Source organism: Lampris incognitus, chromosome 3 (assembly GCF_029633865.1).
Source record: "Lampris incognitus isolate fLamInc1 chromosome 3, fLamInc1.hap2, whole genome shotgun sequence".
Lineage (NCBI taxonomy): Eukaryota > Metazoa > Chordata > Actinopteri > Lampriformes > Lampridae > Lampris > Lampris incognitus.
In genome coordinates, this window is record NC_079213.1 from 30,379,018 (window position 1) to 30,523,196 (window position 144,179).

General features: G+C 45.3%; 3 protein-coding genes across 3 annotated transcripts; all 3 read right to left on the reverse strand.

Moving 5' to 3' along the window:
• Positions 1-20,020: 20,020 nt before the first annotated feature.
• Positions 20,021-62,667, reverse strand: LOC130109259 (bile acid-CoA:amino acid N-acyltransferase-like). Its single transcript, XM_056276061.1, has 11 exons — positions 62,595-62,667; positions 62,173-62,378; positions 61,769-61,868; positions 50,325-50,515; positions 27,133-27,287; positions 26,776-26,895; positions 26,614-26,696; positions 26,436-26,529; positions 26,269-26,349; positions 20,408-20,549; positions 20,021-20,252 (listed from the first exon to the last, which is right to left on the reverse strand). The coding sequence occupies exons 1-11, from the start codon at positions 62,603-62,605 to the stop codon at positions 20,122-20,124; spliced, it is 1,314 nt and encodes a 437-aa protein (XP_056132036.1). The 5' UTR covers positions 62,606-62,667; the 3' UTR covers positions 20,021-20,121.
• Positions 62,668-81,007: 18,340 nt separating this feature from the next.
• Positions 81,008-94,776, reverse strand: LOC130110199 (peroxisomal succinyl-coenzyme A thioesterase-like). Its single transcript, XM_056277215.1, has 11 exons — positions 94,746-94,776; positions 93,120-93,325; positions 92,717-92,816; positions 84,300-84,490; positions 83,355-83,512; positions 83,006-83,125; positions 82,844-82,926; positions 82,651-82,744; positions 82,484-82,564; positions 81,471-81,612; positions 81,008-81,302 (listed from the first exon to the last, which is right to left on the reverse strand). The coding sequence occupies exons 2-11, from the start codon at positions 93,310-93,312 to the stop codon at positions 81,172-81,174; spliced, it is 1,293 nt and encodes a 430-aa protein (XP_056133190.1). The 5' UTR covers positions 93,313-93,325; positions 94,746-94,776; the 3' UTR covers positions 81,008-81,171.
• A 22,001-nt stretch (positions 94,777-116,777) lies between these two features.
• Positions 116,778-119,065, reverse strand: LOC130109722 (arg8-vasotocin receptor-like). Its single transcript, XM_056276712.1, has 2 exons — positions 118,207-119,065; positions 116,778-117,052 (listed from the first exon to the last, which is right to left on the reverse strand). The coding sequence occupies exons 1-2, from the start codon at positions 119,063-119,065 to the stop codon at positions 116,778-116,780; spliced, it is 1,134 nt and encodes a 377-aa protein (XP_056132687.1).
• Positions 119,066-144,179: the final 25,114 nt, after the last annotated feature.

Consider the following 144,179-nt stretch of genomic DNA (forward strand, 5'->3'; position numbering starts at 1 on the left):
TCATTCCCATCCCAAAACATGTAAAAGTATTAGTTATTAACAACAGCAACCCCCCCTCCTCTCCATGTCTTTGGTACTGGCGGCGGCCCGCTGACACGTGACTGCGGTGACGTGGCAGTGGCGCTCACAGCTTTTCAAGGCAGCAACGGTGGACCGTCCTCTGTTCATCATCAGTTACGGGTTTGTAAATTCCCTCCCAAACAAAGTGTACTTACCCATTTTTAAAAGATAAACATGTCGTTATGATAAAGCCTGAGGTTGAAACATATGGATTTAATTGAGTAAATGTACGTTTGCTAACTCCTGTCAATGCTAGTCAATGAGCGGGAAGCTAGCTAACTTTAGCTAGCAGAGACGTCGTGATAGTCACACGCAAATAAATTCTAAAGGTTATAACGTTAATACGGAACGGGTCACATTAACCTGACTGTGAAAACAACGTTTTATATAGCAGTTGCATTCATTTCAGACTTCTATGTTTAGGTCGTTTGGTAACTTCATAATGTGTTACTAAGCTGTTGGCTAACTTTGCTAGCTAGTTTAGCTTAATATGAGAAATGAAAACGTTGCATACAGAACAGCAGCCTGACCTTACGAGGCTGTACAGCATTTACAGTGTGTGCGTCACAGGCAGGTTAAATGCACATTTTGTTGCACTTCGTTGCATGTTGCTTTCTTGCACTGTTCTATACTCTCTAATATCAATACAGTCTTCCGGGGGAGGCCTAATCATATGGCCATGAAACATGTCTTTCTTTGCTCAAAACTGTTGTAAAATGGCAGTTTAAACCCGTTTTTTATTTTTATTTTCTGGGGGAGCATGCCCCCGGACCTCCCTAGAGGATCTTGTCCCCCCCCCCCAATAAAATACTCCCCTACACCCTTGCCTAGGGACAATTTAGTAAGGCCGTGTTTGAACTGTGGGAGGAAACTGGAGCACCCTGAGGAAACCCACGCAGACATGGGGAGAACATGAACTCCACACAGACCTGGGATGACCCCCAAGGTTGGACTACCCAGGGGTTCAATCCCAGGACTCTTCTGTACAGAGACCTCAGATGTTGTTCCTGGAATCTGTTGGAGCCACTCTCCCAGTTTGGGGGGTCATAGCCCCTAGTGCTCCTATTACCACTGGGACTACTGTGGAAGCTAAGATGATAAAACTCATATATATATATATTAGCACATTGCAAGGCCATGCTGTGTCACAGCACTGTCACTCTGTGGTTAACCAATCATAAACATACATTATTCATCCTGCCTCTTGCTTTTCTTTCCCCTCCTCTCAGCTCTGCCGCTTGCTAATGCCGCGCTCTCTCTCTCTCTGCTTTTCTATCCTTCCCTTTGTTTTTCTCTGCCTTTCTCTCCTTTCTCCATTCAGCTCTCTTCATCACTCCACACCTGTCTCCCACTCTCTCCATTTTCTGTTTTTTCTCACTCTCCATTTCTGCTTTCTCCCTTTTTCACACCCCCCCCACTTTAGTTTTCTCGCTTTCATCCGCCTCTAAGGAAAGCTATGGCTTGGCATGGTGACCCCCCCCTTTTTTTTTACTTCTTTAGAACAAAGGCGCTAGTGTGACCAGTCATCACTCTGCTGTTGTTTACAGCTGCACACTGCACGTAGCCACACACACACACACACACACACACACACACACACACACACACGCACGGACACACACACACACACACACAGAGTAAATATAGCGGAATTACTGAAAATCATGATATCCTCTTCACATCCGTGTTTTCTTGTCAAGTTCATCACATCTGTGTGTGTGTGTGTGTGTGTGTGTGTGCGCGTGGGCATGCATGTGCCTTTGGTGGGTGTATTCGTATGTATGTGTGTGTGTAAGTAGACGGGTGTATGTGTGTGTGTAAGTAGACGTGTGTGTGTGTGTGTGTGTGTGCATTTCTTCAACGTATATATGCATGTCTTAGAGAATCTACACGAGTGCCTGTTTATCTTTCACCAAAAACGACTTGGCGTTATTTCTGCACCCTTGACAAAGCGCCCCTTCTAATCCACAGCCAACGCCTCTGTGTGTGTGTGTGCGCATGCGCGAGTTTGTGTGCGCCCAATCCAGAGAGGGAGGGATTGTCCAGTCAGAATGACTAAGAAGAGGCGATGGAGGAGAGGGAGGAGGGGAAGGAGATTTCATCACATTCTTAAACACCACGCAGAGAGATGTTTTCGGGCTTACATCAGCACCACACATCAATGGCGCTCTCTGTAAACTGTGTACTATGGATGACCCGCCATGTCAATGTCACTTCTGGGGTACATCGTTCACAGTGGGGCGGCTGTGCCCCAAATGTGATGCGCTATAAAGAAAATATTAAACTTCCCACAGATGTAGTGAACCATCTAAGAATCTTAAAAAATAGACCCCCAGAATAGCTGCCGTAAGTACCTGTTGGTTGACTTTAGGTTCCTCAGCCCCATCACAACAAATAAGGCCTCTCTTATGGAGGTTTAAATGCAAGGGTGGGTAATTATCAGATATATTGGATTTCAGCATGTTTTTTTTTTGTTTTTTGCTTTGCCATTCAGGTTATGAAAATGGCGGTACGGTGGCGCAGTGGTTAGTGCGGTCGCCCCACAACAAGAAGGTCCTGGGTTCAAGCCCGTGGTTGTCCAACCTTGGGGGTCATCCCGGGTCGTCCTCTGTGTGGAGTTTGCATGTTCTCTCTGTTTCTGCGTGGGTTTCCTCCGGGTGCTCCAGTTTCCCCCTACAGTCCAAAGACATGTAGGTCAGGTGAATCAGCCGTACTAAATTGTCCCTAGGTGTGTGTGTGTGTGTGTGTGTGTGTGTGTGTGTGTGTGTGTGTGTGTGTGTGTGTGTGTGTGTGTGTGTGTGTGTGTGTGTGTGTGTGTGTGTGTGTATGTTGGCCCTGTGTGATGGACAGGCGGCCTGTCCAGGGTGTCTCCCCATCTGTCGGCCAATGACTGCTGGGATAGAATCCAGCATCCCGCGACCCGAATTCAGATAAGCGGTTTGGATAATGGATGGATGGGTTATGAAAATTTTAGGGTCCAAATCCCATGGCTATTTCCATCAGCCTAGCACAATATACTAATGCAGCCAATAGCCAGACTACGCTAGCACACTGCATTGATAGCCTCCATACACAAGTTAAACTTCCTTTTACAGTTTTTCAGCAATATTTTATTGATAGAAGCAAAGTTCCACATTGAGCCTGGCTCAGGGCACTGCATCCAGTAGTGTGCAGTTGAATTACAGTGGATATCCAACATCGTGGATTTCAGGATAATTCATGCAGTCCTGTAAATAATTCAGCGCCCCAAAGAATGGACGGGGAACAGTGCTCCCATCTGTGATTTGTTTCCAGACAAAGCAAAATGTTAAAACAAGACACCATTATTTTCTCATTTGATCAGTTCAACCTGGCTAGAACTAAGACAAATGTAGCAGCATGTTGCCCTCAATATAATGTTATAACAGCTAATTATTGACTCTTTGGAAGGTGTTTATCATGTGATTTGAAAAATTAGGGCTCTGTTTGATTTAGTGTAACAACAAGCAACCATTGGCAACAGTCGTTCTGCTGGTTGATCAGCACACTTAAGTCAAATGGCAGCCATTATTAATATTATTATCTGCTGCTACACTATATGGACAAAAGTATTGGGACACACCTCTTAATCACTGAATTTCAGGTGTTTCATTCAGACCCATTGCCCTAGATGTATAAAATCCAGCAGCTAGCCATGCAGTCTGTATTTACAAACATTTGCGAAAGAATGGGTCGTTCTGAAGAGCTCAGTGAATTCAAGCGTGGTACTGTCATAGGATGCCACCTTTGCAATAAGCCAGTTCATGAAATTTCTCCCCTGCCAGATATTCCACGGTCAACTGTAAGTGGTATTATTGAAAAGTGGGAGCACTTAGGAACAACAGCAACTCAGTAAAGTCACACAGTGGGGTCAATGAATGCTGAGGCACATAGTGTGTAAAAGTCGCCAACGCTCTGTTGACTCAATAACTGTAGAGTTCCAAACTTCCTCTAACATCAGCACAAAAACTGTGTGCCGGGAGCTTCATGGAATGGGTTTCCATGGCCGAGCAGTTGCATGCAAGCCTTACATCACCAAGCACAATGCCAAACGTGGGGTGGAGTGGTGTAAAGCACGCTGCCACTGGACTCTGGAGCACTGGAAACATGTTCTGTGGAGTGACGAATCACGCTTCTCTGTCTGGCAGTCTGATGGACGAGTCTGGGTTTGGCAGATGCCAAGAGAACATTACTTGCCTGACTGCATTGTGCCAACTGTAAAGTTTGGTGGAGGAGGGATAATGGTATGGGATTGTTTTTCAGGGGTTGGGCTAGGCCCCTTAGTTCCAGTGACGGAAAATCGTAATGCTTCAGCATACCAAAACATTTTGGACAATTCCATGCTTCCAACTTTGTGGGAACAGTTTGAGGAGGGCTCTTTTCTGTTCCAGCATGACTGTGCCCCAGTGCACAAGTGAAGGTCAATTAAGACATGGTTGGGTGAGTTTGGTGTGGAAGAACTTGACTGGCCCACACAGAGCCCTGACCTCAACCTCATCAAACACCTTTGGGATGAACTAGAATGGAGATTGCAAGCCAGGTCTTCTCGTCCAACATCTGCCTGACCTCACAAATGCTCTTCTGGATGAATGGCCAAAACTTCCCACAGACACACTCCAAAATCTTGTGGAAAGCCTTCCCAGAGGGGTGGAAAGTGGTAAAGCTGCAAAGGGGGGACCACCTCCATATTAATTAAGCTCCTGTAGGTGTAATGGCCAGGTGTCCCACTACTTTTGTCCATATAGTGTGTTTATCCTGCTATGCTAACATCACTTCAGCCTGGCACTTATGAATGACTTTCCACTGTTTGATGGTAGCAAACTTACTGGAGTGGTATAGGGCTTGTTGCATCTTAAATTATTTTCTTGTTTACATAATTTCTCATTTCTTGACTGCCAGTAATCTTAGTGTCACATTGTGTGTAGCCATCCATTTATATTGTGTCATCCATCATCATCGGCAGCAACTCAGGGTCGAGTATGACCTTCCTCCCTCTGGGTCTTCCTTCAGGTGGGTGTAGGGGCTGATCCTGGAGCAGCAAAATGGAAGGACGCCTGCGTGTGACAGCTTTTTACGTGGAGTGGCTGATGTGCCTGCAGCCACCAAACGGTCCTTGGCAGGGGGTGACCAGAGTCCAATGGCATGGAGGACCAAGATGATTGGAGGCCACCCTCTGATGCAGCCTTCAGCCGTCTTCACTGCCGTTGTGACCTGGAGACATCATCCTCCAATTCCACCATTGGGGTCTTTGTTGGATCGCTCTTCATCTGGAACCTCCCCCTTGACCTGTCCGCTTTGGGTGACCCTACCAGGAGCCAAGCTCCGGACGGCATAGCTCTTGGGATCATTGGTACACACAAGTTTCCCCACCACGAAAAGGTGGCAGCCGAGGAGAAGTTATATTGTGTATACAAATTGACTGCATATTCCAGAGAACTTTAGAGTTTAATAGTTTCCACATGTCCCTCTGTTGTTGGTTTTTCCTCTTTGACTATTCACCTTGCTTCTGACTTAAAACGTGGGTAGAGTGTAATTGCAGAAGAGGTGTAATAACCGATAAATAGCTACATATCACTGTATAATTTACTGAATATTTCTTTTTCTTTTTTTGGCTGTCTGTCAGACCTGTCAGACCGCCCTCGGTGTTTCCTCTTCGGGTGCAGCACCGGGCAGGGCCGTGGTCCCTGGGCCCACAGGACGCAGCAGACCAAGTTCCCCCAGCTGATCCATCGCCAGCTCTCCCAGCCAGACACCTTCAACACTCCCCCCCCCCGCATTCGACACGACGACACAAAAACACCGCAGTCAACGCCAGGTGAGGCCGCCGCCAGACCGCCCTTGGTGTTATCGGAACTGCCGGTCTGCATGGGCTAGCAGTTAGTTTAGCCTGCCCCGCTTCCGCGTCCTGTCAGACCGCCCTCGGTGTTTCCTCTTTGGGTGCAGCTCCGGGCAGGACCGTGGTCCCTGGGCCCACAGGACACAGCAGGTTACATCACAAGGCTACATCACATTAATAGTGATATTACATACAGACATTAGCAATGCTCATTCAACTACAACACACTCACATCTTAATATCCAACAAGTGCCATATGTTATAATAACGGCAATACTACACAGATACAAAACTGAAGCCTGTTCAATTCCAATTTGCCCACATACTTTATTAAACATTGCACCAATGCACTGTACACTGAAGTTATGCTTTATGCATGAGTACTACAAGCGTCATGGCTCCTGCCCCTCCTTCTTGAATTGTGCTCCCTTTTCTGTCTCCCTGTATGTTTTTTTTTGGTCCAGCATGTTCTCAACTCCGCCTGTGACTCTGCCTCCTGTTTTCTCAGCCATTATTCATGAACATGTTTGGAATTATCACCATTCATCAGTTCCCCACCAGTAAATAAACTTGACAGAGCAGATCGTATCTGGCTTGCAGGCCGTATGTTTGTCACCCCTGATTGAGTGTGTGTGTGTGTGTGTGTGTGTGTGTGTGTGTGTGTGTGAAAGAGAGAGTGAGCGAGAGAGAGAGAGAGAGAGAGAGAGAGAGAGTACTGCGGATTCCACTGTAGCCTGGTTCTGATCAACACCATTGACCAACAGCGGTGGCCACTTTAGCCTCCCCACCTACACAATGGTCAGACATCAGCATCAATGTGCGTTTTGTGTATCGTTTCATGTTGATATCAGGAATGTGTCCACTTACATCTTTTTTTCTCTTCTGGGTCAGTAGGGATTGGCACATCTGTGTCTTGCTATATAAAATACATGTTTTGCTCATCCAAACTTTTTTGTGTGCTTTCCTGATAAAACAGCTGGTTAATCTCATTACACCTGGTGCGTGAATTACTGTGGCTTGCATGCATGATAACATAAAAATGTGCACTTGCTTAAGTTCTAAGACCTCACAGAAGGATTTGACTGGTTGAACATGGCTGCCACTGACACAGATGCAGCTACTACTACTACTACTACTATTACTACCCAGCCACTGAGGTGCCGGTCTCAAGCCCAGATAAATAGGGAGAGTTACGGCAGGGAGGTTATCTGGCGTAAAACGCCAAATCAAATATGCAAATCATAAATCAAATTTCCATACTGGATCAGTCAAGGCCCAGGTTACCAACGACCACCACTGGTATTGTTGGCCAGCAGGGTGCCCGTGGAAACTATGCTACTGTTGGGAGAAGGAGAAGGAGAGGGGGAAGGCATGCCCAGAGGGAGCAGGAGAGGAGCAGTGGTAACTGTGGAGGTGAGAATTGGAACTTTGAATGTTGGCACTATGACTGGTAAAGGGAGAGAGCTGGCTGATATGATGCAGAGAAGGGAGGTAGGCATACTGTGTGTGCAAGAGACCGGGTGGAATGGGAGTAAGGCCAGGAGCACCAGAGGTGGGTTCAAACTCTTCTAACATGGTGCAAATAGGAGAAATGGGGTAGGGGTATCAAGAGTGTGCTGGAGGTGAAGAGAGTGTCAGACAGAGTGATGAGTATGAAGCTGGAAATCAAAGGTGTGATGATGAACGTTATCAGCACATATGCCCTGCAAGTTGGGTGTGAGATGGAAGAGAAAGAATTCTGGATTGAGTTGGATCAAGTGGTGGAGAGGGTACCCAAGAAGGAGGAAGTGGTAACTGGAGCGGACTTCAACGGGCATGTTGGTGATGGGCAGGGATGGTGTCAAGGAGAGAAAAGTGGACGGAGAGATGGTGATGGATTTTGTGAAAAGGATGGAAGTGGCTATAGTGAATACATATTTCAAGATGAGGGAGGAACACAGGGTGACATGTAAGAGTGGAGGAAAGTGCACGCAGGTGGACTGTATCTCTGTAGGAGTCGCGACCTGGAAGAGATTGGAGACTGCAAGGTGGTGACAGGGGAGAACGTAGCTAGGCAGCATCGGATGGTGGTCTGTAGGATGACTTTGGAGACCAGGAAGAGGAAGAGAGTGAGGGCAGAGCCAAGGATTAAATGGTGGAAGTTGAAGAAGGAATACTGTTGTGTGGAGTTCAGGGAGGAGTTAAGACAGGCACTGGGTGGTAGTGAAGAGTTGCCGGATGGCTGGGCATCCATTGCAAAAATAGTGAGGGAGACAGCTAGGAAGGTACTTTCTGTGTCATCTGGACAGAGGAAGTAAGGCAGGGAGACTTGTTGGTGGAATGAGGAAGTACAGCAAAGTATACAGAGGAAGAAGTTGGCAAAGAAGAAGTGGGATAGTCAGAGAGATGGAGAAAGTAGACAGGAGTACAAGAAAATGCAGCATAAAGCGAAGAGAGAGAGGTGGCAAAAGAGAAGGCAAAGGGTGAGTTGTATGACAGGTTAGACACTAAAGGAGGAGGAAATTACTTGTACTGACTGGCTAGACAGAAGGACCGAACTTTGAAGGATGTGCAGCAGGTTAGAGCGATCAAGGATAAAGATGGAAATGTGCTGACAAGTGAGGAGAGTGTGTTGAGAAGGTGGAAGGAGTACTTTGAGGGGCTGATGGATGAAGAAAATGAGAGACAGAGAAGGTTGGATGATGTGGGGATAGACTATCTATGAAGAAGATGAAGAGTTGAAAGGCAGTTGGCCCAGATGACATACCTGTGGAGGCATGGAGGTGTTTAGGAGAGATGGCATCAATACAGTTTCTGTTTGAGTATCATAGTCCTATGAGGAGGCAATAACAAAGGGCCACTTAGTAAACAAGTTTGAAACCCACCGGTCACTGCGCCTCTATCATTACTGACATAGTGAGCGTAGGCCTCCCAGTAGTCCTTGTCCTTAGACTGGGGAAGGGAATGCAGAGTTACTGGAAACCATGGGAGGCAGATTCTCCAATCACCACCCTGAACCTCTCCTCCACCAGTGCCCGTGTGGGGAGAACAGAAGGTAGAATTCGAAAACAAAGTAAAGCAACAGGTCGACGAAATAAAATCATGGGTATAAAACGTGTGAAGGGGAAAAGGTTGGCGGCGCGGTTCCCGTCAGTTTGAAGCAAATGTTTAATCTCATACTTCCACGGCTGCTGCTCGCCTGAAGCACAAATTCCTCACATTCAATGCTCCAATTTCCCATTCCGCCATACATATTTCAAGACCGAATAAGGCCAATTCACAAATTCCCAGCCCGCTATGTAAACCAGCTCCGTGTTAACAGTTTTAAATTCTTAGCAGATGAAGATGAATTACTGCTGTTGTCTCAGTCATGGACGATGATGAACTAAGAAGAAACACCAACACAATCACCAAGGAATTCATTTGAAACAAGTCTCACGTTGCGTTAACGGACATGCAAACTCCTCTTGTTCTTTTTCATTAGAAACCCTTGCTGTTGGCAGGCTTAGCATACAGCGAAGGGAATTTGCATGCCAATATGTCCTACACAGAGTTCATCTGCAAGTGGAGGTCAGGTTCTCCACCTGCAAAGGCAAGCTTTATTAAATCATCCAGCACCGCTTACAATCCCCCCCGTCCTTTGGATGATGTGTGGGATGACAAAAGCTCAGGGTTTTTCTGTTTGGCTGCAGAACTTTTCATGGCAAACGAACACGCAGAACAAAAGCATCAAACACAAGGTCGGCCAACCCAGACAAAACCAGCACCGCGACCACTTTTCGCCACGGGTCCAGCCAATGCCGCTTCAAGAACTTCAGTACAACGTGTTCAAGCCTGGAAGTCGCTACGCCGTGCAGTTTTACCTGATCCACGTGAACCCATGCGACACGGTGCAGCGTTGCTGCGGTTTAGTTTAAAATAACCCAACCTGTAACCTTTCACATAGGCTATTTAACTGATTTGGGATCAGACTGAATGTGTAAGATAACAAGGCCGATAAACAACACACCTATACCTGAAATTAATGAAAAGAGCGAAAGGAGAGCAAGAAAATTCAACATATTTTAATTGCAGCTTTAATTCCTGTGTGCATGAAGGGAAACAGAGAAAGAGAAACGGTCTAGATTTCCAGATCCTTTATTGTTACGTGTCATTATAAAGTACGAGAGAGGAAAATTCTCGTGTTTCGGCTCAACACTGCAGCAACAACAGCAACAAAATAAAATGTAAAAAAAAAAAAAAAACAGGACGAAAACGCTGTAATAATAATGATAATAATAATAATAAATACTGTTCGGTGTATGTAAGGTGTTGTATGTGTAGGCCCATCTTTAATAAATGTGCATGTGCATGTGTGTAGTTGTTTGCATGTTTGTGTGTGTTTGTGTATGCCACGCTATGAAGAAGAAGGACATGATTAGGAATGATTACATTAGAGGGACCGCTCAGTTTGGACGGTTTGGAGACAAAGCAAGAGAGGCGAGCTTGAGATGGTTTGGACATAACGGGAGCAGCCGAAAGTAGTAGTAGGCTGTAAGGAATACAGTAAATGTCCTCTGATCAAAAGAAAAAAATGAAATCAACAGTCACTGTAAAGTTTGTATTTTTGCATGGAATATATTCCAGAACGTGGAAAATCTATATTAAAAAGCTCAGAATAACAAAATATGGCCCGTTAACGCTACAATTAAACAATCAGCTATCGTGATTGCTTTTTCTGCTTACTTGCCATGGTTCTCCTTCCTAAATATCAACAAGTCTCAACAACATGACACTGTCGAGTCTCACTCTGTATAACTGCCAAAATTCTGAATTTTGAGAAATTTTATTGTAGCATGTCTTTATTATGACCCTCTGAACATGGCATGGGTGATTATACGGCCATAATGCAGTGTGACTGCCCTTTTTGCTTAATTGCCATGGCTCTCCCTCCTTACTATCAAAAAGTCTCAACAATCTAACACTGTGGCGTCACACTTTTTTATAACCGACTACCAAAATCCTATATTATACAATATTTTACTGTTGCATTTCTTTATTAGGGCACTCTGAACATGGCATGTACTTTGCTATTATAACATAGCTATGCTAGTATTAGCCGATGAGACAGGACAGTTATTATACACAGATCAGCCAAAACATTTAAACCACTGACAGGTAAGTGAACATCGTTGATTATCTCGTTACAATGGCACCAGTCAAGGGGTGGGATATATTAGGTAGCAAGTGAACAGCCAGCGCTCGAAGTTGATGTGTTGGAAGCAGGAAAAGTGGGCAAGGATAAGGATCTGAGTGACTTTGACACGGGCCAAATTGTGATGGCTAGTTGACTGGGTCAGAACATATCCAAAACGGCAGGTCTTGTGGGGCGTTTCCGGTATGCAGTGGTCAGTACCTACCAAAAGGGGTCAAAGGAAGGACAACCAGTGAACCAGAGACAGGGTCATGGGCGCCCAAGGCTCATTGATGTGTGTGGGGATCGAAGGCTAGCCTTTCTGGTCTGATCCCACAAAAGAGCTACTGTAGCTCAAACTGTCAAAAAAGTTAACGCTGGCTATGATAGACAGGTGTCAGAACACAGTGCATCGCACCCTGCTGTGTATGGAGCTGCACAGCTGCAGTCCAGTCAGACTAGGCCTGTGATGACCCCTGTTCACCGCCCAAAGCGCCTATGATGGGCATGTGAGTGTCAGAACTGGGCCAAGGAGCAATGGAAGAGGGTGGCCTGGTCTGATGAATCCTGTTTTCTTTTACATCCTGTGGACGGTCAGGTGCGTGTGCGTCGTTTACCTGGGGAAGCGATGGCACCAGGATTCACTATGGGAAGAAGGCAAGCCAGTGGAGGCAGTGTGATGCTCTGGACAATGTTCTGCAGGGAAGTCTTAGGACTTGGCATTCATGTGGATGTTACTTTGACACGTGCTACCTACATAAACATTGTTGCAGACAAGGTATAACCCTTCATGGCAATGGTATTCCCTAATGGCAGTGGCCTATTTCAGCAGGATAATGCTCCATGCCACACTGCCACAGCTATGGAATTGGCAATCCGTAACAACAACATCATGGACCCGGAAACAGAGCAACTATGGATAAAAGTTTCTGCCTGCCTCAGCAATTGAAAGAGTGCCAGTGATGTAATGGGTCCGCTAACTCGCTCTGACAGGGGTAACTGCTACGTCTTTTCTGCCATAGACTATTGCACAAAATGACCATTTAAACATAGGGTTGCAGATGGATTTAACAGAGCACCCCGTTTCAACATCTTACCTTTAAACGTTGTGACCTAAAACGGCCACCACGACGGCAGCCCAAACAGCTGTTCAACCAGGCATATCAACAAACTGAGCGCCCCCCAGTGGCTACTCCCAGATTACCTTGTAAACTGAACCAGGAATGAGACGTCTCAAAAATAAAACATTACAGCATAAATGATGTGTCACCTTTACCATCTTACACAAACAACAGTACCCACTGAAGCAGGAGGCCATAGATGGCATAACACCGGTGTTCGAATCTCTTAAAGATGCAAGAGTAATTGTTCCCTGTGAGAATTCACCAGTACGTACTCTTATTTCCTGTAAAGAAAATCAGAGACAAAGGCCAACCAACCAAGTGGCGATTTGTACAAGACTTGCAGGCTGTGAATGCAGCGGTGCAACCGCGTGCACCTAACGTTCCAAACCCTTACACAATTTTGCCTCAAGTTCGGTCGGACACCGTCTATTTTTAAGTCGTCAACTTATCAAATGCATTTTTCAGTGTCCCGGTCCATCCGGATAGCCAGTTTTGGTTTGCATTCAATTTCAATGGCAAAAGCTACACATTCACGCGATTGTGCCAAGGCTATTGTGAAAGTCCCACCATTTACAATGAGGCTCTTCGACGCAGCCTCGCACCACTTTGCCTAACACCAGGGATGGCCTTGTTACAATACATGGATGACCTCCTGTAAACAATGTGAATCAGACATGATTGCATTGCTGAAACACCTAGCACAGGAAGGACACAAGATTGGTTTGTCTGAATTACAATTTGTTCAAACAAGTGTATTTCTGGGTCATGTGATCACAGCAGAGGGCAAATCTCTCCCACCCAAACATGTGGCAGCAATACAGAATTTGGCCAAACCTGTCACAAAAAGGCAGCTAATGTCATTCCTAGGCATGCGTTCTTACTGCAGGAATTTCATTCCAAATTACGCAGTGTTGGAAGCTCCTTTGGGGGCGATGAGTCATGGCAAGGGCCTCCAATCTCATGACAAGGTAGTATGGATGCCAGAGGCCGAACAAGCCTTTGTGGAACTCAAACTGACGTTGCAAACTGCCCCTACACTAGGACTACCTGACCCGACTCAACCATTCACACAGACTGTAGACGAAAGACACGGCTGTAAAGCACCTGTCCTTTTACAAGATCATGGAGAGAAACTAAGACCAGTTGCTTATTTTTCGGCTAAGCTCGACCCTGTCGCAGCCGGCCTCCCCCGCTGTCTCAGGGCTGTTGCTGCCACTGAAAAAGCTGTGATGGCGTCTAGGGAAAGTGTTGGCTACAGTGACGTCACTCTCCTTGTTCTGCACGTTGTCTCTATGATACTGCTTGAACAAAAGACCTCTCATCTTTCCACAGCACGCTGGCTTAGATACAATAGTCTTACTTGGCGTTAAACGATGCACTGTCCTCAACCCTGCCACTCTCCTGCCTACCCCTGGGGATGGGGAAGAACATAATTGTGTAACTGTCCTCCAGCAGGCCTGCACTCCCCGTCCTGATCTCCAGGAAGTGCCCTTATCTAACCCTGACTTTGTCATGTTTGTCAATGGTTCCACCTCTCGTGACCCTCACTCTGGTCGCAACAATGTTGGCTATGCCGTTTGCTCTCCCCATGAAACCTTGCTTGATGAACCTTTACCCTCCCACCTCTCTGCTCAAGCAGCTGAACTTGTTGCACTGATGGAGGCATGCAAATTGGCTGAAGGTAAGACAGTGACCATTTACACAGACTCTAGGTACGCATTTGGCGTAGTACATGATTTCGGAGCTCTGTGGAAACGCAGGAAATTTCTAAAGTCAGATGGCAAACCTATTCTACATCACGACAAGGTCGCTGCCTTACTTGATGCTATTTTGCTACCTAAATCTATTGCTGTCTGTAAATGTCAGGCACACACTAACAGCGCAGATTGTGTCTCCCAAGGTAACGCCAGAGCGGATGCCACTGCGAAAACCGCAGTGCTGCTTCCATTGCCTAAACGCTCCCAGTTTGTGTCTGTCCCTCTTCTCTCACAGCGCTTCAGTCCTTTGCTACTCCGCAGGAGAAACAAGCATGGTGCACCTGTGGTTCCACGCTGATGGACGACGTGTGGTGGGGACCGGATGGCAAACCCTGTCTTCCCAAACGTTTTTTCCCTCACTTTGCAAAGCTGACGCACGGCTTGGATCATGTGTCGAAAGGGGGGATGTTGGCATCCTTAACACAGCATTGGTTCACAAAAGGGTTATCTGTGTATGCCCAAAAATATTGTCGGTCATGCAAAACTTGTGCTACTCACAATGCAGGTAAAACAACACCATTCACACAAGCTGCACACCCTCCACCAGATAGACCATTCGAGCATTTGATGATGGACTTCATTGAATTAAGACCTGCAGAAGGGAAGAAATATTGCTTAGTGGTGATAGACGTGTGGTCAAAATGGGTGGAAGCTTTCCCAGCTAAACATCCAAGTGGTAACACAGTAGCTAAGGCATTATTGATAGAAATCATTCCTAGATGTGGTATTCCAACGAAGATAAGCAGTGACAATAGCTCCATATTGCCAATGCTGCCGTTGAGCAAGTTGGTGAATTTTTGGGAATTGACCCTAAGGAAACACTGCACTTATCATCCCGCCAATGCAGGAGCGGTGGAAAGAGAAAATGGGACTCTAAAAACAAAACTGGCGAAATGCTGTGAAGAAACAGGCCTATCACAGGTACAGGCATTACCCATAGTACTGAGCTATATGAGAATGAGGAAATGGTCCAGAAGTAATATGAGCCCATTTTAGATCCTGTTTGGACGGCCACAGTCTCTAGGGATAGAGCCTGTAAACAGGCCCCTCCCCTCCACTGCGCTGTGCGAAGACAATGTGCTGCAGTATTGTAAAAATCTCTCTGCTGTTCTCTCCCAAATCTCTCAGCAGGTAAAGTCAGCCCTCCCATCACCAGCCTCTGAGCCCCTGCACGACTTGCAGCCAGGAGACTGGGTAGTGGTAAAGGAGCTGAGACGAAAGCACTGGCAGTCCAGATGCTGCCAAGGTCCATTCCAGTTCCTGTTGACAACCCACACAGCTGTAAAGGTCGCCGAAAGGGCCACTTGGATACATGCTAGCCATTGCAGGAAGGTTCCCGAACCCGTTGACGACTTCTCGCCTGCAGTACACCAGAAGCACACAGACACAGGTGAAACATTGACCTTGATTGACAAAGAGAAGAGGAGAAACACAGGAGAGCGCAACCAACGGGTTGACACAACGTATTGGTGTATGGCGAACTCTGCTCCCTGTGCAACGAACATACACACAACTTCACTTCAAGAGACTCACGACCTCATCATGCACTACCTGCTTTTGTTTTTGTGGCCCTGCCTGCTGCTGCGGGAGGGCTCCACCCAGCTCACATCCTGTGGAAACATCACAGCAAGCTATGGGGAAGACGTCCATTTTAACTGTACATCAACTGACGCTACAAGTATTATAGCCAACAACACCTCCACCATACAGGTAGATGTAGAATCGCGCATGGCACGGCACTCTGTTCTACATCGTTTCTATCATCCTAGTTGTACTCCTTGTTCGGATGATAAAACACACATTTCGGCCTAACGGAGACCACAAGAGATCCCAACAGCACGGTTGCACACTAGTGACAGCGAGTCGGCGATCAACCGGGAACCCCTAGTTAGGTACACATTTTGGGCAAGACTTAAGAAAAAGCCATGGAATAGAATAGTAATAGCATGCCTAATAATTGTAGACACGACGTTACTCTTATCCTCAGGGTTGCGGGGATGCTGGAGCCTATTCCAGCAGTCATGAGGCAGCAGGCGGGGAGACACCCTGGACAGGCTGCAACACTATTGCACAGGGCCCACACACACACACACACACACACACCTAGGGACAATTTAGTACGGCCGATACACCTGACCTACATGTCTTTGGACTATGGGAGGAAAGCGGAGCCCCCCCAGAGGAAACGCACACAGACACAGGGAGAACATGCAAACTCCACACAGGACAACCCCAAAGGTTGGACTACCCCGGGGCTCGAACCCAGGACCTTCTTGCTGTGAGGCGACCGCACTAACCACTGCGCCACCGTGATTTGGGCGGCACGGTATTTACATCCAGATGTAAACTCAATATAAGAAAAAGTGAACCCCCCCACAAATCAGCTGGCAAGGGATATTAGACAGTCTGATTTGCCTTTCACTCTTTCCCCAACAACCTTTAAAAATTTAGAAATCAGCATTTCCCAAAATATATCACCATTATTTCACAACAATTGTTCTGTGCAAACAACACAAGTTAGAGAAGATCTCCAAAGGCGGAACAGCTTGCAGATCACACTGGCGGGTAGAATACAATGCATCAAAATGAAAATTGTCCCTCGTTATCTGTACCTATTTCAATGTTTGCCTCTTTTCCTCCCTCCTTTCCTCTTTTGTAGCATTAACAGTATGTTTTCCTCATTTATAGCCATCACATCAATGCAAAGTGGTACGTCTCCAGGGCCTGATGGCTTCTCTGTAGAATTTTTTAAGAAGTTCTTCAAACAACTTGCCCCTCTACTGCTAGACATGTTTAATGAGTCTTTGCTGCAAACGCACATTACCGCCGACTCTCAAAAACAATCTGCCAATCCTCATTTATATGGGGCAATAAATCTCCAAGGCTTCAAAAATCCTTATTATAGAAGGGTAGACTGGAAGGAGGTTTGGGGTTACCAAATTTGCAGTTTTACTACTGGGCGGCCAACATGCAAAAAAATTTGTACATTGGGCCTTCCATCCTGAAACCAAGTGGTGCCAACTGGAATCACATTAATGCTACTCCTCCTCCTTAAAAGCTTTGGTATGCCATGCCAACACTTTTTATTTTTAACAGCATTTAAAATACAAACAAAGTACAGAACAAGAGGTCTTGCTTGTTATCATCCAACACCAAAGACAGTTAAACAGGTACAGGTCATCACACAGGGATTTCAGCAATGTTGCCCAATGAGAAAGAAAAGAGAGAGAAAAAACCCTAATCAACAAGTTTCCTTTAAGTAGCGATCCCATTTTTATCCCAGTATTTTCCCCCTTTGTCTGTAGACAAAGGTTGAAAGTCATCTTTTCCATGGAGCATATATAATTGACAGTTCCAGTAAAAAGGTCCATATTTGGAGAATTTCTCTGCCGCCAACATTTGGGGATAGCTTTTTTAGATGCTACTAGGAAGTTTTTCAGGAGATAGGCATCACCTTTGCATAAGTTTTTAGGGGGAACTCCAAGATACAGAGAGGAGAAAGACATCAATATTAAAGCCCAGGATCCTAGATATCAAACGTCCCACTTTTCTCAAAAAGGTTGAAGATGTGGACACAACCAAAATATGTGGGCATGGTCCACTTGCATTAATCCACTCTCTCTCCAGCGAGGGTGCCGGGTCCCAGAAAACTTGGATTTCTGTTTTGGTGTTATAAAAAACCGAATCAAGGCCTTCCAGCAGAAGTCCCCCCAGGTCAGTGAGTTAATGGTGGTGCAGTGAGTTTCCCAGGCACGGAGTCACACATCCTCAGGTATTTCCACCCTCATATCTTTTTCCCAATGCTGTCTTACATAGTCAATTGAATTTTTGTTCATTGAGGTGATAGCATTGTATAATTTTCCAATGACCCGTTTGTTACTTTCACCCTTAGAGGCATCTATAAAAATCTGGACAAGTTTTGAAAATGTTTTAGGTTGAGAGCGTTTGGTCTCCTTCAGAAAAAAGTGACGGACCTGTAAGTACCTAAAAAAATCCTGTCTATTATTGAGTTCAAACAATTGGCATAAGTTCTGAAAGCTGTCAGGTTCCCCGATTAATATGATTCTACAGAATGTGGTTATGCCATGGTGGGACCATTGCCTGTATCCGTGGTCGTGTACTGCTGGTGCAGTTTGGGTTGTAGGCTGGCCAACTTAGTACTTTTATTTCTCTACGAAGCTGGAATCATTTAACCACCTCTGACCACATCTTAATGGAAAGACCGACGCCTTGATTTTGTATCTGAAATATTTCTTTCACACTATCGAGACAACCCAGAACCGACTGTATTGGCGTATCCACCAGAGAAAATTCTGTCTTTCCATTTAGCTTCATATACTGAATTACACCAAAGCACTAATGATCTTAACTGAGCAGATAAAAAATAATCCCTCAGGCTTGGTAGTGCCATGCCTCCCCTCTCCCTAGGCAGCTGAGGGTTGAGTGTTTTATTCAATGTCTTTTTTTGTTCCATATGAACCTAGACATTTGTTTGTCCCGATCTCTAAACTGTTTAACAGGGATCTCTACTGGCAGACCTGTGAATAGATATAGTAGTCTGGGGAGGGTATTCATCTTGATTGATCTTATTCTACTGCCTATATCAAGGGGAAGCAGAACCCACCTAGCCATGTCCTTATATATTTTTTTTTACTGATTTGATTATAGTTTATGGCATACAGGGAGGACATATCTTTTGGTAAATAAACCCCAAGGTACCGAATATGTGGTGAATACCAGTTAAAATTATATTTATTTGCCAATTCTTGGGCGGGGGCGAAATTGAACATCAATGCCTGTGTTTTATGAATATCAAGTGTATATCCAGAATAATCCCCATACATCTTTAGGATATTCATGAGCAAAGGAACCCCTGAACCATGCCAACAGACTTAAACCCAAGCAATGCACAGATAATCCGATAGTCATATCCACTTTGAAAATCTGGCAACAAATCAAACAGCACTCTGGCAGGAACACACTCTCCCTTAACACCCCAATATGTAATAATGAACTGTTCAAACCCGCTAAGATTGATGCCAGATTTTCTTTTTGGGACAGACAAGGTCTTAGTACAATTAGTGATTTCTATAGTGAAGGCAAATTTTCCAGCTTCACGTAGTTGTGTAATGCCTTCAACCTACAGCAATGTGACCTCTTCAGGTACTTCAAAATTTGGTATTTCCTCAAATCAAGCACTTCTTTGTCCAGATGCCCCACCCTCTTCGGGAATTGATAACCTTTTGCCGGTGACAAAAATGACAAGACAGCATATTTTGTTTTCATATAACCTCCTAGCTCCAGATACACCTCCAGCTTTGCTGAAAATTAAAACGGGAAACAGAACTTGGCATTATCATGCCTGATAATCGGGGGCCTAAAGCGCTGGGAGAAATAAAATCTTGTTCACCTCGTGCAAAATTTCAACTCATACAACGCATAATAGTTCACAGGGCACACTATAGTAAATCTAAACTTGCCAGGATATACTGGAATATGGCTGACACCTGTGACAAATATTCTCAGGCCCCTTGTAATCTCACTCATGGGAGTTATGGGTATTGTAGTGCACAGGCGGTGCTGGTCCCTATAAAGCCATAGATGAGGCGATGGCCTTCATCAAAAAGAGCTCCTTAACTCATCATCTGCATGCAACTGCCAGGCGTCAGTGTTACAACAGTGTGCATTTGGGACTATACACATAGTATGTTGTCTTTTTCCACATGTTTGAATAAATACAGCAAAGAATACAAACTGCTGACACACAAGGTTCTGGGCTCACTGGAGAAAAAAAATGGAAAGAATATCAAAGCATAGAAGAAACTCCCTTGTTTTTGGTTAAATAAATTACAATAAAGAAATGTTTATTGTTATTTGTCCTTGGATAGTCAGGCATGTAATTTTAGCATTTTTTTCCTTTGGACAGTATAGGACAGATAGGACAGTAAAGACAGATGAGAGTAGAGAAAGAAATGACACAAAGGCTCCGAGCTTGATTCAACCTGTGACGTTCTGATCAGGCCTAATTCTACACGATAGGCATTTTACTGGTCGATCCACCAGGTTGGCCCAAGGGTTAGGTATATCTTCATATACCATATAATTAAGAGAGTGCATACATAATTTCCTGCCTCACACACACTCTCATATAAACATACCAGTGTGTTTACGGCTTCACATCTTAGCTTTGAGGACAGTAACAGGACTGGGGTACAGGTGCTGACGCAGAAACGCCAAAATCTTCCCCCACGAGTCTTCCTGTGCATCTGCATGGGGTTTTGTCTGTCCTCCCCACAGCATAACCACTGCAACACACACACACACAACTTGATAGATGACCTACAACATATGTTTGCCATTTGTTTACCATAGATCATGACAGCAATTTAAGTTTTACTTATAAACTGATCAAAGTTGTCAGGAGATAAGTGTGAGCAGTGTTGAATATGCAGTTATGTACCTTTCTCTCGAGTGCCATGCACAATAAAATTGCTGGCCCTGAAGTGGGGTGTGTATGGGGGTTCAATGAGATGCCCAGCATTGGGATAAGTCAGTGTGGTCAAGAGGTGCTCATTACCCGCTTCACGCATCATCTTGGCTATCTGAGGGTTAAAGGTTATTCTCAGGTCAGCCTTCTCAACCATTACAACTCATTAGATGACAGTGATGATGTGTATAGGAATTATTTAGAGAGAGAGAGAGATTCAAGAACTTTGTCATTGTGCAAGATTAATTTATTGTCATTTTCATTATGTACCTGCGCACATAAATAAAAACGAAATGCCGTTTCTCCCAGCCCACAGCAGTGCAACAGAAAAGATAAAAATACACATCCAAAAAATCCCTAAAAACAATACCACTAAAAACATAAAAACAGGGAGAACAAAAAAATAAAGCACAAACAATTAACAACACAGTCCATTCAAGTGCAACACAGTCCATTAAAGTGCCATTTCAGTTTAAATATTGACAACTGGTGTCTGTCAACAAGTGACCAGCACTGATGGGGGGGGGGGGGTTAGAGGGTAGGTGGATGGGCATGACCGTGGGGGGGGGGGCACAGTTTGTTAATAATCCTGATGGCTTGTGGGTAGAAGCTATTTAGCATTCTGCTGGATTTAGTACAGATGCTCTTGTACCTCTTCCCAGATGGCAGGAGGGAAAACAGGTTGTGAGAAGGGTGGTGGGGATCCTTAATGATGCTGGAGGCTCTGCGAACACAACGTTGATGGTAACTCTCCAACAGGAAGGGGGCACAAATGATCTTGCTAGCTAGCTGTCTTCACTATCCTGTTCAGCTGGTGTTCTCCGGTCGCTTTGCAGTTACCGAACCAGGAAGTGAGGCCATAGCTTAGAATGCTTTCAATGGTGCCCCTGTAGAAGGTGGTGAGGGCTGGAATGGGGAGGCTTGCCCTTTTAAGTCTCCGGAGAGGATGGAGCCACTGTTGGGCCTTTTTAACTATGGCCAAGGTGTTAATGGTTGAGGTCAGGTCGTCTGCCAGGTGCACTCCCAGGAACTTGATGTTATTGACCCTCTTCACAGTGGCACCATTGATGGTTAGTGGCGTATGATGGTGCCTGCTGGCCCTCCTGAAGTCAATAACCATCTCTTTTGTTTTGCTTATATTCAGGGAGAGGTGGGATTTGCACCAGGCCATTAGCTGCTCCACCTCCATCCTGTATGCAGATTCATCATTATTGCTGACAAGACCCACTACTGTTGCATCATGTGCAAACTTGATGATGTGGTTGTTGTCAAATTTGGCAAGACAGTCATGGGTTAGCAGGGTAAACAAGAGGGGACTCAGGATGCAGCCCTGGGGTGAACCTGTGCTCACTAAGATGGAATTTGATGTGTGGCTGCCCACCCCGACTGTCTACTGCTTCCGCGTCAGGAAGTCCAGGACCCAGTTACAGGTGCCAGTGTCCACATCCAGCAACCCCAGCGTCTCCACCAGTTGTTGTGGTACGATGGTGTTAAATGCCGAGCTGAAATCAATGAAGAGGATCCTGGCGTAGGTGTTCTTCCCTTCCAAGTGTGACAAAGTGAGGTGCAGTGTTGTAGAGATTGCGTCTTCCATGGATCGGCTGGCTCTATATGCAAACTGTAGGGGATCTAGGTTTGCAGTGAGGCAGGCCTTGATGTGCTGCATGACAAGCTGCTCAGAGCACTTCATAACTATGGGAGTGAGGGCCACAAGGCGGAAGTCATTCAAACTGGCTTGGTTTGACCTTATGGGCAGGGGAATGATGGTGGCAATTTTGAGGCAGTTAGGCACTACTGCTTGACTAAGCGAGGTGTTGAAGATGTCTGCAAAAACATCTTTTAGCTGTTCTGCGCAGTCATTAATAACATGCCCAGGTTTGTTGTCTGGCCCCGCAGCTTTGCATGGGTTGATGCTGGCAAAGGCCTTCTTTACCCCAGCTGCAGACGGCTGGAATACCTGGTCACTTGGTGATGGTGGAAGTTTCTGTACCTGCCTGTTGTTGGTTACCTCAAAACGTGCAAAAAAGTCATTTAGTTTGTCTGGTAGGGAGGGGTCTTTATGCCATGCCTGCGGGGGTGGGGGCTTGTAGTCGATTATTGTTTCAAAACCTTGCCACAAGTGCCGTGTGGCTTTATTATCAGAGAAGTGGCTGTTGAGCTTTTGTCCATACAACCTCTTTGCCTCCTTTATACCCTGGGACAGATTTCTCTTGGCCAGTCTGTATGCTGCAGTGTCTCCAGATCTGAATGCAGCATTTTGGGTTCACAGTAGTGAACGGATCTCCCCATTCAACCAGGGTTTCTGGTTGGCCTGCTTCTTGATAGTTTTGACCACTTTCACATTGTCTATGCATTTGTTAATATAGCCTATTACAGACTCAGTGTATCCCTGCCAGTGTTGTAGTACTTGAGTCCAGGACTCGGACTTGAGTCCAACTTGAGTTCTGATTTTCAGGACTCGTGACGGACTTGAGCACTGATGACTCGGACTTGGACTCAGGCATCGACTGCATTCGGACTCGGAAGTTGGAGATGAGGACTCGGACTTGTTAATTGGTAAAGACTTCTTTTGTTTTTGTTAGTTCTTTTGTAACAGGCCCTAATAATTTGGCAATTTCATGTATTTGTTTGGCTACTGTGTCACAAAGTAAATAAACTCCCTTTGAAACGGTGACAGCTGTGTCATTTTTGTTTAACGTAGACCTTTTTTATTTGTATGTCAGCTTTTTTACGGTGCCAGAGTGGAGCACTGGATCCCATCTTGGAACTCGACTCAAGACTCAACCTTGATGACTCGGACTCAGGTAATGGGGACTTGACTCGGACTCGACTTGAACACTAGGGACTCGAGACTCGACTCGGAGTTAAGTGACTCGACGACAACACTGATTCCTGCAAGTCAATGACATTTTTGTACGTTGCTGCCACTTTAAAAAATTCCCATTGTGTATTTCAAAGCAGTCCTGCAGTTATGTGATTGCCTCCTGTGGCCACATTCGGACTTCTTTGAGTATCGTTTTCTCTCGTTTCGCCCAAGGTCTGTATGCCGGAGTCAGCATAACAGTTAGGTGATCAGAGTTTCCAATGTGGAGGAGCAGGGCTGCTTTATAGGAGTTTTTAATATTTGTGAAAACTAGGTCTAATGTGTTATCGCCTATTCTGTCCTCGCAATTGCGTCTGAGCAAGGCTAGACAGATAGCCAACAAAAAGATTGCTCAATAAACCCGTCTTCAACAGAGTGTGGCTTTACTGGTTTCAACATCGTAAAACTGAAAATACAAACAAAGGGGTACAGATTACTAAACACATACAGCTTACATGAAATTGCTTTTTAGCATGAAATATAAAATGCCACAACTAACAATAACATTCATTTCTTCAGAGTTATCCAGATATAGACAGCCAAACAATAAACTAGCATAAGAACTTAGCAAACACGAGAACGTATGTCAATTAGTCAGATGCTAACTAGGGAGCTGTCAGTTTGAATGAGCTTCTGAGTTAGCTAAAATAGGTTAGCTAGCAACATCAAGACAACAACAAACGTCTTCTAGTAATATGTAGCTTAACTTACAAAATTAAGTTTCAGATCTAACTTGTAAGTGCTGTTACCCAGACATATATACTCCAAGGTTCAAACGAAGAAAAACAGACCGCATATCACAGACACTGCTTGTTGCTTCATAACGAGCCAAACGGAAGATAAAACGAACTCTTAGCTGGTGAAAATACCAGTACCTAAAACAACCAATAGAGGACAGCACTGTAACACCTAACGTCATAAAAAAAGCATGGGCAGTTCTGTCGTCTTCAGAGAGCAGGAAGGAATCTTGTTGTAAGTTGAGTTTTATGTGTGCATCTCTCACCTGGAAGACTCCAGTTAACATACAAAAGAGCATGTATTCAGTACAGTAATGTAACGCCTAGCTGGGGTCAGAACATCACCCCTTGTTGCAAAATTCACATGCTGGTAAAACTTCGGTAAAACAGACTTGAGACTTGCCTGGTTAAAATCTCGTGCAGCAATGGAGAATGCATCGGGGTGAGCCATCTGTTGTTTGCTGATGGTGTTTGTAGCAGAGTTCATTCATAGCCTCCTTCGCATCAGCACTCGGTGGTACAAATAGACTGCCACAATGACAATCGCCGTCAGCTCCCGCGGCAAGTAAAAGGGTCAGCACTTCACCGTCATGAACTCTAGTATGTGCGGTGAACACTAGTATGTGCGGTGAACAGAGTGTAGAGATTACCTCGGCATCTTGGCATCATGATTTGTTGAAGTGAACGGCCAGGCCGTCTCTCCGGAGCTTTCCAGATCGCGAAGCTATCCCGAAACTACCCCACTGATGTCAGGACAGCGGAGTCGCTGCCCGTCTTTCGGCGCAGGTTGAAAACTCACCTCTTCAAGAACAACTACCCTGTTACTTGTTCTTAGCACTTATTGTATTCACTCATTCAAAAAAAAAACTCTTTCTTGAACTTTTACTTTAGCACTGGTTTTGCTCTTAGATGCTTGTTTAGATGCACTTATGACCTCTGATGACTAGTAGTTCTCCTGATTTCCTACGTTAAATGCACTTAATAAGTCGCTTTGGATAAAAGCGTCGGCTAAATGACTGTAATGTAATGTCCGCTCTGTCGCGTGTAAGCCCATCCAGCTGAATCGAGGTGTCCCTGATGTTTTCATTTAGCCACGTGTCTGTAAACACAGAGACACAGCAGTTCCTCAAGCTGCGCTGGGAAGCTCTCAAAAGTCTGATATAGTCCATTTTGCTGTCCAGAGAATGAACATTAGCCAGCACGATCGTCGGAACTGTCGGTCTGTATGTGTTAGCAGTTAGCCTAGCTTGCACGCATCCGCGCTTGCACCGCTTCAGCATCCTGTCACACCGGTTTCGGTGTTTCCTCTTGGGCATAACTCTGGGCAAGGCCGTGGTCTTTGGGCCCACTGGATGTAACAGACCAAGCTCACTCAAGTTGATTTAACGTGAGCTCTCCCAGCCAGTGTTTCTCATCGCTAATGTCCAAAAGAAACTGACGATCATAGACATGTTTCCCTCGCACTCCACACAATGACACAAACTTCGACGTGGACACCGTATAGTCGGTGCTAGGTGAGGCGCCGCAAAGGTCAGTCATGTCGCCATATTGGGAGTGACCCTGAAATTGCAGTTGTCAACCTCAAAATGGTGCATACATAAGAGATAAGAAAATATAAAATATCAGCAATAAAAAGTACGGAGTCTAAACAATATAAGTGCAAAATATAAGCAATATAAAGTATAAATACAATAGAATACAACTTACGAGGTGCAAAAACATCAAAAGCAAAAATCCAGTAAAGGTGCGGTAGACAGATATGAAGATGCTTAAAGTGAAATGTGAGTAAATATATGCAAATATCGCGTGTGCCCAATGGTGGCAGCACATCAGTCTCATCGGACTGAGAAGATGTCTGAGTTCATTAGTGCCACAGCTTTGGAAATAAGCTGTTTTTTAGTCTCTTTGTGCATGTGCGGATTGCCTACCTGGTGAGAGGAGTTGAAACCGATGGTGTCCAGGGTGTGTAATATATTTTATGATGTTCTTAGCCCTCCTCACACAGCGACAGCTGTGAAGATGTTCTAGTGAAGGCAGCTCAATGCCAACATTGTCCTGTGCTGTTTCCACAACATGCTGTAGAGCTTTTTTGTCAGCTTTGATGCAGCTGCTGTACCAGGCTGTCATGCAGTTTGTTAGGATGCTCTCAATGGAGCATCTATAAAAGTTGACATGCAGCTTTTGGGGGAGGTTGGCCTCCTCAAAAGAGAGAGAGAGAGAGTGAGAGAACTCACGTCCTCAGCAGATTCCACTGTGGCCAAGTTCTGATCATCATCACCGTTGACCAACAACAGTGGACACTTTAGCCTCCTCACCTACACAATGGTCAGACATCAGCAACACAACCTCAATGTGCATTTGTATGTTTTTTCAAGTTGATATCAGGAATGTGTCCACTTACATCTATTTTCTCTTCTGGGTCACTAGGGATGGGCAGAATTGTGTCCCGCCATATAATACAGTTTTGATCATCCAACCTTTTTTTGTCTGCCTCCCTGAAAAAAAAACAGCTGGTTAATCTCATTAAACCTAGTGTGAATTACTTTGGATTATATGCATAACATCACATTTAAACTTACTTGTTCATGTTTGCATAGATCTCTAAGAGGGGTTTGTTGAGTGGATAAACATGGGTGCCACTGATACAGACACAGCAACGAGGCTAAAGTACAACACAATCATTACACATTCAACCCAAACAGATTGTTATCTTCCCCATATCTCAAAAATAATTCACTTACACTGACAAGTTTGGAGGAGGCTGCAATAGTGAGGGACACTGATGTGCCAAAGGAAAGACCAAACATCCCAACTCTGTCTTTCATCACCTGAGGGTGCTCCTGGACAATACTAAATGCTTTCTGAGGAAAATAAGATAAGGGGAACAAAAGGGAATGGCGTCATAATTTGTGTAGGAATGGTTATTCCCCTCCAATGGGACTAGGTTATTATACTTGGACTCTGTACCTGCACAGCATTTCAGAACCATAAAATAATAAAAACACCACCCACACACACACACACACACACACACACACACACACACACACACACACACACACAGATAGGGTGAAAAGTAAAAAAATAATGCTACTCACCTCAAAATAGTTGAAATCAACTTCTTGTTGCTCAGTCGAGAGGTACTCCAGTGCCATGGACACAAAACCATGAGATGCCAGCAAGGAAGAGCGATACTCTGCCAGTCCTCCACCCCCTCCCCACAAATCCAGCATGCCAGGGAAAGGTCCTAGACCTGACACAGGAGCAGACATGTTACATTAGTTTGACTTCGAGTCAGCTCTACACTTGACAAGAATTGGGCCGATTCTCGCATTGGGCTATCCTCACTGACTGAAGCCACGGGGCTGATAATCAGGGGCAGATTACATACAGATCAACCGTCCAGAGGCAGGACTAAAAATGATCTGGGAGAGACTTGAACAATGTTATGGCTCAGCAGAAGTAATTGAAGATGCTCTTTTCAAACGAATTGACAGCTTCCCAAAGATCACAAACAGAGACTATGTGAAGCTCAGAAAATTCAGTGACATATTCATGGAGCTCCAGAGCGCCAAGGAAGAAGGAGACCTTCCTGGTCTCTCTTTCCTGGACACTGCAAGGGGGGTAAACCCAATCGTGCAAAAACTGCCCTTTTACCTGCAAGAAAAGTGGGTTTCTGTCAGTTCAAACTACAAACGTGACCACTGCGTGCGTCCCTTTTCCCCCTTTTTGCATTTTTGTGGACTTTATTAGCCAAGAAGCTAAGATTAAAAATGACACAAGCTTTAACTTTGCCTCTCACTCTGACACTGTCCCCAGACCTGAGAAATCCTCCTGGAAATTAAGCAGACAGAGAGAGGTGTCGGTACATAAAAAAACAGAGGTACTTCCGAACCCCAGCTATGAGTCATATGGGAATCCAAAAAAGACAGATGACTGTAATAAACTGTGCCCAATACACAAAAAACCCCATGCCCTCCTGAAATGCCAGGCTTTTTGTGAGAAACCCATCGAAGAACGCAGAACATGTTGCTTTAGATGCTGCGCCTCTTCAACACATTTTGCTAAACATTGTAAGACCAAGGTGCAATGCTCTGAATGCGGCAAAGAGAATCACAACACAGCTCTCCACCCAGGCCAAGCTCCCTGGAACAAAGAAACTGAACCTGATGCAGTGCATGGCAGGGAGCAGGATGACACACTGCCATGTGAAATCACTTCCAAATGCACTCAGGTTTGTGGTGAGAATCTTACTGACAGGTCATGCTCTAAAATCTGCCCTGTATAGGTGTATCCAGCAGGACATCCAGAGCGGGCGGTCAGGCTGTATGCAATTCATGATTAACAGAGTAACCGGTCTCTAGTCCGCTCAGAGTTTTTCGAAATGTTCAGTAGGAGAGCCACAGGTTATGTAGTAGAGTCTCTAGATGGGGCAGTCCACATCCCCCTGCCTAGTCATATTGAGTGTAATGACATCCCCAACAACAGGGAGGAGATACCAACGCCCAGCGCAGCACTCCATCACCCTCATTTAAAGACTTGTCACACACCTCATCCCAGAACTTGACCCAAACACCCACATACTGATGCTTCTTGGACGGGACATCGTCAGGGTTCACAAAGTCCATAAACAGATAAGTGGCCCCAACGACGCACCCTTTGCACAAAAATTAGATCTGGGATGGGTCATAGTGGGAAATGTATGTCTGGGCGGTGTTCACAAAACAATTACAGTGAATGCCTTCTACACAAACACAACAGAGAGAGGAAGGCCAACACTTTTCCAGCTGTGCCCTAATCTGTTCAACATAAAAGAGAAACCCTGTGGGGTCCAAATCCCCTACCACAACACACTACAACCTAGTGACATGTCTAGTTGTGAAACAGATCACCTTGGATGTCGTGTGTTTGAGCGCGCTAAAAATGACAATCAGATCTCCCCCTCCATTCAAGATAATGCCTTCATGAAAATAATAGAAGAGGGAATGAAAAAAGATGGAAACTACAGTTGGACAGCTCCACTGCCATTCAAGTCACCACGTCAAAGGCTCCCCAACAACAGGCCGCAGGCCATAAATCGGCTCACGTCTCTGATCCGCAGCTTTGACAGAAAACCAGAAATGAGAGACAATTTCATAGCTTTCATGGAAAAGATTTTCCAGAATGGTCAAGCTGAGATTGCCCCTCCTCTAAAGGAAAATGAGGAGAGATGGTATTTGCCTCTGTTCAGGGTTTACCACCCCAAGAAGCCGAAACAGATCAGGGTGATGTCTGATAGCAGTGCACGGTACAATGGACTGTCACTTAACGATGTCTTACTAACAGGTCCTGACTGCAACAACCCACTTCTCGGTGTCCTGATACGCTTCAGGAAAGAAGCTGTAGCCTTTACTGCAGACATCGAGCTGATGTTTTACTGTTTCTACGTGCGGTAAGAGGACAGGAACTTTCTCCACTTTCTATGGTTCCGTGACAACAACCTCTGCAATGAGATCACAGAGTACCGGATAAGGGTCCACGTCTTTGGAAATAGCCCCTCTCCTGCAGTAGCGATATTTGGCCTACATCAGTCTGTCCAGTGTAGCGAGACAGACGTGGATCCTGATGTCAAGCAGTTTGTGACACGTGACTTCTATGTAGATGACGGACTTAAATCCCTTCCTACTGTTGAAATGGCCGTGACCCTACTGCAGAGGACTCGTGATGTCCTTGCCAAATCGAACCTGAGGTTACACAAAATCGCAGCCAGCAGAAAAGAGATCCTGGAAGCTTTCCCATCCCAAGATCATGCAAAAGATCTCAAAGATTTAGATCTTGAAGCAGACACATTGTCCATTCACGACGGAAATAAATCGGAAAATACAAGATTCAACAAGCCAGATAGAAGGAGCAGCGAAGAGAGTAGGAGAGATGGAGGATTGAGTGGCCAGTATGGAGAGATGGGACACTGCAGTCCAGGATGCCCTTACCTATGTGTTAAAAAAAACAACGGGCACAAGATGAAAATGTCTGACTTGGAAGGAAGCGAAAGGCGCAATAATATCAGGATCTATGGTGTCCCGGAGGACACCGAAGGCACCTCCGCAGTGGCATTCATTGAAAACCTGATAAAGTCGGAAGTGGGAGACGAGCTTGGCTGGGACCGGAGCCACTACTTGGGTACAGAACGTGCCCACCACGCTCTTGAGGCAAAACCACCCGCAAGCGCACCACCACGCTCCATGATGGTCCGTTTCCTCAAGTTTTCAGTCAAAGAGAAGCTTCTGTACACTGCATGGAAGAAGGAACTAAGAGTCCAAAACAAACGGGTGTATTTTGACCAGGACTATGCAACGGACGTGCAGAACAAGCGGAAGGAATATATACTGGTGAAGAAGGCACTGAAGGAGAACGGAATACGCTCCCAGACTCCATTAACCAGAATGCGTGTTTTCTTTGAAACAGGCACCGTCCTGTATAACAGCGCAAAGCAAGCAGTGAAAGTAACTCCAGGGACCAAGGATAAAGAAATAGAGGAAACGCTGGCCCGACTTCTACCGTGCGTGATGACCAAGACCCAGCGCGGCGGAGATGTGAACCGGTTCCAGCAGCAGATCCGGGAGAGGCTGAAGGAGTACCGCTGGATGGAGCTGAGGTACAAGTGAGCGATTGATTCTTAATTCCCCATTAACGGATTTCAACGAGGGTGAGACCCCCCAACTCTTTCCCATTTTTTCAATGTACTTTTTAATCTGGATCCAAGGAAGCACCTTCTACCGTGTTGGGAATACACTAATAACACTAAAACCATGTCCAACCCTGTTCCTTTTTTTTTTTAAATTCCTTTAAATTTAATGAAAGGCTGATACCTTCTGTGATTACAGGCAGCGCCACACAAGACTTTTTTTTGCTACCGAGGGGCCCCACCTTGTGGCCATCCCCCCTCACTGCTAAAGCTGACGTGGCAGCTTTGCAGTTGGAAGCCCAGTTCTATGTTTTGTATTATGGTTCTTGGAGTGTTCTTGTTTTACTCTACCTTGTTTATTTGTTGAGGTCTGGGATGTCACAAGTGAAAATGTTTGAAAATAAAATGAATGTCTTACCAACATTATAACATAATCTCATTAAGTGTAAATGGGTTAAATAATCCAATCAAAAGAAGTAAAATGATAACCAAAATAAAAAAAGAGAAGATAAATACAGTATTTTGGCAGGAAACCCATCTCTCTGGTACTGAACACGAAAAAAAAGGCTTTAGGAACACTAACTTATCATCATATAAAAATTGTAAAAAAAAAAAAAGTTGCCATACTGATTACAAATTCATTTCGGTTTGAATTCATATAAGTGATTAAGAGGGCAGCTTTGTTCTGATAAAGGGGAAAATAGATCAAAAAGAGGTGAAACCATTTAATGTGTATGCCCCTCCTGGGAGAGATGTGTCCTTTTATAAAAAAAGTGTTTGACTTGATTGTACCAGAAACATATGGGACCCTTATTTGTGCAGGAGACTTTAATATGCTTCTTAACCCTTTACTAGTTACAACCAATAGGAAAAGGAGAACGAATCATACTGAAAAATGTATCAACAAGATACTTAAAGACCTGGGACTGGTCGATGTATGGCGGTCCATGCATAGATCAGACCCAGGATACACTTTTTTTCTTTCATCAATATATTTATTAAAATTTCTACAACTCAAAAACAGTACAGCAAATATATGTATACATATATATAAACATACCCATATTCTTCATACATGAAAATTACGTCTGCATACAAATGTATGCATCTCTATATATGCATCTCTATATATATTGTAACGACCACAGAGGAGCTATGGGTCGGACCTTTTAGTCGAGTGGTTAACGTAGTCGCGCGGGAAGAGATCTGGGAAGAGATCATCCATACTGTAGTTCGACAAGTGGGAGACGATGCCCCCATTTATGAGCTGACACCTGACCATGGGAAAGGAAAGTCAAGGATTCTGCATCGAAACCTCCTTTTGCCATGCGATCACCTGCCGCTGGAAGCTGAAGTGCGCCCACATGTGAAACCAAAAAGGAAAAATGCAGTGGCTGATAAAGTTAGAGAGGACTCGGAGAAAGAGGATGATTACTATTTCATGCGACCTCAGATCGCAGCTCGACCAAGAGAAACAGTGAGAGAGACTCCTGTCATGGCTGACGATGTGACAGAGCCAGACCCAACGGAACCTGCAACAGAACGACCTCAGATGGAGAACAGTGATAATGACTTACCGGAAATCCAGGATGTCCAGGACAACGACTCACCTGATACTGAGGATGAGGCATCGTTGCCCTCAGTGGAACAGGAAAGAGAGAGGGAGACAAGGACTCAGCGGCCTCAGAGACAGCGCAGGCCACTAAAGACTCTCAGATAGGACAAAATAAGAACTCCATCCTGCTATAATCTTGCTGCACTGCCCTGTTATGTAAGGCCTCAAGCATGGACACAACCGGTGAAGCCATACTACAACGAGCCCCTTTATGTGTATGGGATGTAGACAGGAAAAGTTATTTCCGCTTTGGACTGTTTAAATTGCCTTACACTCATGGACTTTAAAGGAAGCCAAGTGTTACTGATCATTCACGCATGAACACCTCATACACATACACTCATGGACTTTTAAGAAAGCTGAATGCTACTTATGTCACACAAACATTGCACAATTGAGGACTTTAATACAAAGTTGACTGTGGTTGATTCAAATAGCATACTGTGAACAGTTCTGACATTTCTTCAGACACTGGACACATGTGTTCTGCGAACTCTGACAACACTACCAAAATAGTTCCAGGCTGTAACTGAAAAAGGACTGAAACAAAATTCAATGTATCAAGAGTTCCAGAATGTAATGGCTTGAGGGTAACTGATTGCAACTAAGCACTTAAGGGTAAAGATAATGATGTTGCGGACAATATCTATAATGTTGTGTGGGAGTGTGTAATCGGGTGAAATATGTTCACATTGAAATCGATTACTTAGGACTGAATCAGTTTTCAATTGCTCATGTCTGGGGAGATGTGACTAGTAGGTGCGCTGGGGGCTCTCGTCATTAATACAGTTGATGAAGAGCCAGCAGCTGTCCTGTATTCATTTCCTTCTCTGTTCCAGGGGTATTACAATACCACGTTGACTCAGAATCAGAAATACTTTATATCACTCCCTCCAGGTAATATATGACACCGTGGTTTTGTTACTGATGGATTTCCATTCCATCCATTATCCAAACCACTTATCCTGCTCTCAGGGTGGCCAGGATGCTGGAGCCTATCCCGGCAGTTATTGGGCGGTAGGTGGGGAGACACCCTGGACAGGCCACCAGGCCATCACAGGGCCCACACACACACTTGTTAGCTGATAGCTACTTGGCTAATGGTGGCAGGTGTTTTGCTGGCATGTACTGCAGTGTATCGGTTTTCGGTCTTCGAGTAATGTCGTGAGCGCTCTGTGTGCAGTCTGTTCATATCAATTTCTGGGAATATTTCGATTTATGAGCTACCTCTTGTTACAGGTTATATGTTTTGTTGGTAAGGCTATTTGGTAATAGTTACCTTAGAGGTAATTTTGTGAGTTGTCTCTTTTGGTTAGCCTAATTTTTTGAGAGAATTTGATAATGATAACCATGACAACGTTCAATGTAGAAGAGTTTTGTGGGAGTGATTTTGGGCGCAAGGAGTTGCGTACGCTTAAAAAGGAAGATTTGACAGTCCGACATGAACACCTGATGGCGAAATGGTCCCAAAATAAATTTTGAGGGACACAGGTGCCACACAGTCCTTAACGGTTCAGAGTGTCATAGACCTACCGCCCGCAACCTATTTAAAAGCTTCTACCCCAGTGAAGGGGGTAGGAGGTGGTTTTGTTAGTGCCCCTCTATATGAAGTATTTCTGGCATCTAACATTGTAAATGGACCGGTAGTGGTGGGTATTGTTCCTTCCTTGCCGACTGAAGGAGTCGCCTTTGTGTTGGGCAATGCTTTGGCTGGTACTCCGGTTTGTGTGACACCTGTTGTGAATGAGACACCTTGTGAGGTCCCTAAGACCATGGCTTGGTAGAAAGAACATCTGGAGCAACACGTGCTCAGGCTCTGGCTGCTGAAAAGGGAAATTTCAGTGAGCAGGATGAACTATCTGGTGGTTTGGCTGATACTTTTTTTTTTGCTAGACTAGCTGAGGTGCCCCCCTGCTCCCAGTTTTCTCGGGAAGCCCTTATATCAGAGCAAGGAAAAGATCCTTCTGTAGCTCCATTAAGACAGATGGCTGATAATGCTGAGGACATGAAGGCTGTGGCTGACGGTTTCTTTCTCCAAGACGGGGTGTTGTTGAGGAAATGGCGGCCCCATGATCGTCCTGCGGATAAACCGTGGACCGTTGAATCAAATTGTGTTGCCTGAGAGTTTCAGGAAGGAAGTCCTGCGTTTAGCCCATGAAGTATCATTGGCAGGTCATTTATGCATCCGTAAAACGCAAGAGAAAATCAGTAGACATTTCTACCGGCCTAAAATGCATAAAGACGTGGTTTCATACTGTCGTAGCTGTCATGCTTGTCACAGGTTGTGGGCAAGCCCAACCAGACAATTCCAGTTGCTCCTTTCTGCCCTCCACCTGTTATGGAGGAACCATTCTCAAGAGTACTTATTGAGTGTGTTGGCCCTTTGCCAAAAACCAAGAAAGGGAATGAGTATCTCTTGACTATTATTGATGTGGCCACCAGATTTCCAGAGGCGGTGCCATTGAAATCAATTAAGACCAAGGTCATAGTGGAGGCTCTGCTCCATTTCTTTTCTCAGGTAGGTTTACCACTAGAAGTCCAACTTCACTTCTGGTGTATTCCAGGAAGTGATGCACAAGCTGGGAGTTAAACAAATTATGTCATCTGCCTATCATCCTCAGTCCCAAGGTGCAATCGAGAGGTACCACCAGACTTTAAAGTCTATGATTAAGACCTATTGTGTTGGTTGCTCAAATGACTGGGATGTAGCCATGTCATTTTTATTGTTTGCTGTCAGAGACTCGGTGAATGAGGCTACAGGTTTTAGCCCTTTTGAGCTGGTTTATGGACATCAAGTGAGAGGGCCACTGAAGATGGTTGCAGTCAGCTTTGCAGAAAGATGCTCCTGGTGGGGTTTTGCAGTATGTAGCATCCTTCAAGAACCGGCTGCATGCAGCTTGTGACTTGGCCAGGAGTAACTTGGAAGCAGCCAAGGGAAAGTTGAAGGCTCACTATGACAAAAAGGCAGTGAAGCGTACCTTCAAAGCAGGAGACCACGTTCTAGTGTTGTTGCCCATGGGTGGAGGTAAGCTGGGGGTGAAATTATATGGTCCATATAAGGTTATCAAGAAGGTGGGTGATTGCAATTATGTTGTTGAGACACCCGACCAGAGACAGAAATCACGACTATGTTACATCAATCTCCTGAAACCTTATTATACTTGTGACACTCCATCCGCTGTGTGTATCACATCTCAGGTTACTGTGGAAGAGGAGGAGAGTGAGGATGATGGGGTTGGGTCAGTTGAACCAGTTACAGCTAGGCTTAAGAATTCCAGTGCCCTGGCCAACCTCAGAGAGTCACCGAGTCATCTCACCACAGAGCAGAAAGAGCATGTATTCCATCTAGTGGATCACTATAGTCCTCTGTTTAGAGATACCCCATGGCTTAACAAATTTAATAACTCATGATGTAGACACTGGTGAGGCAACCCCCATTAAACAACATCCATACTGGATTAACCCACAAAAATGGGCTCAGGTGAAACCAGAGTTGCTCTACATGGAAGAAATTGGAGTGATTGAGCAAGGCTCAAGTGAATGGAGTTCTCCCTTAGTCCCTGTTCTCAAGCCCGACTTAACTGTGTGTCCTTGCATTGATTACCGAAAGGTAAATAATGTAACTAAAACAGATGCATATCCTATACCCAGGCTGGAGGACTGTATTGATAAGATCGGCAATGCACATTATGTGTCGAAATGTGACTTGTTAAAGGGCTACTGACAAGTCCCGTTGACGGTAAGGGCAAAAGATGTGTGTGCATTTGTGCCGCAGGAGAGTTTGTATTGCTGTCGGGTTCTCCCGTTTGGCATGAAAAACGCACCGGCAACCTTTCAGAGGTTAATTAATTTGGTAACCTTCAGACTGCAGAACACTGTCACATATCTGGATGATGTGGTTTGCTATAGCACTTCGTGTTCTGATCACATCGACCACTGGAGATAGCTGTTTGAGCGTCTTAAACAAGCGGGGTTGCTAATCAACTTGTCCAAATGTGAGATTGGAAAGGGGTAAGTCACATATTTGGGGTACCAGGAGGGTCAAGGTTCAGTGAGACCAAGGACTGCCAAGGTGCAAACCATTTTAGACCTGCCTGTTCTGAAAACAAAACACCAGCTAATGCGCCTTTTGGGCATGTGTGGTTTTATGGGCGATTTGTTCCCAACTTCGCAGCTGTGACAACACCACTCACAAACCTGTTGAAGAAGGGAGTTAAGTTTAGCTGGTCAGCAGATTGTCAGACAGCGCTGGAAATGGTTAAAGCTATTCTAGCTAGTGAACCGGTGCTGGTTGCTCCAGACTTCTCTGTCCCATTCAAGCTTGCAGTGGACGCGTTTGATGTTGGCGTGGGGGCGGTGCTGCTACAGACTGATGGGTCGGGAATAGACAGGCCTGTTGTATATTTCTCTGAGAAATATACAAATATAAATATAAATATACTATAATAGAAAAAGCACTGCTTCATCTGTTGTCTTATGGAAACCTTCTCTGACACACACACACACACACACACACATACATACCCATGGACAATTTAGTACGGCCGATTCACCTGACCTGCATGTCTTTAGACTGTGGGAGGAAACCCTCGCAGACACGGGGAGAACATTAAATTTCAGGCCGTCCGCATCTTCCCAATGCTTGCTTGCACAGTCATTACTGAGCTTGCCTAATTTCGTATATGTGCCCCTGACCAAGGCAATAGGAAGAAATGACGAGTTGGTACCTGGGTGCGGCACGGCGGCTGCCCACTGCTCCTATACAATAGAAAGGGTTAAAATGCAGAGTACATTTCATTTGTATGCATGTACAAAATGCCTAATAAAGAGTATTCTGTTCTATTTATGAATGAAATAATGATATTTTGCATATGTACATGTTGCATTGGGATGTGAGTTGCATTCAGATTTGAGCATCAGTGTAAGGGCTAGTATGGCATAAGGTTTCTTGTTTGGGTCTTACATTTTTCTGTAATATATATGTCTTGAATCTGTACTTTAGCTATAAGTTCACGTTAATCTATGTTCTTTATACCTGTTACAGGTCCCAGGGGGTTGGGATCCCATGAACAGGTAATGGTTGTGGACAGCCAGTTAGGAACAGGGGAAAAGAGAAATGACAAGGAGGGACAGTGTTTGCTGTGTTCTTCAGTTCTGCTCGTCAGCATCTTTTATTCAAACAACTGAACCATTAAAACAGAATACCAACTACGTTTGACGTAGTAGCTAACCAGCATGCTTAGCTACGATCAGAAAACATCACAGTGAACAGCGAACATTTGCACACTAATATCACACCAAAAACATACTCCCAATGACTGCTACCATGGTGGTTACCTGTGCACCCATTTTAGATATGATCGGGAGCCATCACATTGTAAAACACCGTCATATGACCGATTCTGAATCACTAAACTACACAAAACAGCTTAAAGTGCGGGCGGCCATCTTGCCTCATTGGCCTCCATTACAACTTGCTAACAGTGTTCTAGCGCCATTCATTCGAGCAGCGCCCTGTAACGTTGGTTCATTCGACATATTTAAATCACACGTCCTTCTTTTTTTTTACACCAAAATCAAGGGCTAACATGTTTGATGTATTTGTTAACTGATGGATTTATTCGTCTTCATTGTACTTCATTCAAAATCCCCACCATCAAATCCACCGTCGAACTGTTAAAATACATGACAATGTACAGAATAAGCCCGCCTTCATATCACACACAAACTGTAGAAACCTAACTGAATATGCGTGACGAAACATAAAACACGTAAATAAACATACCTCGCTAGCTGCACACAACCAAGAGGGAATGAGTCCACTTGAACAAACATAAAATCTTCACATGGGCAATGCAATATCACTTTAAACTCAAACTTTTAAGCGGAGTATAAAACCTCCCGCCTCACGTTTCTTCTCGGAGGAAATAGACTCGGTGCATTAATGTCGCGCTGCGGAACTTCCCGGGTGTGTCTGTTTGCATAAGAACTTCCGGTACAACCGGATGCCTATGTCCTACTGAATAATTAGTTAGCTGCTAATTTATCCGCCCAAAATCTTAATCTGTAGAGTGGGGATCTCACAGCGAGACAGTTTGCGGGTTCACGTTACTAAATTAGAGAAGAAGAAGAGCGAAGACTTAGCCGAGTGTTGCCAGCGTCGAGCCCTTATTTTCAAATCACCGCTTTCTGCCATGTTTTCCTGCTAGCTGACGGATGGGATAGGAGCTGAGAAGATAACATCATTCTCCTTGGACACTGAAAACCAGTTGGCCATCATTACCTACTTCTGTTTGTAACCAGGTTAAAATTAATGTTTTTATTTTATTTTGTTTGAGTATGAAATATCACCAAATCCTGTCTGTGTGCTGTTATTTGTGTTTACTACATTTTATTTTATGTCATTATTTACTTTTATGTATGTTTTACAACGACCGTCATATACGTGTACTGTCGCTTTAAGAGAGAGGTCTTGTGGGTACACGGAAGAGGGAACGCGGGAGAGGCCATTTTTGTTTTGTGGGAGGAGTCTCAAGCAGCGATCGAGCCGAGCCACGCGTGTTTCTTACCGTAGGACAGTTTTGCTGGTTGAAGAGAACGTAACCTTGAGTATCCCTGTAAGAAGATACTGCAAGCTGTGGGATAAAATACTTGTTTATCCTTTCTTACATCGGAGGACGGTTTCTCCTTCTAACGCACACGAGTGAAGTCCGGGCAGTGGTTGAACTTCGACCCCCACGTCCGTAAGAAACACCGCTCCCGCTGGAGGACTGGACGTTTGTCGAAGGGTTTGAAACCAAAATAAATGGCAAGGTGGGCCAAATAGAGTCCTGTGTGTCCCCCCTCCTTCCTTGATGATGATGATGATGATGATGAGAGACTGAGGGCCCCCACAACACCTGGGGCCCCACCCAACTAGAACACAACGCAGAGCTAATGATGAGAGTGACGGGCATGCTGCAGGCTGACCAGCAGAGAACAGCATAGGACTGCCCCCGTTACATTGGTGCCGTGACCCTCCTGGATCCTGAGAGTGACATCAGTTGCTCGCCGCGGGAGGCTGCTGTCGTCATCAAGCCCCAGACGTCCTCAGGTATTTCTATAGACTGTACGCTCATGTTACAGTGGACTGGAGTTGAGCTGTGTGGACATTGGACAGTCATAGCTGTGGTTACCATGGACTGGGCTTGTGAACAGGACATTTGTATATACTGAAGGAAGAAAAACACACGGAAAAAAAGGGAAAAAGGTTCATGTTGATGTGATTGAAGGACTCGTGTGAATAATCTATTGATGTAAACTACTGGATATGTGCATATGTGATTAATCTATTGGTGAATTTGTTGATTGTGTGTGATTGTTTCAATCTCTTAGTGATTTCTAGATTCAGTTATTTAAATGAATTGAGCTTTTCACTTTTTTATTTTATTTTTTATTTTATCTGAGTGTTAGAGGTAGGAACATGGCAGAGGGTTGTTCGTACGTAGGTGGGGGTAACATTGCTGATCAGGATCTTTTGGATCGCCAGTGTGCTATGGAGAGGGGTTACCAGTTAGATGTGGGTGGGGGTTTACGGCTAGGTGTAGGTAGGAGTTTCGGGCAGCTCTTAGAGGGCGGGGAACCAGACACCAGAGCACCAGGACCTAGAGACCTGACCACATTCGGCACTCCTCAGTTCACCTCCACACGCTACGTAGAACGGGCCAGGCCAGGTATCAGCGAAGGGGCTGTGCTAGGTAACAGCGAGCAGCCAGTGGGTGAGTTAGCAATGCTCATTACTCAGTTAGCAGAGAAGATAGGAGAGTCAATCACTGCTAAGCTGCAGGAAACACAAATGCTTAGAAACACACACACAGACAGTGCTAGGTCTGCTGAACAGTGTTCGGAGACAGTGCCTAGTGTTAGAGTAGTAATGCAGACAGTTGCTAGGGAGCCTCCTATTTTCAGGGGCGATAGCTCTGATAAGTTTACAGTTCATGAGTGGGAGAGCCTTATGACTTTGTATTTGAGGAAGCGAGCCATTCCAGTTAGTGAGCAGTCACATGAGATTCTAGCTAAGCTTATGGGGAAAGCAGGGGACGTGGTGAGGATAAAGCTGCGCAACACATCTGTCGACCACATAACGAACCCCCACATTATTTTTGATGTACTGAAGCAACACTTTAGTGACTTCACATACTCGAGCATGCCCCTGGCGGACTTTTACAGTACGCTGCCCAAGCCAGGTGAGGACGCTATGGAGTATTGGATTAGGCTTAATAAGACAGTGGAGGTGGCTGACGAATGCTTGAATTGGCAGGGCCGTAGTATTGAAGAGCCAAGCCACGAGGTAAGCATGATGTTTATCAAACACTGTCCAGATCAGTCTCTTGCCAATGTTTTTAAGTTCAAGTCCGCAGGGAAATGGTCTGCTAGCGAGATCCAGGAGAGGCTTGATGAGCACATGCTGGAGAGGAAGTCCCGTGTTGCTGCAGGTGGACAACGTGAAGCAGGCGCGGTAGAGCGTAGGTTCCATTCACAGGTTCATGTCCCTGTAGTCGACATGGCTCCCGACTTGAACACGACCGTGTCGGTGGTGCCATCTCCCGTCCCGGCTCATGCGTCATCTCCTATACCATTTTTTGCAAGGTCTCCTACACCGTCTCCCGCACCGTCTCCCGCACCTGTCTCTGGCGGTGATGACTATATGAGGAGTTTGGTGAGCTTGCTAGACCGTTTGGTCACAATGCAGACTCAGGTTCCAGTTAGCGCTGCAGTCCGGACACCGACGCTGACTCAACCGCCAGCTAACGCCGTAGGGCGGGTGCCAGACGCACCACAGAGGTTGTGCAGGATTTGTAAGTCTCCGGATCACTCCACATTTTCCCACTGCAGCCGGGAGAACCGATGTATAAACTGTTTGTCTCCTGGTCATTGGAAGAGGGACTGTCCTCACCCTCAGCCGCCCAACCAGCTCCGTTCTCAGCCTGGTGGAAGAGCTGGTTGTGAGTCTCGTACGTTAAACTACTAAACCCACACCTAGAGAGGGATGGTGTGGGTAATGTAGATGTATCCCTCACTGATGTCTCCGACTTGGCTAAATGGTATGATGACAAGTGTGCCAAAGCACCTCAGGGTTCGCGTATGGTCATTCAGGCGACACAGAGGATTCAGGCTTTCAGTGACTTGTTCTATGCTCCTGTTCTTGTCAACCAGAGTGTGCAGCTTAATGGCATGTTGGATACTGGCTCTATGTCATGCAGTATCAGTGAAAATGCAGTAGAGAAGCTCCGCTCTGGGGGTGTTTTACCTGAGAAGCAGCAGCCTGAAGAGAACATTGTCTTGATTGGCTGTGGTGGTCTGGAGACTAGGCCTGATGGTTTTTATGACCTCAACATGCAGCTTTATGGTGCTTCCTTTGTCATACCCACTCTGGTCGTGCCCGGTCAGCATGATGATCTGATAGTCGGCACAAACGTCATTAAACATGTGGCCCATGTACTCCAGAGTGGTACTGAGTACTGGGACATCGCGTCCGGACAGGAACATCCGTCTTGTCCTGACGTTGAACAGTTCTTGTCCATGTTCACGAATGTAGAGCGCTGGAGGGGTGGTGCAGTTCCTGAGAAGATAGGTACTGTTAAGCTCACCCAGGCCGTGACACTCTTACCGAGGTACGAGCACTTAGTCTGGGGCAGACTTCCTGCTAAGGTGCCTATGTCAGCTGGAAGCACTGTTGTTGTGGAGCCGACAGACTCCAAGGCCATGCCACGCAGTGTACTCGTAGGTCGACTTGTCACACCGCTCTGGGGTGATAGGTGGGTACCCATGACTGTTGTCAATCCATCTGACAAAGCCATCACGCTGAAAAGGAACTGCAAGTTGGCTGATGTGTTTCCATGCTTGGCGATTGAGGACTTTAATGTTTTCCAGGGACTGCAATCAGTTGCAGGGAGGCATGAGTCCAACGCCACAGATAGTGCCTGTCCGCCTGTCCAGCCGGCTAGGAGTTTGTCAGAGCTCGGACTCAGTGACATTGACCTCAGCTCCTGTCAGGTTAGTGAGGCATGCAAGTCCCAGCTCACTCAGCTGCTCACCGAGTACCATGACATCTTCTCCAGGGACTCTCTGGACTGTGGCGAGGTCAAAGGATACACACATCGCATCCATCTGGTGGATGAGCGCCCCTTTCGCTTGCCCTACAGGAGGGTTCCCCCAGCCCACTATCAGAAGTTGAGACAGGTTCTCACTGATATGGAGGAGAAAGGGATTATCCGGAAGTCCTCGAGCGCATACGCTTCACCGCTGGTTATGGTGTGGAAGAAGGATGGCGGGCTTCGGATCTGCACTGATTTCAGATGGCTGAATGCTCGGACCTTGAAAGACGCTCATCCCTTGCCACACCAGTCGGACTGTCTTGCCGCGCTGGGTGGTAACTGCCTCTTTAGTACGATGGACCTCACCTCTGGCTTCTTCAACATCCCAATGCATGAAGATGACAAGAAGTACACTGCTTTCACGACTCCCCTTGGGTTGCATGAATACAATCGCATGCCACAGGGCCTTTGTAATAGCCCTGCAGCCTTCATGAGAATGATGATTGGGAACTTTGGGGATCTGAGCTTCACGAAGCTTTTGTGCTATCTTGATGATCTTCTTGTGTTCGCGCCGTCAGAGGTTGAGGCTCTGTCGAGGCTCCGCACTGTGTTTCAGAGGTTGAGGGAGAACAACTTGAAACTGGCTCCGAAAAAGTGTCATCTGCTGCAGAAGCGGGTGCGGTTTTTGGGCCACGTGGTTGATGGCGGAGGTGTGTCTGTCGATCCCTCCAAAGTAGAGGTCATCTCCAACATGACAGTGCAGGATCTCATGGAAGGTGATGGGTGCACGCCTTCTGTTCGTAGGATCAAATCTTTCCTTGGTATGGTATTTTACTACCAGCATTTCCTCCCGAACTGCTCCTCCGTGGCTAAGCCCCTGTTCGCCCTTACAGCTGGACAAAAGAGGAGGGGGAGGTCAGCTAAGGATAAGAAGCCCCATGGCAGCTTCCGTAAGCTTACCTCCGCAGACTGGACGGTGGAATGTGGGGAAGCATTTGATCTGTTGAAGACAATGTTACTGGAGTGTGTGGTGCTTGCCCATCCAGACTTTGAGGTGCCTTTCATTTTGTCGGTCGATGCGTCTTTGGACGGACTCGGCGCGGTGCTGTCTCAAGTGCCCCGAGGAGAGTCCAAGGCCAGACCTGTTGGTTTTGCAAGCAAGTCCCTCAGTGCCTCACAGCGGAAGTATCCAGCTCATAGACTGGAGTTCATGGCGCTGAAGTGGAGTGTTTGTGAAAAGTTCAGCCACTGGCTGAAGGGTCAAAGCTTCACCGTTTGGACAGATAATAATCCGCTGACTTATCTCCTAACGAAGCCGAAGCTTGACGCGTGTGAGATCCGCTGGGTGTCTAAGTTGGCGTCTTACACTTTCGATCTCAAACACCTGCCAGGGAAGAAAAACGTGGTGGCGGATGCCTTGAGTCGCGACCCTTTTTCCAAGCCCGTCAGTCAGAGGCTACTTAGGGAGCCCTACCTGGCCCTTGTTCAGGAAGCCGACGGGGTTGAGGGGGACTCTGTGCAGGATGTTTTCAGACTCAGTTGCCAGTCCCAAACAGTGAGTAGTGCGCGATCTGGGTTTGCTTGTGATGCAGCTGAGGTCAGGGCTTTTTGTCAAGCCAAATGTGACTGGCCTGATGCATCAGTATTCACAGCACTCAGTTTGGTCCAGCACGTTCAGCATCTGTCGGGTGGTCAGGATACACTGCCAATGTTATCCACCGAGGAGCTCAGGTTGAGTCAGGAGCAGGACCCCTGCATCTCCAAGGTGTTGCCCTTTGTCGCTGTTCGGAAGCGGCCATCGAGACGTGAGAGGCATGGTGCTGACCAGAAGGTCCTCAGGCTGCTGAAACAGTGGGAGAAGTTGGAAGTCAATGATGGTGTCTTGTACAGGGTGACAAAGGACCCAGTGTCCAAGCAGAGGAGGTCTCAGTATGTTTTACCTCTGAGTCTGAAAGACAAGGCACTGTCTGGCATCCACGATCACGCTGGTCATCAGGGCCAGGACCGTACTCTCTCTCTTGCAAGGCAGCGTTTTTATTGGCCTGACATGGAGAGGGATATCAGAGCATATGTCAGATGCTGTCGGAGATGTGTGTTTGGGAAGACCCCAGAGCCAGCTGCTTGCGCGCCCCTGGAGAGCATTAAAACCTCCGCACCGATGCAGCTTGTGTGTATGGATTTCTGGTCCGCTGAGGACAGTAAGCAGCGGTCGGTCGATGTCCTAGTGGTTACTGACCACTTCACTAAGCTTGCTCACGCGTTCCCCTGCGCCAATCAGACAGCGAAGCAGGTCGCCAAGAAACTCTGGGATCATGTATTCTGTGTTTACGGGTTTCCGGAGAGAATACATTCTGACCAGGGCACAAACTTTGAGAGCAACCTGATTGCAGAGCTTCTCAGGTTGGCGGGTGTAGCGAAGTCCCACACGACGGCCTACCATCCTATGGGTAATGGCGGGACAGAGCGGTTTAATCGCACGATGGGGAATATGCTCCGTTCCCTTCCGCTTCAGCAGAAGCAACAGTGGCCTCAGCAGATCCATTCTCTCACGCTCGCGTACAATGCCACTGTTCACGAGACCACGGGTTACGCGCCTTTCTTCCTGATGTATGGGCGTGTCCCAAGACTGCCGGTGGATGTTATGTTCAGGCAGGTTTTGCATGACCCTCACGTTGTTGATTATGACTCTTATGCTCAGTCTCTGCTTTCCTGTCTAAGGAGTGCAATGGGGATCGCTCAGAAGCACTCCACGGCTGAGCAGCAGCATCAGGCGCGACAGTACAACAGACATGCCAAGGGCACTGTCCTGTCTGTCGGGGATCGTGTTTTGGTTGCGAACCAGAGTGAGCGAGGGAAGAGAAAGTTGGCTGACAAATGGGAGAACGGAGTGTACACGGTTGTCGGTGTCAACCCCAATATCCACGTCTACAAGATTCAGGATGCAGAGGGGCACACCAGTGTGGTGCACAGGAACCGTTTGTTGGAGGTCAACTTCTTGCCCCTTCCTGAGTTAGATCAGGGTGAGGAGTCCAGTACAACCAGTCAGTTGTTTGACTGCGCAGAGTCCGATGAGGAGGACAGTGCAGATTGCCTGACGGTCTCAGGGGATGCAGTGGGGCTAGCAGACTCATCACTTGGAGACTCACCTAGATCTGAGTGGGCAGAAGCGGAAGAGTTCATTCCGTCTAGTCTGGTAGTCAGTCCTGTGGGGGCCACTGCTCAGTCTCCACCCAACACACACGCACCACACATAGAGGCATCACACTCACTCGATGTAGGTGTTATATCTCACACTGATTCGCACACAGGGGAACCACCCTCAATCGATACAGATGTTGCAGCTCGCACTGTCTCACGCACACAAGTAGAGAGCGATGGTCGGGTTAGGACACGCACGGGGAGGGTGGTGAGGTCAGTGAACAGGTTAATAGAATCTATGGCTCAGATGCCATTTCTACGGAGTGTGAGGGTTTGAACTTTGATGGAGATTGGAGTCATTCAAACTAGTTTAATGTGAGTTATTAGGTGTCTATCAGACAGGGTTGTTTTGGGCCAAGTGCATGGTGTGGCGTATCAGGCGTCACATTGATCTAAGGGAATTCTGAGGCTTGATCAACCTCATTATTTTCTGGACCTCGTAACCGAGGTAGCTCCTAAGTTGACTGGAGGACTAGGTCCTTCTTTTCACTTGTGCCAGTAGTCAGTGATGGGCTTTTCCTTTCCTCTTTCTCTTTTTATCCTGCTGTCAGGATGTTGGTGAATTTCAGGAGGGGTGAATGTAACCAGGTTAAAATTAATGTTTTTATTTTATTTTGTTTGAGTATGAAATATCACCAAATCCTGTCTGTGTGCTGTTATTTGTGTTTACTACATTTTATTTTATGTCATTATTTACTTTTATGTATGTTTTACAACGACCGTCATATACGTGTACTGTCGCTTTAAGAGAGAGGTCTTGTGGGTACACGGAAGAGGGAACGCGGGAGAGGCCATTTTTGTTTTGTGGGAGGAGTCTCAAGCAGCGATCGAGCCGAGCCACGCGTGTTTCTTACCGTAGGACAGTTTTGCTGGTTGAAGAGAACGTAACCTTGAGTATCCCTGTAAGAAGATACTGCAAGCTGTGGGATAAAATACTTGTTTATCCTTTCTTACATCGGAGGACGGTTTCTCCTTCTAACGCACACGAGTGAAGTCCGGGCAGTGGTTGAACTTCGACCCCCACGTCCGTAAGAAACACCGCTCCCGCTGGAGGACTGGACGTTTGTCGAAGGGTTTGAAACCAAAATAAATGGCAAGGTGAGCCAAATAGAGTCCTGTGTGCCCCCCCTCCTTCCTTGATGATGATGATGATGATGAGAGACTGAGGGCCCCCCACAACACCTGGGGCCCCACCCAACTAGAACACAACGCAGAGCTAATGATGAGAGTGACGGGCATGCTGCAGGCTGACCAGCAGAGAACAGCATAGGACTGCCCCCGTTACATGTTCTTGGGTCACTTGAGTATCAGAGAACATATTTCTTTGATATCGAGTACTATAATTTTTTTTTGGGGTACCCAATTTTTGCTTTGTTTCAACTGTTTATTGGAAGTGTTTTCGCATGGATCGAGGAGTATCAAATCAAGGATAAAGACATTCCTTTCTCGGAGGTTTAACTGTTCATTGGTTTACAACAGTAAAAATTTCACTTTGGATTAAGACTGAAAGAAAGAAAATATTGAACAAAAATTTGATTTTTTTTTAGTCTTAATAGCCAAACTATCTATATTGTCATTCATTCATGTTTGTTATATTGTCATTCATTCAAGTCACTCATTCTCTTTCATTTATAAGACATAACTTACAAATTACAGCAGAAGATAATTTACTTTAGTTTATTTCTTTTATGCGTTTACTTAAAACAAAGGGTCGACATTTATTTGAGGGACAGATCTACGTTAATCAAGAATGTAACGTTACTGATTTTATTATTCTGAATGTAGATGTAAGTTAGCAACATTAGCTGACTAATAAAAACAAAGTAGCAAGGTAACGTTAGTTGCAAGGCAGCTAGCTAACATTAGCTAGCTAGCGCTAGCATAGTTCTAATGATGTCGGTTACTCACCCTCGTAGTTGTCGATGGCGCTCGATATATAGCTCTTAAACCCCTTTTCTTTTTTGCTCATCTGAGCCAAGGAGGAAGCATTCACGATGCGATGTACATCGTTGGCCGTGATTTTAGGGAGGTCCTGCAAACAGCGAGTGTAAAACAAAGCCATCTCTTCTCTCGACAAACCAGACCAGAAGTTCTTGTGCAAGTACTTGTACGTCGGAGGTCGCACGACCCCATTTTATGTACCCAGGATATTGCAGCAACTAAATGTGTCCCTGCACAAAATACAACGTAAACGTACTTCCTGCGTAGTTTTAATACAAAAGGAATCAATATTCATGAAAATAAACTACATAAACAATAGATGCAAACAAAACACATAAAAAAATGACACAAATAACATTTGTGGCAGTCAAAACTTTATTCATCCCCGAGGGGGAATTGGGTAGCAATTAGTTAACCACCAGTGGCGGATCTAGAGATTTTTTCCTGGGGTGGCATGAGGTTCAGGGAGGGGGGCAATGGACATTATTCTAAACGTATTATTATTCAAAACTCGGATTTCATCGAATGTATGTTGTTCTCTACTGTTTGAGATGAGTTTGGTGCGGGTCTCATTGACCTTCACCATGCATGTACATAAAATATACTTTAAAAATATATTATCTGATTTATAAATGGGGTGGCAAGACTGTGTCCCAGAGATGGCAGCTGCCACCCCTTGCCACCCCGTAGATCCGCGCCTGGTTACCACCCGACGTTGTCGTCTGGGATTACCGATGTTGTATATGACGTCAAAAAATGCTGTACATGATAACCACGTTTAATGGCCGCTGCTCTTTTAGCGTGTTCATGCACAACACTGACAATAACACTCTGCATGTAACTAAAATATCACACATTAGCTTTTTTTCTTTTAGCCTAGTTACACTGGAAGGTTAAGCACAGCAGTGGAAATTGTGTTCTCTGAATTAACAACCTGTTGTCGAGTTCATGTCGAACCGACGTTATGCTCTGTGGTGGGTGGGTGTGTGTGTGTGTGTGAGGTGGAAAAATTAACATTACGGTGTGAGTTTTGTAACTAACGCTATGGCATACTTTTCTTACCAACCAAGTGGGTTTTATGGCACCAGGCATGCTCCTGTTATCTTCGAAAAGTGGTCGGATTCCTCGACGCTTCTCTTCTGTGTTTGTGTTGTCGGAGTGAGTGTCGTGCTGTGCTACGGGAGAGTGAAGGCTGCGTCGGAAGCGCGCATGTTGTGCAGCAGACTTCTTTTTTTTTTTCTTTAAATCGGCTGGCCGATAAAAATATGCCGATAATGATAATGTGAAAAATGAGGAATATCTAAGCCGATAATCGGCCATACCAATAAATTGTTCGATCCCCAATGCAGTGTTTCTGTCGACATCTGTGTCTAAGTTTTGTCTTCGTTTGATGGCTGGGAGAGCTGGCACTGGATCGGCTGGGACAGCTTGTCTGCTGCATCCTGTGGGCCCAGGGACCACAGCCGTGCCCGGAGCTGCGCCTGAGGAAGTAACACCGAGGATGGTCTGACAGGACGCGAAGCGGGGCAGGCTAAGCTATCTGCTAGCCTATGCAGACTGGCAGCTCTAATAAGTCCGAGGGCGGTGTGTGGCAGCGGCCTCGCCTGGCGTGGACTGTGGTGTTTTTGGAGTCGTGTGGAGTGCGGGGGAAGTGTGTTGAGGGTGTCTGGCTGGGAGAGCTGGCGGTGGATTGGCTGAGGGAGCCTGGTCCGCTGCATCCAGTGGGCCAATGACAACGGCCCCTGCCTGGAGCTGCGCCTGAAGAGGAAACACCAAGGGCGGTCTGAAGGGACACAGACGCGGGGCAGGCTAAGCTAACTGCTAGCCCACGCAGACCAGCAGTTCTGACAGTCGTCCTGGCTGGCGTCTGTTCCCTTGGACAGTGATTGTTTTTGTTTAGTTTGGATATATGTGTTAATTTGGATATGTGTGTTCTTGTATATGTGTGTAATTATATAATGCTTATTAACTTATATAATTATATTAGTTATGTTATATTATAGTTATATATTTATTCTATTAATTATTATTTATATAAGTATATATTTATGTCATTGTAAAGCACTTTGAGTGGCTGTTGCAGCTAGAAAAGCGCTATATGAAATGCAACTTGATTGATTGATTGTAGTTCTTGGATAAGTGTTTTTGTCTTTGTGTTGAACTGCTGTGGGCTGGGGGAAAAGACATTTCGTAATGACAAATAGCGTTCCTGATTCCTGAAGGGAAATACATTTAATGACAATGGTAAAGACAATGGCTCTTGTAGCCACTTTTACTCTTTATGTTGAGCATACAAGCTTTGCAGCAGCCGTCTCTCAAGCAATTGTCTTCTTCAGGGTGACATCTTGACTCTTGTTTTTGTTGAGTTTGAAGTAGAGTGACTGCTGCAAACTACCCTAAAAATTAAATGTTCATGTATTTGTTTATTGCATTTTGACTTTACGCTGCCGGTTGTCTCTCTCCTCTTTGGCACTCTTTGGCCAGACTTCCCTTTTGAGCCGACGTGCTTCCATAAGATTACAAAAGTTTTAGATGTGAAGAATCAGGGTAGTGGGTATTCAAGTGTGAAACCCCCAATCTATCCCCTGTCACCTAGTGTGAAGGGGATCAAGATGGCAGACAAGACCGATCATTACAATCAGTCTTTAAAGTCTGAATAGCCTGGGTTGGAAAAGACTGGTTAGTCACCAAATGTAAAGCCACCTAAAATCTATTTCATTGAGCCAAATGAATTAAGAGAGGAAGTGAGACTGGAGACATTTGTAATATGGGAGTGCTTTGATGATGCTAATGTACCTGGGGGTAGGAAGAGAGTCCCTTTGACGCCTCTCTCCCTGATGTCTATCCTCTGGACACCCGGAGCCATGTACCATCTCTCTGTGACCACCGAGGCCATGGGGGTCTGCTCCTGAAAGCCCTCAGCAACATGGCCTCTGTACACTGAGATCGTCACCACTATGGGGGTGCAGACATCCACCTTTCTCAACCTTGTATAAGAAAAAGAGACGATGGAAAAACAGGACGATAATCAATTAATTTACTGGTAATCAAGTTAGTCAATATACACAAGAAATGTTAAATGGTGAAATGCTCAGTATAAAGAAAATAGAGACGATCAACAAGACATTCAAGGACACAGCATCGTAGCTGTGATGCTCAACTGTTGTGTGACTTTTTTGTGAGCAGAATACAGGATCATTTTCTTAAATTTGTAATTGGAAGCAGACCTAATACTGACTGCACATATTTAAATGAGTAGCTAACATTACATATCATTTACATCAGTCCTCATTGGATGCTGAATATTGATATTGCAAAATAGATTGCCTTTACAGAGGTTCAACAGAGCTCATCTGAATCATATTTTTAGCTAACTAACAAACCAGAGAAGCAAGCTGAAATATCACAAACACTTGTAAACGTTTATCAAAACTTTTATTTGTTTGAGCAGGCTGAAGGTTACAGAGCAAAGTCTAACTTGCATCTCTGTCAATAGTGTTTATGTGAAATCCTACCTCAAATGAAACCACATGGGCAATACCAAGCGATAGAATATGAGGGAATAACAATAACTGAAGAGAAAACAACTGTGGGATGCAGAAATAATATACACTATAAGGACAAACAGTATTGGGACACCTGGCCATTACACCTACAGGAGCTTTTATGACATCCCATTCTAAATCCATAGGCATTAATGCAGAGTTGGTCACCCCTTTGCAGCTATAACAGCTTCCACTCTTCTGGGAAGGCTTTCCACAAGATTTTGGAGTGTGTCTGTGGGAATTTCTGCTCATTCATCCAGAAGAGCATTTGTGAGGTCAGGCACTGATGTTGGACGAGAAGACCTGGCTCACACCACAATCTTCGTTCTAGTCCATCCCAAAGGTGTTCGATGAGGTTGAGGTCAGCGCTCTCTGTGGGCTAGTCAAGTTCTTCCACACCAAACTCACCCAACCATGTCTTAATGGACCTTGCTTTGTGCACTGGGGCACAGTCATGTTGGAACAGAAAAGGGCCCTCCTCAAACTGTTCCCACAAAGTTGGAAGCATAGAATTGCCCAAAATGTCTTGGTATGCTGAATCATTAAGAGATTTCCCTTCACTGGAACTAAGGGGCCTACCCAACCCCTGAAAAACAACCCTATACCATTATCCCTCCTCCACCAAACTTTACAGTTGGCACAACGCAGTCAGGTAGGTAACGTTCTCCTGGCATCTGCCAAAGCCAGACGTGTCCATCAGACTGCCAGACAGAGAAGCGTGATTCGTCATGCCACAGAACACGTTTCCACTGCTCCAGAGTCCAGTGACAGCATGCTTTACACCACTCCATTTGACGCTTGGCATTGTGCTTGGTGATGTAAGGCTTGCATGCAGCTGCTCGACAATGGAAACCAATTCCTTGAAGCTCCCAGCACACAGTTTTTGTGCTGATGTTAATGCCAGAGGAAGTGAACTCTGCAGTTATCGAGTCAACACAGCGTTGGTGACTATTACGCACTATGCGCCTCAGCACTCCTTGACACCCCCGTGTGACTTTACATGGTCTGCCACTTCGTGGCTGAGTTGCTGTTGTTCCTAAACGCTTCCACTTGTCAACAATACCACTTACAGTTGACCGTGGAATATCTAGCAGGGAAGAAATTCCACAAACTGACTTACTGCAAAGGTGGCATCCTATGACAGTACCACGGTTGAATTCACCGAGCTCTTCAGAACAACCCATTCTTTCACAAATGTTTGTAAATGCAGACTGCATGGCTAGCTGCTTGATTTTATACACCTGTGGCAATGGGTCTGAACAGAACACCTGAATTCAATGATTAAGAGGTGTGTCCCAATACGTTTGTCCATATAGTGTATATTGCCAATTTTCTTGCCAATGAGGATTATAATGGTGATTTAAAAAAAAAAAACCCAAAATCTTTCATGTTTAAACAGCATATACTTTTAGTAGAGCTGACCAGCATTTGATCATTGCCATGGTAACCGATTGCAAAATCAGTATTCGAATCCCCCCCCCCCCCCACGAGATGGTAAATGGCAGTTGGCAATACAGCATGGGAAAAACAACAAACTGCGCGATGGAGCTGACACGACAGCAGAAAACAGTCGTTTGTGCTTTTATTAAGCCTCAAATGACAAAGATCCACACTTTCCTTTTGTTCATAATCCTAAGGCAACAGATTTCATGTAAAGGTCTATACTGACAAAAAGCAAACATTCAGTTCAATTCAATGTCATTAAAAACAATGTGCAGGCAGGCACATGTTAAAAATTAAATAAGGGCTGCGGCTTCGCCAAACAGTGCAAGAAAGACATAGACAAACACAGCAAACACAGTATAAGATATAAACAGACAAAGACCAAAAGCTAAAAATAAGTTAAAAAAGAGCACGAGTACAAAACTATTTTAAAATATCCACAGACATTCAGTGGGAGCCAGGTTTAGCTGGGCAACAGCTTGGGGAAAGAAGCTGTTTTTGAGCCTGGTAGTGCAAGCTCTGAGGCTCCTGTAGCGCCTCCCAGAGCGCAGGGGGGAGAACAACATATGAGCACTTTAGTTTTTATAGTCTAAGGCTGAAATTTATTCAGTTTGATTATAATCAAATTAATTATTTGCATGGTGGCGCAGTGGTTATTACAGTTGCCTCACAGCAAGAAGGTCATGGGTTTTTAATGGTCAATCAGTGAATATGGGACTGTGTGTCCTAACTATAGTTGTGTATAGACAAGATAGCTGACAATGTTTTTACAGTGCCAGAAATACTGGTAGCTTTACATAAACACAAAACGCAAAATCAGCACAATACTTTAAATCACACACAGAAAATTAAAATCCAACAGATGTACAACACTTGCTTTGCTTGCTTGCTGGTTGTCCATCGTGCCCGATGATGACCATCTTCTTCTATTTGTGGGTCCTTTGAGGACTCAGATAGCAGAAGACACCTGCGCAGAGATGGTTTTTAAAGTGGCATGGGGGGTGCGCTTCTCCCAACGCCACATGACTTGATTGTAGAGGAGATGGTTCCGATGGCAAGGGGGATCCCTAGACGACCGGCACCTCCACACAACTGCAGGGGGCTGCCGGAAATCCAGTTTTTCGGAAACCGCCTCGAAGCGTGCCGCCACAGCTTGCTTTTCTGTTGGGGTAAGCTCCCTTAGCCTTATGTCTTCCCAGACTCACCCACAAGGCAGCGGGGCAGTGGTTGATAGGTGCCAGGGCATGTCCACCAGGGTGGGCCTGCACACCATATCTCTGGGGCCCACTGCTGCTCCGAGATCCCCTGCCAAGTTAGCCTGGGGCCGCAAGACCCCAGTTACCACGTGTGGCCACGGGGAGGCCTGGCAGGAGTCTTGGTGAAGGAGAGGCTATGTACTGGCAAGGGAAGGCTTACACGCTAGCATGCTTCCCTATTCGCCACAAAGGCTAGCCAGCGGCAGCAAGCTAAGGGCAGGAAGGACACAAGTGGGTTGGAAGAACACATGCACCTTCCCTCCAACTACACACTGCTGCACTAGACGCGTCACAACACCCTGTGTGTATGTACACAGACACACACACACACACACACACACACACACACACACACACACACACACACATCTCATCAAATTAACTAATAAATGCACTAATAATGAAATTTTTTTAATTAGTAAATGCAATTGTTGCCCAACATGTAGGAACATCTCCTTCATTATGCTTACTAGATAAATGAGCCAAACGTTTTTTTTTCATTATTATTATTATTATTATTTTTTTTTTACAGGTTTCACTGCCAGCAATAAATTGCTGACAGATATTTTCCCTATTCAGCTGGTCAACCTTTTCTCTAATGCATTTCAGACACAACAACACCGTTCAGTCTATCCTCAGCCATGTTGGCTCTTAGCCAAGTTTTAAGCCTTCTCATGGCGCTAAAATGCCTCTCCATGTCACAGGAGGACACTAGCACCACCAACAAAAGTCTAACCAGAGCCTCAACTGTGAAGGAAAGGCAACTGCACAACAAGAGCATCTCTTTTCAGCTCAGGGTATTGATCTACCACATAATCCACCTGCCCAGTGGGGAGCATACTCAAGTTTCTGCAGGACCTTGAAACTCTCCTAGTCAAAGCGGTCAGCAAATTGAACATCCACATTATCTAAGACCTTGAAGAACTCTGCACAGCAGTAGTCAACTGCTTTCCCAGCAAAGATTCTCGAGTTTGGCACCTTCGATGGCTTGTATATGTGCAGACTAAACCACTACAGTTGCCTTTTCAAATATGTCAACATAGTTTTGGTCATTTCCTTTGCCCTGAAAGAGCAGCGCACAGTCAACAGCAGACTGCATACCAGGCAGTCTGAGTTCTCTTCTGCAGGGATTTGTTGAGGCATTACAGCTCTCCTACTACAGCAGAAGTGAGCACAAGATCTAACACTGTTTTGCCCTTCTTGAAGTATTCAAATAAGCCGCTAGCAGGGGAAGTAGTTTTTGATGTACCACAAGCCATCTCCTCTTAAGCTGCTAACTACACTGTCATGCTACTGTTGGGCAAGGGAGAAGAAGAGGGGGAAGGCATTTCCAGAGGCAGTGGGAGAGAAGTAAGGGTAGAAGTGTGGAGGTGAGTTGGAAATTTGAATGTGGAGAGAAGGAAGGAAGATATACTGTGTGTGCAAGAGTCCAGCTGGAAGGGGAGTAAGGCCAGGAACATAGGAGGTGGGTTCAAACTCTTCTACCATGGTTTGGATGGGAAGAGAAATAGGGTAGGGGTAATCCTGAAGGAAGAGTATGTCAAGAGTATGTTGGAGGTGAAGAGAGTGTCAAACAGAGTGATGAGTATGAAGCTGGAAATTAATGCTGTCAGAGCATATGCCCAGCAAGTTGGGTGTGAGATGGAATCAGAAGAGAAAGAAGAAATCTGGAGTGAGTTGGATGAAGTGGTGGACAACGTACCCAAGGAGGAGAGTGGTGATTGGAGCGGACTTCGGTGGGCATGTTGGTGAAGGGAACAGAGGTAATGAGGAATTGATGGGCACGTATGATGTCAAGAGAGGAATGTGGAAGGACAGATGGTAGTGGATTCTGCGAAAAGGATGGAAATGGCTGTGGCGAATACATATTTCAAGAAGAGGGAGGAACACAGGGTGACTACATCTCATGCAGGAAGCACAATCTGAAAGGGATTGGAGACTGCAAGGTGATGACAGGGGAGAACGTAGCTAGGAAGAATCGAATGGTGGTCTGTAGGATGACTTTGGAGATCAAGAAGGGGAAGAGAGTGAAGGCAGAGCCAAGGATTAAATAGTGGAAGTTGAAGAAGGAAAACTGTTGTGTGGAGTTCAGGGAGGAGTTAAGACAGGCAAGGTGTGGTAGTGAAGAGTTGGCAGATGACTGGGCAACCACTGCAGAAACAGTGAGGGAGACAACTAGGAAGGTACTTGGTGTGTCATGTGGACAGAGGAAGGAAGACAATGAGAACTGGTGGTGGTATGAGGAAGTACAGCAAAGTATCCAGAGGAACAGGTTGGCAAAGAAGAAGTGGGATAGTCAGAGATGAAGAAAGTAAACAGGAGCACAAAGAGATGCAGTGTAAGGTGAAGAGAGAGGTGGTGAAGGCAAAGAAAAAGGTGTATTTAGAGTTGTATGACAGGTTGAACACAAATGAAGGAGAAAAGGACTGTATGATTGGCTAGGCAGAGGGACCAAGCTGGGAATGATGTGCAGCAGGTTAGGGCGATGAAGAATAGAGATGGAAATATGCTGACAAATGAGGAGAGTGTGTTGAAAAGTTGGAAGGAATATTTTGAGGGACTGATGTATGAAATGAGAGAGAGAGAAGGTTGAATGATGTGGAGATAATGAAGCAGGAAGTGCGGCGGATTAGCAGGGAGGAAGTGAGTGCAGCTATGAAGAGGATGAAGAGTGGAAAGGCGGTTGGTCCAGATGATATACCTGTGGAAGCATGGAGGTATTTAGGAGAGATGGCAGTGGAGTTTTTAACTAGTTTGTTTAACACAATCTTGGAATGTGGGAGGATGCCTGAGGAGTGGAGAAGAAGCATACTGGTGCCGATTTTCAAGAATAAGGGTACTGTGCAGAGCTGTAGTAACTACAGAGGCATAACGTTGATCAGCCACAGCATGAAGATATGGGAAAGAGTAGTGGAAGCTATGTTAAGAGCAGACGTGATGATTAGCGAGCAGCAGTATGGTTTCATGCCACAAGAGAGCACTACAGATGTGATGTTTGCTTTGAGTGTTGATGGAGAAGTATAGAGAAGGTCAGAAGAACTTACATTGTGTCTTTGTGGATTTAGAGAAAGCATATGACAGGGTGCTGAGAGAGGAGGTGTGGTATTCTATGAGGAAGTCAGGAGTGGCAGAGAAGTATGTAAGAGTGGTGCAGGATCTGTAAGAGGGCAGTGTGACAGTGGTGATGTGTGCAGTAGGAATGACGGATGGGTTCAAGGTGGAGATGGGATTACATCAAGGATTGGCTCTGAGCCCTTTCTTGTTTGCAATGTTGATAGACAGGTTGAAGGATGAGATCAGGCAGGAGTCTCTGTAGACTATGATGTTCGCGGATGACATTGTGATCTGTAGTGAGCAGGTTGTGGAGAGCCTGGAAAGGCAGAGGTATGTACTGGAGAGAAGAGGAATGAAAGTCAGTTGGAGCAAGATGGAATACATATGCGTGAATGAGAGGGAGGATAGTGGAATGTTGAGGATGGAAGGAGTATAGGTGGTGAAGGTGGATGATTTTAAATACTTGGGGTCAACTGTCCAAAGTAACAGGGAGTGCAGAAGAGAGGTGAAGAAGAGAGTGCAAGCAGGGTGGAGAAGAGTGTCAGCAGTTATTTGCAAGTGAAGGGTACCTGCAAGACTGAAAGGGAAGGTTTACAAGATGGTAATGGAGCCAGCTATGTTGTATGGTTTGGAGATGGTGGCATTGGCTAAAAGACAGGAGGCAGAGTTGAAGGTGCTAAGATTTCCATTGGCAGTGATAAAGAACAGGATTAGGGACCAGTATATTAGAGGAGAATGTCAGGTGAATCAGAGATACTAAATTGCCCCTAGGTGTGAATGTGTCCATGAATGTGTTTGTACTGTTCATGAATAAGCCCACTGAGGCAAATTTGTAATTTGTGATATTGGGCTATACAAATAAAATTGACTTGACTTGCCTTGAACGCGTTTGTTCTGTCAAGTTCTGGCTTGACTTCCACATAAACCGGCTCCGCCCAGGGCTGTGTCCCTTTCTCCTCTCCTACATATCCTGGACTGCTGCAGTGAGTTAAAATATCATTGAATGCCAGTATTTAACATTATATGGAGTAATTAGTCGTACGCTGTGTCAGCCACTTTTTCAGCACTGCTTCATCCTTCGATCTATCCTTCAATAGCTGGTACAAAGTCCCAGATTCACCAGTGTGGCCTCTTAAGGCTTGGCCCTGTCTTGCAAGGTACTGTACTGAGCTGGTTCTTTTCACTAAGCAATGCTTTGCCTCCTCCTGTTGCTTTCCGCATGACCTGGATAACTGGGCTCTGAAAGCGTTCGATTGATGTGTACTCACTGTTACAGGGTGACGAGAGGGTTTTTTTCATGAGCTGAGAATTTTTCTAAGGCTTTTTTCCAGTTTCTGAAGCCTACACTTATAAAAGCAACATCAGTTCTTTTGACAAAAGATGACCTGTTGCCGGGGTCCGCGGTGGTGTAGTGGTCTAAGCATCGGCTTTGTGTCGATGCAGTTGCCCACTGGGGACCGGGGGTCGCGCCCCGGTCTCGTCAGATCAGACTATGGCTGGACTCGATGAAGCAGCAATAATTGGCAGTGCTGTCTTCGGGAGGGGGGCGGAGTCGGCTTGTGTTCGTCACAGGAACGCGTCTCTGTGTGTGTCGGAAAAAGCAGTGGTTCGGCCTGGAGTCGCCTTGTTACGAAAGTGAGGAGGCGTCTCCTTCGAGACTGCCGGCCGGAGAGATGCAGTTGGCGAACGCATGCAGTACGAGGGTGGGTGTTTGAATTAAAATAGGAATCGATTGGCCACTAACTTGAGAGAAAATGGGAAAAATCAGAAATAAATTAGAAAAAGGAAAAAAAAAGATGACCTGTTGCCAGAAAATGTTTTCCTGCAATAAACACACGAGACCCCTTTCACAGATCAACTGTAATACAACCATGGAAAATCTCAAAACAATCTTTCTTGTAACGATAAAAAACTTGTTTGCCAGAGTTTGTATCTCAATGTATTTAGGGTGTTGTTAAAATGGCTTTGTGTTGTCACTGACATCTGAACTCAGAATTTCTGTCATAGCTCCCTCCCCTGACCCTGTGCTGCAGCTACGTCTTGCATCTGTAGCCTCTGGTTTCTCCGAGCAGTCTGTGCTGGAACCCGAGGTCTGAGGTTCTTCCCTTCCTCTCTCCCTGACCTCCAAAGCCCCTGCTTCTGCCATTCACCCCGAATGTGAATATTCTGTCTCCTATGAAAGAAATAAGCTACATGTCTTACTCTTAGGTACCCAAAACAACACTCAAACTGCACAGTGATACTATCAACTTCACTTAAAAGGTAACGTTGTCCATCTAAACAAAAACCGTCAAGCATTTTTTTTAGTAGGCATCCTTGTCCATTTTCCCTTTTTCTGCAACTTGTTTACTCAGAATGACAGGGCCTCTTATACAAGTGTCTTACTACAACTGTGAAACCTTACCTGAGACTCCCCATCTCTGTGCCTCAGTGTGTCGCTGCTGCCCTCCACAGATTGCCTTACTGTTGACTAATGGCACAATTATTGAACATTTGTATTAGCCCTTCACTCATTTTCTATGAGGACTTTATCAACTAGTATTTGTAATATTACAGGGGTCTTCCCACTCACACAGTTGCATTTTCAGCCAACAAAAATGTCCTGATGTCCATCTTTATTTTCTCTGTTCAAACAAATACACGTCCAGGCTATCATTCGAAGTTTTACAGGTATGATCAATGTAACATAGCAAGCCATCTTAAATACGGATCTGGCTGGGGATAAGTTAATTTACTTGAGGTGGTAAACACAGTCTGGTCACATTTTCAATGTTTTATTCTGTTGATGGGTAAACCCAGCCACTGAGGACACACAAGCCAAGCACAAGGGTAGACTTTATCTTTGTTTGAACCAAATTACTTCCATCTGTCACAGGACTAGCCTATCCTAGCAGTCACACCAGCCACGAGACTCACTCACTGAAAATGCAACTCTGATGTGCTACAGAGATGGAATCTGAGACACGTAGTCCAATAGCAAGCAAAGGTATCAGGATGAAGTAAACCGTTAACTTCATTTCCCAAATTCCCACTTAGTTTAGTTATGTAATGGTTCGGACCACTGAGAAGGATAAATAGGGTGGACTCCCGGGTGACATACACAAAACCTTAAAAAAGTGTTGTGTTTATGTACGAATTATTTAAAAAAAAAAAAAGGATTTGGCTTCTATTAAATACATATTTTCAACTACATAATTTATTTAGAAGTAATTTATTGGGGGGGACAACTTCAGGTTTTTCACAAGTTGGAGGGGACACATCCCTTTTGAACCCCCCCCCCCCCAAAGGATCTGCACCCAGGTGAATAGTACTCATTTAGCGTGGTACAGCATGAAATAGCCTCATTACAGCCTCAGTATGTTAATCGGAAAAAGGGTATTAGTAGTTCCCTCTTCATATTACAATGATAAAGCATTAACATGAATGTATACATAAAACCAACTGAATTGGTTTTATGGTTTTGGGTGGCACGGTGCCACAGTGGTTAGCGCTGTCACAGCAAGGTTCTAGATTTAATTCCCAGCCAGCAAGCTAGGCTCCTTCCTGTGTGGAGTTTACATGTTCTCCCCATGTCTGGGTGGGTTTCTCCTACGAGCTCTGGCTCAAAGTCAGGTGAATCGGAGATACTAAATTGCTCCTAGGCGTGAATGTGTGCATTAATCTGCTTGTTCTGTTCATGAAAGTTTGTTCTGTCAAGTTCTGGCTTGATTTCCACATCAACTGACTCCCCTCAGGGCTGTGTGCTCTCTCCTCTGCTATATATCCTGTACACCAATGACTGCATCAGTGAGTTCAAAAATCATCACACTGTGAAATTTGCAGATGACATGGTGATAGTGAGCCTGCTGAAGGAGAATGAAATATCCCATGGTCCTGTCATAGACTATTTCTCCAAATGGTGTCAGGAAGCCTTTTTGGAATTAAATGTGACTAAGACCAAAGATGTGTATTGACTTTAGACATAATCTCTCCAACCCAGTCAACACTAAGATTAATGGTCAGGAGGTTGAAATTCTTGAGTCATCCAAGTACTTGGGCCCTATAATTAGTAAAAAGCTGAACTTTGATTGTAATACAAATTTGCGATGCAAAAAAAGCCAGCAGCGCCTTATTTGTCTGAGGAAGGTGGCCAAGTTCAGTGTCGACGGGTACCTGATGACTTTGTTCTACAGATCTTTTATTGAGTTGGCCATTACTTTTTCTTTTATCGGTTGGTATGGGTCTCTCAATCTTAAACTGAAAAATGCACTAACAAAGGTGCTCAAGGTCTGCAGTAGTAACACAGGTACCCAACAGAATAGTCTAATTTACCATAACAAGCAGATGTTAAGGAATGCAGAATCCATCCTGTCTGACAGCACCACCCCCTGCACCTAGAGTTTTACACCTTGCCTTCTGGTATTACTTCAAATACCCAGTAGTCAAAACCAATAGATACAAACACTCTTTTATTCCTTCTGCCATTTCACTGCTAAACTCCAACAGTAAGAGGTAACACCAGCTCCACCTTGATAAACCCTGTTAACACGGTTTATTGTTGCATTGCTTTTGTTGGTTTTCTTCTCCTTACTACATGTTGCATTTATTTGTATTTTATTTATTATTTGTGGCGTGTTTACGCATTTAAATGTTGCTGCTGCTACACAACAATTGCCCCTCTGGGGACAAATAAAAACTACTTGACTTGACTTGAATGTGTCTGTGTGTCATCCCCGTGATGGACTGGTGACCTGTCCAGGGTGTTACCCCATAACCCTAATTATGATAAGTGGCTTAGAAAATGAATGAATGAATTGGTTTTGAATAACAATGGTTTTCAGCGTAATACTGTGTACAATACGAAAATAGGTTAGGAATTATAATCCTACAAAGTTTTGCGGACAGAAATTGTACACTGCGTTAGAAAGAAATGACACGTGACAATTCATGCGTTAGACATTACCTTTGATCTTTTCGACTGCCTGGGACAGGGCGCATACTCCACAGCAAACCCATGGCTTCTTTTCCTGTATATGTTCCCCCAACACTGGCATCGTCTGAAACTAAAAAAAGTAAGTAAATAACATATTTCAACTTGTAAATATTTTGTAATCATGTGGCCACAAGATTGACTGAATCATGTAACTGCAAATAATTTCTATTAAGTGGTTTTGCACCACAAATACTAACTTAAATGTTCTTATATAAAATCTTGCATTGATGTCATCATATCACAACCTTCAAATACGCTGTAAAGACTTTAGTCTGATGCTGTCAAAGCATCAACACTTTCTGGCTGAGTATCATAGTCCTATGAGGGGGTTATAACGTTTTCAGTGCCACTTAGTAAACCAGTTTGAAACCCACCGGTCACTGCGCCTCTGTCATTACTGACATAGTGAGCGTAGGCCTCCCAGTAGTCCTTGTCCTCAGACTGGTGAAGGGAATGCAGAGTTACTGGGAACCATGGAGGCAGATTCGCCACCACCACCCTGAACCTCTCATCCACCAGTGCCCGTGTGGGGAGAACGGAGAGAACTGGAGAGAGTGTCCTAGCCACGGACGACGATGACCTATGAAGAAACACCAACACAATATTCAAGGACTTCGTTTTTAAACCAGTTGCAGTTTTTTTTTTTTACGGGTATGCTAACTGGAGTTACAGCTACGGAACTTTTCTTCCTAAGCAAAAGTCTCCAACCGGAACCGCGGAATGTTGAGTTCGAAAAAAAAGGTAAAGCAACAGGTTGACGAGACAAAGTCACGAGTATAAAACTTTGGGCTCTTACATTGGCTCCATAAAGATGTGCTATTTTAAATTGCGCGACGTGCTCCCACACTAGCAGAGCTGCTCTGTCGTGCGGCTTCGCCTGCTCTGCGATACGGTTGCAGCCCGCTATATAAACCAGCTGTTCTTCTTCTTCTTCTATTTACTGGCGGATCGCAAATGACTTTAACGTCCACACCGCCACCTGCTGTACAAGCGTGTGTAACATCATGCCATTTTACATGCCCTTTCTGAGCACATTTTTTTAACATTGGGAGTTTGAATCGTAACCGAAAATAGGTGTGGTTTTATGAATTCAAAGCTATTGGCTACTGTCTTCCTGACGTCACCGCGCTACCGCTACCGCTCATATCCGCCGACATGATAACTGACCGATAAACGTCGATTAATATCACAATTCGGTGAGTATTTTGACTTCACAACTCAAAATCTGTTCCAGACAACAATAACACACAGGTACGTGGAAATAAAGTTTTCATTTTAGGGTTTTAAACATGAGCGGTAGCGCGGTGACGTTTTGGATCCGGTCATGTACAGCTCTCATACGTAGTCTAGAGGGCTGTGGAACCCTATATGCAAATTGACTGGTGTCTATGTATCCACCGGCACATTTGTCACTGGACACCATCTGTAGGTTTTCACCGTAGACACCGTGCTGTTGAGTATGGTGAGGGGGGGGGGTGTTTGGAGACTTCTCCTGAAGTCCGCTGTCATCTCCACTGTTTTGAGTGTGTTCAGCTCCAGGTTGTTATGGCCACACCAGAGGGCCAGCTGATCAACCTCCCGTCTATATGCAGACTTGTCACCATCCTGGATAAGGCCAATGATGGCTGTGTCGTCTGCAAACTTCAGGAGTTTAACAGACGGTTCTCTTGAGGTACAGTCATTTGTGCAGAGGGAGAAGAGTCGAGGGGAGAGCACACATCCCTGGGGGGGGGGGCAGTTCTGATTGTCTGGGTGCTGAATGTGATTTTCCCCAGCCTCACCAGCTGCCTCCTGTCTGTCAGGAAGTTTTTAATCCACTGGCAGATAGGGGCTGGTACAGTGAGCTGGGTGAGTTTGAATGGGGGGTTTCTGGGATGCTGGTGTTGAATGCTGAGCTGAAGTCCACAAACAGAACCCTTGCACATGTCCCTGGGGAGTCGAGGTGTTGGAAGATGGAGTGCAATCCCATGTTGACTGCATCATCCACTGACCTGTTTGCTCGATAGGCAAACTGCTGGGGGTCAAACAGGGGGCCTGTGATTTCCTTCAGGTGAGCGAACACCACTCTCTCGAAGGATTTCATGACCACAGACGTTAGGGCAATGGGCCTGTAATGATTGAATCCTCTGATCTGGGGTTTGTTGGGGACTGGGATGATAGTGGAGCTCTTGCAGCAGGCAGGGACTTCACACAGCTCCAGTGATCTGTTGAAGATCAGTGTGAAAATGGGGGTCAGCTGGTCAGCACAGACTTTAAGAGAGGAGGGTGACATGCCATCCGGGCCCGGTGCCCTCCTGGTCTTGTCTCTGGAAGAGCTGGCGCACATCTTCAATAAAGATCCTGAGTGCGGGTGGAGGGTTGGTGGGGAGTGGAGAGGGGCTGGCAACAGGTGCAGTTCGTTGTGTATTGTGGCTGGAGAGGGTGAGGGGTGTGAAAGTTTGCTTTTCAAACCTACAGTAAAACCCATTTAGGACATCAGCCAGTTGATGGTTCCCTGCAGTGTGGGGGGATGGTCTCCGGTAGTTTGTAATGTCTTTCAAACCACTCCAGACTGATGATGGGTCATTGGCAGAAAACCTGTTTTTCAACTTTTTAAGAGTAGCACTTTTTTGACACTCTGATCTCCTTTATGAGTGTTATTTCTGGCTTTGTTATACCGGATCCCATCGCCACTCCTATAGGCTTCTTCTTTGGCCTGATGAAGCTGCTGAAGCATGGAGGAAGTCCATATGAAATTACAAGATGACCCCACCCTTAGAAATAGGACCACCCTTACCACTGACCAAGTGTGTCTGCACCTGAAGCTGTCTTCAGTCGTTACACTACACACAAGGGGCAAATTATAGCTTAGCCTTCTTAGACTGTGAAAATGCAATTGGTGATGGGGGACATTTGATTGTTGATGTTTACCGTAAGCCAACACATACTGATCAGTAGTTAAGGTTTGAATGTCATCATCCACTGGAGTACAAACTAGGAGTCATCAGGACGCTGTACCACTGAGCTGACAATGTCCCCACCGACAGCAGCCGGGGAAGGAGAGACATCCCATATTAAACAGGCCCTGGTTAAGTGTGGTTATCCTAACTGGGCATTTGTCAAAGCGAGGAAGACGCCCAAACAGTGCACCAGCTGATCAAAGAGAGCAGGACAACAGCTGCCTAAGCATAAACCAGAGGTGATTCTGAAGTGAGCACACTTTCTATAACAGCTCTGTAGAACTGTGACATTGCAACCCTTGACACTCCAAATTTCCTAAGCTGCCTAAGAAAGAATAGTGAGCTTTCTTCTGGATGGTGGTAAAGCAGTCTTCCCATTTCAGGGAGGAAGAGATTGTAGTCCCAAGGAATTTGAAATTACCACTCTCTCTACCACCTGGTTGTTAAGGGCCAGCGGTAGTAGCTCTCCCTGATTTTTACGGAAGTCTACCAACCACAATTCTTTAGTTTTGTTGACGTTCAGTTCCAGATTGCTATTGCTACACCAGCCGACGAGAGACCTCCTTTCTATAAGCTGTCTCATCATTACAGGAAATTAGTCCCACCAGTGTTGTATCATCAGCAAATTTAGTCATTTTTACAGGGTCAGTGTGAAATAGCCATTGGTGTATAATGAATAGAGGAGAGGTGGGACATAGAATCCAATTATAATTTTAACAGTATGTTTTTGTGGACACTCCTTGTATGCATTGTGTGGTTATGTTTACTGTTATCTTTGAGCACACCAAAACAAATTCCAAATCAACTGTAAAATTGATATGGCAAGAAATTATTGAATCCCGTAGACAAAAGTGCATTTTGTAAAGTCGGACATTGGCGCACTGCCTACACATACAACAGAAGAACACAGATAAATGTGCTATAATGAAACAAAATGTTCCTTGGAATATATAGTGCAAAACAAGTATTATGAAGAGTATGTAACAATAACCCTGCTGCCTTGGGACTTGTACACAAGACCTTAGGGAGTGTGTAAAATAATAAGATTTGGGTGCAACAGGGTTATCAAATCAGTTTCATAAATATAACCATTAATTTTGGTGTTTAATATTTTATAATTAAACTACTAAAAGTGATGTTATAATCAAATCAGCCTCACTGAATCTCCCTCATACATTTTATCAACCAGTAAGTTGATGAAATAATCAACGTTGCACCAATTGGAGTACTTTAATTGGAAGAGGATGGCTTCAGTGAGTACTGTCACAAAACAGGCAGGACACGACTTACTTCAATGAAAACAATTTATTAGAACAATCAATTAAAAATCGACTAATACTCATCAGTTACAATCAGCAATGTGATGATCATGGCACAAAAGGTGATATGAGGTAGCAAGACTTTGCAAATATTGTCCGTGTGCATTATCACAAACACAAAATAATGTTGCAAACAAAGAAACAAAAGTGAACGTAGCAAATGAACACAAGTAGATGGGCCTGTCAACCAACTCTATTTTCAGTTCAACTGAATAGCCAATGAATTCAACCAGCGGGTACTTTTCCCAAATAACAAGGGAAGACTCAAACAAAACAACAAGAAAAAATTAAAGGAAAAAAAAAATCAAAACTAATGATTGACTCATGTAACACTTCCTATGTAAATCAGAGCGTGTACCTAGATCACGGGTGATTTCAACTAACACTTTTCTCACGTGGGATGATTAGATAGACCAACTACTAAAACCAACTCTGGATTTCCGGTAAGGCGACCGACTAGGGCAGACACATGGAGAGAGGCTCTGAGCATTATTCCATATATTTTTGCAAGCAGATGCTACATTTAACAACATTGTAAAGTTGTTCAACTTCATTGATTTAAAACAATTAGTTGATTCACCAATGTTGGGCAAGCAAAAAACGATGTCGTAAAAAGTGAAGTCCGCTCCGGAGTCTACCAAGCTAGCTAACGCTGACAACAGAACACCAATGGCGGGGACGTTAGATGAGGACATGCTTTCTATCTCCGCTAAAATCTGAACTGGAGAAAATCCGGGCAGCCATCATGTCCGACATTCAAGCTTCACTCTCACCTATAAATCTTTCACTGGATGAGATGCACAAAAAGCTTGAAGCCTATGAACCACACATTACCGAAATGGAAGTCTGCCTGTCGGATCACAGTGACAGACTGGAACGCGTAGAGGAGAATGTGAATAAGCTTCAGCGTGACAACAAGGAATTAGCCTTGTCCATAGCATGAGCCTTTGTCCATAGCAATCAAGGCCAACAGACTCCTCCCAGGCGTCACGGAGGAGGGAACTGAGCATCCAGTGTCCCTGTATTCAGATGATTTGTTACTGTATGTTTCAGATCCAAAAAGACCAGTGGGTCTTTCAAGACCTATAGGTCTTTCAGGACCCACACTTCCAGACTTTTGAACAGTTTCTACTCTGTTAACCAACGCTAAGGTTGCAATAATATCCTGAAGTTGTGCAATAACACCTGTACATTTTGGCATGTGCAATAAAATATGCTGACTCGGGTTAGTGCAATACACAGACTGGCTATTTATCTAGTGTAATAGATATTACACTTATTTTTACACTTATGCATACATTACTTGTATGTTGATTATACTGCAAATGTGTTTACTTATATTTTGTTTATTTGTGTATGTATATATATATATATATGCCCTGTGATTTTTTAAAAATCTTGTTTGCACCACACTAGAACAACCAAAGGGGTCATTTTGACAGTTTTGGATTTTCAAAGTTTAATAACTTTGTGAAAAAACAAGATACAGGCCTGCCGCTCCCTAAATGCGCCTAAAATCGTATATGTTTGCATTAAAATCAGTTTTAGATGAATTGAAAAAAAAAGTTACGATAAGCTCTATCCAAAACGACCTTGACCGGTCAAAATGACCGCACGTAATTTGCGCGAGTCATGTCACTATGACGTGTGTTGGTTGCGTCATTTCCTTCGTGAAGTTCATTGCTCTGTCCTAGAAACACACTAGAGTTCTCCAGTGCACAGTAATAGGCTAAACTTGATTTTTGATTATTTCCAACATGTCTGGGTACAGCCGCCATTTCAGACTCACCATGACTACCACTGAGGCATTGCAGTATTTACAGGCGTTGGACAGCGACAATTTTAGATTGTTTGAAAAATAATATTTAAGTTCTTAAAATGTGAATTTTGTTGTCAGTTGTTTCTTAACTGAGATACTAACATATGCAATGCATTAATGTCTCAATTGGGTATTTATCTTTTTTTTTTTTTTTTATTTATTTCTGATTTTTCCCTTTTTTCTCCCAATTGATCCCTATTTTAATTCAAACACCCACCCTCGTATTGCATGCGTTCGCCAACTGCGTCTCTCCGGCCGGCAGTCTCGAAGGAAAGCGCCTCCCCACTTTCGTGACAAGGCGAATCCAAGCCGAACCACTGTTTTTCCGACACACACAGAGACGCATTCACATGACGAACACAAGCCGACTCCGCCCCCCTCCCGAAGACAGCGTTGCCAATGATTGCTGCTTCATTGAGTCCGGCCATAGTCGGATCTGACGAGACCGGGGCGCGAACCCCAGTCCCCAGTGGGCAACTGCATCGACACCAAGCCGATGCTTAGACCGCTACGCCATTGGGTATTTATCTTGACAGAATCTCATCTCATCATCAGCCGCTTCTCCAGCGTCGGGTTGCTAAGTAAGGCACTCCAGATGTCCCTCTCCCCATCAATACTCTCTAGCTCCTCCTTGGGGACCCCAAGGCATTCCCAGGCCAGATTGGACATGTAGCCCCTCCAGCGAATTGTCACCACAACAGTCCGGTACAACGTCCGCATTGCTGCTGATGCTGCTGCACCAACCCGCCAATCTGCACCAATTTGACAGTTTAAAAACTGTGGGCGGTCATGGCCGTTCTAAGTAGTTTTTAAGTTCCAGTCATTGTTTGGGACTGTTTCAATGGTTATTTTCAGTTCTTTTTTTACATACCACATTTTATAGGCCTTGTTACGTTTATTAGACAGATTCAGTCTTTAACAGATTCAGCGCACTCACCAATGAGATGAAAGAGGAGCAGAACATCAGTTCAGTATACAATTCCTTTATAACTGCAAATAAGGATGCTGCTTTGGAAATGCTGCCGAAAAGGAGAAAGAACACAACCTTTCCAGCCAACCACAATAGTGTTCAGACAGCCAGGGAGAAACTAAGCACCAAAGCACCATCGCTGAAGCACCATCGCTGAAGCACCATCGCTGAAGCACCGACACAGACCAACTAGAAATACCACAAAAGAATTAGATCAAACCAAAACAGCTCCGGGCAAAGTGTACACTAAGTTACTTGAAGAACATGTGAAAATTAAAACAAACGAACTCCACAAACTACATCACGAACATAAACACTCAACAGCATGGCAAGTACTAAGAGACCTCACCAACAAAAGAACGACCCCTGTGAATTGTATAAAAGGAAAAACGGCAATGGAACGTACTCAGACATTGTACGAACACTTCAAATCTCTATACGCCCATTTCACGCTGCGGCCATCTTGGATTTTAAAAAAATCAAGCGGTGGGAACTTAGCCACGCCCCCTTCTTACTTCATTGAAAACACTGCTGGAAGCGACATGCCGTACTGCTGTATGTATCATCCTGCAACTCTTATCAAAGAAGGGAAAGATAAATCCTTGACGTTTCACTGCTTCCCCAAACGCCTGCACACCCTTAAGGCATGGGTGGTGAAAATTAAGAGGGATACAGGGCCACATTTTCAGGTAACTACCAATACCTTCACCTAGCAACGTTGTTAGCTAGCTTTCTGGTCTAACTACAACCATAACAGTTAACATGTTGCTGACAGTAACGTCAGATATCATTTGTCATTATAGATCACAGACAACACCAGGGTGTGCTCAAAGCACTTCACCGAGGACTGTTTTCGCAAGATGTTTCTTGGGCTGACAAAACTGAAACCCGGAACTCTACCGACCATTTTCCCATGGTCAAAGCAACCTACGCTGAGGAGGTAGCTAAGTTTACTAACTTTACTAGCAGACAGACATCACGGTAGGTCATGCAGAGCTATAATAACGTTAGCTGGATGTTGTCATGAAAATGATTTTAGGATGTTGATGAAATGAAACATAGTACCTGCCATTAATAGCTTGTATTTTTAGGGTTCCTGTTTGTGGTGGTCAACCTGCTGGGGAGGTGACACCCGAGTCAGCAGATGAGTGAGTAACATTTACAGTTGTGCACTCATGTTTACAACTAAATTCCACATTAAGATGCCATATGGCTAAATGTTTACTCCTCCTGCTAGTATTGCAACAGACATTATGTACATGTAGGCCTACTGTATGCATTGAGCTGCAGAGGTTGCATGTACATTTAACGTTACTGTATGCATTGAGCTGCAGAGGTTGCACCATGTACAGCCAGTTAAATAATATTGGGGTGACCAGTTTCACTGTGACTAAAACATTAGAAGGGAGACAGAAGTTTGACGTTGAAAAATGTTTGCTCCTGTTTGTAGTCGCATTGGTGACTTAATAGTGGAAGAAGATGATGCTCTGGATTTATCTGTACGATTCAAACATGTCGCCGGCCACAGTCAGCAGGAACTGTACGACGCGGGCCAACTATTTGCTCTTTATGTTAGGGACCCTCCCAATATGGCCTAGTAGAGCAGCAGTAGACGAGCTAATGCCACCAGTATTCAGGGAATTCTACCCAAACACAAGAGTGATACTAGACTGCACAGAGATCCGCATCGAGACAGCTAGTTCGAAGGTTTTGAATACCATGACATACTCCCATTATAAAAGTAACACTAGACTGAAATCCCTAATTGGGATCACTCCCTCAGGGTCAGTTAGCCTGGTAAGTAACCTATACACAGGATATATTTCTGATAAGGAGGTAACTAAGAGGTCAGGTGTTCTGGACCTCTTAGAGTCAGGTGATGAGGTCATGGCTGATAAGGGCTTCCTTATCAAAGACCTGCTCGATGAAATAAGATGTAAAACTTGTCATCCCTGCATTTTTAGGCCCAAGTGGACAGTTTAGCTGTGATGAGCTCACAGACACACAGAGTATTGCTGGCTTGAGAATACACGTCGAACGGTCAATAAGACGCATAAAGGAGTACCACATTTTTGATGGGAGTCATACCCCTTTCACTAAGTGGAACAGTCAACCAACTGTGGACTGTGTGTGCTCTCCTAACAAATTTTCAGGGACCACTGTTTTAAATCTTTGTTAAATTCAGCTGACAAGAAAATAGTGCACACAAACCTTAGATAGATTGAAACATATTTAACTTCATTTCAGTACAGTCCCATTTTTTAGCCCACACCTTGAGATGAGCAATCACTATCTTAGCTTAGTAAACAATTGATGATTTGAGTTGGTAGCGAGTTCCAGTTTATTGCTACAACAGAGTGACAGTTGACTGAACATATTTTAGTTTAAAATGAACCAACAGTTTTGTTAAAGTTAAAGGACAAAGAATGAAAATATTGAAGATGGGACAATCTAATGTATAAATATTGAATGTACAGTATAAAAATGAAATGTATCTTATTTTTTATTTTATTGTGGTTAAACAGCTTCTTTGAATACAGCCCTGTGTGTGTGTCTCTCCTCACTGGCACAGGAGAGGCAGAAAATACTCGGAAAAGAAAAGATCCAGCTTAGTTTTCATATTGTGGTAAATGACGGTAGGTGCTCGAGGTTGGTAGTCCAAACCATGTTTGCTGCTGCTGGCCCCGGCTACATTGATTTCCGATTGAGTAAGAAGGGGGCGTGGCTAATTTCCCACCACTTGTTTTTTTAAATCCAAGATGGCCGCGGCGTGAAATGGGCGGGTAAGGCAGGCACGGCGTTATGGGTGGGCCTGACGGTCCCAGACCCGCCCACTTTTCACCAGGCCCACTCTACAAATTTCCTACCTAAAAAAAATATATTACATATATTATTTTTTACAAATTTTCATTTAGTCATAAATGATTCGAAAACAGTCAATAATCGCATGATTTTGTGCTAAAAATAGTTTTTATAAACATAATTTTATATGTTGATGTTCATGCGCAAGCAAGTTCATGAGACACGTGATGTGATGTTCAACGTCGGCGGGATAGGCTAGGCTAGTTCCAACTGCCATACCAAGCGTTGCTTTTTTTCACGAAAACATATAAGTGGTTGGCTATGCTACCGTATGTGGGTGTAGGCAATGGCGCAACCAACTTTGTTTAACTTCTTTAAACGTGCACGAATGGTGTCAGACTCGGAGTCGTCACTGCAACCAGGAGATGACCAAGAGTTGGTATCCACCACAACTCCACGCTCTTCCTCTCCACCACCTCAGGATGCTAGCACCAGCAGCACGGATTATGCTAGCAGCAGTATGGGTCATGCTAGTACAAGCAGCATGGATGCTAGTGCATCCTCCTCCACCTCGTTGCGAGTGGAAGATTCAGCCCCAGGTATGTGTTGCAAACATGTCACCTTTATCCATTTTAATCCAAAATATGTTGTTTATTTTATTCGTGTATTGGATCTTTGTCAACTTTTTCACTCATGGATTGCACCCCTGCAGGTAACGTTGCAGCAGTGGATTTGTCGGCTGCAGATGAGCCAGCGACGCAGCAAATACTGAAACAGTACCCAGTCACAACGATATGGGACAAGAAGAGGAGTTTCGCCGCACACTGGTATACCAAGTACCATTTACTGGAATACAGCATTCAGAAGGATGCAGTCTTTTGTAAGATGTGCCGACACTTCGGAGAGAGGGGGAAAGAAGAGAAGTTCAGTCATGCTGCCGCCGGATACAGGGACTGGAAGCATCTAAAACACGCTTGTTTTAAGCACCAAAACAGCAAGACACACATTTGCGCTCGAGAAATTCAACAACTACAAGCGATCACTGACTGAGCGTGGCTCTGTCATCCACTAACTCGTCAACATAGATGGGAGACAGGGTGAAATCATAGAGAGGAATCGGCAGCATATAAAGGTTATCATTGACATTCTGCTCACTTGTGCCAAACAAGAAATACCCCTGCGTGGTAACCGGGAGAATGAGACCAAAAATGCAGGCAATTTTCTCGAACTTCATAAACTTATCTGCAGGCATGACAAAGCAACCCAAGAGCGACTCGATGCAATCCCTGGCAATGCAAAGATGCTCAGTCACGAAATTCAGAATGACCTGCTAGATGCTGCATGCACTCTCCTGTTGCGACAGATAAAACATGAACTGCATGAGGGATCTTCATCTTACTACGCAATTCTTGCAGACGAGTGTAAGGATGTTTCCAAGAAGGAGCTAATGGCCGTTTGCTTAAGGTATGTTTACAAGGGGAATGTGAGAGAACGCGCTGTTGGCCTTGTAGACACAGACAACATGACAGCTGATGCGATAGCAAAGAAAATAATGGAAGTTGTCGCACCTTTTGAGCTGGACCCCAAAATGTGCGTCGGTTTTGGATTTGATGGTGCCTCCGTAATGTCTGGGCATAAGGGGGGTGTTCAAGCTATCCTAAAGGGCGCCTTCGAAAATGCCGTGTACGTACACTGTCACTCTCACCGACTTAATCTCGTCCTGTCAGCTGTGGCACGGACATCGACGGATGCCACAACTTTTTACGATTCTTTGGACACTTTGCACACCTTCATGTCTGGTACCGAACGTCACGCTCGTTTCCTTAATGTCCAGAGAGAGATGCGGCCCGATCAGAGGCCACTGGAGTTGGAGCGTGGATGTGACACGAGATGGGATTCAAGATCGGCTGCGCTGAGTAAAGTGTTCACTCTGTATTATGTTATCGTAGAAGTACTGGCGCAATATGCAGAGGATGGAGGACAAAGTCAGATTGAAGCACAGTCGCTACTGCAGCAGATGAGAACAAAAAAGTTCATATTCCTCCTTGTACTTTTTAAGGAGTTGTTTAGCAAATCAGATTTTGTGTCAAAAAGTCCAGTCCATCAGCACATCAGTGACAGACACTGTTGATTTGATAGAAAACTTTAAACAAGTACTGACAGACATTCGTTCCGCTCACAGTGCATTCTCAAAGATGTTGGCAAAAACGAATGAGATGATGGCAGATAATGACATTGAGAACTGGGATGTACTCAGTCTGTCCCCCAGCTCAAGAAAGCTTCCTGGTCGTTCTGAAGGGAGTGTTGTCACAAGCTCATTGGGGAAATCAACGAGGGTGAGGAGTGACAGTGACCTGCGAACCATTTCCAACGCACTAATCGACTGTCAGCTTAATGAACTGAACACTCAGTTCCACAGTGACACGTATGGTCTTATGGCATCTGCAGCAATTTTTCTGTCCCCAGATAAAAATGACCGCACCTTGACCGATATAGCAAACTCTCAATGATGCAGGAAGCATTTCCACGTATCCATAACAGAGCCAGAGCTCGCAGTGTTTGTGCAACTCATGGGGAGGACGAAAACAAGAGGAGAACAGCTTAAAAGTCTTGTTGAAGTGATGGACATTTGCAATGAGGACGTTTTCCCGAATATCCATGCTTTCTTGAAAGCTCTAATAACTCTACCGATGACACCATGTTCAGTTGAACGCGTCTTTTCCAGCGTCAACCATATTAAAACACCCAATAGGAGCACCATGCTTACTTCTCGCCTTGAGTCACTCTGTCTGTTGTCATTTGAGAGAGAACTTACAGTAACTCTCGACTTCGACGAAATCATTAACATTTTCAAGAGCAAACCCCGCCGACTACTCCTGTAAATAGCCTATATCCATATAATCTCCATAGAGAGAATGAAAGGGGTGATGAATAAGTAGGCTGGGCATAACGTTTTCCTACCGGGTCTGTTCCTGTCCCGATTTGCAAAGGAATATTATGTTTTTCTTCTCGTAGGCTAACGTTTGTGTTTCTTAAGCCTGTTGTTAGATAAACTGAATGACCAAGATAAATGTTGGGGCAAGAATATTGTTTTATATTGTGCAGTTGTTATACAGTCAGCCTATTATAGGCCAATGACTTGAAATGTCTTTGCAATGCAGCCAACTTTGTTGCTAGATGGTCTGAGGCTGAGCCATGTAAAAAAGAAAGGCCGATGTTCATTACTACAGGATGCCTACCCTGTGACGACAATAAATTGTTTAATGCATCTTCTCTATGTGCCTTTATGAAATTGAAAAAAAAAACCTGGTGTTAATGAAATCATCTAGTATAGTCCATTGTCTTGTGATCATAGAGATTTGTAGAGTGTGATTGATAATGAACTCTAGTAGCATGTCTTTACATGACAGATAACGTTATGAGCGAGTTCTGAATACTGGCTCGCTGCTCTGCTCGCGTTACTCAGGCGTTCCAATTCAATTAATTTAAACCTCCTTCCCAAAGGGGACTTAGCATGCCCTACGCAACGCTGTAATACCAAACTGCACCACTCTAGGTAGTGCGTAGGGTGGGTATTGGGACAGGGCCTTTGATTTGGCTGTGGTTGCTTGGTCACAGACATGTTGCTCCCTCTATTGGTCAGTCAGTGATAGAATTGCAGTTCAAAATGGTCACTCACTGGCTTTCAACATTGGCAAGTGATGGTAAAGCTGCTGTTCAACCAATATATATTTTGCACCGAGTAATTTTTAACATTTTGTCAATGTTGCATGAATTATGAGGGGTTTTTTGTGATTACATTTGTTATTCTATCTAGCTCGATTTTGGTCTCAAAATGCACCAAATTGATGCATTTAAATTACCAATATTGAAAAATTTTCTTCCGGGGAAGCATGCCCCCGCACCCCCCAAGGGAATTCCAGGCCCATCCATAATTGGCCTGGCCCACCCAAAACTGAAATCCTGGAGCCGTGCCTGGGGTAAGGCAGATCAAAATGACATCAACACAAGTGATCTTTCCTTCAACCATAAAGTGGCAGAAAATCTACCAATCAGAACGGACCAATTTGATACGGAAGTGCTGCAAAAGTGCTTAATCAAACTTAGTAAAATTAAGACTCCAGGCCCAGACCACATTCCAGCCATCATCTGGAAAAACCCACTTTTCCATGATCAGTTACTCAAATTTTGCAATGAAACGAAAACAGGTAATAAACCAAAAGGCTTCTCAGTTTCTTATATTCTCCCTCTGCCAAAGAAAGACCTTTCTATTCCATTGAACTATAGAGGTATCACACTATGTGCAATAGCTTCAAAAATAGACAACTCAATGCTTCTGAACAGAACAGTTCATAGCGATCCTATTCTAAGACGAAACCAAAACGGCTTTCGCAAAAGTAGATCGACTACACCTCAGATGCTGGCTCCTAAGAAGAATTATTTAAGAGTTTAGAATATCCAAGAGAAAAGCAACAATTATTTTTGTCGATTTTTGCAAAGCATTTGACAGAGTAAACCAGAAAGTAATGCTGCACATTCTTTTAAACTATGGAATTCCGTCAGAAATTGTTCATGCAATTGCCATTATGTATGAAATGCTTCCGGCTACATGCAAACTGCAGACAGTCCAACAAAAGAATTCCAGACTACTGTTGGAATACTGCAAGGGGTCACTCTTGCACCTTACCTCTTTGTTGTAGTCATCGATTACATCCTGCTACAATCAGCTGATACAAAGAAGAGCAGTGGCCTGGATGTTCAGCCAAGTAAGACCGTCAGAAACCAAAGCAAATTTCTCAGACCTCGACTATGCTGAGGACATAGCTCTAACAGCATCACTTCTTCAAGGAGCCCAAGAGCCATTAACTTACCTTGAAAAAGCTTCAGTTAGAGTTGGTCTCAGTATTAATTGCAAAAAGACTGAGTACATGTCGATCAATGAGGACACAACGCACTAACCAATCACGTCCAATAATGGAACACCACTCAGCGAGGTCACTGACTTCAAATATCTCGGATCTTTTGTTGCTGACAGTCAGAAATATTTTATGTCCAAGGAAAGGACAAGCCTGGAATGCCTGTAATAAATTACATCATATATGGAAGTCTGACACCTCTGACCAGACAAAACTAGCATTCTTCAGCACATTAGTCATTTTAAATAAATGCTTTATATTGTTTTAAACCACAATAGTTGGTTTATACCTTGTTTTGTTTTTCGCATGGCTTGTGGGCCTGTACTTTCACTGACTGTAGTGGAGGAATGTAACATGCAATGCAGTAACATGCAATGCATCTTAGAATGCTTCATTTACTTATTTATTTATTTAACCTATATGAATTTTTGCCCTTCGCCTGGTCCTTGTGCGGGTCTGCATACAGGGCCACATTAGGGTGACAGTGTGCATCTCTTGCCCATGTCCTGATCTGTCTATTGTCTCTGACATAATGATGATTGCCACTTGTGAGTTTGTGTATGGTCTGGGTAGATTGTAAAAACTGAATTGCCCTTCTGGGATAAATAAAGTTGTCTGAATCTGAAATCAAATGGGAAACAGAGAATACTGGCATGACGTTGTGAATGCATGCTCGACTGTGGTCGAAGGATGATGATGATGTTTATTAGATTAGCAATACGTGTTTTCCATTTTGTTTTTGCCTTCTTTTTTCATTGTTTTATTGTTACTTTTTTACTGTAAATATTCAAGTTCAAGTTCTGTTGTTTTAATTTGTTTGAAAGTTAGTATTAAAGTTGTTAAAATTTTCATTTTGGTGTCAGTCATTTCTTAACAGACATACTAAGACACGCAATGCATTATTATCTCAATTGTGTATTTATCTTGACAGAATATAGAGTTTAAAAACCAGCGGTCATTTTGACCGCCCACGGTCGTTTTAGGTAGGAGCGAAATCCTGGTCGTTCTAGTATTAATTTCGGTAACACTTTAGTATGGGGAACGTAGTCACCATTAATTAGGTGCTTATTAGCATGCAAATTAGCAACATATTGGCTCTTAATTGGTCATTATTACGTACTCATTAATGCCTTATTCTGCATGGCCTTATTATACAACCAGTAAGCCATTAACTATGAGTTTTCCCTCTATAACCTCAGAATTATTGCTTATTAGTAGTACCATCTCAATATGCTTTGCTTAGTATGGACTTTATAAGGTGGTAGTACCACAAGAACAGTTATTCTGCCTTACTAACACTTAATGAATACGGTCTGTTTTTACATAACAAAACACAAAACTACAAGTGTTAATAGTGTTAAATTACTGTAAATTAAGTTTTTGTTACTTAGAATATGTTCCCCATACTAAAGTGGCATCTTGATCATTACTAATTCACTAGTAATTAAGGTTTTTATGTTCCCCATACTAAAGTGTTACCTTAATTTCGTTGTACAACTGTTCAATGACAAATAAAGGCATTAATTAATTAATATATCTTAGACACTCTCAAAACCTTTGGCACGTTCTCTGGATGTAAACTCAATATAGGAAAAAGTGACCCCCCCCCCACCAATCAGCTGGCAGGGGATATTACAGTCTGATTTGCCTTTCAGTCTTTCCCCAACAACCTTTAAATATTTAAAATCAACATTTCTCAAAATATATCACTATTATTTGACAACAATTTTTCTCTGCTAACAACAGAAGTTAGAGAAGATCTCCATAGGTGGAACAGCTTGCAGATCACACTGGCGAGAATACAATGTATCAAAATTAATAATGTCCCTCGTTATCTGTACCTATTTCAATGTTTGCCTCGTTTCCTCCCTCCTTTCCTCTTTTGTAGCATTAACAGTATGTTTTCCTCATTTATAGCCATCACATCAATGCAAAGTGGTAAGTCTCCGGGGCCTGATGGCTTCTTTTTTTTAAATATATTTTTATTTCTGATTTTCTCCCAATTTAGTGGCCAATCGATCCCTATTCTAGTTCGAACACCCACCCTCGTACTGCATGCATTCGCCAACTGCATCTCTCCGGCCGGCAGTCTCAAAGGAGACGGGCAAGGCGAATCCAGGCTGAACCATTGCTTTTTCCGACACACCCAGAGACGCATTCATGTGACGAACACAAGCCGACTCCACCCCCCTCCCAAAGACAGCGTTGCCAATTATTGCTGCTTCATCGAGTCCGGCCATAGTCGAATCTGATGAGACCGGGGCGCGAACCCGTCCCCAGTGGGCAACTGCATCGACACAAAGCTGATGCTTAGACTGCTACACCACCTTGGACTGATGGCTTCTCTGTAGAATTTTTCAAGAAGTTCTCCAAACAACTTGCCCCTCTATTGCTAGAGATGTTTTTAATGAGTCTTTGCTGCAACACACATTACCGCCGACTCTCAAAACAATCTGCCAATCCTGATTTATCCATCCATCCATTATCCAAGCCGCTTATCCCAGTCGGGGTCGTGGGATGCTGGAGCCGATCCCAGCAGTCACTGGGAGGCAGGCGGGGAGACACCCTGGACGGGGCAATAAATCCAAAATCCTCATTATAGAGGGGTAGATCAGAAGGAGGTTTGGGGTTACCAAATTTGCAGTTTTGCTACTGGGCAGCCAACATGCAAAAAATTGCACATTGGGCCTTCCATCCGGAAACCAAGTGGTGCCAACAGGAATCACATTCATGTTACTCCTCCTTAAAAGCTTTGGTATGCCATGCCAACAGAGTTGAACCCAAACAATACACAGATAATCTGATAGTCATATCCACTTTGAAAATCTGACAACGAATCAAACACTCTGGCAGGAACACGCTCTCCCTTAACACCCCAATATGAACTGTTCAAACCCGCTAAGATTGATGCCAGATTTTCATTTTGGGACAGACAAGGTCTTAGTACAATTGGTGATTTCTATAGTGAAGGCACATTTTCCAGCTTCACTTAGTTGTGTAATGCCTTCAACCTACAGCAATGTGACCTCTTCAGGTACTACCAAATTCGGCATTTCCTCAAATCAAAGACACCTTTTTTTCCAGATGCCCCACCCTCTTCAGGAATATGACAAGACAGCATACGTTTTTATATAACCTCCTAGCTCCAGACACACCACCAGCTTTGCTGAAAATTAAAACAGAATGGGAACAGAACTTGGGCATTACCATGCCTGACAATTGGTGGCCTAAGGTGCTGGAAGAAATAAAATCTTGTTCACCTTGTGCAAAATTTCAACTCATACAATTCAAAATAGTTCACAGGGCACACTATAGGAAACCTAAACTTGCCAGGATATCGGTCTTTCGGACTTGGGCTGTTTCCAAGAGCAACGTGATGCAGGGGGCCATCTTCCAAGGATCAGAGGCATTGTTTATGAATTAGCTAGCACTTTAGCCATTGACTTAGCCATATATTAGCGTTACATTTGCCTTTACCCTTACCTCACTGAGATGTTTAAAGAATGATACAAAGAAAAGGTGATATACAGGGACAAATTATGTCCTAATGCCAAACGTTGTTATTTGACAAAATTGAATGCCCTAAATAATGTTGATCCCTACGAGCTGCCAACGAAAGAATAGATCCACGACCCAGACAAGCTTCCTCCACTAACTTATATGGACATGGTAAATTACCTCGTCTATGGTATTAGTGCTTACACAATGGACCAGTTTAAATCGTTTAAATCCCTCGAAGCACACGGGCAATTTACGAATGGACGGGTTCAAGATCAAGATCTCCACACAATGATTAACATTACTTGGAAGATGGCGGCTTTCCCAAAATGCAATGCTCATGTGACATGACGACAGAAAGACCGATACGGAATATGGCTGACAGCTGTGACAGATGTTCTCAGGCTCCTTGTGATCTCACTGATATGATCACCTGTGAGGTTGAGCAGGGAGTTATGGGTATTATAGTCCACAGGCGGTGCTGGTCCCTACAAAGTCATAGATGAGGCGATGGCCTTCATCAAAAAGAGCTCCTTAATTCATCATCTGCATGCAACTGCCAGGCATCAGTGTTACAACAGTGTGCATTTAGGACTATACACATAATCTGTTGTGTTTTTCCACACGTTTGAATAAATACAGCAAAGAATATAAACTCCTGACACACAAGGTTCTGGGCTCACTGGAGAAAAAAAATGGAAAGAATATCAAAGCATAGAAGAAACTCCCCTGTTTTTGGTTAAATAAATTATAACAAAGAAATGTTTAGTGTTATTTGTCCTTGGATAGTCAGCCTCACCTACTGTTTGGACTAGGTGAGGGCAGGCAAGTAATATTAGCATGTTTTTCTCCCTTTGGACAGTATAGGACAGATAGGACAGTAAAGACAGATGAGGGTAGAGAAAGAAATGACACAAAGGTTCTGAGCTTGATTCAATCTGGGACGTTCTGATCAGGCCTAATTCTATATGATAGGCACTTGACTGGTCAATCCACCAGGTTGGCCCAAGGGTTAGGTATATCTTCATATACCATATAATTAAGAGAGTGCATACATAATTTCCTGCCTCACACACACTCTCATATAAACATATTGGTGTGTTTACGGCTTCACATCTTAGCTTTGAGGACAGTGACAGGACTGGGGTACAGGTGCTGACGCAGAAACGCCAAAATCTTCTCCCACGAGTCTTCCTGTGCATCTGCATGGGGTTTTGTCTGTCCTCCCCACAGCATAACCACTGCAACACACACACACACACACACACACACAAACTTGAAAGACGACTTGCAACATACGTTTGCCATTTGTTTACCATAGATCATGACAGCAATTAAAATTTTACTTATAAACTGATCAAAGTTGTCAGGAGATAAGTGTGAGCAGTGTTGAATATGCAGTTATGTACCTTTCTCTCGACTGCCTTGCACAATAAAATTGCTGGACCTGAAGTGGGGTGTGTATGGGGGTTCAATGAGATGCCCAGCATTGGGATAAGTCAGTGTGGTCAAGAGGTGCTCATTACCCGCTTCACGCATCATCTTGGCTATCTGAAGGTTAAAAGTTATTCTCAGGTCAGCCTTCTCAACCATTACAACTCATTAGATGACAATGATGATGTGTATAGGAATTATTTAGAGAGAGAGAGAGAGATTCAAGAACTTTGTCATTGTGCAAGCACATTGAAATTGCAGTTGTGTCAACCTCAAAATGGTGCATGGATAAGAGCTAAGAAAATATAAAATATCTGCAATAAAATGTACAGAGTCTAAACAATGTCAGTGCAAAATATAAGTAGTATTAAGTATAAGATACAATATAGTTAACAATAAAATACAACTTAAGAGGTGCAAAAACATCAGCAAAAATGCAGAAAAGGTGCGGTGGACAGATATGAAGTGGCTTCAAGTGACATGTGAGAGAATATTGCAAATATTGCATGTGCCTCATGGTGGCAGCACATCAGTCTGATCAGACTGAGAAGATGTCTGAGTTCATTAGTGCCACAGCTTTTGGAAATAAGCTGTTTTTCAGTCTCTTTGTGCATGTGCAGACTGCCTACCTGATGGGAGGAGCTGAAACAGATGGAGTCCAGGGTGTGTAATATATTTTATGATGTTCTTAGCCCTCCTCACACAGCGACAGCTGTGAAGATGTTCTAGTGAAGGCAGCTCAATGCCAACATTGTCCTGTGTTGTTTCCACAACTTGCTGTAGGCCTTTTTTTGTCAGCTTTGGTGCAGCTGCTGTACCAGGCTGTCATGCAGTTTGTTAGGATGCTCTCAATGGAGCATCTATAAAAGTTGACAAGTAGCTTTTGGGGGAGGTTGGCCTCCTCGGGGGCCGGGGGGGGGGCGTGAGAGAGTGTGTGAGAGAAACAGAAAGACAGACAGAGAGAGAGACAGACAGACAGAAAACTCACATCCTCAGCAGATTCCACTGTGGCCCAGTTCTGATCATCATCACCATTGACCAACAACAGTGGACACTTTAGCCTCCTCATCTACACAATGGTCAGACATCAGGAACACAACCTCAATGTGCATTTGTGTGTCTTTTCAAGTTGATATCAGGAATGTGTCCACTTACATCTATTTTCTCTTCTGGGTCACTAGGGATTGGCAGAATTACATCCCGCCATATAACACAGTTTTGATCATCCAACCTTTTTTTGTCTATCCTCCTGAAAAAAGAAAAAAGAAAAAAAAAACAGCTGGTTAATCTCATTAAACCTAGTGTGAATTACTTTGGATTATATGCATAACATCAAATTTAAACTTACTTGTTTATGTTTGCATAGATCTCTACGAGGGGTTTGTTGAGTGGATAAACATGGCTGCCACTGATACAGACACAGCAACGAGGCTAAAGTACAACACAATCATTACACATTCAACCCAAACAGATTGTTATCTTCCCCATATCTCAAAATGAATTCACTTACACTGACAAGTTTGGAGTAGGCTGCAATAGTGAGGGACACTGATGTGCCAAAGGAAAGACCGAACATCCCAACTCTGTCTTTCATCACCTGAGGGTGCTCCTGGACAATACTAAATGCTTTCTGAGGAAAATAAGATAAGGGGAACAAAAGGGAACGGCGTTGTTATTTGTGCAGGGATGGTTATTCCCCTCCAAAGGGACTAGGTTATTATACTTGCACTCTGTACTTGCACAGCATTTCAGAACCATAAAATAATAACAACACCACTCATACACACACACACACACACACACACACACACACACATACACGATGAGAAGTAAAAAAACAAAAAAACAAAGCTACTCACCTCAAAATAGTTGAAATCAACTTCTTGTTGCTGACCAGGTGAGAAGTATTCCAGTGCCATGGACACAAAACCATGAGACGCCAGCAAGGAAGAGCGATACTCCACCAGTCCTCCACCCCCTCCCCACAAATCCAGCACCCCAGGGAAAGGTCCTAGACCTGACACAGGAGCAGACAGGTTACATTATTTTGACTTTGAGTCAGCTCTACTTGACAAGAATTTGGCCGATTCTCGCATTGGGCTGTCCTCGCTGACTGAAGCCACGGGGCTGATAATCAGGGGCAGATTATCCTCTAGTGTGATAGGACTGATGTCAAGATTCAGTTGCTCCCCCGCTGAGCCCCGACCAGTCTTTGATTTTGTTAAGGCTTTATCATGAATGGGTCAAAGACTGAAATCAGAGACCAGCTCTGGCAACCGCAAATGAGATTGAAGCTTTAGAAAATACAACCGGACATGCAGTTACTTTATCAACAACAAATTCTCCCGGCACACACAAGGGACACACACACAGGTTTTTCCGCTTCCGGTGTGGGAAGATGGCGGCATGAATTCACATTTGCAGCAGCCTCACCCAGTACCGCTGTGGGAAGTTGGCAGCGCGATATCACATTTGCGGCAGCCTCACCCAGTACCATCCATGCAGCGTAGGGGTCAACCGATATGGTTTTTTCAGGGCCGATACCAATTATTGGTAAGTTATTGAGGCTGATGGCTGATATTTGGGCCTGATATTCAGTTGTGGTAAATGTAAAAAAAAATTGTGCCAAAATTTACAGCAACACAAAACCCAACACAAGGCTGCCTTTAAATGAACATATGTTTGATTGAATTTTGTGTAAAACATAAAATATTTGAAAAAAATTTCATTGAGCCAAATAAATGGAGAGGAAGTGAGAATAGAGACGTCTATAATATGGGAGTGCTTTGATGATGCTAATGTACCTGGGGGTAGGAAGAGAGTCCCTTTGACGCCTCTCTCCCTGATGTCTATCCTCCGGACACCCGGAGCCATGTACCACCTCTCTGTGACCACCGAGGCCATGGGGGTCTGCTCCTGGAAGCCCTCAGCAACATGGCCTTTGTACACTGAGATCGTCACCACTATGGGGGTGCGGATATCCATCTTTCTCAACCTTGTTTAAGAAAAAGAGAAGATGGAAAAACAAGAATGAAACAGGATGATAATTAATTAATTTACTGGTAAACAAGTAAGCCAATATGCACAAGTAATGTTACATGGTGAGATGCTCAGTATAAACAACACAGAGACGAGCAACAAGGCATTCAAGGACACAGCAGTTGAGCATCACAGCACAACAGTTGAGCTGTCATGCTCAACTGTTGTGCGACTTTTTTGTGAGCAGAACACAAGATTTTTTCTTAAATTTTTAATTGGAAGTAGACCTAATACTGACTGCACATATTCAAATGAGAAGCTAACATTACATATCATTTACATCAGTCCTCATTGGACGGTGAATATTGATACTGCAAAATAGATGCCTTTGCAGAGGTTCAACAGAGCTAAAGTTAGTTCATCTGAATCATGTTTTTAGTTAACCAACAACCCAGAGAAGCAAGCTGAAATATCACAAACCCCTCCAGATCAGCTCTCCCGTCCATTTTACTTGCCAACGTACACTCTCTGGAAAATAAACTGGACTACATGCGGCTTTGATGGACATACCAGCGTTAAACTAGGGACTGTTGTATTTTTGTCTTCACCGAAACCTGGCTTCACAGCAACATTCCAGACACGGCCATGCAGCTAGACGGGCTAGCGTGCTACCGAGCTGACAGAGCATTATCTGTGTCAGGTAAAACCCGTGGTGATGGCTTGTGTGTTTACATTAACAAGGAATGGCGTGCAAACGCTGTGATGGTCTCCAAACACTGCTCTCCACTCGTGGAGTTCACAATTGTCAAGTGCCAGCCACACTATCTCCCGAGAGAATTCACTTGTTATTGTGGCTGAGTACTTGCCACCGAGCCCTAATGCCTCAGAGGCACTGCGCAAACTACACAATGGCATCAGCAAACAACAAAGCGGGTACCCCGATGGATTTTTCATTATTGCTGGGGATTTCAATCATGCAAAACTAAAGACTATTTCCTAAATTTTATCAACATGTAAAATTTGCCACAGGTGAAAACAATAAACTGGACCTCATTTACACTAATGAGAAGAATGCATACAGAGCCTTCCCCCACCCCCACCTTGGAACTCAGACCAAATCTCTGTTATGCTAATTCCAGCATACAGGCCACTTCTGAAACTTGCCAAACCGGTTCAGCGACAGATCAGGGTCTAGCCAGAGGGGTCTATTTCAGCTCTTCAGGACTGTTTTGAGAGCATCGACTGGGGCTTTTTCAAAGCGGCAGCCTCCTCTGGTGAGCACATTGATCTGGAGGAATACACAGTGACAGTGAAAGCCTACACCAATAAATGTATGGATGATGTCACAGTCACCAAAACCATCTCTTCGCGGCCCAACCAGAAGCCCTGGCTGACAGCAGAAGTCCAGGCACTGTTGAGGACCCGGAATGCTGTATTCAGATCCGGTGATAAGGCAGCCCTCAAGATAACAAGCGCCAACTTGTCGTGTGGCATCAGGGAGGCAAAAAGACAATATGTACAGAGACTCAACAGCCACTTCGCTGATGGCAGAGACACACGGCACTTGTGGAAGGGCATCCAGGCCCTCACTGGCTACAAGCCTCCACCTCAAACCTGTGGCGGTGCCCCCACCCTCCCAGATGCACTGAATGACTTCTACGCACGATATGAGACTGAACAACGTGCTGGTGGTGAGGACTACATCCCTGATGGATGACCGGGTTCTGTATGTGACCGCAGATGACGTGAGAAAGACCCTCTCCAGAGTCAGCCCACACAAAGCTGCAGGTCCAGACAGAATCCCAGGCCGAGCCATCAGAGACTGCGCTGAGCAGCTGGCAGATGTCCTTGTTGACATCTTCAACATCTTGCTGTCCCAGGCAGTCATCCCCACGTGTTTCAAGTCCACCACCATCACACTAGTGCCAAAGGAAGTCCCCTGTGTCCTGCCCCATTGCACTGACTCCCATCATCATGAAGTGCTTTGAGAGGCTGGTCATGAAGCACATCAAGTCCAGCCTCCCTTCCACTCTGGACCCTCTCCAGTTTGCATACTGCGCTAACCGCTCCACAGAAGATGCCATAACCTCTGTTCTTCATCCAGCCCTGTCCCACCTGGAGAGAAAGAACAGCTATGCGAGGATGTTGTTCATTGACTTCACCTCAGCTTTTAACACAATCATACCACAACACCTGATCAAAAAGCTGAGCCAGCTGGGCCTTAACACCTCCCTCTACAACTGGGTGCTGGACTTCTTCATGGGGAGGCCACAGTGAGTGCAAACTGGCGAGATCACCTCCAGGACCATCACACTGAGCACTGGTGCTCCACAGGGCTGTGTGCTAAGTCCACTCTTGTTCACCCTGCTGACTCACAACTGCACAGCATCATCTACCTCCAACTTCATTATAAAGTTTGCTGATGATACCACAGTGGTAGGTCTCATCAGCAACAACGATGAATCATCACACAGAGCGGAGGTGGATCAACTGGCGGTGAGGTGCAAAAACAACAACCTCTCTCTAAATATAGGAAAAACTAAGGAGGTCATTATTGACTTTAGAAAGACCAGCGCCCACCATACCCCTCTGACCATCAATGGTATGGACATGGAGAGAGTCAGCGGCGTTAAGTTCCTGGGAGTTCACATCACAGAGGACCTCTGCTGGTCCTCACATGTCACTGTGCTCTCCAAGAAGGCCCAGCAGTGTCTTCACTTCCTGTGGCATCTAAAGAAGGTGAGTCTCCCCCCACCCATCCTCATTACATTCTACAGAGGCACCATAGAGAGCATTCTGACTGGCTGTATCACTGTCTGGCATGGGAACTGCAAGGCCTCCGACCGCAAATCCCTACAGCAGATAGTGAGGACAGCTGGAAAGACCATAGGAACTGCTCTCCCATCCACCCAGGCCATCTTTGATGCACGGTCCAACCGAAAGGCACTTAGCATTGTGAAGGACCCCACCCACCCTTCCCACATCCACTTCCCCCTCCTACCCTCTGGCAGGAGGTACCGGAGCATCCGTACTGCCTCCACCAGTCTATGCAATAGTTTTATTCCTCAGGCTGTGAGGTTCCTCAACAGCCTGAAAACTTAGACCTTCCATAAAATGATTTTTTTGACCGTCTTACTCACTGTCCGTGTCAGGTGTGCTTGCAATGTTTAGGTCTGTGAAGTAATTCTTGTTTTTAATGCACTTTGTTTTTAATATTTACTGTCTGTTATTTGTATTTATGTGGCACTGAGGTCCTTGTGAAACGTGATTTCGTTCCCTTGTATGTATGAGACATGCATGTAAGGCAATGACAAATAAAAGCAGTCTAAGTGTAAAATCAGTATTTGATTTCCGCCCCAGGAGACTGTAAACGGCAGTTGGCAATACAGCACGGGGAAAACAACAAACTGCGCGATGGAGCTGGTACGACAGCAAAAAAACAGTTGATTGTGCTTTTATTAAACCTCAAATGACAAAGACCTGCACTTTGCGTTTGTTCATGATCCTAAGGCAACAGATTTCGCGTAAAGGTCTATACTGACAAAAAGCAAACATGAGCACTTTAGTTTTTATAGTCTAAAGCTATAATCAAGGCTCAGAATTTTCGGTTTTTATTTTTAAAAAAAAAAAAATACAGGAATTTATCGGTTTATTTTGAATATTAAAAAAGGGTGAAAATTAGTTGAAAAAAATAAAGAATACAAAAAATCCGGGTGAAAATCAGACTATAAAAATAACAATGCAAAGATCAGGGTGAAAATTAGATTTTAATTCCAAACATTGATAATTTACTGCTTTTCAGTTACAGTTGTTTGTTAAATGAACACTGCTGGAAAAAAATGTTTCTGCTATACCAGCACAGTAAGGCTATAATAACTCGGCGCACGGGTCCATAAGCCTAGGTTATTTAAAATAAATGATCAAAATGGAAAAGGCATTCATATTTGAAACCAATAGACTACATGAAGCCTATAAAAAGCTTTTCAACAAAGCAAATAACATGCACGATGATAACCCATTCTAATTGAGAACATAATATCCTGCTGCAGGCAATCTCTCTTACCGGAAAAGTAGGTAAATTATCACAACACTTTTTTTTCTTAAGAATAATTTACCAATATAAAGCATCTATGCAGTATTTATTTAAAATAAATAAATGATCAAAATAGGAAAGGCATTCATATTTGAAACCAATACATGAAGCCTAAAAAAGCTTTTCAACAAAGCAAATAATATTCCACATGCACGATGTCGATGAACCATTCCAATTTAGAACGTAATATACTGCTGCAGGCAATCTGTTGTACTGGAAAAGTAAGTATGCTATGGTGCTTTTCCACAGCAAGGCAGAGTAGTTCTGATCCCAGAGAGAAACCAGGTTCCAACCAACTATTGGAACCTGTTCTTGTGGAATAACCTGCCTGCTGCCATCAGACAATCAGAGACTGTTGAGTCCTTTAAAGTCAAACTTAAAACTCATCTTTTTGCCTTAGCCTACAATTAGTTGCCTTTAAATTGAGTGAGTGAGTGATGAGTTTCCTCATCCTCATAATTGTGGACGTAACTTGATATGTAGAACTTGAAACTTTTCACCCGTTTGCTGGTAGGTGCAGGTGAAAGTTTGTCGACAATTCTGTGCATGTCGTCAACATTTATCCATCGTAAAGCTTGAAGGCATCACGAAAAATATGCCATTGTCAATAGCACATGTCAACAAACAGGAAATTGGTATGACCACTGCAGTAGAAACCGGAAGTCAGTGGACTACAGTTATGCACAGAGCCGATTAGGGGCCAGTTGTGTTGGAGCCATTTCTATGATGACTACTGGGTGGCACTGTGGGTAGCATGGTAATCTACTTAAGTCTAGACTAAATTGAAACGGGTGCGCACGGGAAGGTCTATTGTCTTTTGACTGTGATGGTAAAGAAGGTGTGGTTTTTTTGTTGTTGTTTTGAGTTATTATTAAAGATATACTTTGTTACAGTTTAGAATAAATGGATCGACATATCCGACTTAAGTTTTTGGCTTTGGACTTATTTTTTGGTGACAACAGAGGACCTAAAGAGCCTATAAAAGAAGCAAGCACGCCAATCTGAACCAGAGCCCCACGTACATTAATGGAAAAAAACAAATGGTGTATCAACAAACCGTAAAGCGTTTTTTCTTTTAGTAGGCATCCTTGTCCATTTCCCCTTTTTCTGCAAATTGTTTCGTCAAAATGACAGGGCCTCTTATACAAGTGTCTTACTACAACTGTGAAAACTTACCAGAGACTCCCCGTTTCTGTGCCTTTTTTTTTATTTCTGATTTTTCCTTTTTCTCCCAATTTAGTGGCCAATCGATCCCTATTTGGGTTCAAACACCCACCCTCGTACTTTAAGTGTTCGCCAACTGCATCTCTCCGGCCAGCAGTCTCGAAGGAGATGCCTCGCCACTTTCGTGACAAGGTGAATCCAGGCCGAACCACTGCTTTTTCCGACACACACAGACACATTCATGTGACGAACACAAGCCGACTCCGCCCCCCTCCCGAAGACAACGTTGCCAGTTATTGCTGCTTCTTCGAGTCCGGCCATAGTCGGATCTGACGAGACCAAGGCGTGAACCCCTGGTCCCCAGTGGGCAACTGCATTGACACAAAGCCGATGCTTAGACCGATGCTTAGACCGCTACACCACCGCGGACCCCCGTTTCTGTGCCTCGGTGTGTTACTGCTGCTGCCGCCCTCCACAGATTGTTTGACTGTTGTCTAATGGCACAATTATTGAACATTTGAATTAGCCCTTCACTCATTTTCTATGAGGACTTTATCAACTAGCATTTGTAATATTATAGGGGTCTTCCCACTCACACAGTTGCATTTTCAGCCAACAAAAATGTCCTGATGTCCATCTTTATTTTCTCTGTTCAAACAAATACACATCCAGGCTATTATTTGAAGTTTTACAGGTATGATCAACGTAACATTAGCTAGCAAGCTATCTTAAATATGGATCTGGCTGGGGATAAGTTAATTCACTTGAGGTGGTAAACACAGTCTGGTCACATTTTCAATGTTTTATTCTGTTGATGGGTAAACCCAGCCACTGAGGATGCACAAGCCAACCACAAGCAGATGGGTAGACTTTATCTTTGTTTGAACAAAATTACTTGCATCTGTCACAGGACTAGCCTATCCTAGCAGTCACACCAGCCATGAGACTCATTCACTGAAAATGCAACTCTGATGTGAGACAAAGATGGAATCTGAGACATGTAGTTCAATAGAAAAAGAAGGTATCAGGATGAAGTAAACCGTTAACTTCATTTCCCAAATTCCCACTTAGTTTAGTATATATATAATGGTTCGGACCACTGAGGAAATAGGGTGGACTCCCGGAGGACATACACGAAACCTTTAAAAAGTGTTGTGTTTAAGTACGAATTATTCGAAAAATTGATTTGGCTTCTATTAAATACATATTTTCAACTACATAATTTATTTAGAAGTAATTTATTTGGAGGGACAACTCCCCCCCCCCCCCAGGATCTGCACCCAGGTGAATAGTACTTCTTGCTCACGTGGTGTGGCATACAATAGCCTCATTACAGCCTCAGTATATTAATAGGAAAAAAGGGTATTAGTATTTCCCTCTTCATATTACAACGATAAAGCATTAACATGAATGTATACATAAAACCAACTGAATTGGTTTTATGGTTTTGGGTGGCACGGTGGCACAGTGGTTAGCGCTGTCGCAGCAAGGCTCTAGATTTGATTCCCAGCCAGCAGACCAGGGTCCTTTCTGTGTGGAGTTTGCATGTTCTCTCTGTGTCTGGGTGGGTTTTCCGCGGGAGCTCCAGTTTCCTACCACAGTCCAAAGATACACAAGTCAGGTGAATCGGAGATACTAAATTGCTCCTAGGTGTGAATGTGTGCATTAATCTGCTTGTTCTGTTCATGAATGTTCTGTCCAAGTTCTGGCTTGATTTCCACATCAACTGACTCCGTTCAGGGCTGTGTCCTCTCTCCTCTCCTATATGTCCTGTACACTTATGACTGCCGCAGTGAGTTAAAAAAAATCATCACATTGTGAAATTTGCGGATTACACGGTGATAGTCAGCCTGCTGAAGGAGAATGAACTGTCCAATGGTCCTGTCATAGACTATTTCTCCAAATGGTGCCAGGAAGCCTTTTTGGAATTAAATGTGACTAAGACCACAGACATGTGTATTAATTTTAGACATAATCTCTCCAACCCAGTCAACACTAAGATTAATGGTCAGGAGGTTGAAATTGTTGAGTCATACATACTTGGGCACTATAATTGATAACAAGCTGAACTTGGATTGTAATACCAATTTACTATGCAAAAAAAAAGCCAACAGCGCCTTATTTGTCTGAGGACGGTGGCTAAGTTCGGTGTCGACGGGTACCTGATGACTTTGTTCTACAGAACTTTTACTGAGTCGGTTATTACTTTTTCGTTTATCGGTTGGTATGCCTCTCTCAATCTTTTCAAACAGAATAAATGCACTAACAAAGGTGATAAAATGCACTAACAGAGGTAACAAAGGTCTGCAGTAGCATCATAGGTACTCAACAGAAAAGTCTGATTTATATAACAAGCGGATGTTAAGGAAAGCAGAACCCATCGTGTCTGACAGCACCACCCCCTGCACCTAGATTTTCAGACCTTGCCTTCCGGTTTTTGCTTCAAATACCCAGTAGTCAAAACCAACAGATAAAAACACTCCTTCATTCCCTCAGCCATTTCACTGCTAAACTCCAACAGTAAGAGGTAATACCAGCTCCACCTTGGTAAACATTGTTAACACGGTTTATTGTTGCTTTTCGTTGGCTTTGCTCTCCTCACTACATTTTGTATTTATTTGCCTTATGTGTTCTGTAGAGCGTTTGTGTGTTTAAATGTTGCCGCTGCCACACAACAATTGCCCCTCTGGGGACAAATAAAACCTACTTGACTTGACTTGACTGGAATGTGTCTGTTTGTGTGTCGTCCCAAAGAGGGACTGGTGACCTGTCCAGGGTGTTACCCCATGATCCTAATTAGGATAAGCGGCTCAGAAAATGAATGAATGAATTGGTTTTGAATAACAATGGTTTTCAGTGTAATACTGTGTACAATATAAAAATACGCTATGAATTATTATCCTACAAGGTTTTGCGGACAGACACTGTACACTGCGTTAGGAAAAAAATGACACGTGACAATATAATTAATTCTTTAGACATTACCTTAGACCTTTTCGACTGCCTGGGACAGGGCGCATACTCCACAGCAAACCCATGGCTTCATTTCCTGTATATGTTCCACCAACACTGGCATCTTCTGAAACTACAAAAGTAGGTAAATAACATATTTCAACTTGTAAATATTTTGTAATCATGTGGCCACAAGATTGACTGAATCGTGTAACGGCAAATAATTTCTATTAAGTGGTTTTGCACCACAAATACTAACTTAAATGTTCTTATATAAAATCTTGCATTGATGTCATCATATCACAACCTTCAAATACGCTGTAAAGACTTTAGTCTGATGCTGTCCAAGCATCAATACTTTCTGGTTGAGCATCATAGTCCTATGAGGAGGTAATAACGTTTTCAGTGCCACTTAGTAAACATGTTTGAAACCCACCGGTCACTGTGCCTCTGTCATTACTGACATAGTGAGCGTAGGCCTCCCAGTAGTCCCTGTCCTCAGACTGGTGAAGGGAATGCAGAGTTACTGGGGACCATGGAGGCAGATTCTCCACCACCACCCTGAACCTCTCATCCACCAGTGCCCGTGTGGGGAGAACGGAGAGAACTGGAGAGACTGTCCTAGCCATGGACGACGATGACCTACGAAGAAACACCAACACAATATTCAAGGAATTCCGGTTGCACTTTGTTTTTTGTTTTTTTACGGGTATGCCAACTGCAGTTACAGCTACGGAATTTTTGCTCCCAAGTGAACGTCTCCAACCGCGGAATGTAGAATTCGGAAAAAAAGACCCTGTTTACACTTGGTTTTAAAATGCATTTTGGGCGATCGGATCACAAGTGGACAGCGAGACACATGGCAGTGTACACCTGTGTCTATCATGCGTCTCCATATGCGTCCTGCTGACCACTTGCGATCAGATTTCGTTACTCCGAAGAATTCGTTACTGTATACGTCACTTCCGCTACAAGGTCAAAGGGCCTCAGTCAAGCATCAGATTTGCAGACTAGCTGTAAAAACAATAGCTAATGTTTAAAGATGTTTCAAGCACTAATATATACATGTACGGACTATTCCAACTGTTGCGATTGACAGGATTAATTCTTCTGCGCAAATTGGGATTAGGGCATCTCGTTTCACTTGTACTCCAACCACGTATTCTCCTCTCCATTTTTTCCCCGAAAGTTGGCGCGCTGTTGCCATCCATGGCTGTTACCAAAACCACCACATCCTGCATTTATGACGTAATTTCCTGTTACGTCCTTGTCGGGGGCGTGATTTTTTTTCATACCCGTTTTTATCCGGCGTTATTATTTTTCCCACCTGGATTCCGGGAAGACCCGCCCCTACTCTATCTCTGATTGGCTAAACCCTATCCCTAACCCCACCCTAACCTTAAACAACGGAGGCAACGAGTACTAGCCAATCAGAGGCAGCGTTCCCGGAATGCGGGTGGAAAAAAAACAAGCTGTCGGGGACGCATCAGGAGGCATTAGGGTTTACACTACAAAAGAAATGTGGTCAAATATCTTGCCAGACCACCTCGGCAAGTGGGTGGCGTAACCGGTTGACAAAACGTTTTGGTGGTCGTTTACGCTTGTATTTAGTGCTGTCCACTTGTGAACCGATCGCAAAAAAACAAAAAAAAACGCATTTTAAAACCGAGTGTAAACGGGGTAAAAGTAAAGCAACAGGTCGACGAAATAAAATCACGAGTACAACAACTTTGGGCCCTTACATTGGCTCGATACAGAGGTACTATTTTAAACTGCGCAACGTGTTCCGACAGCAGAAGAGCGGCTCCGTTGTGCGGCTTCACCTGCTCAGTGGTACGTGTGAAGGGGGAAAGTTTTGCAGCGCGGCCGCCGTCAGTCTCGCGCACACGTTCAATCTCATACTTCCGCCGCCGCCTTTCGCCCGAAGTACAACTTATTTAAAATCAAACCAACGCTGCGATTTCGCATTGACCAAGCATGTTTTTCAAGACAGAATGAGGTTAATTCACAATTTCCCAGCCCGCTATATAAGCCAGCTCTGTTGTCAGGGTTAAAGTCTTACCAGGCGAAGATGATTTACTAAACGCTGGCAGTCTGCAGACAGCGAGGCAGCTGAGTGATGACGTCACGCTGGTGCGTGTGTGTGTGTGGGGGGCGTTTCTGGACTTTGAGCCAAAAACACGACCTTTATCGCAAGTCTTCATAAAAGCAACGACAATAAAGCTAAAGGTCGTTTTGCCACGGTATGCTTTTGCTAAGCTTGCAGCTACGCGAGTGGCAATGAATTCAGTTTTATGTAAAAATAAGTTTAACGTAAGATATAGGTATAGATAATGTGAACTATTTAAAAAAAAAACAATTGTGTACAAAATGAAAATTGCACGTCGTCAGGGGGAACATGTGTGTCACAATTTTCACCTGGCCTCTGAAGAAGTCATGACCCTGTGGACCCTGTGTGCAGGCCATGTGCACACGTGGATTTTACTGAGGACGTCACTTCCTCACAAGCAAGGTTCAAGTGGGTTTTACTCGAGAGCCTCGCACAGATTACTGTTAAATTAAACGTTAACGCTGCAACTCTCGGTCTATATGCTCCTTTTGCAGCAATGCGGGTGAAACGATAGGCCATCTTGTCCACGTGGATTGTGTGTAGTGGCATGTCTTTGAATGATGCAGGCAAAAGAATGGAAAAAATACAAAGAATGGACACATTAATGACAACTGTAAACTGAAAATTGCATCCATTTTGTCAACCTTGTTGTCAACCTTCTTCTGTTTTGTAAAAATAAAAGAAAGAATAGAAATAGAAGTCAAGTCAAGTCAATTTTATTTGTATAGCCCAATATCACAAAATACAAATTTGCCTCAGTGGGCTTAACAGCAACACAGCATCCTGTCCTTAGACCCTCTCATCGGATAAGGAACAGCTCCCTAAAAAAAAAAACTAAAAAAACAACCTTTAAACAGGGAAAAAAATAGGAAGAAAGCTCAGGGAGAGCACCAGAGGAGGGATCTCTCTCCCAACAACGTGCAACGTGCAATGGATGTTGTGTGTTGTGACTTCTCTTATGTACACTATTGTAGTGTTACTATTCGTGGGTTACTAACTTAATCACTCATATATATAAGTACACAGAGACGAGGATGCGGCACAAGTCTGATCTTTACTGACGGAGACATCACACACTACCAGGCTCAACCAGTGTATTACAGAACTCAGTAGTGGTGACAGTCCAACACAATCGAGCACCGAGTGCTCGACCCAATACACCACATCCCTCTTTTCCAACTGAGATGTGGCCTACTCATCAGTTACTTCAACAGTAGACCCTTTACTGAACCATTAACGCTATGGCATCAACACTGAACAAGTCTTTTCTACTTGCATACTTCAATGATTAATAAAGCATGTTTTTTAAATGACAGATGACTCTCATTAAACATAAACCATTTCCTTTTCACATTCTGGTGGTTAGCATGTAAACATTTTGAACATTCAGCAATCTTGCAACATTTCAGGTTAAACACACCTTGTACTCTTTGTTTCACCTTCTTTTTTCTCTTTTTTTTCTTAATAAACACTTGAATGATCACACAAAAGAACCCTGAGGTTAGTCATTGTATCTGGCAGGGCGCCTAACTGCTCTGCCGCACTTTGTGTAGCATGTGGGTGTACTGCCTGTAGTCACCGGAGGAGGGTCGTGTGGTGGCTGGTCATGTGGTGGTGAGTCGACTGGCACAGGCGCTTGTGAGGGTGAGGGTTGTACCTCTGAGTCAAAATGTTCATCACTGTCCGTGTCTCTGAATAGGCTCGGATGTATCTTCCTCAGATGTCGCCTGTTCCTTCTTTGCATCCTCCCAGCCGGTGTCTGCACAGTGTAGGACCGTGGTTCATCTCGCTGTCGGATGACAACGGCAGGCTCCCAGCCGCGCTGTGTTTGCATGTGTACGGTGTCTCCTGGGGTCAACACTGGCAGGGGCTTTGCACACTGGTCGTAACGTTGTTTTTTGGCGGAACTGCAGGTTCTGAATCTTGCTGTGAATGTGCTGTGGGACTGATTGTGTCAGCACAGCACTGGAGCACGGAAGTGTGCTTCGTAGAACTCTCCCCATCAACATTTGTGCAGGTGATACGTCCAGTCCTGTCACCGGTGTGTTCCTCAGTGACAGCAGCACCAGATGTGGGTCAGTGGCGGTCTGCATTGCCTTCTTCAGCGCATGTTTCACTGTCTTTATGGCTCTCTCAGCCATGCCATTTGAAGAGGGAAAACCTGGGCTGGAGTGTGTGAGCTTGAACTCCCATGAAGCTGCAAATGACTTCATCTCATAGCTGGCAAATGGGACATGGTCACTCACTATCTCCCTAGGAATCCCGTGTCTGGCAAACACAGACTTCATCTTCTGGATTACTGTGTATGCTGTTTTGTCAGATATGTTGAGCACTTCAGGATATTTGGTTAGGTAATCAACTAACAACAGGTATGACTGACCGTGTAGCTCAAAGATGTCAGCTCCGACTTTCATCCATGGCAGTTCTGGGACCTGATGCGGCATAAGTGGCTCAGCCTGCTGTTTGGGCTGTAGCTGCTGGCATTGCACGCACTTTTCCACCATTGCCTCTATATCTTGTGCCATGCCAGGCCAGTAGAGAGACTTTCTTGCTCTGGCTTTTGTGCACTGCACTCTTTAGTGTGCAAGATGCAGCTTCTCCAAAATCATGCTCCTGAAGCTCTGGGGTATGATGATTTTGTCTCCGACCAAGACAATGTCATCTTCCATGCTTATAATGTCCTTTACTGCCCAGTAGGCGTGTAGTTTTCTGTCCAAACTTTTCTTTTTCATGGGCCAGCCTTTCTTGTGTTTCTCACACACAGCTTGCAGCATGCTATCTGCTGCCGTTGCTTTCTTTAATTGGCTGAGTGTTTCCTCACTCAAGGCATCTGTGGCATCCAAGGCATACACAACTCTCTCATCACAAGGGTTTTCATCAATATGGTCACCTTCTCTGCTAGCTGTAGTGCATGAGAGTGTGTCGGCAATGTACATGTGCTTGCCTGGTGTGTATGTTACACTCAGATCATACCTCTGCAGTTGTAAAAGCATACCTTGCAGCCGCGCAGGTGCTTTGCTCAGCGGCTTGCGCATGATGACCTCCAGAGGCTTATGATCGGACTGGACAGTTACTGATCTGCCGTAGACATACTGATGGAATCTCTTAGCAGCAAACACTATAGCGAGCAACTCTTTCTCTATCTGTGCGTACCTCTTTTCTGTGTCGGTGAGCGCTCGTGAGGCATAGCACACTGGGCGGTCGTCCTGCATCAGACAGGCTCCCAGTCCATCCTTTGAGGAGTCTGCTTGTAGAGTGAGAGGCTGCTTGTGATTGTAGTATCTCAGCACAGGGGCTTGTGTGAGGGTGGTCTTTAGTGCCTTTAGCGCTGAGCTGTGGTGCGGGCACCATTGCCACGCTACATCCTTCTTGAGCAGCTGTCTGAGGGGTGCCGTGAGTGAGGCTTCGTTTGGTATGTATTGCGCTAGGAATTTTGTCATTCCCAGCAGTGTCATCAGCTCTCTGTCCTGCTGCCGTGATGACGTGTCCCATGTACTTTACAGTATCAACTTTAAACTGGATCTTGTCCCTGTTAAATTTCACATGTGCGGTCTTGGCTCTCTCCATTACTTTCTGCAGGATTTCATCGTGTTCCCGCTCTGATGACGCTGCGATGATCATGTCGTCTGCTATAATGTACACGCCTGTGATATCGCTAAAGGTCTCACAGTTCTTTTGTTGAAACACTTCGCTGGCCGATTTGATCCCAAATGGGAGTCTGAGGAAGCGGAACCGGCCCCACGGCATGTTGAAGGTGCATAGCTTAGACGACGGCTCATCTAGCTTGATCTGCCAGTATCCATCCTTTTCATCTAGGATGGAGAAGATGGATTTTCCTGTTAGCCTGCTGCGCACGTCTTCCGGTGTAGGAATGGAGTAGTGTTGACGCTTGACTGACTCATTCAGGTTGCAAGGATCCAAACATACCCTTAGCGCACCATTTTTTTTCTTTGTGGCAACAAGACTGTTCACCCATTCTGTAGGTTCATTGACAGGAGTTATGACTTTCCTGTTCTGCAAGTCTGTGAGTGTCTCTCTTAGTGAGTCCATGATGGAGAGTGGTACGTTCCTGCACGCGTGAATCACAGGCGTGACGCTGGGGTCAATGTGTATGTGATGAACTCCAGGAAATTCGCCTAATCCTGTGAAGACCTCCGTATACCTCTGTAGCAGCTCCTCTTTGGTGGCCGGAGGTTTTGCTGGTTGTGGGGACTCCACTGCAAGCGCCTCGACTCTTCTCACCAGCTGCAGCTCTTCACACGCATCTCCACCCAGGATTGGCTTGCCAGCTCGGCTAGACACATGGAAGTCCAATATAGCCGTATGCTTAGACGTGCGGCAATCTAGAGATGCAACACCATCTGAGGGTAGTCATGCACCACCAAAAGCAATCAGCACAGTCTTTGTGGGCCGTAACTGAACGGGACCTGGTAGCTGCCGGAATACGCACATAGGAAGCACATTTGCATCGGCGCCTGTGTCCAACTTGAAGTTAATTGCTACGCCTCTGACCGTGGCTGTTTCACGCCATACAGTGCCTTTAGCTTGGTGGGCTGCTTTGTTTTTGTATTTTCCAATCATGCCTATATATAAGGAATCAATTTCACTTTCTAGATTATGCACTGTCTTTGTCTTGTAATTGCCGCTTTTTTCAGTGCTTGATTTACACACCTTGGAAAAATTATTGTTCTTACCACATTTGTGGCACACTGCACCATAAGCTGGGCATTGACGGGGCTCATGTTTATATACACACTTGTGGCAGAGAGTTGTTGCTACATGCCTCTTGCTGCTCGTTTTGTTCTTGTTCCAGCTGCCCGTGCGCGTTTGCCCTGTTGCTTTCTTTAATGCATCCACTGAGGCGTCTTGGACAACATGTGACGTCTGCATCGCTTGTATTTGTGACTTAGCGAGCTCGGCTGATCTACATATCTCTACGGCCCTGCGCAAAGTAAGCTCATTATCACGTAACAGTCTTTCTTTCAAACGGGCATCATTTATGCTGAACACTAATTTATCCCTTATCATGTCATCTTCATGTCTGCCAAACTCACAGTCTTTGCTCTTCTGGCGCAGCTCTGTGATGAATCTGTCCACCGATATTCCTGCTGACATCGTGTGCGACCAGAATTGATGGCGTTCGAACACGACGTTCTTCCGAGGGCTGCAGTAGTCCTTGAAGGCTTTCAGAACGTCCTCCATCGATTCGTCGTCTCCTTCTGGGCGGATGGTGAGTGTGTTATACACTTCTAGCGCCTCCTCGCCGATGGTGTGAAGCAGAATGGCTATTTTAACCGTCTCTTCCTTATCCAACGCACCTGAAGCGGTCATGTACAGCTGGAAACGCTGTTCCCATCTTCTCCAGTTTTCTGCGACATTCCCGGTAAGTATCAGCGGTGGTGGCGGCTTGAACTGTTCCATATTTGTGCGCAGGCTAGCACTTGTTAGCTAGCTGCCTCAGCTACCAGCGAACTTGTTGAAGTACCGCCCTCGAATTATAACGTAACTCCGTCTTCTGACACCATGTTGTGACTTCTCTTATGTACACTATTGTAGTGTTACTATTGGTGGGTTACTAACTTAATCACTATTATATATAAGTACACGGAGACGAGGATGCGGCACAAGTCTGATCTTTACTGACGGAGACATCACACACTACCAGGCTCGACCAGTGTATTACAGAACTCAGTAGTGGTGACAGTCCAACACAATCGAGCACCGAGTGCTCGATCCAATACACCACATTGTGCTTACACAATTTACACAATACAACACTGAAAGAGAATAAACAGAATTATAATGGACATAACATTTAGCAAGAATATGATGAGGAGGATGCCAAGCAGTGTCCGGACGCCACCGGAACAGTCCAGGACCCAAACCACGCGACCAGCATCACCATGTAAAAAAAATTATATGGCTTTATAAAAAGGAAATGTGATGAAGGGAATGGCAGGCAGCATCCAAGTGGCGACCACCGTCACCATGGAGACCTGGGAGGAGAACCAACTGCTCGTGCACACAAGGGAGACTCACATGACACCATTCACACACAGAACAAGAGAAAGGAGAAGACATCACTCAGAGAGAGAGAGAGAGACATGTGAGAGAAGAGAACAGTTTGCAATAGTCATTAGTCATAATCTCTATAATCTCGTCAGCAGAACAGTGGTTGGTAAATTAATTGAGACAGAAACCGACCCGCCATGCAGTACAGGCTGTGAAGCACTCAACTTGTAAGCTAAGGCCAAAAGATGAGTTTTAAGTGGGGATTTAAAGGACTCAATAGACTTCGGTGGTCTGATGGCAGCAGGCAGGTTAGTCCACAAGAACAGAGCCCTACAGGAAAAGGCCCTGCCACCAGCTGACTTCTGTTTAACTTTGGGTGTATACATACATATATATATATATATATATATATATATATATATATATATATATATATATATATATATATATAACCCAGATATTCAGCAAATTTCCCATTCAATCCAGCAACGTTTACTCTACAGAAACCAGATTTATGGTTTTCCCATCTTATATCCACATTTAGACACTCTGAGGCATCGTGCATGTGAATAGGATCAGAATCGCCATAGGTTTCAGTCAAATAGTGGCGGTCCTCCGACTTAAAGCCCAGTAATAATAATAATAATAATAATAATAATAATAACTCAGGGAATCATGAAGCAGGGAATGGAAAAGTTCACCAACCGTATCCCAGGCACCATCAGCACGCAGTCCAGGAGATCCGCCCTACTCGGAGCAGCCCACATATTACGACGAGTACTGTCAATCAAGTGACATCTGCCCTATAGTGCCCCAGCTCTACAGGATGTAGAACAGGACACACGAAAGAAATGATAATAATAATATTAATAATTAATGTGAATGCTGGGGGCATTCACACTATTGCTTTGCAGTTCTTTATTTATTTATTTTTCTTCCGCCCATTTTTGACACTTTGTAGCTCCTTCATACTTTTAGCTACTGAAACCATTCAACTATCAAAATGTTCAACTCATTAAGGATATTGTTGCCCCCCTTTCAGATTTTTCATACCTTTTGAACTTTTTGAAATATTCAACTTTTTTCAGCCATCTTTTGAATAGGAGTCAATGGGGGACTTTTGCAACTTTTCCACCTCTTTTACTCCTTCATACTTTTAGTCACTGAAACCATTCAGGTATCAAAATGTTCATCTCTTTAAGCCCATTAAGGCTCACGTTTTGGTTTTTTGAAATCTTTTATACTTTTAGACATATTAAGCTTTTTCTACTTTTCAAAACAATGGAAGTCTATGGGGAAAGGTGAAACCCTCATCACATTTGGACTGTATCTCCTCCTTCATTTTCTGAGCTAGAAACCCCATTTAAAGCTTAAACAGTTCAGGACATTCAGCTCTTTCGGAATCCTACTCAGATTTAAATATTTTATAGTTTTTGAACAATTCAGCTCTAAAGTTTAGCAATTCTGCCATATACTTTGCCTGTTAGAATGTTCAGTCCTATTGTGACGTCACACATCAATTTGAAACTCAGCTGCCAGCCTAATTAGTGTGAATACTGGGGGCATTCACACTATTGCTTTGCAGTTCTTTATTAGTGGAACCACTTCCACTTTTTCATACTTTAAACTGCAGAAACCATTCAACAATCAAACTATTTATGTATTTAGCACATTATGGCAAATTTTTCAGTTTTTAATACCTTTAAAACTTTTAAAATATTCAGCCATTTCACATTTCAGTTTCCAGGTATTTCAGGTAGGCTAGTGACTTTCTGTGGAAAAGCATTTTTCTATTAATAATAAACTTTACTAGGGCTTTTATCAGTCGTTATAAAACTTGTTTTTAACATTATGGATATTATGATGTATTTATGACGTATTTATATATGATGTATTTATTTATTAGGATATTTATGATGTATTTATGATGTATGGATATTTATGAGGATATTTATGATGTAAAATCTCTTTGAAAGAAGATTGATAATGTGGCAGAAGCAGGGCATAATAACCTATAACTTTCAACACCTGCCCTATCACACACACACACACACACACACACACACACACACACACACACACACACACACACACACACACACACACACACACACACACACAGACCCTTGGTACTCGAGGCATAGGTTTGACAGTGTCAGGTTGCTTCATCAACAATGAGGCTGTTGTTTGACAGTTTCTGAGCAAAAACATTACCAGTGATACCAGACCGACCCCCCCAACCCACCCCCACCGTTTAATGTTTAATCGAACGTTGTTTTTTGTTTTTTTTACATTTACAAGTTATGCAAAATGTTTTAGATTCAAACCACGTCAAACGTCTATAAACAGTTCCTGCTGGAGCCACTAGATGGCGCCAACTTAAAGATGAAACAGTCATTCCACTGACTTCGATTCAAAGGTCCCCTGGAAATGATCTGCAAGACTTTTTGTGGCGTGTGCCCTGAATAAATAGGCTTTAATTCATGCGTCAAACATTAGGGAATTGTGGGCGGGTCCATTTTTGTTTTCTGAACAGGCCGTTGATTGACAGGTCGCCTGCAAATCAAACGCTGATGGGGAACACGTGACATGGACGACATCTCATACTACATTGTTTTAAAAATTTAAGCATGGCCCTTTCATTTGGGGACAAAAGCGACTTTACCATGAGGATGAGTCGCGGGTACTGTGTAAAACTTACAAGACATCAAAAACTTACAAGTCCTATCTTCATCAATGTCTAAGAGACTTGTACGATAAAAGATTACAGGGAACAAAGCAATAATGCATTTTCCATAAATCTTTTTCGTTGTAACTGATTTAATAAGGGGCCAATATCAGGAATCAGGAATCAAGGGCAGTTTGTTGTCATTTCTTACGACAGCGCTTTGAGTGGCTGTTGCAGCTAGAAAAGCGCCATATAAAACAAAAAAGTAAAAGTACTTGCGTACACAAAAGAGACAAAATTGCGTTTCCCCCAGCCCACAGCAGGGCCACACGAAAGACAAAAATGCACATCCCAAATTTCCCAAAAACGACACCACCAAAAACATTCAAAAACAGAGAACAAGGCCAAAAAAACAACAACAAAACAAAAAAAAACCCAGTTAACAACACAGTCAAAAGATTCCACTGTCCAGAGAGCGAAGGCCAGCCAGGATGACAGTCGGAACTGCCGGTCTGCATGGGCTAGCAGTTAGCTTAGCCTGCCCTACTTCCGCGTCCTGTCAGACTACCCTCGGTGTTTCCTCCTCAGGCGCAGCTCTGGCAGGGCCGTGGTCCCTGGGCCCACCAGATGCAGCAGACCAGGCTCCCCCAGCTGATCCAACACCTGCTCTCCCAGCCAGACACCTTCGACACACCTCCCTGCACTCCATACGACGACACTAAAAACACAGTTAGTGCTAGGTGAGGTCGCCTCCACATTGCAGCCTAGCCTGCACCACTTCCACGTCCTGTCTGACCACCATGGTCCCTGGGCCCACAGGATGCAGCAAACCAGGCTCTACCAGCCATCAAATGAAGACAAAACAAACTTAGACTTAAATTTATGTGCTTTTAGCCTTGATAAATATCAATATGAAATGTGAAACATGAATTGCATCGCAGTTTAGATTGCGACTGCAATATGGGGCAAAAATAATCACGGTATAATATTTCGTGCATCGTGCAGGCCTTGCATGAATGCACCAAGCTGAACTGCCTCGAATTTACAAATAACAATGGGCTACAATTTCAAAAAAAATGTTCCTGACATCAAGAGGTTAGGGGCTGGATAAATAAAAAAAATCATCAGGACTCCAAAAGTTAAAAAGGCCTTGGGAATGGGCTTTTAATACTTCTGAAGTGTGTTTTATGTAACTGTTCTTTTTAAGAGTTCTCAGAATGAACGTGTGATAAATATACCGGGATTGTAACAGGAATAGTTTGCTCTGTGCGTTGTAAGAGAGACGTGTCCATGTGACAGTTTCTCCTGCAAGGAGTTTGGTGAGGATGAGCACACAGATGAGGAATACTCTTAACGAGGGCACATGTTGGCTGTTCTGGTGTTTAAGGTGCCTAACACCGAAGGCTCTCATCTCAAAACACCCTGGTTACATAATGTAGGCATCTTTCCATTATGATTAGTGTACTTAACGTGCTGAACAGTTTCCCTACCTTGATTAAGCTGTGGAACGCCAGCTCAGATGTTGAATAACAGTTTTTGGAAGGGTACCGTTAAATACAATTGCCATTTTTGGCCTTTTCAAAGGCCATAATCTCCTTGCATGCCTTTGTTGCCTAAATAACTCATGGATGAGAAAGTCGGCAAATAATCTCATTATAGACGATTGCACATGTACACCTGTCTACCAGATGCGAGAGGCTCAAAGCAGACAGCGTTTTGGTGCAGGACTGGGCATTCTTAGATGGTACTGTAACTCCTACGTCTACATGGCCCGTGTCTTCATGCAAACAACACTTTTTATGTCTAAAACGGCCCAAATCCTGACAACTGTTAAAAGCTGCACTATTGCTCATCGTGTGCGCCCGTGCATGTGTGTGACATTGTCAGTGTAGTGTCATTGAAGATGAGGTGAATTCACGTTCACAGCAGCCTCACCCAGTATCGTCCATGCAGGGTCTTTGTCCACTTCTGTGTCTATGTTTTGTCTTCGTTTGATGGCTGGGAGAGCTGGCGCTGGATCGGCTAGGAGAGCTTGGCCTGCTGCATCCGGTGGGCCCAGGGAGTCCGGCCCTGCCCAGAGCTGCGCCCGACGAGGTAACACAGAGGGCGGTCTGACAGGATGCAGAAGCGGGGCTAAGCTAACTGCTAGCCCATGCAGACCGACAGTTCCAGTAACACCAAGGGCGGTCTGGCGGCAGCCTCGCCTGGCGTTGACTGTGTTTGATGTCACCGTGTGGAGTGCGGGGAGGTGTGTCGAGGGTGTCTGGCTGGGAGAGCTGGTGCTAGATCGGCTGGGAGAAGCTAAGCGGGGCAGGCTAAGCTAACTGCTAGTCCATGCAGACCAGCAGTCATCCTGGCTGGCGTTCGTTCCCTTGGACAGTGATTTGTGTGTTTAGTTTGGATATATGTTATTTTGGACATGTGTGTTCTTGTAGTTCTTGCAGTTTTTGGATGTGCTTTTGTCTTTGTGTTGTACTGCTGTGGACTGGGGGGGGCAGCATTTCGTTTCATTTCAAGTAACAATTACATGAAATTCAAATGACAAAGAGTTTCTGTTCCTGAGTCCTGTGTGCATGTGCATGCGCGCGTGCATGTATGTGTGTGTATGTGTGTGTGTGCATACGTGTGTGTGTATGCGTGTGTGTGTGTGTGTAAGGAATAACATTTCTCATTACTTGAATCAGGCACGATGAGACTTGATGACCAGTAGATGTGGATGAAATGGGGAAATAGTGATTTTAAAGATCTGATGGCTGCCAGAAGAGAGATTTAAGAGAGGCTCTTACTGCCCAGACCACATCAGGCAATGATGCGGCACTGATGGCCTTCTTCTGGCCCTGACAACATGGATGTGAGCCTGAAGTGGCCCACATGTATAATAGCAAATATGGCCCAAATATGCCAGATCAAATATGGGCTTTTTTTTTGTTTTGTTGCAAAGATGGGGTAACATGTATGGCAACATGTAATGTGGATGTGACCCTGAAGTGGCCCATGTGGTAAATGGTGAATATGGCCCAAATATCACAAAACAAATATGGGCCACCTTTTTATTTTACATACACGCATACATACACACATGTACGGCGTTGTGATGGCTTGGTTCTGGCCCAGATCTGGCAAACAGGAGCCAAGTCCCATCATTCCACGCGGTATGTGGGCCGGATCAAAGTGTCGGGTGTGGGACGGGTCCGGGCCACAGCAATTTTGCTATCTGGGTGCAGACAGACTTCAAATGGTTTTCGCCCTTTGAGGGTTTGCCCTTTCCCAGGACACTGGGGTGATAACGGGAAATAATTTCCTGTGCAGACAGGAACACTGCAAAAACACTGGTACCGTTTAATTTGTGCAAAACCTGCGTTTTGTGAATGACACTCTCATCTAGAGGAGAGTTTCTGATCGGGTTGTAAATAATGAAATTCACCATGTTTTGGCATTGTGGCCCTAAACCTACACTTTCTCCCTGATTTGGCACCAGATGAGGAATGGCAGCCAAAGAGAGACCACTTTTCATGCAACCGCAACCGCTAATGGACTCAAGGAAATGGAAGAAATGGATGTGTGCGGGTCCAGCGGAAGGGGGCTGGGGTTGGGAGGAGGGGGGGGGGTTGTAAGAAGACAGGTAGGGAGAGACGCCATGCAAATGGAGCACAGCAACTTAGAGCGATGTATATATAGATATAAGGCGCTATTACCCTTTGCACAGGATGGGACCCCACCCCAGGTCACGAAAGACACGTAAAGCTGTCGCAGTTTAAAACTTGGGGCTCTCCGTCGCTGCATTCATCTTCACTTCCTGTCCTAAACAATGTACTTCCTTTTCCTGGTCTGTCTCATTTGGGGGTGTGGGGTTTGTTCAGCTCGGGGGCGAAGCAGTTCCTTCCACCAGCAAAGGTTGTTTCAAAATAGAAAAAAATAAATAAAAGGCCTCGTCTGTCAGTGGGGAACAGCATATTTCTAGAGGCTTACACGGAGCCACCTACTGTAAAGCTGCTAAGCTGTGCAGGCCTGCAGCCCTGATGAGCAGTGGGAGTAACGCTGGACTATAGATAGGGCTTTTTTGAATTGTATTATGCTCATAAACATTGACAGGGTAAGGGTGCAGTTACATGTCCCCCGTGTTTCCATGCAATCTTGCTCTCAGATCGTTTATTAGTCAGCTGCTTTTCATCGTCTCCTCAGATACTTGAGTCCCCCAGTTTCCCACAAGGCTCAGATCCAGTGTTCTCCTAATGCAATGGTGTGCATCTGGTGAGCTGCGCGTCAGCGCGCTGACACACACCAGAGCAACCATGTGGCTTTTTCTGGACACGTTCTTGGAAATGGTCCCAGACACAGCATGTGCTGTACAACTTTACGACCTTAGAGTTAGTGTGTGTGTGTGTGTGTGTGTGTGTGTGTGTGTGTGTGTGTGTGTGTGTGTGTGTGTGTGTGTGTGTGTGTGTGTGTGTGTGTGTGTGTGTGTGTGTGTGTGTGCGACCAAGACTGTCATTTTGACGGTTTTGGATTTTCAGCGTTTAATAACTTTTTGAAAAAAGAGATACAGACCTGCCGCTCCCTGAACGCCCCTAAAATTACACATATTTGAATTAAAATCAGTTTTAGATCAATTGCATAAACGAAAGTTATGACACATAAAACGACCTTGAGCGGTCAAAATGACCGCGCGTAATTTGCGCGCGATCGTGCGCGTCATGTCACTATTTGTGACGTGTGTCGGTGGCGTCGTGTCCTTCGTGAGGTCCGTTGCTCTGTCCTAGAAACACACTAGCGCCCTCCAGTGCAGAGAAATAGTCTACACTTGATTTTTTTATTATAATGTAAACATGTCGGGCTACAGACGCACCATGACTGCCACCGAGGCGCTGCAGTGTTTACAGGAGTTGGACAGCGGCCATTTTAAATTGTTTGAAAAATAGTATTGAAGTGGTTAAAATGCTAATTTTGGTGTCAGTTAGTTTCCTAACAGACATACTAACATATGCAACGCTTTAATATCTCAACTGGGTATTTATCTTGACAGAATATATAGAGTTTAAAAACCGGCGGTCATTTTGACCGCCCGTCGTGTTTCGCTACACTAATGCGTGCACACACGCGCGCGCGCGCGCGGAAGAACGTGTACTTTGTGGTGGGGTTAGGTAAGACCACCGTAAAGTCGTTGAACCTGGGACTGGTCTCTGGTCGGTAAGAGCTTTCAAACTCATCCTGTTGGTTCACAGGGGAAATCATTGTTCCCTTTTCAGCACCTCTCACACTCCCACAAACTCCCATCTACAATTCAATTCACAAGTGTGTGTGACTATAGTATGTGCGTGCGTGTCTGTATGTGTATGTGTGTGTGTGTGTGTGTGTGTGTGTGTGTGTGTGTGTGTGTGTGTGTGTTATTAGATAGTATTCGCCATGTGAATCTCCTGGTGTGCGATTAATACACCGGTCTTTATTGCACATCACTGGATTGAGATTGCTGTCCTCATCTCCTCTCAGGCTCTTCTGCCTCCTCCTCCACTCCACCAACCACAACACGTTCTGACTGAAACTCAGGTAGCTTTTTATTCTATTTTTTTTTAACCATCCCCTTTCCGTTCGGCCACATCGGGACGAGCCGATCTTTAAATCTCCAGCTTCAGCTTTCCCACTGACCCCTATTTCCCCTTATGTAAGTGAGCGAAATCCCCATACGGACGTAGTTTTGACATGAGTTCGACAAATACAAGATGTGTGATTCATTATTTCTGCTGTCATGTTCACATCTCTGAGGGGGACGCCTGCACAGGACCGAAGTGGGGGTCAAGAGAGGTTCCTGCAGACCCGCAGGGCTCTTTACCTCATTCTGAACCAAGGCAGTGTGGGTTACTGTGTTACGCGCGTATCCGTGTGACGTATTCACCTGCGTGTTTCACGTGCATGTACCTGCAGACCCACACATTTGGAGCAACGGAACAACTCTGCGTATACTCTGAGGCCAGTGTTGTAGTCGAGTCACTAAACCTCGAGTCCGAGTCGAGTCTCGAGTCCCCAGTGTTCGAGTCCAAGTCCGAGTCACCAAAGAAAAGTCGAGTCGAGTCCGAGTCGATTCCCCATTACCTGAGTCCGAGTCGAGTCCCTATTACCCTAGTCCGAGTCCGAGTCATCAAGGTTGAGTCTGAGTCGAGTTCCAAGATGGCTCCAGTGATCCACTCGGGCACAGTCAAAGATCTGACATACAAATAAAAAAGGTCTACATTAAACAAAAATGACACAGCTGTCACCATTTCAAAGGGAGTTTATTTACTTTGTGACATGATAGCCAAACAAATGCACACCCACACACTCGCACACATGCACGCGCAAGCATGCGCGCACACAAACATTTTTAGAACAGTCTGAATTTCTTTGACATTCTGAACATTGGATGTGCTTCAAAACACATTGATAGCTGTGAATAGCATGATATTAGCAAATGGTGGAAACAGTATACAGAATCAAGTTCCACAGCATACAATACATTCATAAAAACTAGTCAAAAGACATTGTCTCTCAGGAATAGTTAGGAACAAAAGGCTGGTGGCACTAGTTTTACGCATACACGTTGCATTTCAAAAACATAAGATCTGACAGCATGGAACTACTCAACCTTGCACGGTGAGGACTCATCAAAATGCCTCCATGACTAAATACCCTTTCAATGGGCGCACTGGAGGCAGGGATAGAGAATACCTGTGTGGCAATCTGATAGAGGGTAGGGAATTTGGATTTGTTTTGCTGCCAAAATCTGAGGCACGGGACTGAGTCAGAGTCCTGCTCAGCGATCAAGTCGAGGTATGCAGTCAACTGAGCCTGGCCAGACGGCTTCTTCTTGGTGGAGGAGGGAGTCCTCCTATAGTAGGAGAACATTCTCAACTGCTTCTCAGGAGGAGACTCTGAAAGTTCACCTTCCCCTGGTCCTGTTGCTTCGGCTGCATCTGCTGTTGATACCGCTTGCTTGTCACCCTCTGCCTTTATATACTCTGAAATGAGAGGGGGCATGGGGGACTCATTACAAATATGTTATTGACTAGGCCTACATGACAAATGACACGCCTATGTGCTTTATTGTAACACCTTCAATGATATAAACATCACAACAATCAAATAGTTAATCACTTAACTAACGTTAATCAAAACATTTCTCACCTTTGATCTCAGTCTTCAGCACATCTTTGATGTCACTGTCCAGCTGCACATCATGTTCTAGCCGCTGGAAGCCAAATGCTGGGTCCAACACAGATGCTATGAAGTAGGCATTGGTGAAAGGAAATTTGGTGGGGCCTCTTCCTTCAGCTGGCTCACATCCTGGTATCTTGACTGCGCTGAAAACCTCTGCAAACCTTGTTTTCAAGGAGCTCTCCAGAGCTCTCACCAGAGGCCCACAGTATCAGGCTTTTCCTCTTATTTCCTGCAGGTGACAGCGCAGAGTGAGGACACAGGGCACAATCACACTGACGGTGACAGTTGTCTCACCCTGGGTTAGGTTGGTTGCCTCTAAGAACGGATCAAGAACTTCGATCAGTTCTTTAAGCTGAGCATACTCTCGCGGGGATAAGATAAGGCTTTTGTGCCCCTCTGCATTGGATGCATTGTCAGTTATGACAAAGTTGATCTTGTCCTTAATCAGGTATTCTTCAGCACAGCATTCAAACATCATTGCAATCTTCTCTCCTGAGTGTTTCCCATGCACTCTTTTGCAGGAAAGAAGATATGACTGAAGGCTGAATTCCTGTTTTGTTTTTTTATCCATTGCCACTGTGTGTGCTGTCCCTCCAAGGAATGACCGCATCTTTCGATCACTCCAAATGTCTGTGGTAACAGCAACACTCGATGCTTCTGCCAGCTGGTTCTTTATCTGTTCTTTCTTGACTTCCACCATTCCTGGAATGGTCACAGAGGAAATTGTGGATCTTGCTATGGGCCGGTACTGAGGGTCCAGGATATGCAGGAAGTGCTTGAAGTCCTCGTTGTCAACGATGGAGAGTGGCAAGCAGCACTTAATGATTAGATCTTTTACAAGGGCATCACTTATAGCCTTCTGATGTGGATGTTTGAGGTCGTACATCCTTTGCTGTCCATCATTTAAAAATGACGTGATAGTCTTCTGACCTGAAGCAGCTGGCATCACACCTGAAGCAGTGGAGGCACGGTATTCTTGGAACCTAGGGGAAGATAGGATACACACTTTAGCTTGCTGATGCCAAACTGTTTCAAGTAATCTTTCTCACAGCAAAAAATGTGTAACGTTATAGCTATAACAATATGCAATAACAATACAAATGTTACACATTATACACATAGTTGTTTGAACCATAACCAGTTAAGTTACATATTTAGTTATCTACATAACTAACATTACCATATTAGTAGATTAACTAATGTAAGCTAGCTGGATAAATGAAAAGTATGAGAAAAGATACATAATTTATGAGACTAACAGGACAGGGATTAATTAGCAAAACCCAGTCATTTAATTATTGATTTAAGTATGTTACATGCTACCTAGCTGAGCTTTAACTCTCTATCCTCCGTGAGTCTGTATGTTTATTCTGTATGGGTCAGGGAGGGTGTGATTTTGTTAGAAGACAGAGCCAGTTCATAGTACTGTTCAAAAGCTACGTCGCGCGTGTCTATTTTTAGAATTTGGCACACCCAATGCTGCATATATGCAAAGAAAAATATCCCCATATTTACAGTAGCTTATGCGGTGTCACGAATCACCATACGGTTCGGTAGTTTTCGGTACATCGGGGGGGGGGGGGGGGGAATGCCACATCCGTCAAATGTCGTACCGTCTCCAGCTCTCAAGAAAACCTGTGGCGGCATCCACATTAGCTTTCTTCAATTAGTCCATTTAGCGAGTAATAGCCTACAATTATTTTTATTTGCATTGTAAAGTTGTGCACATTTTTTCAACATTATTTGTGGATGCATATAGGCTAGACTTCTTCCTTCTCCGCACTTGGAGAATATTCATGGCGGAGATCTGCAAAGTGCGGATTTGTTATTGCTAGTTAAGATTAATGCTAACACGGTAGTTCAGACTGGTGTGTTTTTTCCGTTAAGTGTATGCTACTTGGTAATTAACTAAATGATGAATAAGAAAAATCAGTTTTAATCTCCCTATAACACGAAGACGCTGCGTGTTACTTATCAATTCATTAGTGAGATCGATGGCACGCTCGTACCGAAAGCGAACCGTACTGTGACTTTTCTGTGCAATGCTGCATTAGCATTCTAACAGTAACGTTACTTAACTTACCTATACAATTTCACTTGGTTCTAGTGATATGATATACCCGCCACACCACCGAACCCAACGGTTCTAGTGATATGATATACCCGCCACACCACCTAACCCAACATCTTGGACCAGTGGTTGAGTTATTTCAGAGGCTATTGTTACCGTAGCTAGATAGCTAGCTAGCTAACGTTAACTGATCACCAACCATATCATCAACTGACTGCATATCACTTACTTTTCTGGGTGCATCCTTGACAGATGTCTGTTGAAGTTTGAGGTTGTCCCGGTCTTCTCCTCAATAGTTCGTTTACATATCGAACATCTTGCAGTGATCTTGCTGGAATTTGTTGTAAAATCTGTGTAAGCAAAGCGCACAATTCGGGGCGTCTCTTTAGGCATCTGCGCGCTACTGAACATGACGGTATGCACGCCACGTGAATCCGCATCTAGGTGGAACACACGTGCCTGCCCTTACACGAAACTGAATAATGTTACAGTATTAATATAGCTATCAATATATTTTAATAGGGCCTATTATTTAAAAAAAATCTAAAAAAAACAGTCTTTATCAATTAAAAAGTCAGAGTCCGGGTCTCCAACTTCCGAGTCCGAATGCAGTAAATTCGCGAGTCCAAATCCAAGTCCGAGTCATCAGTGCTCAAGTCCAAGTCGAGTCACGAGTCATGAAAATCAGGACTCGAGTCGGACTCGAGTCCGAGTCCTGGACTCGAGTACTACAACACTGTCTGAGGCCAGTATTTACATCGTTTATCTTTCTTTACAAGATGTGGTACATGTTGGACCAGTGTACATTTATTTATTTTTCTCCCCCTTTTTCTCCCCAATTGTACTTGGCCAATTACCCCACCCTTCCGAGCCGTTCAAGTCGCTGCTCCACCCCCTCTGTCGATCCGGGGAGGTGCTGCAGACTACCACATGCCTCCACCCATACATGTGGAGTCGCCAGGCGCTTCTTTCACCTGACAGTGAGGAGCTTCACCAGGGGGACGTGCGTGGGAGAATCACGCTCTTCCCGCCAGTCCCCCCCCCCGGACAGGCGCCAAACCGACCAGAAGAGGCGCTAGTGCAGCGACCAGGACACATACCCACATCCGGCTTCCCACCCGCAGACACGGCCAATCGACACTTGTGCGTAACTGTAGTCCACTGATTTCCGGTTTCTACTGCAGCGGTCACATCAGTTTCCTGTTTGTTGGCCCTCATAACTGTGGATGTAACTTGATATGTACAACGTGAAACTTTTCACCCGTTTGCTGGTAGGTGCAGGTGAAAGTTTGTCGATAATTCTGTGCACGTCGTTGACATTTATCCATGGTAAATCTTGCAGGCATCGCGAAAAATATGCCATTGTCAATAGCACGCGCCAACAAACAGGAAACTGGTATGACTGCTGCAGTAGAAACCGGAAGTCAGTTGACTACAGAGTCGATTGTGTCTGTAGGGACGTCCGACCTAGCCGGAGGTAACACGGGGATTCGAACCACCGATCCCCGTGTTGGTAGGCAACGGGATAGACCGCCATCCCACCCGGACGCCCCCAGCACCAATGTACATTTGACGGAAATACACGCCCGTATTCGCACTTTTCAGTTTCATAGTTAGGATTAAACATGTTCACAAAACAGCATGAACGGGACACACACGAACTCACAACCCCACGGAGACACAGGAGGGCGCTGTGGGACGTGTCGGAGAGGAAAACTGTCCGTACGTGCGTAAATGTCCGTGTTTGGGCCAGTAAACAAAATAGCGGAAACACAAACCACGTTTCAAAGAACAGGCACCCTCAGATAGACAAGGCACAAGTACAACAACCATAAATAACAACATTATTGATAGGTACGTCCATGGATGCAATACTAAATACACAATCCTTCTGACTGGATGGTATAAAATCAAAAATAATACTCAGGTGTTCGTAAAGAATAAGCTCAGTGGGTATACTATTAACTTGGTTATGACTACAAAATAGGGGTGGCGCAGTGGTTAGCGCGGTCGCCTCACAGCAAGAAGGTTCTGGGTTCGAGCTCCGGGGTAGTCCAACCTTGGGGGTCGTCCCGGGTCGTCCTCTGTGTGGAGTTTGCATGTTCTCCCCGTGTTTGCGTGGGTTTCCTCCGGGGGGCTCCGGTTTCCTCTCACAGTCCAAAGACATGTAGGTCAGGTGAATCGGCCGTACTAAATTGCCCCTAGGTGTGTGTGTCATCTGTCCAGGGTGTCTCCCCGCCTGCCGCCTAGTGACTGCTGGGATAGGCGCCAGCGACCCCGAGAGCAGGATAAGCGGTTCGGATAATGGACGGACGGACCACAAAATAATCATTCTCAAATTATTTACGTCATCGTGATAAACTGGTGGCTCAGCTGCTATAATAACCTTCTTCTTTTTTTTTAAATTTAGGGATCGTAACCTTGGTGACAGTGTGTTTGTGCATGTTGTGCGTGTTGGGAATGTTGTGAATGTTGTGCATGCAGCATGCGTAATTAACCATACAGTCGGCAATTCATTAACATTAATCCATGAGGTTCAGCTTTCTAGCAGATGGTCCCGGACTCTCCTCTGACATGAGGGAGCAGTTTAGTCTCTCAAGTAAAGAGACTACGGTGACGCAAGATCACGATAGCCATACTTTCCCCCCCTTTTTTTTAAAAAATGTAAGGATTGTGTACAAGTACATTTAATCCCAAATGTAAACCATGTTTTGTTTTTTGTTTTTCCACAGATGGTCCCAATTGATTAACCACTGATACCATATAGTTAAGCCCAGGGGCGTTTCCAGGCATCCTAGTTGGTCGTCTAGGGCGCTCATCCCCCTCACCCGCCCCTTAACATTTGGGGGGGGGCGATTCAATCTACATGTATTTTTAACGGCTATGAAAATTAAACGAATAACACGCGCGTTAAGACTTATTTATTTGTTATGAGTGAAATGACGAGAGAGACGCACCTGCCGTTAAATATCTGATTACACATTAGTAAATATTGTGTTTTATCTATTTATATTTTCAAATAATTCATTTTATAACCGTACACAATATTTCGAGTCTCCTTTTTTGTTTACTTTTTTTGCACACCTTTTAACGGTCGAAATTGTGAACTGTACCTTTAAGACGGGGGGGGGGGGCGTACTGTGTCGCCTAGGCGTGACGTCATTACAAAACAAAGGCGACGCCTTTGTGAGTTTGTTTCTGCCTTCAGTCGCGTGATTTTTTCGTACCCGTTTTCCGGGAAGTCTGCCTCTGATTGGCTAGTACTCGTTGCTTCCGTTGATTAGGTTGGTTAAGGGTGGGGTTAGGGATAGGGTTAGCCAATCAGAGATAGAGTAGGGGCGGGTCTTCCCGGAATCCAGGTGAACGCTCTCTCAACGAGTATTAGCCAATCAGAGGCAGAGTTCCCGGAAAACGGGTACGAAAAAAATCACGCCCTTCAGTCAGTTGAGCAGCGGTTGGCGCCAGAATGCGTCGTCCGGAGGGAGGCGGGTTTGAGCAGCTTGTACGGGCACTACTTCATCACACATGAACAGAACCGAGGCCACACGGAACCTAAAGGCTGCTGCTGAGCTGAGAGGCAAATAAACAGGCGTTCAACGACGTCGGTCCGTCCACTACTCTACTGACTCAGGGCAGAAACAAAGGCGCTGTCTAATGAAGTCGCTCCTGGGAGGCGCTGTACGCCCCTGTCTTAAAGGTAGAACCTGCTGTTGCAATTTTATTTATTTCATGTTCATAATAGTAACGTCAAAATAAGTTATTTTGTGTTATTTCCCCTGAAGGTGGCACTTTTTTTGGGGGGGGGGGTAGGAGATCTCGCCTAGGGCGCCAGAATGGCCAGAAACAGTCCCCTGTTAAGCGGATAGACATATCAAGTAGTGGTTTGACGTCCTATATACACCGTGTCAGTGAGACGTGTAAGGAGTCTTCCCTTTCTCTCGGCTAAAAGAAGCTGTCAGTCAGGACTAGCAAGAGCACCCTCACGTCATCGTCATTACGATCACTAATCCGATAGACGGCTAGTGGTCACGGCCACCCCGTGGGGTCAGGACGCTGACGGGATGGCGTGGCCCTTCCTGGAGGCGGCGGGAGCGGGGTCAGAGAGACGCGGGCCCTGCAGGCGGGACAGCAGCGTTGTCCTCCGGATGCTGCTGTCCGAGTCCTGCTGGCCGAGCTTGCCGCGCAGCCCGCAGCAGCAAGGGAGGCAGTTCACCAGGTCTGCGTGGGAGTGACCGCTGAAGATCATGTAGATCCAGGGGTTACAGCAGCTGTTGAGACTGGCGAGCAGCGCGGAGAGGGTGACCACCGTGTTCTCTGAATCTAGGGAGGGAGGGGGGAGAGAGAGGGGGGGTTATTTTGCTTTACAATTGTTTTCTGTCATCACACCACTCAAAGTGTTTTAGCGATTTATCGGCTCTCGTTATATCTCATACTTTAAATCTTTGACTGGACCCCCCCCCCCTTTCCATCCCCTCTGGTGCGATGTGATATATCGTCCGGGTGGCGTAGAGGTCTGTTCCTCTACGAGTCATTGTATGTTGTTGAATGTGTGTCAATTAAAAAAAGAGAAGAAAAGAACAAAAGTGGTCTACTCTGTTGCCTACCAACACGGGGATCGCCGGTTCGAATCCCCGTGTGACCTCCGGCTTGGTCGGGCGTCCCTACAGACACAATTGGCTGTGTCTGCGGGTGGGAAGCCGGATGTGGGTGTGTCCTGGTCGCTGCACTAGCGCCTCGTCTGATCGGTCGGGGCGCCTGTTGGGCGGGGGGGGGGGACTGGGGCAATAGCGTGATCCTCCCACGCGCTACGTCCCCCTGGTGAAACTCCTCACTGTCAGGTGAAAAGAAGCGGCCGGCCAAGTACAGTTGGGGGATAACAAACAAATAAATAAATAATAATGAAAAGACACATGAGTACGTCTGTGTGCACAGAAACTTGAATTCCACCTCATATCGGAGACGTTCACACCGTGTCCTGTGGACACAGTGAATGAGTATTATAATAAACTCATAAGAATTCAAGAATTAGTAAAAACAGCGGGACGAAGTGTCCCGGCATGTCTTCTCAACAAACTAAAATGACGAAACCTTAATTATCAGTTTGATGGTTCAGTGACAAAACCACAATCATCTGAGAAGTGATGTAGGAGATGAGACGTGGGCCAGGAATCACAAGAGTAGCGGGACTGGAAACGCTCCTGTGGGTAGTATTAGAGGGTAGGAACAAACGACCTTTGTGGTCGTATGGGTTGGAGGACTTGTTGAGAATATACTGATACCGTATAAAACCTGCGCCTGCTTGGGTCTAAAGATATGATGTTTATGTAGGCTATTCTTATCGTATAGTACACTTCCGCCATGCATATTTGTGAAAGCCCATGATGCCGGAACTGCGCGTTTTCCGCACGGAATAAACCCACTGAACACTAACCTGCGTGCAGTGGCTGTCTGGCCAGCTCTGTTCGCAAACTCACCGTCCCACGAGAAGTTCGCATCCCACACCGACCACATCTGCACGGTGAAGAACGGAGCCCAGCACACCACGTAGGCCAGCACGATCACGAACGTCATCTTCACTGTGCGTAATTTGGCCCGGGAGATGGTGCTGACGCTGCTCACCCAGCTCTTCCCATCCACGGCCCCGGCAGCCTTGTTTCCCTTCCAGGTTTTACACTTCAGGTTTCTCCAGATGGTGTGGCAGATGAAACCGTAGCACAGCACCAGGACCAGCACGGGTACGAGGAAGATTCCCGTGGTAATCCAGGTGATGTAGGCGCGTACACCCCAGGGCTGGATGAAGTGCCCCCAGCAGTCGTAGACGGCCGAGCCGGGGCGCACCTCGCTCAGGGAGAAGATGAAGTACTGCGGCGTGCTGAGGACCAGGCTGCACACCCAGGTGGACACGATCATGGTGTAGGCGCGCTGCGTGGGCTGATGGAGGGTCTGCAGGGGGTGACATATGGCAATGTAGCGGTCCAGCGTCATCATCACCATCATGTATGTGGAGGCGAACATCCCCAAGACCTGCAGGTGCTTCACGATGCGGCACAAGAAGTCCGGTCCGTAGAAGCGGAAGGTGATCTCCCAGCAGAGCTGCGGAAGGACCTGGAAGAAAGCCACCACCAGGTCCGCCAGGCTCAGGTGCTTCATGAACAGGTGCATGCGGGACGGCTTCCGTCGGCTCTTGTGCATGGCCAGAAACACGCTGACGTTGCCCGCCACGGCCACGACGAAAGCGACGCTCAGAACCGTGATCTCGATCTTGGCGACGTCCTCGTTGCGTCCGAATGGGTCGTCCTCGGCTTGCGCGCTGCCGTTCCAACGTGTGCCCATTTCCGGGCGCCTCGTTTCGTTCGCACAGCGCGTCCAGTTATGAGGATCCGTCAAGTTGATGCCGGCGGAGAGGTGAAGGGTGTCCATCGCCTGAGCTGGCTGAAGTCCTCGCAAACTGACGCGGCTGATCAGTGTCCCGACATCGACGTCTGTGGGACGCTCGCCAGGTTGCGCCCGGACGCGTCGGCGGTGCTGGTCTGTACGGAGGTCCTTGCGCTGCGCGTCGCGGCACAGTCGCTGAAGGCATGTTACGAACGACTTCCCTCCGTGGATCCCAGCCTCTTATAAAGACCCTGACACCTCCCTTTTCCTCGGGTCGGTCCCCAGAGGACTCCCAGACACCAGTCCAACACACAAGACAGCCATACAGCGCCGTATACCTCAGACCTGCCAGAGAACAAGAGAGATCGTTGTGTAATTTATTTTACATGTTTAATTCAATGGATTAAACAGAAGCTACATTGAATCATATATTGAAATAATTACATCATCGAGTACTAATGTAATATAATTTATTATAAAGTAGCCTGTTATACAACACAACACAACACAACACAATACAAAGTGTAATGGGATTATTGGAACATGTATTGATTTAGTTTGGATGGTCACTGGACTGCTAAATCAGATTAACCATCAGGAGAATCTTGTGATAAAGTGTTTGTTTATTGCATGTTGGAAGTGAAACTGGGCGGGAATGAATAACACCTTGCACAGAATCTTTCTGGAATAACAGGAAAGAAATTCCATGAGGTGGCAAAGGAAAGGTTAATTAGCTTATCTGGTATCCTACTCCCCTTTTAAAGCATTGTGTGCGTGTGCATTCGCGTGCGTGTGTGTGTGTGTAAGAAAGAGAGCGTGGATGGGGGGGGGGGGGTTAAACTGAATAAGTGTGTTTGTGTGGAGATAATGCGATATACCCTCGGAGTTAAACTTTTACTCAGTTTACGCAGGTAAAAACCCTCCCCACCATGCTGCAGAACTGGAGTCGAATTGGCCTGGCGTTTGAAGTGTACTTACCCGATTACCTCCAGCGTGGCGCTCTTCATCTCCGTCCAGTTCGAACAAGTTATGTAAAACGAGGCACCTGGCTCATCATGGCACACATATGGCGGATGATAAGATCGCCAACCGGTGCTTTTCTGTATTTTTGAGCCCCAAAGCTCACGGAGGTAGCTCTGATTCAAACTGTTTATTTGACGAAGGGGCCCAGATCTGCCAAAGTACTGAGTACATAACGGGGGGAGGGGCGTCTATTAATTTTTTTCACATATTTCCTGCAGGGCACCCCCTTCTCTTCCAGGTGGAGGAAGGCTGACAGGCGCGCGAGAAGATGTTTTAAGTGTGTGTGTGTGTGTGTGTGTGTGTGTGTGGGGGGGGGGTGATTGCCTACTAAAACAAAGAGTATTGTTGGGAATTCAGGAGGGCAGCCGGGAACCGCCGCCGCAACCGGGAAGCGAACCTGGGTGGCCCGCAGCACGGGCGACTGCTCTAACCAGTCATAGCGCAGTCGCCCGTGGTACCCGGGTTCGCGTCCTGGCTGCAGTGTAACGACTACTGATGACTAGACTCGCTAGCCATTGGCTAACGGGTCAGACTCTTTAGTTGACGGGTTAACGTAGTCGCACGTGGGGCGGGAGATCCGGTTTGGCGTCCCGGCTGCCCCCCGAATTCGCTACAGCATTGTGGCGAGCCGGCGTGGAAGAATGAGTCCAGAGGCATGCACCGCACGACCCCGGGAGTGCTCTTTTATTCACACGGACCAGAATGGACCCGAACTGACAACAACGTAAAGACCCCCCCCCCGCATCTCCCGAGTGGCGACATGAGTCCCAGACACGGTCCTACAGTCAGTTAGTCAGTAAACGGTCTCCTACAACAACACCAGAATAGCCACAATATGAACACATTATTAAAAAGTAATTTTAAATCTAACATTAACAGTCCCTTCATCCATTGCGCTCCCTCAGCGCAGTCAGGGCGACCGCCTCCCCCGGTCGCTACAGTATGACGTCATTGTTTTGTTTGTAAGGCGCGTGTGTAGCAGATTTGGAATGCAGTTAGAGTTGCCAACTGTTCCTTAACATAAGGAATCGTTCCTTGTTTGAAATATATACATATATGGCCGTCACCATTAACAACACCGTGGTGGCGCCAACTCTGACTGCGAGGAATCCGGGTGTGATCCTGGACGACCAACTGTCTTTTGCTGCAAACGTTGCATCGGTTGCTTGCTCCTGCAGATTTCTCCTCACAGGTGCTCATCCAGGCTCTGGTCATCTCCCGGCTGGACTGTGGCAACTGGCGCCCCGGCGTCGGCCATCAGACCTCTGGGGCTTGTTCAGAAAGCTGCAGCTCGTCTGGTGTTCAACCGCCCTAAGTTCTCCCACACAACTCCCCTCCTCATGTCCCTACACTGGCTCCCAGTAGCTGCTGGCATCCAGTTTAAGACTCTGGTGCTAGCCTACAGGGCAGTGAAAGGAACAGCTCCTTCCTGTCTCCAGGCCATGGTCAAGCCCTACACCCCCGCCCGCCCACTTCGGTCTGCTGCCTCGGGACGCCTGGTTGCCTCGTCGCTCAGAGGCCCCTGCTGCCGATCGACCCGGTCCCGGCTCTTCCCTGTCCTGGCCCCACAGTGGTGGAATGAACTCCCCACTGATGTCAGGACAGCGGAGTTGCTGCCCATCTTTCGGCACAGGTTGAAAACTCACCTCTTCAACAACTACTGCCCTGTTACTTGTTCTGAGCACTTATTATATTCACTCATTTAAAAAATAAATCTCTTTCTTGTGCTTTTACTTTAGCACTGGTTTTGCTCTTAGATGCTTGTTTAGATGCACTTATGACCTCTGATGACTAGTAGTTCTTATGACCTCTGATGGCTAGTAGTTCTTATGACCTCTGATGACTAGTAGTTCTTATGACCTCTGATGGCTAGTAGTTCTTATGACCTCTGATGACTAGTAGTTCTTATGACCTCTGATGACTAGTAGTTCTTATAACCTCTGATGACTAGTAGTTCTCCTGATTTCCTACGTTAAATGATGCACTTACTGTAAGTCGCTTTGCATAAAAGTGTCGGCTAAATGACTGTAATGTAATATATATATATATATATATATATATATATATATATATATATATATATATATATATATATATACACTACCGTTCAAAAGTTTGGGATCACCCAAACAATTTTGTGTTTTCCATGAAAAGTCACACTTATTCACCACCATATGTTGTGAAATGAATAGAAAATAGAGTCAAGACATTGACAAGGTTAGAAATAATGATTTGTATTTGAAATAAGATTTTTTTTACATCAAACTTTGCTTTCGTCAAAGAATCCTCCATTTGCAGCAATTACAGCATTGCAGACCTTTGGCATTCTAGCTGTTAATTTGTTGAGGTAATCTGGAGAAATTGCACCCCACGCTTCCAGAAGCAGCTCCCACAAGTTGGATTGGTTGGATGGGCACTTCTTGCGTACCATACGGTCAAGCTGCTCCCACAACAGCTCAATGGGGTTCAGATCTGGTGACTGCGCTGGCCACTCCATTACCGATAGAATACCAGCTGCCTGCTTCTGCTCTAAATAGTTCTTGCACAATTTGGAGGTGTGTTTAGGGTCATTGTCCTGTTGTAGGATGAAATTGGCTCCAATCAAGCGCTGTCCACTGGGTATGGCATGGCGTTGCAAAATGGAGTGATAGCCTTCCTTATTCAGAATCCCTTTTACCCTGTACAAATCTCCCACCTTACCAGCACCAAAGCAACCCCAGACCATCACATTACCTCCACCATGCTTAACAGATGGCGTCAGGCATTCTTCCAGCATCTTTTCATTTGTTCTGCGTCTCACAAACGTTCTTCTTTGTGATCCAAACACCTCAAACTTGGATTCATCCGTCCACAACACTTTTTTCCAGTCTTCCTCTGTCCAATGTCTGTGTTCTTTTGCCCATCTTAATCTTTTTCTTTTATTGGTCAGTCTCAGATATGGCTTTTTCTTTGCCACTCTGCCCTGAAGCCCAGAATCCCGCAGCCGCCTCTTCACTGTAGATGTTGACACTGGTGTTTTGCGGGTACTATTTAATGAAGATGCCAGTTGGGGACCTGTGAGGCGTCTGTTTCTCAAACTAGAGACTCTAATGTACTTATCTTCTTGCTCAGTTGTGCAACGCGGCCTCCCACTTCTTTTTCTACTCTGGTTAGAGCCTGTTTGTGCTGTCCTCTGAAGGGAGTAGTACACACCAGCGTAGGAAATCTTCAATTTCTTAGCAATTTCTCGCATGGAATAGCCTTCATTTCTAAGAACAAGAATAGACTGTCGAGTTTCAGATGAAAGTTCTCTTTTTCTGGCCATTTTGAGCGTTTAATTGACCCCACAAATGTGATGCTCCAGAAACTCAATCTGCTCAAAGGAAGGCCAGTTTTGTAGCTTCTGTAACGAGCTAAACTGTTTTTGGATGTGTGAACATGATTGCACAAGGGTTTTCTAATCATCAATTAGCCTTCTGAGCCAATGAGCAAACACATTGTACCATTAGAACACTGGAGTGATAGTTGCTTGAAATGGGCCTCTATACACCTATGTAGATATTGCACCAAAAACCAGACATTTGCAGCTAGAATAGTCATTTACCACATTAGCAATGTATAGAGTGTATTTCTTTAAAGTTAAGACTAGTTTAAAGTTATCTTCATTGAACAGTACAGTGCTTTTCCTTCAAAAATATGGACATTTCAATGTGATCCCAAACTTTTGAACGGTAGTGTATATATATATATATATATATATATATGTATATATATGTGTGTGTGTGTGTGTGTGTGTGTGTGTGTGTGTGTGTGTGTGTGTAGTGTAAGGTCCATCCAACCCCCGTCCCTTTCCCCTGTTCCTTATTTCCATTCCAAGGAGTTGGCAGCCCTAAATGGAGTGTTCACTCACTTTACTGAAAATAAAATTAAAAGTGTACATTCCACGCAGCCCTAGCCCACTGTTTAAGATAAAGGTACGCTTTTGTTTTTTTTTGCACTTGTACGTTAGGCATACCTCGGAAGCACCGAGGGCGGTCTGACAGGACGCGGAAGCGGGGCAGGCTAAGCTAACTGCTAGCCCACGCAGACCAGCAGTTCCGACGGTCATCCTGGCTGGCGTTTGTTCCCTTGGACAGTGATTTTTTTTTTTTTAGTGTGGATATATGTGTTAGATCGGATATGTGTGTTAGTCTGGATATGTGTGTTAGTGTGGATATGTGTGTTCTTGTAGTTCTTGGGTGTGTGTTCTTGTCTTTGTGTTGCGCTACTGTGGGCCGGGGGAAACCATGTTTCGTTTGGCATGACGACTAAACTGTTCCTGATTCCTGATACTGTTGGGTCTAAGTTGTTACACAGCTACCTGCCACTACTGGAGAGGGGGGCGGGCGCACCCACCACTAGGGGGAGCTGCAGCCCCCCAGCCCCCCCCCCCCGCGCTAATAAAGGCTGATGTGCAACACTGGTTTAACAAGTCATGCCATGGCTTCCATCCAACCCGCATGGCCCCGCTGCGATGGCAGGACGACGTCATTTCTCGTCGCCTGACAAGGCCGCAACTCACCATATTAATGCTCAATCTATATGCACGGACCGCACATTTCAGAAAGGGGTTGAGGAGCGAGGGAGGGAGTGAGAGAGAGCGTTTTTCATGCCATGACAGGCGGTGAAACGGCCAGATGCACAGACACGCCGTTATGTAACGTGCTGAGTGAGAACAATGCCGGCTAATGGTCGGTGCTGTCAGTACATGGATTTATTATGGTATTCATTATGTAACCTGGTTAAATGGCATCATGATGATGAACAAGCCAGACTTCTGTAAACCCAGATGTTTGGACAAAGCACATGTCGGTTTACACCGATTCATTTGCACAACATTCTCAGCCTGGTCGGGTCTGAATACTGGCATGCGTTCTGAAGATGGGTCTGATTCGGGTAACCCATGTCCCATCATAGCCAGTGAGATGGTCGCTCACCTCTCCGCTTGGTTCCGGACCCAGATCGCATCTGGATGTGGGCCACTTCAGGGAATGACGCAGCACAGATGGCCTTTTTCTGGCCCTGACAAGATGGATGTGAGCCTGAAGTGGCCCACATGTATAATAGCAAATAAGACCCAAATATGCCAAATCAAATGCGGACCTTTTCTGGCAAAGATGTGGTGCTCTCGGCAACATGTGATCTGGATGTGACCCTGAAGTGGCCCGTGTGGTAAATGGTGAGTATGGCCCAAATATCACAAAACCAATATGGGCCACCTTTGGCAAATATGTGGCACATGTGGCATTGCTATGGCTTGGTTCTGGCCCAGATCTGGCAAACAGGAGCGGACCGCCCAAGTGCCATCATTCCACGTGGTATGCGGGCCAGATGAAAGTGTCACGGTGGGACGGGTCTGGGCCACAGCAATTTTGCTATCTGGGGAAGATCCACTTGTATGAGCGGAAATACAAGCTGTTCTTTATACATAAACAACACAATGTTTGTTATAAATCTCCACAACTTCACTGTAGTTCAACACGGCTCCCCTCGAACCTGTGTGTGTGTGTGTGTGTGTGTGTGTGTGTGTGTGTGTGTGTGTGTGTGTGTGTATTTGTTAGGAACTCGGCTCGGTGTTGCATAAGTGCAGAACAACGTGCATAAAGGTGGGAGTGATATATAGCGCAGGTCACGGGAAGATGTTGACCCCGAGGCCACCTGTCTTCGGTAACCCTTACACAACCTCGGAAATGTCCGCCGGCATCAGGAACGGCCGTATAAAGGTCTTGTTCCCATCCTGCACTGTGTCAGACGGTTCACGGCCCTCGCTGGTCTCTGAGGGGCCTGGTGATCGGCAGGTTTTTGGTAGAAGTTGACGGGGAACCTGTGTGTTTGATAGGGTTTTGACAGGCACCATGTGTTGTGTTACATATGAGTGACTTGGCATGGACTGCGTGTTTGTCGTAGCAGTTGTTGGCCCTTGACTTGACTTGGGAATACCGACTTTGTGTTGTAAATGCATCTGAAGCATGGCCATGTGTAGTGCTGGATGCACGTAGTCTACACTGCACTGGAGCATTGTGTGTGTGTGTGCGCATGCGTGCACGTGTGTGCATGCTTGCATGTACACGTGTGTCTCTAAAAGAGTACTCTGTGTGTGTGCGCGCACGCGAGCGCATGTGTGTCTGTGCGCGTGCATGTTTGTGCGTGCATGTATGTGTGTCTAAAGGAATCCTCCGTGCGCGTGCGTGTGTGTATGCGCGCACGTACGTGTGTCTGTGTGTGTCTGTGCGTGCGTGCGTGCACCCCAACATGCATACGTGCACGTCGCTGGGGCGACAGCGTGACGGCGGGTGGTGTGTGTTATGTATGTGTGACGGCGCGAGCCGGAGTGCTCCTCAGACGCCCGGGCTGCCGGCAGGAGGCACCGGCCTCTTTAACAAGCTGCTCTCACACGCTCACCACGCGGGTCCCTCGCGGCTTTACGTAGATTCAGTTAACATTTTATAGCCGCGGCTGCCCCGCGCTGCTCTTATCAGGCGGGCATGTGGGCAGGAACACGACCCCCACCAAACAAACCCCAGAAAGGAACGTCCCAAACGCGGGCTGAGCTTTGGGGGGGAAAAAAACACACAAAAAAAACAGTGGGTTTGTTTTTGGTAGTAGTCTCTCAGCACCAATCTGTCTGCTAGCTGACAGCAGGGCCATTACCATGAAATATTACCACACGTTTTATCAGCGTTCACCGGGAGCTCAAGATCCAAACATAGAGGACTCCTAATGGCCGCAATGAACACCAACATGAACCGATCCCCGCATGCTGGCGGCAACTGGCTGACCCACACACCGGCCATAAGTGTGTGTGCGTGCGTGCGTGGGTGTGCGCGTGCGCGTTGGGACAACAGCCGTTGTGCTTTTCCCTCTCCCATTATTTTCGGTTTCACGTGTGGGACCCGTGATATTTTGGAAACGTCTCAGGAGACTTTAACCTTTTAGCTGGTTGACTTGCACACGTGCACACGTAGCGCTCTCTCCACAGCCATTCACTGCTTCGACTCTGTGGTTATACTCTCGACCCTCCACCAGGGGCCTCACGTACCAACCGTTACTATGGGCAAATTTGTTCGTACGTACCCATGGAATTTTTTAGCCCTCAAGATTGTGTGACAGCAGTCGCAAAGCATGATGGTTATTTGTAATTCCTTCCTCCTAGCTTCTATTGTCTACCTCTTGCAACGAGCAACCACCCAGGCCTGCGAAGACATCAGTGTTAGCCAGTCGGTGTCTAAATTCTGGGGTTACCCAGGCGCTACACTGAGACAAACCTCAGGGCTAAAAAACCCCATGGGTGTGTAAGAACAAATTAGCCCATAGTAATGATTGATACGAGAGGCCCCAGGTCCTTGGCACCGTACTGCATGTTCTTGGACCTCAGCAGCTCTTTGTACTTTTCATCACCATTGAGGACCTCCGGGGCGCAGCAGATGACGAGGCTTCCTCCACCAGCGAGAGGTTTCTCCCAGCTCAGGGCGCATGAATCTTTGGTGACCAACAGGGTCTTGACGTCCAGAACAGGCCCAGGCTCCTCAGATGCTCTGATGGCGTCAGCGGTCTCACGGGACTCTCCGACCCCCCAACTCGTTGACAGCAGAAACGCTGAAGCAGTAGGATCTGCCGGCCTCTAGGTCTGTCACCTTAAAGAAAGTCTTGGTACAGTTGTTGGCGGCCATGGACCAAGCCTTCTTCTTAGCATCCCTCTTTTCCACAATGTAGCGTGTTATGTCATAACCGCCATTAATTAGAGGCGTGTGTAACCAGGTTAAAATCAATGTTTTTATTTTATTTTGTTTGAGTATGAAATATCACCAAATCCTGTCTGTGTGCTTTTATTTGTGTTTACTAAATTTTATTTTATGTCATTATTTACTTTTATGTATGTTTTACAACGACCGTCATATACGTATACTGTCGCTTTAAGAGAGAGGTCTTGTGGGTACACGGAAGAGGGAACGCGGGAGAGGCCATTTTTGTTTTGTGGGAGGAGTCTCAAGCAGCGATCGAGCCGAGCCACGCGTGTTTCTTACGGTAGGACAGTTTTGCTGGTTGAGGAGAACGTAACCTTGAGTATCCCTGTAAGAAGATACTGCAAGCTGTGGGATAAAATACTTGTTTATCCTTTCTTACATCGGAGTCCCGTGGACGGTTTCTCCTTCTAATGCACACGAGTGAAGTCCGGGCAGTGGTTGAACTTCGACCCCCACGTCCGTAAGAAACACCGCTCCCGCTGCAGGACTGGACGTTTGTCGAAGGGTTTGAAACCAAAATAAATGGCAAGGTGGGCCAAATAGAGTCCTGTGTGTCCCCCCTCCTTCCTTGATGATGATGATGATGATGAGAGACTGAGGGCCCCCCACAACACCTGGGGCCCCACCCAACTAGAACACAACGCAGAGCTAAGGATGAGAGTGACGGGCGTGCAGCAGGCTGACCAGCATAGAACAGCATAGGACTGCCCCCGTTACATTGGTGCCGTGACTCTCCTGGATCCTGAGAGCGACATCAGTTGCTCGCCGCGGGAGGCTGCTGTCGTCATCAAGCCCCAGACGTCCTCAGTTATTTCTATAGACTGTACACTCATGTTACAGTGGACTGGAGTTGAGCTGTGTGGACACTGGACAGTCATAGCTGTGGTTACCATGGACTGGGCTTGTGAACAGGACATTTGTATATATTGAAGGAAGAAAAACACATGGAAAAAAAAGGAAAAAAAGTTAATGTTGATGTGATTGAAGGACTCGTGTGAATAATCTATTGATGTAAACTATTAGATATGTGCATATGTGATTAATCTATTGGTGAATTTGTTGATTGTATGTGATTGTTTCAATATCTTAGTGCTTTCTAGATTCAGTTATTTAAATGAATTGAGCTTTTCACTTTTTTATTTTATTTTTTATTTTATCTGAGTATTAGAGGTAGGAACATGGCAGAGGGTGGTTCGTACGTAGGTGGGGGTAACATTGCTAATCATGATCTTTTGGATCGCCAGTGTGCTATGGAGAGGGGGTACCAGTTAGATGTGGGTGGGGGTTTACGGCTAGGTGTAGGTAGGAGTTTCGGGCAGCTGTTAGGGTGCGGGGAACCAGACACCAGAGCACCAGGACCTAGAGACCCGACCACATTTGGCACTCCTCAGTTCACCTCCACACGCTACGTAGAACGGGCCAGGCCAGGTATCAGCGAAGGGGCTGTGCTGGGTAACAGCGAGCAGCCAGTGGGTGAGTTAGCCATGCTCATTACTCAGTTGGCAGAGAAGATAGGAGAGTCAATCACTGCTAAGCTGCAGGAAACACAAATGCTTAGAAACACACACACAGACAGTGCTAGGTCTGCTGAACAGTGTTCGGAGACAGTGCCTAGTGTTAGAGTAGTAATGCAGACAGACGCTAGGGAGCCTCCTATTTTCAGGGGCGATAGCTCTGATAAGTTTACAGTTCATGAGTGGGAGAGCCTTATGACTTTGTATTTGAGGGAGCGAGCCATTCCAGTTAGTGAGCAGTCACATGAGATTCTAGCTAAGCTTATGGGGAAAGCAGGGGACGTGGTGAGGATAAAGCTGCGCAACACATCTGTCGACCACATAGCGAACCCCCACATTATTTTTGATGTACTGAAGCAACACTTTAGTGACCTCACATACTCGAGCATGCCCCTGGCGGACTTTTACAGTACGCTGCCCAAGCCAGGTGAGGATGCTATGGAGTATTAGATTAGGCTTAATAAGACAGTGGAGGTGGCTGACGAATGCTTGAATTGGCAGGGCCGTAGTATTGAAGAGCCAAGCTACGAGGTAAGCATGATGTTTATCAAACACTGTCCAGATCAGTCTCTTGCCAATGTTTTTAAGTTCAAGTCCGCAGGGAAATGGTCTGCTAGCGACATCCAAGAGAGGCTTGATGAGCACATGCTGGAGAGGAAGTCCCGTGTTGCTGCAGGTGGACAACGTGAAGCAGGCGCGGTAGAGCGTAGGTTCCATTCACAGGTTCATGTCCCTGTAGTCGACGTGGCTCCCGACTTGAACACGACCGTGCCAGTGGTGCCATCTCCCGTCCCGGCTCATGCGTCATCTACACCATTTTGTGCAAGGTGTCCTACACCGTCTCCCGCACCTGTCTTTGGCGGTGATGACTATATGAGGAGTTTGGTGAGCTTGCTAGACCGTTTGGTCACAATGCAGACTCAGGTTCCAGTTAGCGCTGCAGTCCGGACACCGACGCGGACTCAACCGCCAGCTAGCGCTGCAGGGCGGGTGCCAGACGCACCGCAGCGGTTGTGCAGGGTTTGTAAGTCTCCGGATCACTCCACATTTTCCCACTGCAGCCAGGAGAACCGATGTATAAACTGTTTGTCTCCTGGTCATTGGAAGAGGGACTGTCCTCACCCTCAGCCGCCCAACCAGCTCCGTTCTCAGCCTGGTGGAAGAGCTGGTTGTCAGTCTCGTCCGTTAAACTGCTAAACCCAGACCTAGAGAGGGATGGTGTGGGTAATGTAGATGTATCCCTCACTGATGTCTCCGACTTGGCTAAATGGTATGATGACAAGTGTGCCAAAGCACCTCAGGGTTCGCGTATGGTCATTCAGGCGACACAGAGGATTCAGGCTTTCAGTGACTTGTTCTATGCTCCTGTTCTTGTCAACCAGAGTGTGCAGCTTAATGGCATGTTGGATACTGGCTCTATGTCATGCAGTATCAGTGAAAATGCAGTAGAGAAGCTCCGCTCTGGGGGTGTTTTACCTGAGAAGCAGCAGCCTGAAGAGAACATTGTCTTGATTGGCTGTGGTGGTCTGGAGACTAGGCCTGATGGTTTTTATGACCTCAACATGCAGCTTTATGGTGTTTCCTTTGTCATACCCACTCTGGTCGTGCCCGGTCAGCATGATGATCTGATAGTCGGCACAAACGTCATTAAACATGTGGCCCATGTACTCAAGAGTGGTACTGAGTACTGGGACATCGCGTCCAGACAGGAACATCCGTCTAGTCCTGACGTTGAACAGTTCCTGTCCATGTTCACGAATGTAGAGCGCTGGAGGGGTGGTGCTGTTCCTGAGAAGATAGGTACTGTTAAGCTCACCCAGGCCGTGACACTCTTACCGAGGCACGAGCACTTAGTCTGGGGCAGACTTCCTGCTAAGGTGCCTATGTCAGCTGGAAGCACTGTTGCTGTGGAGCCGACAGACTCCAAGGCCATGCCACGCGGTGTCCTCGTAGGTCGACTTGTCACACCGCTCTGGGGTGATAGGTGGGTACCCATGACTGTTGTCAATCCATCTGACAAAGCCATCATGCTGAAAAGGAACTGCAAGTTGGCTGATGTGTTTCCATGCTTGGCGATTGAGGACTTTAATGTTTTCCAGGGACTGCAATCAGTTGCGGGGAGGCATGAGTCCAACGCCACAGGTAGTGCCTGTCCCCCTGTCCAGCCGGCTAGGAGTTTGTCAGAGCTCGGACTCAGTGACATTGACCTCAGCTCCTGTCAGGTTAGTGAGGCATGCAAGTCCCAGCTCACTCAGCTGCTCACCGAGTACCATGACATCTTCTCCAGGGACTCTCTGGACTGTGGCGAGGTCACAGGATACACACATCGCATCCATCTGGTGGATGAGCGCCCCTTTCGCTTACCCTACAGGAGGGTTCCCCCAGCCCACTATCAGAAGTTGAGACAGGTTCTCACTGATATGGAGGAGAAAGGGATTATCCGGAAGTCCTCGAGCGCATATGCTTCACCGCTGGTTATGGTGTGGAAGAAGGATGGCGGGCTTCGGATCTGCACTGATTTCAGATGGCTGAATGCTCGGACCTTGAAAGACGCTCATCCCTTGCCACACCAGTCAGACTGTCTTGCCGCGCTGGGTGGTAACTGCCTCTTTAGTACGATGGACCTCACCTCTGGCTTCTTCAACATCCCAATGCATGAAGATGACAAGAAATACACTGCTTTCACGACTCCCCTTGGGTTGCATGAATACAATCGCATGCCACAGGGCCTTTGTAATAGCCCTGCGGCCTTCATGAGAATGATGATTGGGATCTTTGGGGATCTGAACTTCACGAAGCTTTTGTGCTATCTTGATGATCTACTTGTCTTCGCGCCGTCAGAGGTTGAGGCTCTGTCGAGGCTCCGCACTGTGTTTCAGAGGTTGAGGGAGAACAACTTGAAACTGGCTCCGAAAAAGTGTCATCTGCTGCAGAAGCGGGTGCGGTTTTTGGGCCACGTGGTTGATGGCGGAGGTGTGTCTGTCGATCCCTCCAAAGTAGAGGTCATCTCCAACATGACAATGCAGGATCTCATGGAAGGTGATGGGTGCATGCCTTCTGTTCGTAGGATCAAATCTTTCCTTGGTATGGTATTTTACTACCAGCATTTCCTCCCGAACTGCTCCTCCATGGCTAAGCCCCTGTTCGCCCTTACAGCTGGACAAAAGAGGAGGGGGAGGTCGGCTAAGGATAAGAAGCCCCATGGCAGCTTCAGTAAGCTTACCTCCGCAGACTGGACGGTGGAATGTGGGGAAGCATTTGATCTGTTGAAGACGATGTTACTGGAGTGTGTGGTGCTTGCCCATCCAGACTTTGAGGTGCCTTTCATTTTGTCGGTCGATGCGTCTTTGGACGGACTCGGCGCGGTGCTGTCTCAAGTGCCCCGAGGAGAGTCCAAGGCCAGACCTGTTGGTTTTGCAAGCAAGTCCCTCAGTGCCTCACAGCGGAAGTATCCAGCTCATAGACTGGAGTTCATGGCGCTGAAGTGGAGTGTTTGTGAAAAGTTCAGCTACTGGCTGAAGGGTCAAAGCTTCACCGTTTGGACAGATAATAATCCGCTGACTTATCTCCTAACGAAGCCGAAGCTTGACGCATGTGAGATCCGCTGGGTGTCTAAGTTGGCGTCTTACACTTTCGATCTCAAACACCTGCCAGGGAAGAAAAACGTGGTGGCGGATGCCTTGAGTCGCGACCCTTTTTCCAAGCCCGTCAGTCAGAGGCTACTTAGGGAGCCCTACCCGGCCCTTGTTCAGGAAGCCGACGGGGTTGAGGGGGACTCTGTGCAGGATGTTTTCAGACTCAGTTGCCAGTCCCAAACAGTGAGTAGTGCGCGATCTGGGTTTGCTTGTGATGCAGCTGAGGTCATGGCTTTTTGTCCAGCCAAATGTGACTGGCCTGATGCATCAGTATTCACAGCACTCAGTTTGGTCCAGCACGTTCAGCATCTGTCGGGTGGTCAGGATACACTGCCAATGTTATCCACCGAGGAGCTCAGGTTGAGTCAGGAGCAGGACCCCTGCATCTCCAAGGTGTTGCCCTTTGTCGCTGTTCGGAAGCGGCCATCGAGACGTGAGAGGCATGGTGCTGACCAGAAGGTCCTCAGGCTGTTGAAACAGTGGGAGAAGTTGGAAGTCAATGATGGTGTCTTGTACAGGGTGACAAAGGACCCAGTGTCCAAGCAGAGGAGGTCTCAGTATGTTTTACCTCTGAGTCTGAAAGACAAGGCACTGTCTGGCATCCACGATCACGCTGGTCATCAGGGCCAGGACCGTACTCTCTCTCTTGCAAGGCAGCGTTTTTATTGGCCTGACATGGAGAGGGATATCAGAGCATATGTCAGATGCTGTCGGAGATGTGTGTTTGGGAAGACCCCAGAGCCAGCTGCTTGCGCACCCCTGGAGAGCATTAAAACCTCCGCACCGATGCAGCTTGTGTGTATGGATTTCTGGTCCGCTGAGGACAGTAAGCAGCGGTCAGTCGATGTCTTAGTGGTTATTGACCACTTCACTAAGCTTGCTCACGCGTTCCCCTGCACCAATCAGACAGCGAAGCAGGTCGCCAAGAAACTCTGGGATCATGTATTCTGTGTTTACGGGTTTCCGGAGAGAATACATTCTGACCAGGGCACAAACTTTGAGAGCAACCTGATTGCAGAGCTTCTCAAGTTGGCGGGTGTAGCGAAGTCCCACACGACGGCCTACCATCCTATGGGTAATGGCGGGACAGAGCGTTTTAATCGCACGATGGGGAATATGCTCCGTTCCCTTCCGCTTCAGCAGAAGCAACAGTGGCCTCAGCAGATCCATTCTCTCACGCTCGCGTACAATGCCACTGTTCACGAGACCACGGGTTATGCGCCTTTCTTCCTGATGTATGGGCGTGTCCCAAGACTGCCGGTGGATGTTATGTTCAGGCAGGTTTTGCATGATCCTCACGTTGTTGACTATGACTCTTATGCTCAGTCTCTGCTTTCTTGTCTAAGGAGTGCAATGGAGATCGCTCAGAAGCACTCCACGGCTGAGCAGCAGCATCAGGCGCGACAGTACAACAGACACGCCAAGGGCACTGTCCTGTCTGTCGGGGATCGTGTTTTGGTTGCGAACCAGAGTGAGCGAGGGAAGAGAAAGTTGGCTGACAAATGGGAGAACGGAGTGTACACGGTTGTCGGTGGCAACCCCAATATCCACGTCTACAAGATTCAGGATGCAGAGGGGCACACCAGGGTGGTGCACAGGAACCGTTTGTTGGAGGTCAACTTCTTGCCCCTTCCTGAGTTAGATCAGGGTGAGGAGTCCAGTACAACCAGTCAGTTGTTTGACTGCGCAGAGTCCGATGAGGAGGACAGTGCAGATGGCCTGACGGTCTCAGGGGATGCAGTGGGGCTAGCAGTCTCATCACTTGGAGACTCGCCTAGATCTGAGTGGGCAGAAGCGGAAGAGTTCATTCCGTCTAGTCTGGTAGTCAGTCCTGTGGGGGCCACTGCTCAGACTCCACCCAACACACACGCACCACACAACACACATGCACCACACATAGAGGCATCATACTCACTCGATGTTGGTGTTATATCTCACACTGATTCGCACACAGAAGCACCACACTCACTCGATACAGATGTTGCAGCTCGCACTGTCTCACGCACACAAGTAGAGAGCGATGGTCGGGTTAGGACACGCACAGGGAGGGTGGTGAGGTCAGTGAACAGGTTAATAGAATCTATGGCTCAGATGCCATTTCTACGGAGTGTGAGGGTTTGAACTTTGATTGAGGTTGGAGTCATTCAAACTAGTTTAATGTGAGTTATTAGGTGTCTATCAGACAGGGTTCTTTTGGGCCAAGTGCATGGTGTGGCGTATCAGGCGTCACATTGATCTAAGGGAATACTGAGACTTGATCAACCTCATTATTTTCTGAACCTCGTAACCGAGGTAGCTCCTAAGTTGACTGGAGGACTAGGTCCTTCTTTTCACTTGTGCCAGTCAGTGATGGGCTTTTCCTTTCCTCTTTCTCTTTTTATCCTGCTGTCAGGATGTTGGTGAATTTCAGGAGGGGTTAATGTAACCAGGTTAAAATTAATGTTTTTATTTTATTTTGTTTGAGTATGAAATATCACCAAATCCTGTCTGTGTGCTGTTAATTGTGTTTACTAAATTTTATTTTATGTCATTATTTACTTTTATGTATGTTTTACAACGACCGTCATATACGTGTACTGTCGCTTTAAGAGAGAGGTCTTGTGGGTACACGGAAGAGGGAACGCGGGAGAGGCCATTTTTTGTTTTGTGGGAGGAGTCTCAAGCAGCGATCGAGCCGAGCCACGCGTGTTTCTTACGGTAGGACAGTTTTGCTGGTTGAGGAGAACGTAACCTTGAGTATCCCTGTAAGAAGATACTGCAAGCTGTGGGATAAAATACTTGTTTATCCTTTCTTACATCGGAGTCCCGTGGATGGTTTCTCCTTCTAATGCACACGAGTGAAGTCCGGGCAGTGGTTGAACTTCGACCCCCACGTCCGTAAGAAACACCGCTCCCGCTGGAGGACTGGACGTTTGTCGAAGGGTTTGAAACCAAAATAAATGGCAAGGTGGGCCAAATAGAGTCCTGTGTGTCCCCCCTCCTTCCTTGATGATGATGATGATGATGATGATGATGAGAGACTGAGGCAGTGTTGTAGTACTCGAGTCCAGGACTCGGACTCGAGTCCGACTCGAGTCCTGATTTTCATGACTCGTGACTCGACTTGGACTTGAGCACTGATGACTCGGACTTGGACTCGGACTCGCGAATTTACTGCATTCGGACTCGGAAGTTTGAGACCCGGACTCTGACTTTTTAATTGATAAAGACGGTTTTTGTTAGATTTTTTTTAAAATAATAGGCCCTATTAAAATATATTGATAGCTATATTATTACTGTAGCATTATTCAATTTCGTGTAAGGGCAGGCACGTGTGTTCCACCTACATGCGGATTCACGTGGCGTGCATACCGTCATGTTCAGTAGCGCGAAGATGCCTAAAGAGACGCCCCGAATTGTGCGCTTTGCTTACACAGATTTTACAACAAATTCCAGCAAGATCACTGCTAGATGTTCGATATATAAACGAACTATTGAGGAGAAGACCGGGACAACTTCAAACTTCAACAGACATCTGTCAAGGATGCACCCAGAAAAGTAAGTGATATGCAGTCAGTTGATGATATGGTTGGTGATCAGTTAACGTTAGCTAGCTAGCTATCTAGCTACGGTAACAATAGCCTCTGAAGTAACTCAACCACTGGTCCAAGATGTTGGGTTAGGTGGTGTGGCGGGTATATCATATCACTAGAACCGTTGGGTTCGGTGGTGTGGCGGGTATATCATATCACTAGAACCAAGTGAAATTGTATAGGTAAGTTAAGTAACGTTACTGTTAGAATGCTAATGCAGCATTGCACAGAAAAGTCACAGTACGGTTCACGGTACGAGCGTGCCATCGATCTCACTAATGAATAGGTAAGTAACACGCAGCGTCTTTGTGGTATAGGGAGATTAAAACTGATTTTTCCTATTTATCATTTAGCTAATTACCAAGTAGCATATACTTAACGGAAAAAACACACCAGTCTGAACTACCATGTTAGCATTTATCTTAACTAGCAATAACAAATCCGCACATTGCAGGTCTCCACCATGAATATTCTCCACGTGCGGAGAAGGAAGAAGTCTAGCCTATATGCATCCACAAATAATGTTGATAAAATGTGCACAACTTTACAATGCAAATAAAAATAATTGTAGGCTATTACTCGCTAAATGGACTAATTGAAGAAAGCTAATGTGGATGCCGCCACTGGTTTTCTTGAGAGCTGGAGACAGTACGAGATTTGACGGATGTGGCATTTCCCCCCCGATGTACCCAAAACTACCGAACCGTATCGTGATTGGTGACAGCGCATAGGCTACTGTAAATATGGGGATATTTTTCTTTGAATATATGCAGCATTGGGTGTGCCAAATTCTAAAAATAGACATGCGCGACGTAGCTTTTGAACAGTACTATGAACTGGCTCTATCTTCTAACAAAATCACACCCTCCCTGACCCATACAGAATAAACATACAGACTCACGGAGGATAGAGAGTTAAAGCTCAGCTAGGTAGCATGTAACATACTTAAATCAATAATTAAATGACTGGGTTTTGCTAATTAATCCCTGTCCTGTTAATCTCATAAATTATGTATCTTTTCTCATACTTTTCATTTATCCAGCTAGCTTACATTAGTTAATCTACTAATATGGTAATGTTAGTTATATAGATAACTAAATATGTAACTTAACTGGTTATGGTTCAAACAACTATGTGTATAATGTGTAACATTTGTATTGTTATTGCATATTGTTATAGCTATAACGTTACACATTTTTTGCTGTAAGAAAGATTACTTGAAACAGTTTGGCATCAGCAAGCTAAAGTGTGTATCCTATCTTCCCCTAGGTTCCAAGAATACCGTGCCTCCACTGCTTCAGGTGTGATGCCAGCTGCTCCAGGTCAGAAGACTATCACATCATTTTTAAATGATGGACAGCAAAGGATGTACGACCTCAAACATCCACGTCAGAAGGCTATAAGTGATGCCCTTGTAAAAGATCTAATCATTAAGTGCTGCTTGCCACTCTCCATCATTGACAACGAGGACTTCAAGCACTTCCTGCATGTCCTGGACCCTCAGTACCGGCCCATAGCAAGATCCACAATTTCCTCTGTGACCATTCCAGGAATGGTGGAAGTCAAGAAAGAACAGATAAAGAACCAGCTGGCAGAAGCATCGAGTGTTGCTGTTACCACAGACATTTGGAGTGATCGAAAGATGCAGTCATTCCTTGGAGTGACAGCACACACAGTGGCAATGGATAAAAAAAACAGGAACTCAGCCTTCAGTCATATCTTCTTTCCTGCAAAAGAGTGCATGGGAAACACTCAGGAGAGAAGATTGCAATGATGTTTGAATGCTGTGCTGAAGAATACCTGATTAAGGACAAGATCAACTTTGTCATAACTGACAATGCATCCAACATGAGAAAAGCTTTCCAGGCCAGCTTTCCCCTAGAGGATCCTTGTGATGCTGAAGCTCATGATCCCAGCACATTTGAGGAGGATGATGAAATATGGCAAGACCTGATGCCAGAAGATCAACAGACAGTCAATGACACTTTGGCTGAGAACTGTAAGATGCAGAGACTATCATGCTTCACACATTCACTGCAGTTGGTCATAAAAGATGGTCTGAAAGACACCAGTGGGCTGTCAAGCACCCTAGCAAAGCTATCCCGTGCAGCCAACCTCCTCCACAGTGGCACCTCGTTTAAAGACTGCTTTGAAGCGTGTTTTGGTGATGCAACAATTCCAACAGCGAATGCCACACGATGGAATTCCACTCTGAAGCAGGTGAAGGCTTATGTGCATTTAGACATGCAAAAGCTGTCCAGTGTGTTGGAATCAGAGGGGCACAAAAGCCTTATCTTATCCCCGCGAGAGTATGCTCAGCTTAAAGAACTGATCGAAGTTCTTGATCCGTTCTTAGAGGCAACCAACCTAACCCAGGGTGAGACAACTGTCACCGTCAGTGTGATTGTGCCCTGTGTCCTCACTCTGCGCTGTCACCTGCAGGAAATAAGAGGAAAAGCCAGATACTGTGGGCCTCTGGTGAGAGCTCTGGAGAGCTCCTTGAAAACAAGGTTTGCAGAGGTTTTCAGTGCAGTCAAGATACCAGGCTGTGAGCCAGCTGAAGGAAGAGGCCCCACCAAATTTCCTTTCACCAATGCCTACTTCATAGCATCTGTGTTGGACCCAGCATTTGGCTTCCAGTGGCTAGAACATGATGTGCAGCTGGACAGTGACATCAAAGATGTGCTGAAGGCTGAGATCAAAGGTGAGAAATGTTTTGATTAACGTTAGTTAAGTGATTAACTATTTGATTGTTGTGATGTTTATATCATTGAAGGTGTTACAATAAAGCACATAGGCGTGTCATTTGTCATGTAGGCCTAGTCAATAACATATTTGTAATGAGTCCCCCATGCCCCCTCTCATTTCAGAGTATATAAAGGCAGAGGGTGACAAGCAAGCGGTATCAACAGCAGATGCAGCGGAAGCAACAGGACCAGGGGAAGGTGAACTTTCAGAGTCTCCTCCTGAGAAGCAGTTGAGAATGTTCTCCCACTATAGGAGGACTCCCTCCTCCACCAAGAAGAAGCCGTCTGGCCAGGCTCAGTTGACTGCATACCTCGACTTGATCACTGAGCAGGACTCTGACTCAGTCCCGTGCCTCAGATTTTGGCAGCAATACAAATCCAAATTCCCTACCCTCTATCAGATTGCCACACAGGTATTCTCTATCCCTGCCTCCAGTGCGCCCATTGAAAGGGTATTTAGTCATGGAGGCATTTTGATGAGGCCTCACCGTGCAAGGTTGAGTAGTTCCATGCTGTCAGATCTTATGTTTTTGAAATGCAACGTGTATGCTTAAAACTAGTGCCACCAGCCTTTTGTTCCTAACTATTCCTGAGAGACAATGTCTGACTAGTTTTTATGAATGTATTGTATGCTGTAGAACTTACTTCTGTATACTGTTTCCACCATTTGCTAATATCATGCTATTCACAGCTATCAATGTGTTTTGAAGCACATCCAATGTTCAGAATGTCAAAGAAATTCAGACTGTTCTAAAAATGTGTGTGTGCGCGCATGCTTGCGCGTGCATGTGTGCGAGTGTGTGGGTGTGTATTTGTTTGGCTATCATGTTACAAAGTAAATAAACTCCCTTTGAAATGGTGACAGCTGTGTCATTTTTGTTTAATGTAGACCTTTTTTATTTGTATGTCAGATCTTTGACTGTGCCCGAGTGGATCACTGGAGCCATCTTGGAACAAGACTCAGACTCAACCTTGATGACTCGGACTCGGACTAGGGTAATAAGGACTCGACTCGGACTCAGGTAATGGGGACTCGACTCGGACTCTACTCTACTTTTCTTTGGTGACTCGGACTCGGACTTGGAGTCGAACACTGGGGACTCGAGACTCGACTCGGACTCGAGGTTTAGTGACTCGACTACAACACTGGACTGAGGGCCCCCCACAACACCTGGGGCCCCACCCAACTAGAACACAACGCAGAGCTAAGGATGAGAGTGACGGGCATGCAGCAGGCTGACCAGCATAGAACAGCATAGGACTGCCCCCGTTACACGTGTCTCACAGGATGGAGGTGCTGTCCTTGGACGTCTCCTTCACCATCAGGTTGACTGGTAGTTTCCAGGAGATTGTTACACACACACACACACACCCACCCCCCCACACACACACCGGCCAAACATGCTGATAGCGGTGTGCCCACGCTGACCCTCCCACACACACACACACACAATGGAATGGATCATGTGGCTATGAAGTCAGTGTTTTGTGGGATGAGAGCGAAGACAGCCGAGCTGTCCTGTGGAGTGTATAGCTGTGTGGTTGCATCATTATTTATGGTGTGAACAAGCTGCAGAATGACAAGTTCACATCCACACTTCCTCTTCACACCATCATATATATTCCTATATGATTGTTCTGCATTGGCATGTGTGCATGTTCCTGTGCGTATTTATTATTGATTGCTTGCTGTTTTATTACAACCCCCATTAGCTGACCCCACAGTGGCACCGTAGTCGTCCTGAGTTCCCAAGATCAACATAACAATACAACCCAACTAAAAAGTCAGTTAGTCAACAACAAAAACAACATTAGCATGAAAAAGAGATCGATAACTCAGCAAGAAGTCAAAGAGGAAAGTATTAAAAACACAGGAAAGGATGGAAAATAGAGGAATTGAGTGAATACGCTCCATGGGACTGGTCTGGAGACAACGTGTCGTCTGTTTTGTGAACACCTGTATGTAGGGTTGCCAAGTCCTTGAAATGGAAATAAGGAACAGGGGACAGGGACGGGGGTTGGATGGACGGGGCGGCGCGGGCAGAACAAATATAATGTGCCTTACACTACACACACACACACACACACACACACACACACACACACACACACACATATATATATATATATATATATATATATATATATATATATAATAAGGAGCGATTCCTTATTTTAAGGAGCGGTTGGCAACCCTGTCTGTATGTCAGATTATTTTGGTTGGCTATTGAGTTTTCATTTATTTGTTTCTTTTCAGAAATTATTTGGAACAATAAAACCCCCGTAGAAAACGGACATTGTATTTTTTTCTACGAGAATAAAGATATTGAGGAGATAACTTTTATTTTGAACCTGTTCATCTTATAAGGGAAGTTTCCGCTTCCGGTGTGGGAAGATGGCGGCTAAGCTTTGTCTTCATTTGATGGCTGGGAGAGCTGGCGCTGGATCGGCTGGGAGAGCTTGGTCTGCTGCGTCCTGTGGGCCCAGGGACCACGGCCTCTGCCCGGAGCTGTGCCCGAAGAGGAAACACCGGGGGCGGTCTGACAGGACGCGGAAGCGGGATAGGCTAAGCTAACTGCTAGCCCATGCAGACCGGCAGTTCCGACAGTCATCCTAGCTGGCGTTCGTTCCCTTGGTAAGTGATTTTTGTTGTTGTTGTTTAGTTTGGATATATGTGTTAGTTTGGATATGTGTGTTCTCGTAGCTCTTGGTGATGTGTTTTTGTGTTTGTGTTGCACTGCTGTGGGCCGGGGGAAACGATGTTTTGACAAAGTGTTCCTGATTCCTGATTTTATGGTTCCTAGATGCACATGGATGTAAAAGGAGAGCTAACATAAAGAGATTAATTACAGAGATTTATAATTTATATATTATTATATACATAATTATATATCGTTTATATTTATAATTTATATATTATATATATTATACATTATATTTTTATATTTATTTGATTTTTTTGCTATATTTTCTTTATCTTTAATGCTATATTTTCTTTATGGAAAGACCAAGTTAGTCTATTGTCTGTTACCACACCTTATTCAATAGTCTAAGAGTTTATCTGAATTAATTTGCTGAACACATTCACCATCAATACCGAGCTGTCAACAAAGCACTCCAAAGTTGGATGATGGATTTTTAGAAAATCAACAAAACACGACAGACTGTGACAAAGACGGTGCTACTGGCCGCATTAAAAGGCTAATTGAGATTTTTGGAGTGGACCGTTTGGCAGTAAATCAACCCAGTCTCTCCAAAAATTACCATTTAGTGCAACAAGGTTGTTCACTCCATCCATCTTTTTCTTCTGAGTGTCTTTTCTCTGAGAGAGAAACGCCATGTGGTGCACAACACCATCTTAACCCAGATAGTAAAACTGCTGAGGCCTGGACCCGTCCCACCGTGACTCTTCATCCGGCCCACATACCGCATGAGTGATGGCACTCGAACGGTCCGCTCCTGTTTGCCAGATCTGGGCCAGAACCAAGCCATAGCAATGCCGCATGTGCCACATATTTGCCAGAGGTGGTCCATATTTGTTTTGTGATATTTGGGCCATATTCACTATTTACCACACAGGTCACTTCAGGGTCACATCCAGATCACATGTTGTTAAGAGCACCACATCTTTGCCAAAAAAGGCCCACATTTGATTTGGCATATTTGGGCCATATTTGCTGTTATACATGTGGGCCACTTCAGGCTCACATCCATTTTGTCAGGGCCAGAAGAAGGCCATCAGTGCCGCATCATTGCCTGAAGTGACCCACATCCGGATGCTATCTGGGAGCAGCAAGGACACATAACACTAAGACACATCACCTATCAGACCACAGACATACAAAAGCCATTTCCGTACGCTAGGAATCTAGCGATCAACTGACCCCATTTCATCCGGCAAGAAACAAATGATGGACAGCCAATCAAATTAAAGTGTGTGTGTGTGTGTGTGTGTGTGTGTGTGTGTGTGTGTGTGTGTGTGTGTGTGTGTGTGTGTGTGTGTGTGTGTGTGTGTGTGTGTGTGTGTGTGTGTGTGTGTGTGAGAGAGAGAAAGAAAGAGTGAGTGTATTTCCTCGCATGTGGACAAAATGTTCTCGACACCTTTCCTCCTTATTTGTATTTTATACAGTATTTTATATGTCATGGATACATGACATATAATTTCTTTTAATTTGTTTATTTTTATTTACTTGTTTATTTATTTATTTATTATTTATTTATTTGTTTGATTTTATACAATATTTTAGATGTCATAGATAAGCGTGATCTTTATCCCCTCTCCAAATGTATTGCCTTGCACCAGGATTACATTTCTGCTTCCAGCCCTGACTGGTTCTCCTGTAGCCGCCCAATCCCCCTCGTCTCCTTCTCACCTTCCCTTTTTCCTGATGGCATTGCTCTCACCCGTCCTTCTCCTTGATTTGCTCCCATGTGACGCTCTTTCATCTCCTCCCTCCCATATCCACTTAACTCCAGGAGATCAAGTGTTGCCTCCTTCTGGTGACCTGCTGCCCCTCTTGTTCGCCCTCTTATCTCTGCACCTTTCATCTGTCCGCCATCTCATCTGTTCCAGTCCTCCCTCTCAGATGCTGACCTGCTGACCATAGATGCTGGACTGCGGAGGTAGTAACTCCAGTCCCTGGCATCAGTGGCTCTCGCTTTTGCCTTTAGTTTGGACAATATGTGCTATAATGACTGAGCTCGTTCTGTGGTAACAAGTGAGTTTTCTGTCCTGGTGATATTGCAGCCGTATCCCTCCAACCCCTTCAAAAGACATGAGTAGTGTGAGTATCCTTGCAGGCGTTGTACCTTTATATA

Coding starts and splice junctions, on each gene's coding strand:
- LOC130109259 (XM_056276061.1), bottom strand. Junction 61,869..62,172: donor TGACAGAGGCGCAGTGACCG/GTGGGTTTCAAA, acceptor TACTTTTTTTAG/TTTCAGACGATGCCAGTGTT. Junction 26,697..26,775: donor CCTCCTCCAAACTTGTCAGT/GTAAGTGAATTA, acceptor GTTGTACTTTAG/CCTCGTTGCTGTGTCTGTAT.
- LOC130110199 (XM_056277215.1), bottom strand. CDS start 93,312: ATGGCTAGGACAGTCTCTCCAGTTCTCTCCGTTCTCCCCACACGGGCA. Junction 83,126..83,354: donor TTGATTTCAACTATTTTGAG/GTGAGTAGCTTT, acceptor TATTTTCCTCAG/AAAGCATTTAGTATTGTCCA. Junction 82,927..83,005: donor CCTACTCCAAACTTGTCAGT/GTAAGTGAATTC, acceptor GTTGTACTTTAG/CCTCGTTGCTGTGTCTGTAT.
- LOC130109722 (XM_056276712.1), bottom strand. CDS start 119,065: ATGGGCACACGTTGGAACGGCAGCGCGCAAGCCGAGGACGACCCATTC. Junction 117,053..118,206: donor TGCGAACTTCTCGTGGGACG/GTGAGTTTGCGA, acceptor CTCCCTCCCTAG/ATTCAGAGAACACGGTGGTC.